This window comes from Salvia hispanica, chromosome 4, assembly GCF_029641045.1.
Source record: "Salvia hispanica isolate PSC_SH4W2 chromosome 4, Shi_PSC_v1, whole genome shotgun sequence".
Taxonomy (NCBI): domain Eukaryota; kingdom Viridiplantae; phylum Streptophyta; class Magnoliopsida; order Lamiales; family Lamiaceae; genus Salvia; species Salvia hispanica.
The window spans coordinates 57,830,847-57,952,742 of record NC_142695.1 but is presented as its reverse complement, the minus strand read 5'-3'; the positions used below and the strand labels follow the sequence as shown (position 1 = coordinate 57,952,742).

General features: G+C 35.8%; 3 protein-coding genes and 6 pseudogenes across 5 annotated transcripts; 1 reads left to right on the top strand and 8 right to left on the bottom strand.

Moving 5' to 3' along the window:
• Positions 1-4,338: 4,338 nt before the first annotated feature.
• LOC125196574 (putative glutathione S-transferase) lies at positions 4,339-21,279 on the bottom strand (annotated as a pseudogene). The gene is made up of 3 exons (XR_016128857.1): positions 20,923-21,279; positions 5,302-6,134; positions 4,339-4,858 (listed from the first exon to the last, which is right to left on the bottom strand). The product of XR_016128857.1 is annotated as a putative glutathione S-transferase (transcript).
• LOC148929684 (uncharacterized) lies at positions 11,611-12,751 on the top strand (annotated as a pseudogene).
• A 3,950-nt stretch (positions 21,280-25,229) lies between the features above and the next one.
• On the bottom strand, positions 25,230-28,446 carry LOC125195534 (receptor-like protein EIX2). Its single transcript, XM_089069951.1, has 2 exons — positions 25,476-28,446; positions 25,230-25,374 (listed from the first exon to the last, which is right to left on the bottom strand). The coding sequence occupies exon 1, from the start codon at positions 28,371-28,373 to the stop codon at positions 25,485-25,487; it is 2,889 nt and encodes a 962-aa protein (XP_088926077.1). The 5' UTR covers positions 28,374-28,446; the 3' UTR covers positions 25,230-25,374; positions 25,476-25,484.
• A 3,985-nt stretch (positions 28,447-32,431) lies between these two features.
• LOC148929683 (uncharacterized) lies at positions 32,432-34,806 on the bottom strand (annotated as a pseudogene).
• Positions 34,807-39,538: 4,732 nt separating this feature from the next.
• LOC148929682 (receptor-like protein EIX2) lies at positions 39,539-45,178 on the bottom strand (annotated as a pseudogene).
• On the bottom strand, positions 44,820-47,883 carry LOC125195972 (receptor-like protein EIX2; annotated as a pseudogene). Its single transcript, XR_007171810.2, has 2 exons — positions 45,173-47,883; positions 44,820-45,032 (listed from the first exon to the last, which is right to left on the bottom strand). The product of XR_007171810.2 is annotated as a receptor-like protein EIX2 (transcript).
• Positions 47,884-51,776: 3,893 nt separating this feature from the next.
• On the bottom strand, positions 51,777-54,915 carry LOC125195971 (receptor-like protein EIX2). Its single transcript, XM_048094285.2, has 2 exons — positions 52,060-54,915; positions 51,777-51,954 (listed from the first exon to the last, which is right to left on the bottom strand). The coding sequence occupies exon 1, from the start codon at positions 54,827-54,829 to the stop codon at positions 52,067-52,069; it is 2,763 nt and encodes a 920-aa protein (XP_047950242.2). The 5' UTR covers positions 54,830-54,915; the 3' UTR covers positions 51,777-51,954; positions 52,060-52,066.
• Positions 54,916-57,909: 2,994 nt separating this feature from the next.
• On the bottom strand, positions 57,910-59,412 carry LOC148929681 (receptor-like protein EIX2; annotated as a pseudogene).
• A 51,093-nt stretch (positions 59,413-110,505) lies between these two features.
• On the bottom strand, positions 110,506-113,067 carry LOC148929680 (receptor-like protein EIX2). The gene has a single exon (XM_089056987.1). It carries the CDS (start codon positions 113,065-113,067, stop codon positions 110,506-110,508), a length of 2,562 nt encoding a protein of 853 aa, XP_088913113.1.
• Between the last annotated feature and the right edge of the window lie 8,829 nt (positions 113,068-121,896).

Genomic DNA, 121,896 nt, shown 5'->3' with positions numbered 1-121,896 from the left:
TTTATATTTAAATTTAATTTCATCACAGTTTTATAATAAAATTAAAATTTTAAAATTTTTAATAATTGAAAAATGCGCGCGCACACACACACACTACACACATTTCACATATTTCACACACTTCACACACTACACACATTTCACATATTTCACACACTACACACATTTCATACACTACACACACTTCACACACTACACACATTTCACATATTTCACACACTACACACACTTCACATACTACACACATTTCACACACTACACGCACTACACACATTTCACACACTTCACACACTACACATATTTCACATATTTTACACACTACATATATTTCACACACTACACACATTTGTGTGTATGAAGTGCGTGTAGTATGTGAAATGTGTGAAGTGTGTGAAGTGCGTGTAGTGTATGAAATGTGTGAAGTGCGTGTAGTGTGTGAAATGTGTGTAGTATGTGAAGTGCGTGTAGTGTGAAATATGTGTAGTGCTTTTTTTTTTTAGAATCAACATTTTAATTATTCATATTAATTCCATTCCACTTCCATATTAATTTGTAGTTATCAAACATAGGAATGGAATCAATCAAGGATGAACAATTCCCTTCTTTTTGCATTCCTTGTGCTTGGTAAGCACAAGAATGGAATGAAATTGTTATTCCATTCTCACCTTCATTCCATTTCTATCTCCATTTCATTCACTCCTCATTTCATTCCATCATACTAAGAAGGGCCTAAGAGTAGTATAAAAGAGTTGGGTGAATCAATAGCTAAAAAATATACCAATTTTCGGTGCATTCAGATTTTTATCACGAATTTTAATTCTTGATATGTGGTGAAAAATTACATCACTTGAACTTGTAGTAAATTTAGCATGATTAAATTTCTAGCATATTAAATCTTACCTACCTGATAGGAATTAACGTGAGGTTAATTCCTATGGAAGAGAAAATATTGAAAAAGAGGAAAACAGCGTGACTTTGTAGAGTTTTGGAGAGATTGGCGGTTTCTCCAAGAGGGAGAACCGATGGAGAGAACGAGATTAATATTTTAATTCTTCATTCTGCTTAATAATAATAAAAGACTCCACACATATTTATAATATGTGTGATATAAAAAGATCTCCTATAAACTAGGGAAGTAAATCAAAAGCTAATCAAAAGCCAATCAAATCCTAACCACTAGGAAAAGTAAATAAAATCATAGAAACTAAATAATACTAAAGCATAAATAAACTAAATAAATATACGGAGAAAATATCAGCTCCCTTCCGAAATAAAATAGAATATCAAGTCCCTATCACCTACATAGCATACTAAATTGTATTATTAACCACACGAAGATTATTTCTCATCAATTTAATGGCCAATTGAAGTGAACATGCATGATCATTTTCTCATCAATGAAATGATGAATTTACTACTGCGTTGAACGAACTACATTTATTATCTTCGTTTGAGTGTCAGAAAAGCAGTTGAAAATAAATGTTCACCAAAGACTTTAGTCAACTTTCATGAATATCATTTTTTAATAATCTCCCGATCCTTATTACTCACTCCGCCGATAAAAAATAGAACATATTTATAATTTTTAGTTGTCCACAAAAAATAGAGTATATTTAAAAAATGAATGTTTTCATCAACTTTTCTCTTACTTTTTTCCTTCTCTCATAACTAATAATATGGACCTCACATTCCACTAACATTAATTCTCTCATATTTTTTTTCCTTTCTTTTTTGGACCCCACATTCCACTAACACTATTTCTCTCTTATTTTTTTCATTTTCTCTTACTTTATCAAATCCACATTAAAACCCGTGTCATTTATAAAATGTCTTATTTTTTATGGAAGGGGGGAGTATACAGCAAAGTGATGTTTGAGTATTAATTTTAATGTAAATTTCTCCATTTATATAGCAAAGTGACGTGAGTATAAATTTTAGTAGTATTATTTTACACTAAAATTTTTTGAACTTAAAATATAAATTTTAGTAGTATTATTTTACACTAAAATTTTTTGAACTTAAAAAATCCAGACCCTAATTTTAGATTTGTAAATTATACTAAAAATCAATAAATAGTTAGACATTCTTAATGTAGTTGTTTGAGTCACCCAATGTGTGTGAAGTGTGGCATGGTGCGTGGGTGTGAATTAAAGATAGTGTATAAACTTTGATTAGATTACAAAACTCTTAATTATCTTTAGTTATACTTATGCGAAAATAAAATTGAAGATACTCCCCCATCCCCGTTAATTGACACTAATTTTCTTTATTGTTCATCCCAATTAATGTTGGAATATATATAAGATATATGTTGGAGGAGTAGTTTAGTTTGGAGGAAATATTTGATAGGAGAATGTGTTGAATATATAGGAAATGGTTTAAGAGAGGTGATGTGGAAAAATTAAGAACACTTTATTTCTCAAACTTCAACTCCTTCCACTTACCAACTTATTCAACTTCTACAAAATGTCACAACTCTCCCCTATTTATAGGGATTCACTTCATATTCTAGAATTCTCTATAATATTTTATATCTAGATTTTTTCTCCATAAAAATCTAGATATTTTCCTAACATTTTAGGAAATTTTACTAAAATATCTAAATATTTTAATACATTCTAATTCTAGAGAGTTCTACAAAATATTTATAATCTAGATATCTAGATATTTTAATACCTACTAATATCTAGATAATTCTACTACAAAATCAAGTTTAATTATTTATTTCCAACAATTAATCGATACTTTTACATTTTACTATTTTTTATAATGGATCACACGTTCCACTCATATTTTATTATAAAATTAAATATAAAAGTAAGACGCATGTTTCTTAAAATCTGTATTAAATCAAACAGTGTTAATTAATTAGGGAAGGAGAGAGTGTAAATTATTTGAAGATGTAGAATAGAAAGTGGACCTAGAATGATCAGCTAACGATTTATGGTTATTGAGAAATTTTATGTTTGAGCCCATTTCAACTTTTAGACCCAATATGCGGCCCATTTGAAGCCAGCTAAATTCACAATTTGGCCCGTTATAAGCCCAGCTAAATATTAGCACATCGGTTTTCGAATATTTTTAAAATTTTATTTAAATTCTATTTCTATTACAAATCATATCTTTACGCTCTATAATTAGCACTAAGTAATACTTAAAGATATAAAATAATAAACAAGACTGTTAATTTATCATCATTACTTTTATTAAAATTTATCATAATTACTTTTATTAAAATTTATCATAGTCTATTTCTATATGAAGCCGAATCATGATTTTATAGCTCTATTTAGTAAGAAAACGAATATCTGAAGGTAAGTAGCACTTAGTAATAATATAATTAAATTAAAAATTATACTATAAGAATATTAATTTATTTATTATTTCTTTTAATATCTAGCCAAATCATGATTCGATAGCTATATTTATGAAAGAGTAAAGGTCAAAATTGGTCCTGAACATATGGTCATTTTATCTTTTTGGTCCTAAACATTATCTTTTGGATTTTTTGGTCCTGAACATATGAGAATTTGATCATTTTGGTCCTCTGTTAACTTTTCCGTTAAAAACTAACGGTCAACGGATTTAAATCCGATTTTGACCAATTTAAGTTTTAATTCTATTTTTTAAATCCTTAATTAAAAACCCTAACTATTATTAAAAATATTCTTTTAAAAGATTATTTAAAAAACAGATTTTTAAAAGATTTAAAAGAATATTTTTAATAATAGTTAGGGTTTTTAATTAAGGATTTAAAAAATAGAATTAAAACTTAAATTTGGTCAAAATCAGATTTAAATCCGTTGACCGTTAGTTTTTAACGGAAAAGTTAACAGATGACCAAAATGATCAAATTCTCATATGTTCAGGACCAAAAAATCTAAAAGATAATGTTTAGGACCAGAAAGGTAAAATGACCATATGTTCAGGACCAATTTTGACCTTTACTCTTTATGAAAATAAATTCTTCAAGGTAGCAAAATGTGGGAATCGCATCGATGACCAGATCTTTGTGGGATTAATGCATATTACTATCATATCATAATATGAAATAGTTTGCGTGTTTAAATTTGCTTGCCCTAGATAATAAGATAAGTTATTATAGAGACGTGACATATTACATATATATTAATGAGAAAGGCTTAAAGTAAACATTATACTCCTATGTGCCATTAAAAATGAAACGTTTTTTTTTGTGTGTCCCATTAAAAATGAAACGTTTTTAAAAATGGAAACAATACCCTCTCTACCTTTTCTTCTATCATACTTTACTCTGTCTTCATTAACTCACAAAACAACACTATATAAAATCTTGTACTGAAAAGCAAATGTTACATATTTAATGGGACGGAGGAGTAGTAATTAACTTCACATGGAAAATACATCGTGATTGACACAAGACTAGTGAATGCTAGTCATTTTATTTTACAATTAATTTCGCATGGAAAATACATCATGATTGACACAAGACTAGTGAAGACTAGTCTTTTTTTTATTGATAAACGAATAGAAATTTAAATGCCACGCTTTTTCTTAATGGTCAAATAGAAGTTGTAAATGTTGTCGGGATCTGCCAATGATTTAGACACACTCTCTATCTCCAAACACCTCTTTACCCATGAACTTAATTTGGGATAATCTTGTTGGATGCTAATAAAATCGCCGCAGATTTCGAAGGTCTTGAACCAAGGGGTATATGTGATCAAAGCCACATCCAAAAAGCCGAAGCCGTTGTTGCCGAAGAATGGCTTATCGCCAAGCTCCGACTCCATCTGCTTCATGAACTCCGCAAACCCTTCTTACCCGCCTCTTTCTCTTCTCGCTCCTCACACCATATCAAATTTCCGGTTTCCATTACCTACAATTCATTATCAAGTTATATAAACAAGTTTAAGTAGCATCAAACAATTTTACAACATCAAACTTGCTGATGTGCAAACCACGTCCCACATCAGGAAATAATTAGTAAAGTTGCACGCAATATATAATCCTACAAATTATGATTATATAAAATCGCGAAGACTATGTCCAAAGTGGACAGTATCATACTAATATAGCACATGTAAAACTATTTGCAATTGACTATAACAAGACAATATATACTACCCCTGTCTCTTAAAAATAAAAACTTTCTAAACTTTCTACTTTAAGAAATGAACCCCACAACCCACTAACTCTATTTCCATGCTTTTTTCTCTTCCTCTCTCTTACTTTACCCATTATTCTCTCATATTTTACCAATTATGCATATAAACCTGTGTCATTTCAAAAGTTTATATATTTCAAAGACGGATGTAATACCTTTTTGTCTATATAATCAGCCAAGAACCTCGCTTGAGCTCGTTGGTAAGGATCACAAGGCAGCAGCGTCGGAGATTTGTCCTTCCACACCTCGTCGATGTATTCGACAATAACAAACGATCCACAAACGGGTTTGCTGTAGTGGATCAAAACAGGGATCTCCTTGTAAATGGGATTGGACTCGAGAAGAAGCTGGCTTTTATTTTCCTTGTCCTCCTCTCTGTGCTCGTAATCGATGCCCTTCACTGCTAACGCAACTCTCGGCCTCATTCCGAACATGCTCGGATAAAAATCCAGCAGAATCACCTTGTCTTCCATGTTCATGAAAGAGATGGAGATTTTTGTTTTGTTTTGTTTTGGTACAAAATCAGTGAAACATTTGCAAAGTGTGGATGTAGATTTAAAGGGCATGATAGTAGTACAAAATATTTTATAATATGGCCATGCCATGTTCCATAAATAATGTTAATTCATGGTTTCCTGGAAGTTTAAGTTTGACTCATACATTTAAATTCAAGTTTATTGCAATGGAACAGCCTTAATATAACGATACACAAACATCCATTTCTAGAAGAAACAAATACACACCAACATAAAGTTTACTAATGAAAGAAAAGACAATGAAAACCAAGTAAAATTACATGGACCCAATTGAAAAACAGTTCCATTTGATATCACACACCACGAGTTTGTGCACCTTGATTCAATGTTAATAAATGAGGACGTTATATTTACAATTGATTGCAATAGTTTAAAAGTATTGAATATAACACATTCAAGTAAAGTAAATGTAGTTACTATACCTGCATTTTCAGCTTCGTCTCCATTTGGAACTTTAGAAAGCAGACAAGTCAAAGAGGGAAACATAAATTATTCAACATAAACCAACTAAGTTATAGGAGTACTATAAAATATTATTTCATGCTTTCCTCGAAATTATTCAATAATTACAAGTGCAATAAAATATGTGGCCAAGTCACATGTTCAATAAACAATTACAAATAGTCATGATTTGTTTGTTTGATTGATTGATTTAACTATGCTCAAAATTATAAACCCTAAAATTATACTCCCTCCGTATCACTATCAATAGTCATTTTTCTATTTCGAAAAATTTGTTTATAGTTGAGTCATTTTCATATATGGTAACTTCTTTTACTTTCTTATTTACTCTCTATTACTTTATTTACTCCATTTTATTCACTCTATACTTTATTCTCTCTAAATTTTCCTCTCTCCTACTTTATTATCTATATATTTAAGACACCCAACATCCTTTTCTTAGACTCTGTGCCCAAAAGTTCCGCTTCAACTATAGTGAAGCCGAAGGAGTAGAAAAAAATGGCAAGCTAGAAAGCGAAGCTAGAATATATATACAACAACCACTATTAAATTAGTCCCCAACTTAATTGATACGACATTGTTTTCAATCAATAAATATTTGACAACTAAAATAATTCGAAAACTAAAATTATCAAATGATCATATGAAAAATTGAAAGTGGCACGTTGATGATAATCTAAATTGAACTATGGTACGTGACATATTTTTTTTGGAAAGTCCATTTCTACAATTGAGGCCCAATACTAGGCCCATTTGTAAGCCCAGATAAATATTATGAGCTTTCGTTTCTATTATCAATAAACGCCTCTTTTTAGAATATCAGTGCCTATTGGATGACTATTTTTTTTTTATCAATTACTAGTATATTAATTTTGCTATTCATACATAAATCATTTAAGAAAGCATTTATTTTATCAAAACCAATTACTACTAAATAAACTTTTGTTGGGCCTAGATTAACAATTTAAATATTTTGGCTGAATTTATGCTAGCACATTACCTGTACCGAAATCTTTATACAAACTTTTTTTTGGTATACATAAATGCCACCGGTATTATTTCTTTAGTATCTAGCCAAATGATGATTCGATATCTTTACTTAATATGAAAATATATTCTTCGAGGTAGCAAAATGTGGGTATCGCATCGATGACCAGATCTTTGTAGGGTTAATGCATATTACTAACATAACATGAAATAGTTTGCGTGTTTAAATTTGCTTTCTAGATAATAAGATAAGTTATTATAGACACGTGACATATTACATATATTAATGGGAAAGGCTTAAAGTAAATATTATACAACAATATAACCATTAATTTCACATGGAAAATACATCACGATTGACACAAGACTAGTGATTGTGGCGAAGCTAGAAGTTTTCCGTTTGGGGCCAAATTACTGTTAATAATTATAGAATTTTTTTGATGCTCATGATGTCGAAAGCTCGATTATTTATATTTTCAATTTTAATTTTTTATTACGATTATAATGATAGAAGAAAATAATTACGAATTGATAAAGAATTAAAATTAGCATTATTAGTGGTGTAAAAGAGAATAAATAGAAATTGTATTCCAAAAAGTAGAAGAAGAAACAGAAATTATATTTCAAAAAATAGAAGCAAAGAAAATACACATAGACCCTAAAATTTTCAAAAGTAATGATATCTTGAAAAGCAATAGCGTTACCTTTAACTCAAAGACGGAAAAACTTTTATCAAAGATATCCGATAAGCTTGGAGGACCAAGTTCTTCTAATGCAAATGTTATCAGGGAATCACATAATAGTCAGACCAGTGGTTCTTCTTCTGAAGAAGACAATGTCTTAGATCAACTTGACGAAATTTTCAAGGATGAAGAACAAAGTTATCCTTATAAAATTAATAGAATATTTAAAGGGAGAAAATTTAATAATAATAAAAATTATTATAGTAAACCCTCACCTGCAGATTTGCAATATGAAGAAAGAGGACAATTCCATAAATCTAGCTATGATGGAAATTCTATAACAGAGTGGAATATTGATGGAAAATCTGAATATGAGATTCTTAATACTCTGCAAGAAATAGGTATGGCCAAAATAGCATATAGATATAACGGAATATCTGAAAAGGAAGCTTGTGTTCTCCTCGTTAATGGATTCACCGGCCAATTAAAAAATTGGTGGGATAATGCTCTGAATTTCGAAAGCAAAGAAAATTTTTTAAACCATGTCATTAATACAGAAGATCAAGATGGGGAAATTAAAGAAACAAATGATGCCTGTGATTACCTAGTTGTAACGATATCAATGTATTTTATAGGAAATCCTAGGGAAGAATTTAATAGCTCCTCTATTGTTCTGAAAATTTTAAAATGTCCTACTTTATCTGATTATAGATGGTATAAAGACGTTTTCATAACCCAGGTTCTCAAAAGAAATGATTGTAATCAAGCCTTTTGGAAAGAAAGATTTATTGCAGGATTACCAAAATTATTTGGCGAAAGAACAATCCAAAAAATAAAGGATGATATAGGAACTGAAAATATCTCCTTTGAAGAAATTACTTTTGGGCAATTATTTGCCTTCATCAAAAAAGAAGGTTTATCCTTATGCATGGAAATAAAAATTCAAAATAAATATAGAAAAGATAAGCAGAAAGCCAAGAATGAATTAGGATGCTTTTGTGAGATGTTTGGAATAGAAAAATTAGAAGCCCCGTCCTCTAAGAATAAGAGAAAATATTTTAAGAAAACTATACAAAAACCCTTTTATAGTAAGCCGTATAGGAATAAGCATAGAAGACCAAGGCCTAAGAAAGATTATAAACCAGAAAAAGATAATATTGAAATAAAGTGCTGGTTTTGCAAGAAAACTGGACATACTGAAAATCAATGCTGGAAGAAGAAAAGGAGAAATATTAAATTAATAAGTAAAAAAATTATAGCCTTTTAAAGGAAAATGAAGAAGACTCTTATTCTGATACCGAATCTAATTCTGACTTTGAAGAAATTCAAAGCTCCTCTAGCGAAGAAAATTATCATACTAGCAATGAGCAAGGAAAGGATATTTGTAAAAGCTGTATTAATGTTATCTCCAAAGAAGAAAAGGAAGTCATCTTTGATCTTATCCAAGAAATTCCTGATAACAATTTAAAAGAAGATTACCTTAACAAACTTAAAGATTTAATATTAGAAGAACCATCGTCTTCTAAGAAAGTCAAAATCAATGAACAGTTTAGTTTAAATAAAATTTGGGAATGATATCCATACCAAAGTTTTTCCAAACAAATAACGGCTAGAGATCTTCAAAATGAAATTAATACTCTTAAAAGGCAAATTAATAAAGAGTTTCATGAATTAAAAGAAAAAGACTTTGAACTCGAATCAAGAATAGAAATTATTGAAAATAATGAGAAGGTTCATGATTGGAATAATGAGAAAGAAGATACAAAATCCAATTCCATAAGAGTAATTCAAAAAATTAATTATCAAAAATGGCATGTGAATGTCACCCTAGTTGTCGATAATTTCAAAACTAGTATAATGACTTTGGTTGATTCAGGAGCAGATCATAATATTATTAGAGAAGGAATTGTTCCAACAAAATTCTGCGATAAAACAAAAGAAAAGCTTTTTACGGCAAACAATAATCCTTTAACGATAAAATATAAACTTTCTAGAGCTCATATTTGTAATAATGGTTATTGTTTCAAAAACATTTTCACTATTGTTAGTGATGTCTCTTATAACATGATTTTAGGAACACCCTTTTTAACTCAAATATACCCGTTCTATGTTAATGACATAGGCATCAAAACCAAGATTCAAGGAAGAGAAATAAGCTTTAAGTTCCTCTCATCCATTAAAAAGCAAGAAATATTAAACCTTCAAAGTAGTTCCATATTTAAACAAATAAATAGCATAAGCCATAAGAAAAAACAAATTAATCTATTAAAAGAAGAATTGCCTTTTCAAAGAATCGAAGATCAATAAAAAACTTCTAAATATATTAATAAAATCAAAAAAATAGACAACAAATTTATCAATAAAGTCTGCAACGAAGTTCCTAATGCTTTTTGGGATAGGAAACAACACATAATTGAATTACCATATGAGAAAGACTTTAATGAGAAAGATATTCCTACAAAATCAAGGCCTATTCAAATGAATCAAGAGCTTATGGAGACCTGTAAAAAGGAAATCAATGAATTAATAAATAAAAAATTAATAAGACCTTCCAAATCTCCTTGGAGCTGTTCTGCCTTTTATGTCATGAAACAAGCTGAACTAGAAAGAGGAACTCCTAGACTAGTAATAAATTATAAACCTTTGAATAAAGTTTTACAATGGATTAGATATCCTATTCCTAATAAAAGAGATTTGATAAATAGATTATATAATGCTAAGCTTTTCTCCAAATTTGATCTTAAATCGGGATTTTGGCAAATTCAAGTTGCTGAGAAAGATAGATATAAAACAGCTTTTACTGTACCCTTTGGACATTACGAATGGAATGTAATGCCTTTTGGATTGAAAAATGCTCCCTCGGAATTTCAAAGAATAATGAATGACATTATGAATCCCTATAGTCATTTTAGTATTGTCTACATTGATGATGTTTTAATCTTTTCTCAAGATATTGACCAACATGTTAAACACCTTGAAATTTTCATGAAGGCCATCGAGAAAAATGGATTAGTTATCTCTACTCCAAAAATGAAACTCTTCCAAACCAGCATTAGATTTCTAGGTCATGACATTACCAAAGGGACATTTAAACCTATTAACAGATCTTTATCTTTCACAGAGAAATTTCCTGATGAGATCAAAGATAAAAACCAATTACAAAGGTTTTTAGGATGTTTAAATTATATTTCCGATTTTTATCCAAATCTTAGAGAAACCTGTAAAATCCTTTATCAAATACTGGAGAAAAACCCTGTTAACTGGTCTAATGAACATACTAAAGTAGTCAGAATCATTAAAGAACAAGTAAAGTCTTAACCATTCTTAGGAATCCCAGATCCTAAGGCTTTCATGATTATTGAAACAGCCGCCTCTAATATAGGTTATGGAGGAATCTTAAAACAAAAAGTAGAAATCAATGCAAAAGAACAATTGATAAGATTCCACTCAGGAATTTGGAATAATGCACAGATGAACTATTCGGTCATCAAGAAAGAAATTTTAGTCACTGTTTTATGCATTTCAAAATTCCAAGATGACTTATATAATAAAAAATTTCTCCTTAGTATAGATTGCAAATCTGCAAAAGAAGTCCTTGTCAAAGATGTTCAAAATATTGTTTCAAAACAGATTTTTGCTAGATGGCAAGCAATTTTATCAGTTTTTTACTTTGAAATTGAATTTATCAAAGGAGAAAATAATCCATTACCTGATTTCCTAACCAGAGAATTCTTGCAAGGAAACAGTCATGAATCCATGAATCCAGAAAAGAAAAGAATACAGAGTGCCAAAGACTATGAAGTTCAAACTCCAAAAGACTCATCAAAAGCCATTGTCTCGGCTTCACACCCACTTACTCCTCAAAAATCCATTCAAAGAATACCAAACAGATTCTCTCCTCTTCAACACCAGCCTCTCAAATCTCCCGAAGCCAACTAATATTCAAATCCCAAACACCCCCGAAATTCATAAATATGTTGTCAAAGATTGGCATGAAGACTGTGGGATGACCACTTTTGCTGATTTCCCAGCCAACATATCTCAAAATGATTATATTAGAAACCGTTTTCCAAATCCTTCTCAATTTTGGGAGTCTGATGATCCCTTAAAAGACCAAAAGTATTATGAGTTTATTCTTGTAGACTCGAATTCGGTTGAAATAACTCACAATTTCAATAAGTCCAAAGAGGTAGAATTTTCAAAATGCCTTATCAAAAGAATTTATACTCCTACCACTTTTGGAGGACTTAGTGAGTTCAAAATATTTTCGGTCAATCATCCAGCCCATGGGTATCACTACATTGATTACAAGAATGCATGGTTTCGTGCTTTCTTCTTAAGACCCTTCAACCACTCATGGTTCTTTTCCTTTGATCAAAATTCCGACAAATCTCTTCCAATATGGTTTCTTGATTGGTGGAGAAAGTTTGGATCTTCAGTTCAAATTCGGCCTTCTCAAATCCAAACTGGTTTTAACGTATTTGCAGAACTTTCTACCCTTAAAAATTATCAAAAGTTCGTCATGTTTCATGCAGAATTTAAAATCCCTTGGATCTTTGCTTGGGATTTTCATTTTGAGAAAATCTACCCAGACCCTACTCTCTTCTCTTTAACAAGGGTCTATAAGATCAAATGGTGGGCAAAATTCCAAGAACGTCTTGGAGCAGAACCTGCAGTTAGACATTTCTTATCTACTGGTCAAAAGATTGTTTACCAAAAGGAAGAGACTAAAGAAAAAAAGGACACCAAGAAAGCTAGTAGTTCAAAACCAAAAGAAGAGCCCAATTTTGTTGATCTGCCTGATTACCTCAAAAAAGAGTTCTTTGAATATATGGCTCAAAGGTCTACTTCGTCAAAATCCAAATCAGAATAATCAATTTCCTCTGATCCGATTGGAGGACAAGATCCGTTTGATTTTTAATGGCAGCAGTTTTTCAAAGAAGAGCGTTAAGATTATATATTCTGGATCTCAAAGAAGGAATCAAAGATGAAGTGGCAAGAAACGAAGCTTTTCTCAAAATTATCAATAAAGAAATCAATGTTCCAGGAGAAATTGATCAGTTTCATGTTGATTTAATCTTAACTGGGATCCAAAGAAGAATGAGCCTAATCAATGAAATGAAGAAGAACTTTAAAATCATCTCCATCTTACTTGCTGCCTGATATGTTTTTCAAAGATTGCAGTTTCGAGATTACCAGACTTGAAGAAAGGGTTAAAATTCAAAAACGTTTCATCAAATATATCCTTATTCAACAACAAAGGAGACAAGAGTTCTACAGGATCAAAATTACATAAAAATCTGAGTCACGTCAAAGAATGGAGAAAACAATGGTATCAAATGACCTTCTCTCTCTCCAAGAAATTGAGTGGAGGACAGGTCATTTGATACCATTATTTTCTCCATTCTTTGACGTGACTCAGATTTTTCTGTAATTTTGATCCTGTAGAATTCTTGTCTCCTTTGTTGTTGAATAAGGAGATATTTGATGAAACGTTTTTGAATTTTAATCCTTTCTTCAAGCCTGGTAATCTCGAAACTGCAATCTTTGAAAAACATATCAGGCAGCAAGTAAGATGGAGATGATTTTAAAATTCTTCTTCATTTCATTGATTAGGCTCATTCTTCTTTGGATCCCAGTTAAGATTAAATCAACATGAAACTGATCAATTTCTCCTGGAACATTGATTTCTTTATTGATAATTTTGAGAAAAGCTTCAATTCTTGCCACTTCATCTTTGATTCCTTCTTTGAGATCCAGAATATATAATCTTAACGCTCTTCTTTGAAAAACTGCTGCCATTAAAAATCAAACGGATCTTGTCCTCCAATCGGATCAGAGGAAATTGATTCTTCTGATTTGGATTTTGACGAAGTAGACCTTTGAGCCATATATTCAAAGAACTCTTTTTTGAGGTAATCAGGGAGATCAACAAAATTGGGCTCTTCTTTTGGTTTTGAACTACTAGCTTTCTTGGTGTCCTTTTTTTCTTTAGTCTCTTCCTTTTGGTAAACAATCTTTTGACCAGTAGATAAGAAATGTCTAACTGCAGGTTCTGCTCCATGATGTTCTTGGAATTTTGCCCACCATTTGATCTTGTAGACCCTTGTTAAAGAGAAGAGAGTAGGGTCTGGGTAGATTTTCTCAAAATGAAAATCCCAAGCAAAGATCCAAGGGATTTTAAATTATTCATGAAACATGATGAACTTTTGATAATTTTTTAGGGTAGAAAGTTCCGCAAATACGTTAAAACCATTTTGGATTTGAGAAGGCAGAATTTGAACTGAAGATCCAAACTTTCTCCACCAATCAAGAAACCATATTGGAAGAGATTTGTCGGAATTTTGATCAAAGGAAAAGAACCATGAGTGGTTGAAGGGTCTTAAGAAGAAAGCACGAAACCATGCATTCTTGTAATCAATGTAGTGATACCCATGGGCTGGATGATTGACCGAAAATATTTTGAACTCACTAAGTCCTCCAAAAGTGGTAGGAGTATAAATTCTTTTGATAAGGCATTTTGAAAATTCTACCTCTTTGGACTTATTGAAATTGTGAGTTATTTCAACCGAATTCGAGTCTACAAGAATAAACTCATAATACTTTTGGTCTTTTAAGGGATCATCAGACTCCCAAAATTGAGAAGGATTTGGAAAACGGTTTCTAATATAATCATTTTGAGATATGTTGGCTGGGAAATCAGCAAAAGTGGTCATCCCACAGTCTTCATGCCAATCTTTGACAACATATTTATGAATTTCGGGGGTGTTTGGGATTTGAATATTAGTTGGCTTCGGGAGATTTGAGACCAGGACAGTATTATATGGAATTTCAGGCTGGTGTTGAAGAGGAGAGAATCTGTTTGGTATTCTTTGAATGGATTTTTGAGGAGTAAGTGGGTGTGAAGCCGAGACAATGGCTTTTGATGAGTCTTTTGGAGTTTGAACTTCATAGTCTTTGGCACTCTGTATTCTTTTCTTTTCTGGATTCATGGATTCATGACTGTTTCCTTGCAAGAATTCTCTGGTTAGAAAATCAGGTAATGAATTATTTTCTCCTTTGATAAATTCAATTTCAAAGTAAAAAACTGATAAAATTGCTTGCCATCTAGCAAAAATCTGTTTTGAAACAATATTTTGAACATCTTTGACAAGGACTTCTTTAGCAGATTTGCAATCTATTCTAAGGAGAAATTTTTTATTATATAAGTCATCTTGGAATTTTGAAATGCATAAAACAATGACTAAAATTTCTTTCTTGATGACCGAATAGTTCATCTGTGCATTATTCCAAATTCCTGAGTGGAATCTTATCAATTGTTCTTTTGCATTAATTTCTACTTTTTGTTTTAAGATTCCTCCATAACCTATATTAGAGGCGTCTGTTTCAATAATCATGAAAGCCTTAGGATCTGGGATTCCTAAGAATGGATAAGACTTTACTGTTTCTTTAATGATTCTGACTACTTTAGTATGTTCATTAGACCAGTTACCAGGGTTTTTCTCCAGTATTTGATAAAGGATTTTACAGGTTTCTCTAAGATTTGGATAAAAATCGGAAATATAATTTAAACATCCTAAAAAACCTTTGTAATTGGTTTTTATCTTTGATCTCATCAGGAAATTTCTCTGTGAAAGATAAAGATCTGCTAATAGGTTTAAATGTCCCTTTGGTAATGTCATGACCTAGAAATCTAATGCTGGTTTGGAAGAGTTTCATTTTTGGAGTAGAGATAACTAATCCATTTTTCTCGATGGCCTTCATGAAAATTTCAAGGTGTTTAACATGTTGGTCAATATCTTGAGAAAAGATTAAAACATCATCATTGTAGACAATACTAAAATGACTATAGGGATTCATAATGTCATTCATTATTCTTTGAAATTCCGAGGGAGCATTTTTCAATCCAAAAGGCATTACATTCCATTCGTAATGTCCAAAGGGTACAGTAAAAGCTGTTTTATATCTATCTTTCTCAGCAACTTGAATTTGCCAAAATCCCGATTTAAGATCAAATTTGGAGAAAAGCTTAGCATTATATAATCTATTTATCAAATCTCTTTTATTAGGAATAGGATATCTAATCCATTGTAAAACTTTATTCAAAGGTTTATAATTTATTACTAGTCTAGGAGTTCCTCTTTCTAGTTCAGCTTGTTTCATGACATAAAAGGCAGAACAGCTCCAAGGAGATTTGGAAGGTCTTATTAATTTTTTATTTATTAATTCATTGATTTCCTTTTTACAGGTCTCCATAAGCTCTTGATTCATTTGAATAGGCCTTGATTTTGTAGGAATATCTTTCTCATTAAAGTCTTTCTCATATGGTAATTCAATTATGTGTTGTTTCCTATCCCAAAAAGCATTAGGAACTTCGTTGCAGACTTTATTGATAAATTTGTTGTCTATTTTTTTGATTTTATTAATATATTTAGAAGTTTTTAATTGATCTTCGATTCTTTGAAAAGGCAATTCTTCTTTTAATAGATTAATTTGTTTTTTCTTATGGCTTATGCTATTTATTTGTTTAAATATGGAACTACTTTGAAGGTTTAATATTTCTTGCTTTTTAATGGGTGAGAGGAACTTAAAGCTTATTTCTCTTCCTTGAATCTTGGTTTTGATGCCTATGTCATTAACATAGAACGGGTATATTTGAGTTAAAAAGGGTGTTCCTAAAATCATGTTATAAGAGACATCACTAACAATAGTGAAAATGTTTTTGAAACAATAACCATTATTACAAATATGAGCTCTAGAAAGTTTATATTTTATCGTTAAAGGATTATTGTTTGCCGTAAAAAGCTTTTCTTTTGTTTTATCGCAGAATTTTGTCAGAACAATTCCTTCTCTAATAATATTATGATCTGCTCCTGAATCAACCAAAGTCATTATACTAGTTTTGAAATTATCGACAACTAGGGTGACATTCACATGCAATTTTTGATAATTAATTTTTTGAATTACTCTTATGGAATTGGATTTTGTATCTTCTTTCTCATTATTCCAATCATGAACCTTCTCATTATTTTCAATAATTTCTATTCTTGATTCGAGTTCAAAGTCTTTTTCTTTTAATTCATGAAACTCTTTATTAATTTGCCTTTTAAGAGTATTAATTTCATTTTGAAGATCTCTAGCAGTTATTTGTTTGGAAAAACTTTGGTATGGATATCATTCCCAAATTTTATTTAAACTAAACTGTTCATTGATTTTGACTTTCTTAGAAGACGATGGTTCTTCTAATATTAAATCTTTAAGTTTGTTAAGGTAATCTTCTTTTAAATTGTTATCATGAATTTCTTGGATAAGATCAAAGATGACTTCCTTTTCTTCTTTGGAGATAACATTAATACAGCTTTTACAAATATCCTTTCCTTGCTCATTGCTAGTATGATAACTTTCTTCGCTAGAGGAGCTTTGAATTTCTTCAATGTCAGAATTAGATTCGGTATCAGAATAAGAGTCTTCTTCATTTTCCTTTAAATGGCTATTAATTTGTTTACTTATTAATTTAATATTTCTCTTTTTCTTTTTCCAGCATTGATTTTCAGTATGTCCAATTTTCTTGCAAAACCAGCACTTTATTTCAGTATTATCTTTTTCTGGTTTATAATCTTTCTTAGGCCTTGGTCTTCTATGCTTATTCCTATACGGTTTACTATAAAAGGGTTTTTGTATAGTTTTCTTAAAAGATTTTCTCTTATTCTTAGAGGACGGGGCTTCTAATTTTTCTATTCCAAACATCTCACAAAACTACAAAAATCTTGTGATTTAGCAACGGACATTTCCGCTACTAAATAAGTTAATTCCGTTGCTAAATCACGTTAGCAACGGATTAGTAGCAGATAGTGTCCGCCGCTAAAAACCTTGCTGCCAAATGGCTTGCAGCATACACCATCCGCTGCTAAGTTTTAGCAACGGATTTCCGACAAAGAGTATCCGCTACTAAATGGTGATCAAATCAAAAACGAAAATGAATCAGGTTTAGCAACAGATATATCCGTTGCTAGTACTAGCGGATCAGTAGCGGAGTTAGATTAGCAACGGATATAGTCCGCTCCTGGATTATTTTTATTTTTATTTTTATATTTCTATTCTGTTGCTATTCCGTTGCTAATTTTAAAATTATATTACAGAAAAATTATTTTATTTCTTATCCAGTTACGGCAACCTGTTTACTAATTCATTCTTGGCTTTCTACTTATCTTTTCTATATTTATTTTGAATTTTTATTTCCATGCATAAGGATAAACCCTCTTTTTTGATGAAGGCAAATAATTGCCTAAAAGTAATTTCTTCAAAGGGGATATTTTCGGTTCCTATATCATCCTTTATTTTTTGGATTGTTCTTTCGCCAAATAATTTTGGTAATCCTGCAATAAATCTTTCTTTCCAAAAGGCTTGATTACAATCATTTCTTTTGAGAACCTGGGTTATGAAAACGTCTTTATACCATCTATAATCAGATAAAGTAGGACATTTTAAATTTTTCAGAACAATAGAGGAGCTATTAAATTCTTCCCTAGGATTTCCTATAAAATACATTGATATCGTTACAACTAGGTAATCACAGGCATCATTTGTTTCTTTAATTTCCCCATCTTGATCTTCTGTATTAATGACATGGTTTAAAAATTTTTCTTTGCTTTCGAAATTCAGAGCATTATCCCACCAATTTTTTAATTGGCCGGTGAATCCATTAACGAGGAGAACACAAGCTTCCTTTTCAGATATTCCGTTATATCTATATGCTATTTTGGCCATACCTATTTCTTGCAGAGTATTAAGAATCTCATATTCAGATTTTCCATCAATATTCCACTCTGTTATAGAATTTCCATCATAGCTAGATTTATGGAATTGTCCTCTTTCTTCATATTGCAAATCTGCAGGTGAGGGTTTACTATAATAATTTTTATTATTATTAAATTTTCTCCCTTTAAATATTCTATTAATTTTATAAGGATAACTTTGTTCTTCATCCTTGAAAATTTCGTCAAGTTGATCTAAGACATTGTCTTCTTCAGAAGAAGAACCACTGGTCTGACTATTATGTGATTCCCTGATAACATTTGCATTAGAAGAACTTGGTCCTCCAAGCTTATCGGATATCTTTGATAAAAGTTTTTCCGTCTTTGAGTTAAAGGTAACGCTATTGCTTTTCAAGATATCATTACTTTTGAAAATTTTAGGGTCTATGTGTATTTTCTTTGCTTCTATTTTTTGAAATATAATTTCTGTTTCTTCTTCTACTTTTTGGAATACAATTTCTATTTATTCTCTTTTACACCACTAATAATGCTAATTTTAATTCTTTATCAATTCGTAATTATTTTCTTCTATCATTATAATCGTAATAAAAAATTAAAATTGAAAATATAAATAATCGAGCTTTCGACATCATGAGCATCAAAAAAATTCTATAATTATTAACAGTAATTTGGCCCCAAACGGAAAACTTCTAGCTTCGCCACAATCACTAGTCTTGTGTCAATCGTGATGTATTTTCCATGTGAAATTAATGGTTATATTGTTGTATAATATTTACTTTAAGCCTTTCCCATTAATATATGTAATATGTCACGTGTCTATAATAACTTATCTTATTATCTAGAAAGCAAATTTAAACACGCAAACTATTTCATGTTATGTTAGTAATATGCATTAACCCTACAAAGATCTGGTCATCGATGCGATACCCACATTTTGCTACCTCGAAGAATATATTTTCATATTAAGTAAAGATATCGAATCATCATTTGGCTAGATACTAAAGAAATAATACCGGTGGCATTTATGTATACCAAAAAAAAGTTTGTATAAAGATTTCGGTACAGGTAATGTGCTAGCATAAATTCAGCCAAAATATTTAAATTGTTAATCTAGGCCCAACAAAAGTTTATTTAGTAGTAATTGGTTTTGATAAAATAAATGCTTTCTTAAATGATTTATGTATGAATAGCAAAATTAATATACTAGTAATTGATAAAAAAAAAATAGTCATCCAATAGGCACTGATATTCTAAAAAGAGGCGTTTATTGATAATAGAAACGAAAGCTCATAATATTTATCTGGGCTTACAAATGGGCCTAGTATTGGGCCTCAATTGTAGAAATGGACTTTCCAAAAAAAATATGTCATGTACCATAGTTCAATTTAGATTATCATCAAATCTGAGGTTCTTAATTACGAATTGGTTTGGAATAGTCATCTCATTCCATTTAAGGCTTTTAGGGGTACAAGTAGTAGACTGCTCAGCATCTACCTGTAGAAGGATTGTTTCTCCTTTTGAGAAAGGGTTTCAACTAAATTTTGGGTTTAAATGTGAAGACATGAGTCTAAGATATATTCAAAACATAACTGCAAAATTTTTGCAAACGTGGAATTCATCTCCCTGGATTTGAACATCTAAAACTAAAGATTCTAGTATCATTGGGTCAGTAAGGTCAACAGAAAAGTTTGGAGAGCAATTAAAATAGATTGGTCCGTTGCATATATTGGTTTGAACCATAGGTAGGAGAGAGGTTTCATATCTTTTCAATCTTTTATCTCTCAAAGCTAAATATATAGGCGTGTCGACTCCTATATGAACTAAAGGTTTGACAGCTATTTGTGCTAAACCAACATGTGCGTATCTATAACCATTCTCTTTATATTTTTTGACCGATTCTATATTGAGAAGGGGGAAACTATCAGACTCATGAAGAATACTTCTAGTTTCTTCATGGGTTCTAATGGAGAAGGCAGTCTTAAAATCGATTATTCAAATTGGAGTATACCCAAAGAGAAAATTGAAAAACCTAAACCCTAACATTTGCATTATGAGGAGAGAATAAAGCAATAGTAAAGAAAGTGAAAAGAAATGAGTTGACTTTTACTAAAAAGAGAAATGATGCTACTACTATGTAACATACCAAAATAGCAAAATAACTCTAGTACTATGGAACAGATGGAGTATTTTAGAAAGTGGACCTTATAATCCATTAACTCTATTTCCACTACTTTTTCTCTTAATTTATTAATTCTTCTCTCGTATTTTACTAATTATGCATTAAAACCAGTGCAAATTCAAAACTTTCTATTTTTCAAAGACGGAGGTAGTACCTATTTTTCAAAACCTCGCTTGAGCTCGTTGGTAAGGATCACAAGGCAGCAGCGTCGGAGATTTGTCCTTCCACACCTCGTCGATATATTCGACAATTATAAACGATCCACAAACGGGTTTGCCGTTGTGGATCAAAACGGGGATCTGCTTGTAAACGGGGTTGGACTCGAGAAGAAGCTGGCTTTTATTTTCCTTGTCCTCCTCTCTGTGCTCGTAATCTATGCCCTTCACTGCTAATGCAACTCTCAGCCTCATTCCGAACATGCTCGGATGATAATCCAGCAGAATCACCTTGTCTTCCATGTTCATGAAAGAGATGGAGATTTTGTTTTGGATAAGGATTTAAAGGTAGAGACTTTTATCACCATCACCATCACCATCACCATCACCTATCATCCACTTCTATTTTTTTAATAATAAAAGGACTATGATAATAACTAGAAGTCCTCGAAATGAGGTAAAGTGAATAATGCATAAAGTAGATTACATGGTAGTCTCTCTATCCAATAAAAATATACACAATAGGTATGTCACGAAAATTAAGACAAAACTGATAAAATAAGAGATAGAGGGAGAATAGTAGTTAAATCTGATGTGGCAGGGGGATTTTGTAGTGCTGCTGACGTGGCAGGGGAGGGAATGGCTGGGCTATGGCTGGCCTATGGCTGGGCTATTACCATTGGAGATGCTCTTAGTGGATAGTGAGACCTACCTTATTAAATTAATATAACTTTCTAAAATTGGAATGCACATATTTTTATGGAACGAACGAAAATAAAAAGTATAAATATTTTTATAGGACGTATGGAAAAATATACTCCCTCCGTCCCGGCTAAGATGACACATTCCTTAGCCGGCACGGAGTTTTAGGAGTAATTGGTTAATGTGTTTAATTGGAGAGAGAAAAGGTAGGTGGAAGTATTAAAATAGAGAGAGAAAGAAAGGTGAATATTTTAATAGGGGTGAGAAAAAGTGGTTGAGTGTATTAATTGGAGAGAGAAAGTTTCCTAAAAAGGAAATGTGTCATCTTGGTTGGGACAAACTAAAAAGGAAAACGTGTCATCTTAAGCGGGACGGAGGGAGTAGTACTATATAATTCATCTATTATAAGTATTCTACAATAGTAAAGACATCTCATTTGGATATGAAGATTAAGATATAACTCCTCTATTATAAGAGTATCCACAATGGTGGCTAACGCACCGGCTAGCCGATTCGCGCCGCTAGCCGGTCGGCTAGCTGAACCATTGGGATCGGCCAGCAGCAAATCGGCATAGAAACCGGCGAGCGCACGCCGATTTCCAGGCGCTGGCCGATGCGCTCGCTGGCATCTTGGGAGAGTATATAGCTTAGTTTGATCCCATTATGTAATCCAGAATGAGAAGAAAGAATAGTTCTTGATTCCGCTGCAAAAGTATCAATTCATAATTTTTGATAATTATCACCGCTTTTTCAAAAAAAAAAAAAGACTAATTCATGATATGAGAACGTAGAAATTGGGTTGAAATAATGCTCCAAAGAAAGACTAACCGCTAAAATTGAAGTTGTATTATTTTGTTCTTTGATTAAATAATTATCGAGTATCAGTAATTTAAAAGTTTATTTAGGATTGTATCTATCCCGACCTTTGGTGGTTTAGTCAATTTCATCTTTAATATTTAATCGTTGTTTCAATGTTATCCCATTTAATCGAGTATTTGTTAATGAATAATGAGACTTTTGAAATTAAGGGTCCTCTTATAATGCTTATAGCACCCTAATTCAAAATCAAGACTAAATTTTCACCTCTAAATTTTAAAATGAGTGGATGAGATTAAAGTTCACAAAATCTCAATAAATAATAGACAAAATATCAACAAAATGGTAATATCGTCATTATGTTATCATATGATAATTTTCGTGAGAGTTTTTTTATATCAACATTGTGTATTACAAATGTCAATAATATGACATTAGAATATCAACACAAGGACAAGAAAATATCAACACATTTTTATTGAGATTGGACATGCATAATATTGAGATTTTGCCTACAATATATTGAGATTTTTTGTTGCATTTGTTGAAAATAGCTGTTTATCAACATGTACGAAAATTGAAATATAATTAATCAAATTTCATCACCCGAACATCGTCGGAACATATGCAATTGAGATCTCGTTGGAACCCTTATTAAATTATCTTTAATTTGATATATTTTTTGCGAAACAATAATTTAAATTGAGAGAGTTACGTAAATTTAAAGATTTGAGATGATGAGGAGAGAGAAAGTAGTTAGTTATAATTACTACATATAAGGTTTGATATTAATACCCTTTTAATTTAATTAATAATTATTTAAATTTAAAATATATTACACTTGCCATTATATTAACCACAATATCTTCTAATCTAATGGTTGAAAATTGGTCTCAATTTGGGATTAGTAATTAGTTAGCAATTGATTACCTCCCTATAAATTAATACTATTATTTTCATTTTGTTGATTATAATACTCCTTATATCTTGTTATTAACAATATTAATTTTATGAACGTTGCTATCTATTGGGGAAATTGCTATCATAACAATAAATATAATAAATAACAAATTCGAAAACATTAGGTAATATAAACGTTCAGCTCCTCTGAAATTAACATGAAATGAACACTTGCAACGATTTGATCCATTTAATTTAAATAAAAAGATTTGTTTTAAAGGTATATAAAATCACCAAAAAATCAAAAGCAACACCCGTTAAAGTGTGAAAGAGAAAGCAATTGAAAAAGTGAGTCAAGTTTTAAGAATTAAAAGTCATTTTTCCAATATATCTCAATTATGGTTTCATAAAAAAGACTTCGCTAATAATTGATGAGAGAAATTCTTCAATTAATTCAATTATAGACCAAAAATTCATTGTTGAGTTAGACTGATTCAACCTACACACTATAGTCTATATATATAAGGTTAATTTATGGTTTCCTGGAAATTACTTCATCACTAAATCAAGAGATGAACTCTTCAATAATTGCAAATACAGTACAACATAAAATATGGAGTATGCCAATGAAAAAAAAAATAGCAAACCACTAATTTTTTTAAATTGAAAAAATTGTATACTCTAAGTTTGGATTAATTAATTATAACAACGTACTATGTTAAAAGATGACCAAACACAATTTAATTAGTTCAAAGTTTCTCCTTCAAGTCCAACCAATTATTTAGAGTGTGAGTCACCCAACTTGTGGTGTGTGTGTGAATTACAATTAAAGAGTAATTCAAAAATTGAAAATAACATAATCCTGAATCGGATTAGTAAACTCAAACTGAAGAAAAAAAAAAAGGATTTATATATATAAAATAAAGTGGCTAAACTAATTTATGGTTAATGGGCACGTTTATATGTTGAAAGCCCATATATATTTCCTAGGCCCAATATTTGGCCCATCGTAAGCCCAGATAAATTTTACTCCGTACCAGCCTCGGTCTGTTTATACCAGGCCTTTGTTTTACGAATATCATTTTGGGAAACAATTTTTTTTAAAAAAACTAATATTGATTTTACTATTTCGTTGACCTATAATCACAATTTGGATAATTTTCCTCAGAGATAAAATTCTTTATATTAACAAATTCAAAAAGTAGAATAAGCCATCCGAGTTCGATAAATTCCTCACTTTTCTTGTGTTTTACATTTGATGTCATGCAAAAGTTTATGAATTATGATTGATTTATTGTTTTAGCTGATTCTTTATTGGGAAATTTTGTGAATTTGTTGTTTGAGATGATAGAATATAATCTTTTTAATTGGAGATTGGTTGTTAGACAAGATATAGGATAAGCCAAGATAGACTTTATCTTAGATTAAATATGAATAAGGTGATATGATCATATGGATGATGACTAGACACATACACATTGTAATCTTACTACTTTGGTGGTGGGCTGGGAATGAGATACATTGTCAGTGGCCATGTCTTTTTTTTTTTTGGAGAAAAGGCAATCGAACAGGATATAAGAATAAACATGGTCTCTAATCATGTGCAGTAGTGTGAACCGAATGGTCCTTACTTTATTTGGAAATTAGCTAATTTCATAGGTAATCTAGGGAGTGGCCTTGTTTATAACTTGGTGTCATTAATTTATGGTTAGCTGCATTAAGTGTATATTTTACCAATACCTTTTTGAATTGACTTTATTTCATTATATTTGCTTAGTATACCCAAATGACAAACGTAACACTCATTTTATAAGAACCACATACAACTATGAAAATAAAGTGAAAGTACAAAAACACAAACATCCATTCTGAAAATAAAAGACAGACATCAACATAAAGTTTAGAAGGTAAAAAACAATCATAATGTTTACAAATGAAGATAAAAAGACTGAATACAAATTACAATAACTTGGAAACATCACCAGCATAATTTGGTTCACCTTGATGGAATGCTAAAGCACGTTGTTTCACCGCTGAAAAAATTGGGAATGTTACAATTCCAGAAAATGAAATATTGACATTAATATTTGAAAAGTGATGTGAATATAACAAATCCGAGTAAATGTTAATATACCTGTGTAATTCAGCTCTGTCTCCATTTGGATACAAACACCGCAATCCTGACATACAACCAATCTCTAGTATCATCGAACATGTTGAAGAATGCGATTCTCCATGGTTTCTTCATTATGAACGAACCAATAACTCCCCAAAATCCGAAGATAAAACCAAAGCCCATTGATATGCCAACTTCTTGCATAAATGAGAAGATGCTTCCATCTTTCTCTTTCATGTTTTCCTCTGAATTAGTGGTGGGTGGCCTCAAGATATCTCCCGGGCACTTCGGCAGAGGGTCGCCACATAGTCCATCGTTTCCGGCATAAGCGGATACATTGAAGCTCTGCAGTTGAGTACTTGTTGGAATTTTTCCAGACAAATCGTTGTTCGACAAATCAAGAAAACCAAGAGTGTGTATTTCTGCCAAACTTGTAGGTATTTGGCCAGAGAGTTGGTTACGAGATAGATCAAGAGAATCTAGCACCTCCAATTCACCAATATCTAGAATTATATTTCCTGTCAAACTATTTCTTGATAGATTCAAGGATCTTAACCCCCTCATAGTGGAAAATGATTTAGGAATGTTTCCGCTCAATCTATTGCTTGAAAAATCAATGAGTTTAAGAAGCCTGATATTTTTCCAATACTCATATTCCTTTCCTTTCCATTGAAATGAGGAATAGCCATAGCGCTCAATACGTGGTACAGGACCGGCGGGGAGATACTTGTAAATTAATGTTGGACGGAAAATGAATTCATTTTCAAGTGCACTTAAGGGCTCATTCTCACCGGACAAGACAGTAAAATTGTTGAAGCAATCAGGAATTATCCAAGATAGATTGTTTATAGACAAATCCAGAATTTGAATATTAGTAAGATTGCATATCTCGGAAGGAATACTACCATGCAATTTATTTCCACGAAGGTTTAGAAAGAGCATTCCATTCAGCTGGCCAATCCAAGTGGGGATCTCTCCTGTTAACTTATTCCCTTCAACATCAATGAATCTCAATCTTTGGCAATGTCTCAAACTGTTAGGCAATTCACCAGATAAATTATTACTATGCATTCGTAGTATAGTGAGACGATATATATCTCCTAAAGAGAGAGGAATATCACCCGAAAAGTTGTTGTTAGCCAAATTAAGGGTCTCCAAGTTGGGCATATTCTCCCAGCAGTTGGGAACCTCCCCTTCCAACTGATTATTGGAGAGGTCAAGGTAGTTAAGATTCTCTTGGCGAGTTTTGCAAATAGATGAAATTGAACCAGAGAACATATTTCCACTCAATAAAACAACATAAGCATAGGCAGGAAATGATGGTATATGACCCGAGAATTGATTGTAACTAAGATCCATATACTGAATGGACATGGATGAGAGATTCAGAACTGTACCACTTATTTGATTGTCGGAGAGATATAAGTGTTCCAATGATGAAGACATATTCCACAACCACCTTGGGGCTTCATCTGTTATATTGGCACCACGGAGATCAAGGGATAATAAATTCCTCTGAGTTCGAATCCATTTTGGAAATCGGCCCACATTGCACCCGGCTAAATATATGTCGTTCAATTGAAAAGGAGGACTCCAGTCAGGAGCATAATCCAGCATCAATAATGGATTGAATGATAGATCCAGTGACTTCAGCTTATAAAGCTTGGAGAAGTGGGATTCAGAGACTAAACCTTCCAAAGAATTATGAGAAAGATCTAGAAATTGAAGATTGGAGAGCTGGCCAATACTTGGAGGAACTAAACCATTCAAAGAATTATTAGATAGACCTAGAAATTGAAGCTCAGAGAGTTGGCCAATGCTTGAAGGAACTAAACCATCCAGAGAATTATCCCATAGATTTAGAAATTGAAGATTGGAGAGCTGGCCAATACTTAGAGGAATGGAGCCTGTAAAGTTATTGTATGAAAGGTCAAGTCTTATCAATGAAGGAAACGCTCTCGGGTCAGGCATCAATCCTGTGAATTGATTAGAAGACAAATCCAATGTTTCGAGTGATCTAAGTACAGAAGAAAACATAAAAGGAGATATGGAACTCAAAGAGTTAAATGAGAGATCGAGTGAGCGTAGATTGGTAATGTTCCCAAGCCGGGGAGGAATGCTTCCAGAAAAGTTACAACTCCTAAGAGACAAGTGTTGTAATTGTTTCATGGAACCAATGAATTCTGGGATTGGAATGGCTTCAAAAGCATTATCACTCAGGTCAAGTGAGCGTAGGTTGGTAAGATTTCCTAACTGAGGAAGAACACTCCCATTAAAGCTACAACTTGAAAGAAACAAGTGCTGTAACTGTTTCATGGAACTAACGAATTCTAGGATCGGATTATCTCCAAAGTCATTCCCACTAAAGTCAAGTGTGTGTAGATTGGTAAGGTTACCTAACTGAGGAGGAATGTTACCAGAAAAGCGACAATCCGAAAGAGATAAGTGTTGTAATTGTTTCATGGAACCAATGAATTTTGGAATCGGATTGCCTCCAAAGTCATTCCGACTAAGGTCAAGATAATATAAATGATGCAACTCAAGCAATGAAGAACGAAGCTCACCTTCCAAGTGACAATCATCACTACCTTTCCATTTACAATCATTATCAATATTGTTAAGCTGGAGGATGATGACATGGCCAGTGGTGTTGCTGCACTCAACACCGCGCCATTCACAGCATTCGTCGCCCTGCCACGATGAGAGAATATCAAACTCATCGAAGGTGCCATTCTTGAAGGTTAGAAGAGCTTCTCGCTCACTCTCAATGCATCTCACTTGTGCGTATCCTGAAACAAACACACAACAAAGAACAACAAGAACAAACTTGATTGCTAGTATTATTTTTTTAGAAATCATACTATCTTTATTCTTTACTGACGTATTGAAGTGAATTGTATTTATGGAATACTCCATTGTCAACAGTTTAAATAGGTAAAATTCCTAAAACGAGATCCAACTTACCTAGATGTTACGTAGACATTTCTCATGAATTGTCCAACATGTGAACATATGAATAAACTTTAACGTAAGAATTAAGTTTGAAATTAATGAAAGAAGACAAAATTGAGTAAAGCGAAGGCGGACTTAATTATAACTCCCTCCGTACCATAGAAATAGTTAATTGGAGATGACACGGTTTTAATATATAGTACTCCGTCCGTTTCCTCATAGTTGAGGCGAAACTTTTCGGCATGGAGTTTGAAAAAAAGATGTTGTGTTTGTTAAACAAACAAATAAATAAATAAATAAGAGAACGAAAAAAAAATAGAAAGAATAAAGTAAAAAGTTAATAAAGTAGAGAAAATAAAGTAAGAAAGAGAAAAAAGTTTTCGAAATGACTCAACTATGAGAGAACTTTCCGAAATGAAAAAATGACTCAACTATGAGAGAACGAATGGAGTAATTGGTAAAGTGAGATAGAAGAAAAATAGTAGTTGAAATAGTGTCGCAGATGGTTAGGCCCATAAATAAAAAAGTAAAAAGAGAATGAGAAAAATGAAATTTAGTCTATTTTTATGGGACGGAGTACAACTTAAAATATACTCTATTCGTTTCCTAAAATAAGAACTTTGGTGACGACACGAGTTTTAATACTCCCCTTCCTTGGGCAGCACGAGAATTTATGCAACTTAATTTTTTCTGTGAAGTGGAGAGAGTGAATATAATAGAGATAAAGGTGTTTCTATTTTTAGTATAGAGTTATCTTGGTAGGGACAAATCAAAAATGAAAGTGGGTCATATTTAGTGGGACGAAGAGAGTATTAAATTGGTAAAGTATAAGAGGGAAAGAGAAAAATAATTGAAGAAGTGTTATTAAAAAATTAGACACTTTATTAGAAGTAAAAAGGTTAAAAATTAGAATGTGAATCAATTTTTTGGAACCTACTAAAATTGCAAAATGAGATTATTAATGGGATAAAGGGAGTACAAAATCAATTGAGTAATGCACGGAGATTGTTCATGTTTCTCTGTCATCAATGAAATGATGTTTTACTATTTATTAATTAGATTGGAGTAAAATAATTTAAAACGATTGATTACGTTTATATAGTTGCAAAGATCGGGATACATATGGTAAATTCAAAAAAGGGACTTAATTGATACCATCATATAAATTTCAGAATTTTTATGATAAGAGTTAATATAGTCATTGAAGGGTTGGATATGAGATATTCAGTCTTTCAACTTTTTAGTAAATCTAGTGTAATGGTTTAAATAGGTAAAAGTAAGGTGATATTAGTTCTTCTTTTAAAAATGAAATTCAACTTAATTAGAAACTTGCAAAAAAAGAATACAAAGATTCTTTTCCAATTATACACAAACAAAATTTTAGGTAACGTCCAAAATCAATGGAAAAAAGGCATAAATAAATAAGGTGATATTAGTACTTTTATAAAAATAAAATTCAACTTGATTAGACAACTTGCAAAAAAATAAAGATTCTTTTCCAATTAAGTGAAGGAAGACTAAATAAGCATCACAAAAAATCTACAGCTTTGTGATATAAAAATAATACTCTCAACTATTTTTCATCCAATCACGCGGTTCTCCAACAACAACATATAAACAAAAGTTGACGAAAGACTTGCGTTTAAAACCAATCAAAACGACAAAATTATAAAGTGATGGTTGATTAATTTATGATGCAAAAAATATATAGTACATGATAAAATTAAAGATAATTCGTGTTCATTATATACTACTCCATCTATTCCATAGTAATTGAGTCATTTTTCATTTTAATACGTTGCATAGTAGTGGAGTTATTTCCATTTTTAGTAAAAGTTAACATATTTTACATGTGCATGATCAGCCACCTGAGGCATGGCCGTGTGTGCCGTTGCCTCCGACCTTTTGCACGTGGTGCTTTTCATTGAACATACTCCCTCCATCCACGAAAAATAGGACACATTGTGAATGACACGGGTTTTATTGTGGAATTGATAAAAATGACAAATGTGGGGTCCATATTATTATTAAGAGAAAAAAGAAAGAGAGTAGTGTTAGTGAAATGTGGGGTGGGGTCCATATAATTAGGAGTAAGGGAGAAGGGTAAATGACAAATGTGCTCTATTTCATGAAAAAAAAAATGACAAACGTGTTCTATTTTTCGTGGACGGATGAAGTATTTTACACCCACTATATAATTATTTGTTTTCCCGGAAATTACTTGAGTACTAATTGATGATAGAAATTCTTCAATAAGTGCAAAATACAAAATAAAATACATGTGGCCAAGTCATAGGTTAAATAAACATATGCGATAAATTCATGTCGTGTAATGTCATATCATGTTATGATTTATTATATTTCACTCCACATTTGGATTAATAATTGTTACAATCAACTAGTTATTGACGATGATACACAATTTAATTAGTTCGTTAGATGTCCTTCGGGAGCTAAGTTTTTAATTCAAGGATTTGAGTCACCCAATATGTAGGATGTAGCGTGATATGTGTGAATTAAAACTAAAAGCAAATAATTCAAATCTAAAGTATTTATAAACATTAACTGAATTAGTAAACTTAATTTATTATCTATTTTCGCATAATAATGTAAAATTTAAGATAAAATTATGTAAAGATATGGAGTAGTAGAAAAGTAGGATAATTAACTTAAGTGATTGAGTATTGATAGAAGATTTTATGTTGAAAGCCCATTTCTACTTCCGAGGCCCATTTTGAGCCCAGTTCAATTTTACCAATTTCTTTCTATCATGAGGTCCAGTGCTGCCAGCGTGTTTAAAGCCCATTTCTACTTCCAAGGCCCATTTAAAGGCTTAGTTTTACAATACCACTTCTTCCGTTCCATTATAATAGAATCATTTTGTCATTTTGGTACGTTCCATAGTAATAGAGTCATTTCCTTTATTAGTAAAAGTCAACACATTTTTCCACGTCTACTTTACTCTCTTACTTTATTTTCTCTTCATCTCTCTACCTTTTTCATTTTCCACTTTATTCTCCCTTTTACTTAACTCATCTAACAAAAATTTTCTTAATCTTCGTGCTGAAAAATAAATGTCTCTATTACTATGGAACGGAGGGAGTATCAATCTGAGAAACCATAACTTTAATAATTTAGCCACAGAGATTTCAAATTCAAAAGCAGAATAAGAAATTATGAATTCAGATGAATCACTCATTTATTTGGAATCGAGGTTAGTCCTTTGTTGTGTTATTTAATCTATGATCCGCACATTTGATGACAGGTAAAAGCATATGACTGATATCTTGTTTTGGGTGATTCTACTTTTTTCTATGTGACTATTGGGAAAGTTGAATCAAGGTTAGTCCTTTCTTGTTTTGGTATAAGTTAATTAATTTGATTAATTGATATGGATAATTTTTTGAAATTGGATTTGTTTTAGTGAATTTGTTGTTTGAGGTTTTATATTGTACTATTTTGTATTTTGATTATGTTATATGCTGTTAGAATAAAGAGAATTGGTAATTGAAGGAAACAATAAGGCTACAATTAGAGTTTATTCAAGAAATAAAGCAATCAATCAAGAATATTTTGGGATATTATTTTAACTAATTTGTTTTGGTTGAAAATCATTGAAAAAACTCAAAGCTGAAATTTGCAAAGTGTGGACATGGATTTAAAGGGCAAGAAACTAAGTATAAAAACACAAACATTCATTTCTAGAAGAAACAAATACACAACAAACATATGGTTTACAAATGAAAACATGAAACTGAAATAAAGTGAAAGTACATTGACACAATACACAAAAAAAGAGATTGAGAAAAACAATCCAAATTACTAGAACTTGGAAAGATCACCATTCACCAGCTATGAGTTTGACCTTGATTGAACAATAAAGCGCCTGGTTTCACCGCTGAAAAAAATAAGGATGTTATAAATCCAAAAATCAAATCATGATTGTAATATGTTAAAAGTAACATGAAGATAAAAAGATCAGAGTAAAATTTTTACCAAAAACTTTATTTAAGCGCTATAAATCAGGTTGATATTACCTGCATTTCAGCATTCCTGCTTCGTTTCCATTTGGATACAAACACAACAATCTTGACGTAGAACCAATCTCCAACATCATCAAACAAGTTGAAGAATGCAATTCTCCATGATTTCTTCAGTATGAATGAGCCAATAACTCCCCAAAATCCAAAGATAAAACCAAATCCCATTGATATGCCAACTTCTTGCATAAATGAGAAGTTGTTGTCGTCTTTCTCATTCGTGTTATCCACCGGATTAGTGGTGGGTGGCCTCAAGCTATCTCCGGGGCACTTTGGCAGAGGGTTGCCACATAGCCCATCATTATTGGCATAAACTGAGGCATTGAAGCTCTGAAGTTGAGTACCTGTTGGAATTTTTTCGGACAACTTGTTGTTTGACAAATCAAGAACACCAAGACTGTGTAATTCTACCATACTAGCCGGTATCTTGCCAGACAGCTGGTTATGAGACAGATCAAGAGAATCTAGCATCTCCATTTTGCCAATATCTGGAATTATATGTCCCACCAAACTATTTCTTGATAGATTGAGGGAATATAATCCTTTCATATCAGAAAATGACTTGGGAATGTTTCCGGTCAATCTATTGCTTCATAAATCAATAAGTTTGAGAAGCTTGATATTTCCCGAGTACTCATATTCCTTACCTTTCCATTGAAAGGATGAATATCCATTGCGGTTGCGGTCAATATTAGGTAAAACATGTCCGTAGCTTGACATGCCGACAATTATATTTGGACCACGAGGAGTGTGAAAATCCCCTAAGGCCACATTCTCCACAGTAGACAAGGTACGAAAGTTGTAGCAATCAGGTATTATCCAAGATAGATTGTTTATTGACAAATCCAGAACTCGAATATATAAAAGATTGCATATCTCGGGAGGAATCCTGCCATGCAATTTATTTCCACGAAAGTTTAGAAATTGCAATCTATGCAACTCGCCAATCCAAGCGGGGATCTCTCCTGTTAACTTGTTTCCTTCAACATCAATTAATATCAACATATGGCAATCTCTCAAACTGTCAGGAAATTCACCAGATAAATTATTACCATGCATTTGGAGTATCTGGAGCTCAAGTAAAGCGCCTAAAGAGAGAGGAATTTCACCAGAAAAACTGTTGTTAGCCAAATAAAGGATGCGCAAGTTGGGCATTTTCTCCCAACAGTTGGGAACCTCTCCAGCCAACTGATTATTTGAGAGGTCAAGGTACATAATGTATGCAAGTTCAACGTGGAGAGCTTTGCAAATTGAACCAGAGAACATATTTCCACTCAATAAAATATTAAAAGCATGGACAGGAAATGATGGTATATGACCTGACAATTGATTGCTACTAAGATCCATATGGTGGATTGAGGTGGATGAGAGATTTGGAACTGTGCCACTTATTTGATTGTCAGAGAGATATAAGTGTTCTAATGAAGACAACAAATTCCACAGCACCCTTGCGGCTTCATCTCTTATATTGGCATCACTGAGATCAAGGGATGTCAAATTCCTTTGAGATCGTATCCATTTTGGAAAATACGGACCCACATTGCACCCGGCTAGAGATATACTAGTCAACTGAAAAGGAGGACTCCAATCAGGGGCAATATCCAAGTTCAATAATGGATTGAAGGATAAATCCAGTTTAGTTAACTTGTGAAGCTTTATGAAGTGGGATTCAGAGACTAAACCTTCGAAAGAGTTATGAGAAAGATCTAGAATTTGAAGTTCGGAGAGTTGGCCAATACTTAGAGGAATGGAGCCGGTAAAGTTATTACCGGAAAGGATAAGTTCAGTCAATGAAGGAAATGCTCTCGGGTCTGGGATTGATCCACTGAGATTATTATAGGACAAGTCCAGTGATTGTAGGTTGGTAAGGTTCCCTAACTGGAGAGGAATGGCCCCGGAAAATTGACAACCCTGAAGAGACAATTCTTGTAACTGATTCATGGAACAAATGAATTCTGGGATTGGAATGCCTCCGAAATCATTCCCGTTGAGGTCAAGAAGATTTAAGTAATGCAACTTGAGCAATGAGGATCCGATATTACCTCTTAAATCTTTATCGTTAAGGTAGAGGTTGATGACATGGCTTGTGGTGTTGCTGCACTCAACACCAGCCCATTCGCAGCATTCATCGCCTTGCCATGACGAGAGATAGCGGCCATACTCATCGATGAGGCCATTCTTGAAGCTTAGAAGAGCTTCTCTCTCCCTTTCAATGCATCTCGTTTCTGCATCTCCTGAAACAAACACACATAAAAGAAGAAGCAGAAGATATTTGATTTCTAATGTTTTATCCGAAATCATCCTCTCTTTAGTCTTTACTGATGTATAAAGGGTAATGTATTTGTGGGATACTCCATTGTATCAACTCCAACGCTCTTAAATAGAGGTAAACAGAATGTTGATAATCATTGATAACTATCACCACTTTTCCAATTAAGAAAAGACTAATTCATGATATGAGAACGTAAAAATTTGGGTTGAAATAATGCTCCCAATCAAACTAACTTAACGCAAGAATTGCGTTCAAAATCAAGAAAAATAACATGTAGTATAACCACTAAAAATGCTACTCTATTATTTTGTTCTTTGATTAAATAATTATCCAGTATAAATAATTTAAAAGTTTATCTCAGTCAATGGTTTATTTCGTCTTTAATGTTTAATCGTTGTTTCAATTTTATTATATTTAATCGAGTATTTTAATAAAAAAATGAGACTCGTTTTATTAGAAAGAAATATTTACTAAAATGAAATAGTCTAATATTGGATAATAAAAATGGACTATTTTTAGGGACAAACAAACTTAATTATTTCATATACTAAATTTCCTAGATAACTGAATTTCTACATTATTAATATTTTCAAGTTTCCAAACTTGATCATTGCCACCAAGCTGTTACAGACCAATGTCCCACATCAGTTGATCGTAATAACGTAACGTGGAAATTAGGGTAGGGTTTTAAATGACGAAAGAATTCCTAATAAACAAAACTTGCGTTCAAAATCAATGAAAACAAAGACGCAATCCATAGTAAACTGCAGGCTGTCTAAATTACTATTCCCTAAAAATCTGCATAATAAATTGAAGAATGAAATGCAAAATTGGTATCTAGTGAATACAAAAAGAAGATTAATTTATACATATAGTGTTAAATTTCCAAGATAACCGACTTTTGATATTAATAGTATTATTTTGTTAATTATTATACTCCTTATATCTTGTTATTAACGATATTAATTTTATGAATAGCATAAAAATCAAATTTCAAAATTTGAACCAGCAGTACGAAGATATATATGTCTCTGGCATCTATTGGGGAAAATTGCTATTATAACAATAAATAAAATAAATAAAACCCAAGGGGTGTGGTCGAGTGGCATGAGTCTTGTCCATCCTTAACCAAATGGCCATGGGATCGATCCCTACCTTTGGGTATGGAGCAGCTTCAGCTTTAAATTCTTGGGCTAGCTGTCCTAGCCATTGAGGTGCCTACAAATCAGCAAGGTGAATAGTAGCTGGACCGCCGGTAGATACCCTTGGTAATTAACATAAAAAATAAATAAAATAAATAACAAATTCGAAAACATTAGGAAATATAAGCTCTTCTGAAATTAACATGAAATGAACACTTGCAACGATTTGATCCATTTAATTTAAATAGAAAGATTTGTTTCAAAGGTATATAAAATCACCAAAAATCAAAAGCAACAAGCTGAAGCGCATAGAACAATTCTTTTATATCTTTACTATTTAACATGAGGTTTAGGGTTTATTAAGTCATTGTTGTTACCCTAATTTGTTTTGTGTTTTCTCCGCAAACAATTTTAGTGGATATTTTGGTTCCTTGCGTATAGAAAAATGAGGTGAAAGACAAAGACTACTTAGTCAAGTTTTAAGAATTAAAAGTCATTTTTCCAATATATCTCAATTATTTGGAACGTTACCAAACCCACTACATAATGTTATGGTTTCCTATAAATGATTTCACTACTAAGTACTAATTGATGAGAGAAATTCTTCAATAATTCAATTGACCAAAAAGTCATTGTTGAGTTTGACTGAAATAGCACAGCGCTAATTTTTTTAAATTGAAAAAAATTGTATACTCTAATTTTGGATTAATTAATTATAACGATCTATGTTAAATGATGACATAGCACAATTCAATTCCTAGAAGTTCCTCCTCCAAATGTGTGTGTGAATCATATAGTAATTCTTGATTGGATTAGTAAACTCAAATTAATTATCATAAAGTTATACTTACAGCTAAGGAATTAAATTTAAGAAATAAAAGGATATAAAAATAGAGCAAATTAAAAGTGGCTAAACTAATTTATGGTAATTGACACATTTATATGTTAAAAGCCCCCAAATATACTTCTCAGGCCCAATATTCAGCCCATCTTTAGTTTAGCTGGATTTTACCAGCCTCGGTTTGTTTGTACCACTAAAGGCCTTTGTTTTACGAGTATCATTTTGGGAAATATTTAAAAAAAAAAAAAAAAACAAGTAAATATCTCATTTTACCATCTCGGAGTGTTTGCATTTAAAGTCTCATTTGCTTTATATATAAAAGTGGAACACACATTCCACAAGGTCATCTTCTCCTCTTTTCTTCACAAAGTCAAACATCTTTTTAAAACCCGTTCTGAGTCAAAATGAGAGGGAGGAAGTATTCATTTTATTTGTTTGACATAGATTCACAATTTGGATAGTTTTGCCTCAGAGATGAAAAATTCTTTATATTTACAAATTCAAAAGTAGAATAAGCAATAAAGTTAATAGAATATCTCACTTTCTTTGCAGTTGCGTCTTTGATCCTATCATTTATATGATGTTAGGTAATAGCATAAGATTGATTTCTCTTCGACATTGAAATTTAAAAAGAAATCTTTGTGCGTTAAGTGAGGAGACAATATTAACTGAATATAGGAGTTGTGGCATATGGATTGACATGAATATTTTAAATATTTTTTGTTTATATATTTAGAAAATATTAAATATTCTCTGTATTAGACAATATTACACAATATGAGTATACTACTCTTTACGTACATAGAATACAGTGCATATACATAGCATTTTTCCTACTATCATTGAAAAAAACTCAAAGCTGACACTTGCAAGAGTGTGGATATGGATTTAAAGGGAAAGAAACTCATAATAAAAACACAAACATTCAATTCTAGAAGAAACAAATACACACCAAACATAGAGTTTACAAATGAAAGCAAGAAATTGAAACAAAGTGAAAGTACATTGCTGTAATTCATAACAAAGGGATTGATAACAATCAATCCAAATTATAGTAACTTGGAAAGATCACAAGCCATGTTAAAGTGCCTTCACCGCTGAAAAAAATGAGGATGTTATAAATCAAAAAATCAATTTTTGATTGTAATATGTTAAAAATAAGGCGAAGATAAAAAGTTGCGTAAATTTTACTCCCTCCGTCCCCTTGACAAACACGGATTTTGCATGTTTTTAAGGGCTAGATTTGACTCATTTTAAATGTCAATCATGCAAATTATGTTCTTAAATTTCATATGTTATACATTTGGTATTTTTAATGTGTTTGTTGATAAATGATAGAAAAAGATAGAAAAAAAGGTGCAAAAAGGCCAAGGTGCAGCAGCCTCTGTTCGAGCCCATTCTGCCATAAGATTTGGAGTCCAATCAGTGATTTATGCATATCATTCTCTTCCTCTTCGAAAGAGCTTCGCGTGGATATCTCGCACGTCTCAATCGGAGTTCTGTGGAGAAAGTTATGTCTATTCTACGAACGTTGCGCAGTGCAGTCAAAGCTGGCGGGAATTTAGGCGGGAATTCACGGAAGAAATGAATTATTATATTGTGAAGCCCAATCTCTCCTATTTCTTATAGGCCACGAAAATTATCAAAAATTAACCTTTTTCCAACCTATAAATACCTCTAACCTAATTCATAATCTTCATCTCAGAGCCTCCAATCCTTCTCCCTCTCTACCTTCTTCCATCCCACAATCCACACATATAATCATCCATCTTCCATTGGAGCAGAGTTCTGCAGATCCAGGCAAGAGAAGACTGAATATTGAAGATTCAACCTTGGGTTTTATCAATTTCTTTCATGTCTCGTACTTTATTTGTAGTTTTTACTTGTCTATGAGTAGAACATCTTTTGTGGATTTTTTGGTGAAAATATTCAATGGATTTTCCTTGTTAGCTCTTGCAGTTATTTGATTTATCCTTGTGTCTTTTACATTCAATTGATTAGCTACCTTTTGAATACATGCTAGAGTTGATTAGAGTACTCGGGAGACGAAATAATTAACTTGGACGAGGGATAATTCACACTTTTATTCAATAGAACTCGGGAGAGTTGAGGTTTCACGTGAGGTCAGTGGTCTTACAATCTTTTAGGAGTTAGGTCTAAGAATTAGAAGGGGACTTCAATTATTACACCTAATCTACGGATTTCTCACCTCGGGAGGGGGTTTAATCTAGTTAAGTGACCGACTTAATAACTCTAGAGACCGTAATTCAAGGAAGTCAATTGTGTTTTGATCCTAAAATTCTACTTTCTTACGCCTGTTTTGTATCATATGTTTTTATGCTTTCTTTTATTTGTTTATTTATTTTCTGTCTAGTTTAATAAACCAAACCCAAAAATTTCTGTGTCTCTAGATAGTATATGACGCTTAGTATATGGTAGTCAGTTGCAATCTTATTCTCTGTGTTCGATATCCCGGTACTGACCTTTAGCTATACTAGATCTACCATGTATACTTGCAGGTATTTTTAGTGCTAATAAATAGTACCCCCTAATATTGTCCCACTTTGACCCGGCGCGGGTTTTAAGAAACATAATAAAAAGAGAGTTGAAAAAGTTAGTGGAATGTGAGTTCTACTTTTATACATTAATTTTATAATAAAATGTGAGTAGGAATGGGTTTGTAGAATATGACCTCCACTACCAAAAATTGTGCATAATGAAATGAGACAAATTTTGTGGGACGAACGGAAATGGAAACGGAAAAATAGGAAAAACTTTCAGGTACTGAGGGAGTATGTTATTTGCGAAAATTAACCTAGAACTGTATCAAAGAGTAAAAAATGTATACCTGCATTTCAGCTTCGTCACCATTTGGATACAACCACAACAATCTTGACATAAAACCAATCTCCAACAGCATCTAACAAGTTAGAGAATGCAACTCTCCATGATTTCTTCAGTATGAATGAGCCAATAACTCCCCAAAATCCAAAGATAAAACAAAAGTCCATTGATATGCCAACTTCTTGCATAAATGAGAAGTTGTTGCCGTCTTTCTCATTCGTGTTATCCACCGGATTAGTGGTGGATGGCCTCAAGCTATGTTCAATGCACATCAATAGAGGATTGCCACAAAGTCCATCATTCCCGGCATAAGACGAAGCATTGAAGCTCTGAAGTTGAGTACTCGTTGGAAATTTTCCACACAAATTATTGTTCGACAAATCAAGAACACCAAGAGTGTGTATTTCAGCTAGACTTGTAGGTATCTTGCCAGAGAAATGGTTATGAGATAGATCAAGAGAATCTAGTATCCCCATTTTCCCAATGTCCGAAATAATATGACCCGTCAAACTATTTCTTGAAAGATTCAAGGAATTTAAATTGCTCATACTGGAAAATGACTTGGGAATGTTCCCAGTCAATCTATTGCTTGAAAAATCAATGAGTTTGAGAAGCCCGAGATTTACCTTTCCATTGAAATGATGAATATGCATACTCCCATGTTTCTTAGCCTCCAAACCGTGTACCAATAGTATTAACATAAGCATATGTGCCACTGGTACTCTCACTTGCCAAGAGAGTGAAATTGTCGAAGCAATCAGGTATTATCGAAGACAGATTGTTTATCGATAAATCCAGAACTTGAACATTAGTAAGATTGCATATCTCGGGAGGAATACTGCCATGCAATTTATTTCCACGAAAGTTTAGAAATTGCATCTGATACACCTTGCCAATCCAAGATGGTAGCTCTCCTGTTAGCTTGTTTCTTCCAATATCAATGATTCTTAATTCTTGGCATTGTCTCAAATTGTAAGGCAACAAACCAGAAAAGCCATTACTATGCAACAGGAGTCCAAGTAATTCTTTTAAGTTGCCGAAAGAGGAAGGAATTTCACCCAAAAAACCATTGTTAGCCAAATTGAGGTATCTCAAGCTTGGCATTTTGTCCCAACAGTTGGGAACCTCTCCTGTCAACTGATTGTTTGATAGTTCAAAGTATTCGAGATAATCATGGGGAGTTTTGCAAAGAGATGAAATTGAACCCGAGAACATATTTCCATTCAGCTGAATGTGCGAAGCATTGAAAGGAAATAATGGTATAGGACCTCGGAATTGATTGTAACTGAGATCCATATACCTAATGGAGGTGGATAAGAGATTCGGAACTGTGCCACTTATTTGATTGTAGGAGAGAAATAAGTATTGTAACGAGGGAGAAGTACTCCACAACCACCAGGGGACTTCATCTGTTATATGGGTGCCATTGAGATTAAGGTATGTCAAATTCCTCTGAGTTTGAAGCCATTTTGGAAAATATGGGCCCACTCTGCACCAGGCTAAATTCAATTTATCCAACTGAAAAGGAGGAGTCCAATTAGAGGGAATATCCAAGATGAATGAATTGAAGGATAGATCTAGTGACTTTAACTTATGAAGCTTGGAGAAGTGGGATTCAGAGACTAAACCTTCCAAAGAATTATGAGAAAGATATAGACTTTGAAGCTTTGAGAGTTGGCCAATGCTTAGAGGAACTGAACCTTTGAAAGAATTTTGTGAAAGATCTAGATCTTGAAGCATGGAGAGATGGCCAATAGTTACGGGTATGGAACCGGTAAAGTTATTGTTTGAAAGGTCGAATTCTGTCAATGAAGGAAATGCTCTCAGGTCCGGCATTGATCCGTTGAGATGATTATTGGACAAGTCTAGTATTTTGAGTGATTTAAATACAATACCAAGTTGAGATAGAGATACACAACACAAAGAGTTGAATGAGACGTCAAGTAAGCGTAGGTTGGTAAGATTCCCCAACTGAGGAGGAATACTCCCAGAAAAGTTACAACCCCCAAGGTATAGATGTTGTAATTGTTTCATGGAACCAATGAATTCTGGTATCGGAATGCCTCCAAAATCATTCTGACTAAGGTCAAGTGAACGTAGGTTGGTAAGGTTCCCTAACTGAGGAGGAATGCTCTCAGAAAACATAGAGAATTGAAGAGACAAGTGTTGTAATTGGTTCATGGAACCAATGAATTGTGGGATGGGAATTTCTCCGAATTCATTCCAACTAAGGTCAAGTGAGCGTAGGTTGGTAAGTTTCCCTAACTGAGGAGGAATAATCCCACTAAAATAATAATTCTCAAGAGACAAGTGTCGTAATTGTTTCATGGAACCAATGAATTTTGGGATAGGAATGCCTCCAAAATCATTATGACTGAGGTCAAGATGATTTAAATGATCCAACTCATGCAATGAAGAGCCAATCTTACCTCTCAACTTTGCAGAATAATGTGAATTAAGTTGGAGGGTGATGACATGGCCAGTGGTGTTGCTGCACTCAACACCATGCCATTCGCAGCATTCGTCGCTTCGCCACGATGAAAGAATACCATGCTCATCGATGAGGCCATTCTTGAAGCTAAGAAGAGCTTCTCTCTCACTCTCAATGTGTAACACCCCAGAACTTAGAACCCTAATTTTAGAGCCCTAGAATTAATTGTTGATGACGTGGAATCGAGAATGCTTTTATTTCCTGATATGAGTTTGTGTTGAAAGTTTGAAAAGTCAAACTATTTGATTTAATGATGTGGCATATGATTTATTTATTGATTATGTGATAAATTATTTGTTTAAGGGTGAGTGAGAATATTAGAGAAAATTTCCATAAATACTAGTCACCCTAATCCTCATAATTTTCGAACCCTAGCCCCCTTTTTGAAGAGGATTTCTATTTTTCCAGATATAATTTGACCTTTGGGATATTTATCCAATTTAAAATCAAAGAGCCAATTATTTCCTTATTTTAAAGGAGGAAAATCGAGCCCCATATTTTTCCTAGGTGATTTTCGAAAATCACACATGTAGGAAGGAAATATTATTTTGCCTATTTAATTGATCCCTTGTTTGATTTCCTTCCATACCTAGAATTTAATTATTCTACCAAATCTTTCCATACTTCAAGAGATCTTGCCTTACTTTATTTTAGTTAGTATTCAAAAATCCATGCCTTATTTAAAAGGGCTAGAAATCGCCCCTTACCTTGCTTCATGGAGGATTTTCCTTATTTTTATTTTGCTCCATGATATTTTATTCTATATGGAAAAATACCAAAACAAAATCTTGGCTTTTTGGAAGGCCATATTTTCGAAAATCTCATGCCTAGTACCCTAATCTATTTTTGTTAATTCTTCTTCCCTACTTCACAATATTAATTTATTTGATTATGGAGAATAAAATCTTACCATATACTCTATAGATCTTTTTGGACTCTATAAATGAGAGAAGACCCCAACCCTAAACCCCATATTTTCGGCCCCCACTACCCCACTCACTCTCTCAAATTTTCTTCTTCTACTCTCCAATATTTTGCTATCTTTTGGAGAAGAATTGAATTTTGATCCAAGAACTTTGAAGGATCAAGGCTAATACTTGTTTTCCACCGATCGTTTTTCCTCTAGAAGGTATTTTGTTTAAGAATTATACTTGCTCTCCTTCTACTTCTTCTTTTTCTTCTTCTAACCGATTAATCGGTCTTCTTGAACCCTCATGCATCTTGGTTGAGTGAAAAAAGGGATAAAAAGGGATGTGGGAACATGTATGTGTGTGTGTGCCGTGTGGGTGTGTGTATGTGTGTGCCGCGTGTGTGTGTGTGTTGTGTTGTGTAGTGTGTGTGTTGGTTGGTTAATTAATCTTGTGTGATAAACATGATCTTGATTAATTAGTAATGATAAGATAGATCGTTGGGAAGAGGGAAAAAGTAATGAGACATGCATGAGTAAGAGTAGTATTGAACCTAATTTGTGCCATGTGCCTATGTGATTAAAAAGGGAGACTTTGGTTGCGAAGCCGGATAACGGAAAAGAAACTACTTGAAAACTAAGCAGTCGAGGTGGGCTTTACTTTAAAAACTCTCTTTATTTTATCAAAATATCGTTCGGTGTTATAAGGGTGGTTTAACTGTTATGTCATGCCTATGTTTGTTTAAATGTGATTGTTGGTTATGTTATACGAATTCGGGTCTGAGTACGGGCCGCAAATCATTCAATCATGATTTGCAGATTGCATGACTGCATAGCTTTATTTTTTTTGGTTTGACCACAGGTGTTGCGAATCCACCTTCAGCGGAATCGGATTAATCCTACTCGACGGACTTGCAGATTAAGGCCCAAAAGTCTCCCAGCGGTTGGTGAGGTTTGAACCCTTTATAGAATAACAAAACAAATAGTTGAAGGTAAGAAGCACCAAATAATAATATAGAGTATAATATTTAAAAATATTATACGTATAATAATATTAATATGTCATTGTTCCTTTTATTAAAATTATAAAAGTATAACAAAAGGTGGGAATCGTATCGAGTACCAGAGCTTTGTGGGGTTAACGCATATTAATATAAATTCATTTACTCATTAGTTTGAATGATAACAATGTCTCCTATTTATAATAGAATTACCCTCGACTTACTTAACAACAAAATAATACTATATGGAAGATATGATCAAAATAATACTATATGGAAGATATACTTAACAACAAAATAATACTATATGGAAGATATGATCAAAATAATACTATATGGAAGATATGATGAATTAATAATACACTAAATAATAAGATGTGGTAGATAGATATGCTTGTTGATTTGTGCTCGTATCAGTAAATCAAATTATTTTTATATAATGTAAATAGAAGTAAGACTAATTTTTATGGAAAGGATTAAAATAGAAAAGGAATATATTTTATGGATAGAATGAGTATAATTTAATGGACAAAATCTACCAAAATGAAAGTATCATAGCCCAATAACGTATTGGGCTGATTTATTAAAGCAACCAAATTGGCCCATGGTTTTATTGCTTAACATGATTTTGGCCCATGCTCTATATTTAGGTTCGATTGATTTTTCTTTCAGTTTCAGTCTATCGTCTTATGAGTTCTCATCATGGGTTTGTTACACTCAAATTAATTAAATTTAGTAGTGGTAGCATATGGATTGGCATGGATATTTCAAAATGTTGTTTATTTATTTATCAGAAACTCTATATTAAACTTATACTTAACACTAATTATAGCGCATATGCATAGCATTTTCCTTCTATGCAAACAAAGTGCTAAAATTATAAAAACACAAACATTCATTTATAGAAGAAAACAAATACAAACCAAAGGAAAAATAACTAAATAAGGTGAAATAAGATTGACACAATTCACACAAAAAGAGATGATAAAAACAACAAAATTACTACATTAACTTGGAAAGATCACTGGTCCTGAGCGTCGTTCACTTTAATTAAACACCAATGCGTGCAGTTTCAACTTTCACCGCTGAAAAAAATGGGGATGTTATGAATCCAATTATCAAATCTCGATTGTAATATTGTAAAAGTAATGTGAAAGTTGTAGTAAATTTTATGTTATTTGCGAAAATTAGCCGGAAACTTTACTTAAGCGCAACAAAACATTACCTGCATTTCATCTTCATCTCCATTTCCATTTGGATACGAACACAACAATCCTAACGTAGAACCAATCTCCAGCAGCATCAAAGAAGTTGAAGAATGCAATTCTCCATGACTTCTTCAGTATGAATGAACCAATGACTCCCCAAAATCCAAAGATAAAACCAAAGCCCATTGATATGCCAACTTCTTCCATAAATGAGAAGTTGTTGCCATCTTTCTCATTCATGTTGTCCCATGGATTATTGGTGGGGCAGTTTGGCAGAGGGTCGCCACATAGTCCATCATTATCAGCATAAGATGATGCATTGAAGCTCTGCAGTTGAGTACCCGTTGGGATTTTTCCGGACAAATTGTTGTTCGACAGATCAAGAAAACCAAGAGTGTGTATTTCTGCCAAACTTGTAGGTATCTTGCCCAAGAGTTGGTTATGAGATAGATCAAGAGAATCTAGCATATGCATATTACCAATATCTGGAATTATATGCCCGGTCAAACTATTTCTTGACAAATTCAAGGATATCAATCCTCTCATAGTGGAAAATGATTTGGGAATGTTTCCGGTCAATCTATTGCTCGAAAAATCAATGAGTTTGAGAAACATGATATTTTCCCAATACTCACGTTCCTTACCTTTCCAATGTAATGATGAATATCCAAAGCGCTCAATATGAGGTGCAAGATAATTGTGCCGGAATGCAACAGACATTACTGAAAAAGAACCATATACAAATTGACGGGCATCCATTGGCACCTCCTTGCTCGACAAGGCAGTAAATTTGTTGAAGCAATCAGGTATTATCCAAGATAGATTGTTTATAGACAAATCCAGAACTTGAATATTAGTAAGATTGCATATCTCGGAAGGAATACTTCCGTGCAATTTATTTCCACGAAGGTTTAGAAAGAACAATTCATACAGCTGGCCAATCCAAAATGGGATCTCTCCTGTCAACTTGTTTCCTTCAACATCAATGAAACTCAATCTTTGAGAAAGTCTCAAACTATTAGGCAATTCACCACATAAATTATTACCATGCATCCGTAGTGTACTAAGATCTGGTAAACCGCCCAAAGAGAAAGGAATTTCACCCGAAAAGTTATTGTTAGGCAAATTAAGGATCTCCAAGTTGGGCATATTCTCCCAGCAGTTGGGAACCTCCCCTTCCAACTGATTACTGGAGAGGTCAAGATAGTTAAGGTTCTTTTGGTGAGTTTTGCAAATAGATGAAATTGAACCAGAGAACATATTTCCACTCAATAAAACAACAGAAGCATTGACAGGAAATGGTGGAGAATTGATTGTAACTAAGATCCATACACCAAATGGACATGGATGAGATATTTGGAACTGTACCACTTATTTGATTCTCGTAAAGATATAAGTAATGTAATGAAGAAGACATATTCCACAACCATATTGGGGCTTCATCTGTTATATTGGCACCACTGAGATCAAGGTGAAACAAATTCATCTGAGTTTGAATCCATTTTGGAAATTGGCCCACATTGCACCTGGCTAAATTTATATAATTCAACTGAAAAGGAGGACTCCAATCAGGGGCGTTATCCAACATCAATAGTGGATTGAAGGATAAATCAAGTCTATATAACTTGTTAAGCTTTATGAAATGGGATTCAGAGATTAAACCTTTCAACGAATTATAAGAAAGATCTAGAAACTGAAGCTCGGAGAGTTGGCCAATACTTGGAGGAACTAAACCTTCCAAAGAATTATGAGAAAGATCTAGAAGTTGAAGCTTGGAGAGTTGGCCAATACTTAGAGGAACAGAGCCTGTAAAGTTATTTTTTGAAAGGTCTAGTTCTATCAATGAAGGAAACACTCTCAGGCTTGGCATTAAACCAGTGAATTGATTATCAGACAAGTGCAACGTTTCGAGTGATCCAAATACGGAACCAAACATAAAAGGAGATATGGAACTCAAAGAATTATGCGAGAGATCGAGTGTGCATAGGTGGGTAAGGTTCCCTAACTGAGGAGGAATGCTTCCAGAAAAGTTACAACAGCTAAGAGACAAGTGTTGTAATTGTTTCGTGGAGCCAATGAATTCCGGGAAAGGAATGCCTCCAAAATAATTCCCACTGAGGTCAAGTGTGCGTAGGTTGGTAAGGTTCCCTAACTGAGGAGGAATGCTTCCAGAAAAGTTACAACCTCTAAGAGACAAGTGTTGTAATTGTTTCATGGAGCCAATGAATTCCGGGAAAGGAATGCCTCCGAAATAATTTCCACTGAGGTCAAGTGTGCTTAGGTTGGTAAGGTTCCCTAACTGAGAAGGAATGCTTCCAGAAAAGTTACAACCACTAAGAGACAAGTGTTGTAAATGTTTCATGGAACCAATGAATTCCTGCATAGGAATGCCTCCAAAATAGATCGAAGAAAGGGCAAGAGAGTTTAAATGGTGCAACTCAAGCAATGAAGAACGAACCTCACCTTGCAATTCACCAACATAATCCATATAAATCTGGAGGGTGATAACGTGGCCAGTGGTGTTGCTACACTCAACACCTCGCCATTTGCAGCATTCGTTGCCTCGCCATGACGAGAGAACACCTTGCTCGTCGATGAGGCCATTCTTGAATGTTAGAAGAGCTTCCCTCTCACTCTCTGTGCATCTCACTTTTGCATATCCTGAAACAAGCAAATAGGAAAGAACAACAAAAACAAATTTGATCGCTATTCTTTTTTTAGAAATCATACTTTCTTTAGTGATGGATGGAAATGAATTATTTTTGTGGGATAACCATTGTATCAACTCCAACGCTTTAAATAGAGGCGTAAACATGAAATTTGGACATAATGAATGATTAGACAGTGTAATAGAGGCGTAAGAAATGGGTTCGAAATCAACGAAAAAGACAGATAGTAAAGCAATTAGAAAAAGTGATCACTGATCACCAAAGACTGGAGTCAACTCTCACGAATTAAAAGTCTTTTTTTTTTTTTTTTTTATACGGGTAGATGGCAGATCACCAATTTATTATGCTTATTGTTTCCATTTATATACAGATTCTTCATCTATATGATATATATATTCATTCTCCATTTATTTATTTTTATAGTTTTCATATTTTTACCATAAATTTATGTATAAAAATTATTTAAGATCACTAAATAATTATATTTGCAATGTAAGGATAAATGCATAAATATATCGGGGGTTCTTTTGTAGCCGACACTGTTTTTCACGATAATCATCGTATGTATTATACACCCTCCGTTTCATAGTGGTGGAGTCATTTTTTTTCATTTTGGTACGTTCCATAGTAGTGGAGTAATACAACATATTTCTTTTCACTTATTTTTCCCTCTCTTTTACTTTATTCTCTTTACTTTTTTCCCTCTCTTATTTTATTATCTTTTTATTTAATACATTACAAACTTTCTTTTTAATCACCATACTGAAAAGAAATGCTTCCACTAGTATGAAGTGGAAGGAAGGAGTAGTTTTTATTGGAAATGTTATACCCCGTACTTTATTCTTTGATAATATAATTATCCAATATGAAAGTGGAATCTTAGGAAACAGACTTTAAAAGGAAAAGTAAACTATTTTGAGAGATAGTGGAATAAATACAAAATAGAGTACAAGATTAAATATACGTGGTATATATTCGAAAAACATACTAAAAAAAATATCTACTCCCTCCGTGTTTCTGAAAAGTATAAATATTTGGTTCAATACGAGTTTTAATGTATAATTGGTAAAGAAATAAAGAGATAAATAATAGTATAAATAATGCTAGTGAAGAATGAGCTCCATATTATTATTAATATAATGTAATGATATAAGTTGTTAATAAAATAATATCTACGAGTAACATATTGTTTAATTATTTTAATATTAAATTTTCAAGATAACCGGCATTCTACATTAACGATATCGATTTTATAAATTGCATATAGATCTAATTTCAAAATTTGGCCCTACAAAGCACTAGGCAAATAGTATATGTCTGTGTGGCAATCATTTTCTGAGAGGGGAATATTATTGCTATTAAAACGACAAATATGTAAATTACAACCTAGAAAACATTAGCAAATAGAGTTATTAAGCTCCTCTGGAATTAACAATATGAAATGAACGCTTGCCACGATTTGATCCATTTTATTTGAAATAAAAAAAATTGATTTTTGGTAGGAAATTAAAGATATTTAGAGAAAATCACTAAAAAGCGAAAGGAATAAGCTGAAGTGCATTATTGAACGAACCATTTGTTTTATTGCTCCCTCCATTTTCTCATAGTTGGGCTATTTAGTTGGGCTATTTTTTTTATTTTGGAAAATTTCTCATAGTCAATCATTTTAAGAGTAACACTTTTTTGTCACTCTTACTTTCTCTTTCTTATTTTATTTCCTCTACTTTATTCACTTTATATTTTATTCTCTTTATCTTTTTTCTTTTCTTACTTATTACTCTATCTACTTAACATACTATCGATCCCTTTCTTAAACTCCGTTTTAAAAAATTTCGCCTCAACTACAATGAATCGGAGAAGTATATCTTTACGTTTATACTCTATTTATTTAATCCCATTGTTGTTATCCTAATTAATTTACGAAGACTTGAGTCAAGTTTCACGAAGTACAAGTCGTTTCCAATAAATGACTACCGTACTAATTGATGTGACTCGAGAGAGCTTTTTCAACAATTATTGTACTACAAGAAAAAATGTAGCCATGTGATAAATTCAGTATGAAAAAAAAAGACACGAGGTGATGTAAAGTTAAAAATCATGGTTTCCTGGAAATTACTTCATCAGTAATAACCAGAGAAACTTTTCAATAATTGCAAAATACTCCCTGTCCCGGGACATAAATATATGGATTTTGTGGAAGATATGTTTTTAAAAGTGAAATTACTTTCCTGAGACACGGCCCGTGTGTGTCGTTGTCTCCGACCTTTTCGCACGTGGTGCTTTCCATTGAACATACTCCCTCCATTCACAAAAAATAGGACACACTGTGAATGACACGGGTTTTATTGTGGAATTGGTAAAGTAAGTGAGAAGGAAAAAAAATAAGACAGAAATCGTGGGGTCCATATTATTAGTAAGAGAAAAAAGAAAAAAAGTAAGAGAGAAATATTGTCAGTGGAATGTTGGGTCCATATTAGGAGTAAGGGAGAAGGGTAAATGACACGTGCTTTATTTTTTGTGAAAAAAAAATGACAAATGTGTTTTATTTTTCGTGGACGGATGGAGTATTTTATAGGTGAATGTAAAATCCAAGTGAATGTACGTCGTAAAGAAAGACAATTGGAAAAAGTGATCACGAAAGACTAGAGTCGACTCTTATGAATTAAAAGTCATCTTAATTATGTATACAAGGCACCACAAAATGATTCTACCTACTCGGCTACACCCACTATATATGTTTTGTTTTCCCGGAAATTACTTGAGTACTAATTGATGATAGAAATTCTTCTATAGTGCAAAATATAAAATAAAATACGCGTGGCCAAGTCATAGGTTAAATAAACATATGCAAGAAATTCATGTCGTGTCATGTCATATCACGTTATAATTTATTATAAATTTCACTCCACATTTGGATTAATAATTGTTACAATCAACTAGTTATTGACGATGATACACAATTTAATTGGTTCGTTAGATGTTCCTCGGAAGCTAAGCTTTTAATTCAAGGAATATGTAGGATGTAGTGGGGTATGTGTGAACTAAAACTAAAACCAAATAATTCAAATTAAAAAATATTTATAAACATTAATTGAATTAGTAAACTTAATTTATTATCTATTTTCGCATAATAATATAAAATTAAAGATAAAATTATGTAAATATATGGAGTAGTAGAAAAGTAGAATAATTATTGACACAAGATTTTATGTTGAAAGCCCATTTCTACTTCTGAGGCCCAATTTGAGCCCAGTTAAATTTGACCCTTTCTATCATGAGGTCCACTGCTACCAGCATGTTTAAAGCCCAGTTCTTCTTCCAAGGCCCATTTAAATGCTTAGTTCTACAATTACTACTATCAATTTGGGTAACATATTTAAAAAAAAAAAAAACTGTTACTTTAATTTAGATAATTTAGCCACAGAGATTTACAAATACAAAAGCAGAATAAGCAATTACGAATTCAATGAATCACTCATTTTTTTGTAATCGAGGTTAGTCCTATGTTGTGTTATTTAATCTATGACCCTCACATTTGATGACAGCTAAAAGCATATGATTGATTTCTTGTTTTGGGTGATTCTACTTTTTTTTTTTTTTTTTTTTTTTTTATATATGATTATTGGGAAATTTTAATCAAGGTTAGTCCTTTCTTGTTTTGGTACAAGTTAATTATTTTTTGAGATGGGATTTGTTTTACAGAATTTGTTGTTTGAGGTTTTATACTGTATTTTGTATTTAAATTATGTCATACGCTATTAGAATAAAGAGAAAATTGGTGATTGAAGGAAATAAATAAGGCTACAATTAGAGTTTATTCAAGAAATAAAGAAATCAATCAAGAATATGTTAGGATATGATTTTAACTTTGTTTTGGTTGAAAATCATTGAAAAAAACTCAAAGCTGACATTTGCAAAGTGTGGATATGGATTTAAAGGGCATGAAACTCAGTATAAAAACACAAACATTCATTTCTAGGAAAAAACAAATACACACAAATATAAAGTTTACAAATGAAAGCAAGAAACTGAAACAAAGTGAAAGTACATTGCCGCAATTCATAAAAAAATTAGAGATTGAGAACAAGCCATGAGTTCGACCTTAATTGAATGTTAAAGTGCCTTCACCGCTGAAAAAATAAGGATGTTATGAATCAAAAAATCAAATCTTGATTGTAATATGTGAAAATTAACCTACAACTGTATCTAAGAGTAAAAAATATAGTTAATATTACCTGTATTTCAGCTTCGTCTCCATTTGGATACAACCACAACAATCTTGACATAAAACCAATCTCCAACAGCATCCAACAAGTTAGAGAATGCAACTCTCCATGATTTCTTCAGTAGGAATGAGCCAATAACTCCCCAAAATCCAAAGATAAAACCAAAGCCCATTGATATCCCAACTTCTTGCATAAATGAGAAGTAGCTGCCGTCTTTCTCATTCATGTTATCCATCGGATTAGTGGTGGATGGCCTCAAGCTACCTTCAATGCACATCGGTAGAGGGTTGCCACAAAGTCCATCATTCCCGGCATAAGACGATGCATTGAAGCTTTGAAGTTGTGTACTCGTTGGAATTTTTCCAGCCAAATTGTTGTTCGACAAATCAAGAACACCAAGAGTGTATATTTTTGTCAAACCTAGAGGTATCTTGCCCGACAGCCGGTTATGAGATAGATCAAGAGAATCTAGTATCTCCATTTTACCAATGTCTGGAATAATATGACCCGTCAAACTATTTCTTGAAAGATTCAAGGAATTTAAATTGCTCATACTGGAAAATGACTTGGGAATGTTCCCAGTCAATCTATTGCTTGAAAGATCAATGAGTTTGAGAAGCCCGAGATTTTTCCTGTATTCTGATTCCTTACCTTTCCATTGAAATGAGGAATATTGATACTCCCATGTTTCGTAGCCTCCAAACTGTGTACCAATAGTACCTACGTAAGCATATGTGTCACTGATACTCTCACTTGCCAAGAGAGTGAAATTGTCGAAGCAATCAGGTATTATCGAAGACAGATTGTTTATCGATAAATCTAGAACTTGAATATTAGTAAGATTGCATATCTCGGGAGGAATACTGCCATGCAATTTATTTCCACGAAAGTTTAGAAATTGCATTTGATACAGCATGCCAATCCAAGTAGGGATCTCTCCTGTTAGCTTGTTTCTTCCAATATCAATGATTGTCAATTCTTGGCATTGTCTCAAATTGTATGGCAACAAACCAGAAAAGCCATTACTATGCAACAGGAGTCCAAGTAATTCTTTTAAGTTGCCGAAAGAGGAAGGAATTTCACCCAAAAAACCATTGTTAGCCATATTGAGGTATCTCAAGCTTGGCATTTTGTCCCAACAGTTGGGAACCTCTCCTGTCAACTGATTGTTTGATAGTTCAAAGTATTCGAGATAATCATGGGGAGTTTTGCAAAGAGATGAAATTGAACCCGAGAACATATTTCCATTCAGCTGAATGTGCGAAGCATTGACAGGAAATAATGGTATAGGACCTCGGAATTGATTGTAACTGAGATCCATATACCCAATGGAGGTGGATAAGAGATTCGGAACTGTGCCACTTATTTGATTGTTGGAGAGAAATAAGTATTGTAACGAAGGAGACGTACTCCACAACCACCAAGGGACTTCATCTGTTATATTGGTGCCATTGAGATTAAGGTACGTCAAATTCCTCTGACTTTGGAGCCATTTTGGGAAATATGGGCCCACTTTACACCAGGCTAAATTCAATTTATCCAACTGAAAAGGAGGAGTCCAATTAGAGGGAATATCCAAGATGAATGAATTGAAGGATAGATCTAGTGACTTTAACTTATCAAGCTTGGAGAAGTGGGATTCAGAGACTAAACCTTCCAAAGAATTACGAGAAAGATATAGACTTTGAAGATTTGAGAGTTGGCCAATGCTTAGAGGAACTGAACCTTTGAAAGAATTTTGTGAAAGATCTAGATCATGAAGCTTGGAGAGATGGCCAATAGTTACGGGTATGGAACCGGTAAAGTTATTGTTTGAAAGGTCCAATTCTGTCAATGAAGGAAATGCTCTCAGGTCCGGCATTGATCCGTTGAGATGATTATTGGACAAGTCTAGTATTTTGAGTGATTTAAATACAATACCAAGTTGAGATAGAGATACACAACACAAAGAGTTGAATGAGACGTCAAGTAAGCGTAGGTTGGTAAGATTCCCCAACTGAGGAGGAATACTCCCAGAAAAGTTACAACCCTCAAGGTATAGATGTTGTAATTGTTTCATGGAACCAATGAATTGTGGGATCGGAATGCCTCCAAAATCATTCTGACTAAGGTCAAGTGAACGTAGGTTGGTAAGGTTCCCTAACTGAGGAGGAATGCTCCCAGAAAACATAGAGAATTGAAGAGACAAGTGTTGTAATTGGTTCATGGAACCAATGAATTGTGGGATGGGAATTTCTCCGAATTCATTCCAACTAAGGTCAAGTGAGCGTAGGTTGGTAAGTTTCCCTAACTGAGGAGGAATAATCCCACTAAAATAACAAAACTCAAGAGACAAGTGTCGTAATTGTTTCATGGAACCAATGAATTTTGGGATCGGAATGCCTCCAAAATCATTATGACTGAGGTCAAGATGATTTAAATGATCCAACTCAAGCAATGAAGAGCCAATCTTACCTCTCAACTTTGCAGAATAATGTGAATTAAGTTGGAGGGTGATGACATGGCCAGTGGTGTTGCTGCACTCAACACCATGCCATTCGCAGCATTCGTCGCTTCGCCACGATGAAAGAATACCATGCTCATCGATGAGGCCATTCTTGAAGCTTAGAAGAGCTTCTCTCTCACTCTCAATGCATCTCACTTCTGCATCTCCTGAAACAAACACACATAAAAGAAGAACAACAACTACAATTTTGATTGTTGTTCTTTTGTCAGAAATCATATTACTCTCTTTAGTGATGTATGGAAGTGAATTGTATTTCTTGTATACTCCATTCATCAATTTATTGACGAATTAAAATGTACATGCATGAAGTTGAAGTTGTACATCATTTTGTCATAAATGAAATGAGGAGTTTACTAATACGTTCAACGATCTACATTTATTATTTTGGTTGGAGTTAGTTGGAAATATTGATCACCAAAGACTAGAATCAACTTTCAAACACTAATAGTCATTTTTCAATCTACACCAAAAATATAAATGAAAGTTAAAACATTATAATTACTTAAATAATTTTCCATGTGAAATTTTAAAGAGTTAAAGGAATCAACTTCACACTTTACAGATCGTTATGACAATACGAATCATCAAATAAATTTAAAATATTAAGCAATATAAGTTAAATATCTATTCAAGATGCAAACAAATTTAAAATATACAACATGGAATAACAAGTACTACTAATAATATTTTGTTGAATAAATGCATATATTTAAAATATCAGAGATTTTTGAGATTATATTTATACATTCAAAACTAAAATTACATAGGTAGATACATTATGTATATTAACATACATTTTAAAGTTGTAAAGAAAATTATAATATGCAGTCTAAACAATCTGTGCAATAGGCTTCCAACACGCATGTATATTTTGATGATCAAGTAATTATCAAACTAATATTTTATATTAGTAAATAAGTTAAAAGATCTAGCTTTGTATAGAAACCAGTCTACATATTTTGTTTGAATAATTCTAGAGAATTATACATATCTTGAATTTTGTACTAACAATTTTGGGAGGACCTCAAAAATAAAGTCTATAGCTTAAATTTCAAAGCCAATGCTGTAACTTTAAATTTGAAAATGACCCAGGAAAAAGATGTCGGTTGTTGGAATTTTCTCATCTCATTTAATGCAATATAAGTCTCTAACCAATAATTAATAATTCTATTCCCCCGTAAGGATATTGACGATGATACACAATTTAATTGGTTAGTTAGATTTCCTTCGGAAGCTAAGCTATAAATCAAGGATTTGAGTCACCCAGTATGTAGGATGTATTGTGGTCTGTGTGAATTAAAACTAAATGCAAATAATTCAACATTTAACATTAATTGAATTAGTAAACTTAATATATTATATATTTATGCATAATAAAATAAAATTATGTAAAAATAAAGTAGAAAAACAGAATGATAAACTTAAGTAATTGAGTATTGACAAGATTTTATGTTTAAAGCCCATTTCTACTTCCAATGCCCATTTGGTTTTTTAAACCAAACATTGTTTTTATTTAGATAATTTAGCCACATAGATTTTCAAATTCAAAGGCAGAATAAGTAATTACGAATTTCAGATGAACCACTTATTTTTTCTGTAATCGAGGCTAGTCCTTTGTTGTGTTGTTTAATCTATGATCCTCTCATTTGATGACAGGTAAAAGTATATGATAATTCTACTTTTTTTAATATTCCCTCCGTTCACAAAAAATACAGCACAATTATCATTTTTGGCCGTCCACTAAAAATAGAGGACATTCATTTATAGAAAGTTTTCAACAAATAATAACGCTACACATCATTCCATTAACACTACTTCTCACTTACTTTTTTTCCCCTTCTCTCTTACTTTACCAATTCTATATTAAAACCCATGTCATACACAAATAGCTCTAACTTTTGTGGACGGAGGGAGTATATGATTATTGGGAAAGTTTAATTAAGGTTAGTCCTTTCTTGTTTTGCTATAAGTTAATTAATTTGATTAATTGATATGGAGAAATTTTTGAGATTGGATTTGTTTTAGTGAATTTGTAGTTTGAGGTTTTATACTGTATTTTGTATTTTGATGATGTTATATGGTGTTAGAATAAAGAAAAAATTGATGATTGAAGGAAATAATAAGGCTACAATTAGGATTTATTCAAGATATAAAGAAATCAATCAAGAATATGTTGGGATATGATTTTAACTTTGTTTTGGTTGAAAATCATTGAGAAAAAACTCAAAGCTGACATTTGCAAAGTGTGGATATGGATTTAAAGGGCAAGAAACTAAGTAAAAACACAAACATTTATTTCTAGAAGAAACAAATACACACCAAACATAAAGTTTACAAACGAAAGCAAGAAATTGAAACAAAGTGAAAGTACATTGCTGTAATTCATACAAAAGAGATTGAGAACAATCAATCCAAATTATAGTAACTTGGAAAGATCACAAGCCATGTTAAAGTGCCTTCACCGCTGAAAAAAATGAGGATGCTATGAATCAAAAAATCAAATCTTGATTGTAATATGTTAAAAGTAACGTGAAGATAAATGGTTCAAGTAAATTTTATGTTATTTGGGAAAATTAACTGAAAACTGTATTTAAGAGCAAAAAATCTAGTTGATATATATTACCTGCATGCTTTAGCTTCGTCTCCATTTGGATACAAACACAGCAATCCTGACGTAGAATCAATCTCCAGCAGCATCGAATAAGTTTAAGAATGCAATTCTCCATGATTTCTTCAGTATGAATGAGCCAATAACTCCCCAAAATCCAAAGATAAAACCAAAGCCCATTGATATGCCAACTTTTTGCATAAATGAGAAGCTGTTGCCATCTTTCTCATTTATGTTTTCCCTTGGATTAGTGGTGGATGGCCTCAAGCTATCTTCAACGCACATCGGTAGAGGGTTGCCACAGAGTCCATCATTCCCGGCATAAGACGATGCATTGAAGCTCTGAAGTTGAGTACCCGTCGGAATTTTTCCAGACAACTTGTTGTTCGCCAAATCAAGAACGCCAAGAGTGTGTATTTTTGCCAGACTTGAAGGTATCTTGCCCGAGAGTCGGTTATGAGATAGATCAAGAGAATCTAGCGTCTCCATTTTACCAATATCTGGAATTATATATCCTGTCAAACTATTTCTTGATAGATTTAAGGAATTTAAATTCCTGGTATTGGAAAATGATTTGGGAATGTTTCCAATCAATCTATTGCTTGATAAATCAATGAGTTTGAGAAGCCCAAGATTTTTCTTGTATTTTGATTCCTTACCTTTCCATTGAAATGATGAATATTGACGCACCCATTCTTCATGGGTACCATATAAATATCTGAATTATCATATGTGATATTACTGGCTAGGCTATTACCCCCGAAAAACTATTGTTAGGTAGATTGAGGTATCTCAATCCTGGCATTTTGTCCCAGCAATTGGGTACCTCTCCAGAGAACTGATTATTTGATAGGTCAAGAACAAAATATCGTTGAGGAGATTTGCAAATAGATGAAGCTGAAGCAGATAACATATTCCCGTTCAATAAAATAATCGTAGCATTGACAGGAAATAGTGGTATAGGACCTAAGAATTGATTGTAACTAAGATCCATATAGTAGATGGAGGTGGATGAGAGATTCGGAATTGTACCACTTATTTGATTGTAGGAGAGACATAATTCCCCTAAAAGTGGAGACATACTTCCTAACCACTTTGGGGCTTGTGTTATATTTGCACCAATAAGATTAAGGTACGCCAGATTCCTCTGAGTTTGGAGCCATTTTGGAAAATATGGGCCCACATTGCGCCTGGCCAAATTTATACTATCCAACTGAAAAGGTGGACTCCAATTAGAGTCAACATCCATGATCAATGAATTGAAAGATAAATCTAGTGACTTTAACTTATAAAGCTTGGAGAAGTGGGATTTAGAGGCTAAACCTTCCATAGAATTATGAGAAAGATCTAGATCTTTAAGCTTGGAGAGTTGGCCAATACTTGGAGGAACTAAAGCTTGGAAAGAATTATGAGAAGGATCTAGAAATTGAAGATTGGAGAGTTGGCCTATATTTAGAGGAATGGAACCTGTCAAGTTGTTTTCCTTAAGATTCAGTACTGCTAATGAAGGAAATGTTCTCGGTTTTGGCATAGATCCGATCCAGTGAATTGATTAAAAGACAATTGTAGTGTTTCGAGTGATTCGAATACAGAACTAACTATAAAAAAGGACATGGATGTCAAATGGTTATACGAGAGATTGAGTGAGTGTAGATTGGTAAGATTCTCTAACCGACATTGGATGTTCCCTAAACAATTCCCACTAAGGTCAAGTGAGCGTAGACTTGTAAGGTTCCCTAATAAAAGAGGGATAGTCTCAAAATAATTCCAACTAAGGTCAAGTGAGCGTAAGTTGGTAAGATTCCCTAACTGGGGAGGAATGCTCCTAGAAAAGTTAGAGCTACAAAGACGCAAGTCTTGTAGTTGATTCATGGAACCAATGAATTCCGGGATCGGAATGCCTCCAAAATTGTTCCAACTGAGATCAAGATAGTTTAAATGATACAACTCAACCAACGAAGAATGAACCTCACCTTGAAATTCAGCATCCAAATAGATACCATTAAGCCGGAGGGTGATGACATGGCCAGTGGTGTTGTTGCACTCGCCACTCAACACCTTGCCATTGGCAACATTCGTTGTTTCGCCACGATGAGAGCATACCATGATTATCGATGAGGCCGTTCTTGAAGCTAATAAGAGCTTCTCTCTCACTCTCAATGCATCTCACTCGTGCGTCTCCTGAAACATACACACATGAAAGTAAAACAAGAACAAATTTGATTGCTATTCTTTTGTTAAAAATCATACTGCGTTCTTTAATGATGTATGGAAGTTGATACTCCATTGTAACAACTCGAACGCTTTAAATAGGCAAAAATAAAACAATAGAATTTCTAAAATGAAATTAAACTTGCTTAATTAGACTACATGCATGTCAACTTGAAAGATAATAGTAATAAGAAAGTGAAGTGTGACTGTGTGACTTATAATCCTAAACTATATTAAAAAATATTTAATGATAACATAAGTTACACAACGAAAGAATATTTAATGACGAAGAATTTTCCTATAAATAAACAAAACTTATTGGGAAAATTGCTAAATAAAGCATGAAAGATGGTCATATTCTTATCAGTGTCGCATTTTCCAAAATATGAAAATTAAACCACGAAATATGCGGTGATGTGACAGTAGATTTTAAACACGCTACACATGGCATAAACTTGTATACTAAACAAGTGAGTTAACATGATCATAATATTGCTGCGCATTCAAAACTGGTTGTCGCGTCATTGCATTTTTCTTATAAACGAGGCGAATGGGTTAGTTGCAAAATTCTCATTTTTCATGACTTAGTTTTTCAAATTTGAAAAGTGTGACTGACCAAATTTTAAACATCTATCATGATTTATTTGGCAATTTGCCCAATTCCAGGAATTGCGTTCCAAATCAATCAGAAACAAGACATGTAGTAAAAGGCTAACTTAATTATAATAACTAATTCTACATAATAAATTGAAAGATAATTCGTGTTGATTATATATCCCAATCACAAAGTATATCTGTGCATGCATATGATCTTAGAGTGTTTTTTTTTTTTTTTTTTTCATCGATGAAATGTAGAATTCATCGATATATTCCAATCATCAAGTTTGAAATTGGATAATTCTCGAATATAAATATTTTGAAATTTCGTTCGAAATCAATGGAAACAAAGACAAATGAAAAATTTATTGGTATATGACCCAAAGTTTGAAATTTGATGGGATGGCCTCAAAGTCAAGTCTATAATTAATTTCGAAAAAGATTCATTAAAAAGATGTCGGCAACCTGATTGGAATTTCTTTATTTACTATTTCAACTCATTTAATGCATTATAATACTTCAATCAAAAATAAAAGATCTATGATAAAAATTAATTAAGTGATCATACAATCATTAAGTCATTTATATTTTATATACGTCTTTTGTATTGAAATGAGGAGTACTAAAAATGTACTGCTTAAAACTAAAATTAGATAGGCAATTTATATTAAATATTTAAAAATTAGAAAGAAAACTAATATATGATCCAAGTAAAGTATGCTATGCACAGTTCACTAAGCTTCCTAACATGCCCATGAATGTTTTGACGATCAATTATTGCTAATTAAAGAATTATCAAATAATCTAAGAGATGTATATTAATTAAATATCATATATTTGTATTTTCCTCTTTCTGAACCATCTTAACCCTTCCTTTTCTAACACAAAACACGCATTATGACGGCACTGGGCGGATCTACATATATAGCACAATTAAGGGGATAAAGCTTCTAATAATTTATTTATTTATTTTTTCATGGTCATTTAATTTATTAAAATATATTTAAAAAATAAAATTTTTTATTATTAATCTTAATCAATTAGAAATATAATTTCAAAAAATATTTAGAATATAAAATTTTGACTAATTAATAATTTTTTCTTATATAAGGTAGAGCTTAAATATTCATGTGGCTAATTCCATGTTTATTTTTAGTCATATTAATACTCCGATTACAAGCTACTTTTACTTTTTCTAAAACATATCTACATATCTGTTTGAATAATTCTTGAGAATTATAAATGTTTTGAAATGTGATGATAGGAATTGAGATCCTATCGATGCAAGTAGAGCACAAAAATTGACAGAAAAGCTTGACGGAAAAGAGATAATCAACCCTAGTTGAAGTGCTAGGGGTTTTGGCGACTAGGGTTGAGAAAAAAGTGTATTTTATTACTTTAATTCTCAAGACTCGATCTATGGGAATTCTATAATATATAGAATTCCCCCTGCTTGATTCGGACTTATGACTCAGGAAAGAATCAAGAAGAAAACCCGAGAAGATTTGACGCAATTTAACTAAAATAAAGTGTTCAACAAATAAGGAAAAACATTATTAAAATAATAACTAAAATATGGCAAGATCTTCAAGACGTGTAGCGTGCGGGGCGCGGCGCATTCCTCTTGGGTCTTTCCTTGGGCTGAATGACTTGCTTGGGCCTTGCACGTTGCTGCTTCGTGGACTGTTTGGCTGGAGTAGCAGCTTCGGTGGTCTCTGGTTGGGTTGGCTGGGCTTCCGAGGTCGTGGTCCTATCAACTCCCCCGTCGATGAAAACCGCCTTGTCCTCAAGGTGGAGATGAGGAAAATGAGAATTGAGCAAGTCCTTTGGCTCCCAAGTCAGAACATCAGAAGATAACCAATGAACTAGCCACTGAGTTTGGGGCAACTTGTCAACTAAAATGGTGCGAACTGCTGAAGCTCGGATAGGTGTATCCACTGGATATGGCGATGAAACACGTCCGGTAATACCACAGGATTATCTCGAGCAGGGACAAAGTGCTTGAGGAGAGAAACGTGGAACACATCATGAAACGTGGAGCTGCAAACGATAGGCAACCTTCCCAATTCTCTCCATGATCTCATAAGGACCAAAGTAGCAGCGTCCCAACTTTGTGGACAGCGGTTTGCTAACTGAATGTTGACGATAAGGTTGCAACTTCAGCAACACACGATCCCCTACTTGGAACTCCACATCACGGCGACGCCGGTTGGCAAATTCTGCCATAGCACGCTGTGATTTGCTGAGACGGTCCTTGAGCAGTTTCAGTGTCTGACTCGCGCTCCTCCAGGATATCAGCCACGGTCTGATTGTGTGATGGTCGAGAATATGTCACAAAAATATTTGGAGGTTCACGCCCATATAAAGCCTGAAAAGGAGACATGCCAATACTCGCTTTAATGCTGCAATTCATAGCCAATTCTGCCCATGGCAAAAGATGGAACCAGTGCTGAGGGCAGTCATGGACGAATGCTCGCAGATATTGCTCGAGCCCACGATTCGTCACTTCCGATTGACCATCCGTTTGTGGATGCTAAGCTGTAGTAAATTGCAATTTCGTACCACTCAAAGAGAGGAGTTCATTCCAAAAGTCGCTCATAAAAATAGAATCACGATCAGATAGTAATTTGGAAGGAAAACCATGCAACTTCACCACCGTATCCACGAACAAGCTAGCGACGCGGGCTGCATCGAACCCGGGTTTCAGTGCACCAAAATGGGCATATTTCGAAAGACGGTCAACAACAACCATGATGGCAGTATAACCCATAGACGGGGGAAGGCCGACAATGAAGTCCATAGAGGCGGCTTCCCACACCATGCCAGGGATCGGAAGCGGCTGAATCAATCCTTTTGGCTTATCTCTTACATACTTGGTCGCTTGACATGTAAAACAAGCTGCCACAAACTGATGCACCTCTGCGCGCAGTCCAGGCCAAAAGAATACACTAGCGATGCGAGCCAGTGTCCGTCGCACACCGGGGTGGCCCGCGGATAACGAAGAGTGACACTCCTCCAATATAGATGTGCGGACAGTCGAGTTTGGGCTAACATAAATCCGATGTTTGAAGTATAATAGGCCATCTGAAGCTGATATATGAGGCGGAGCTGAGCCCTCGGTAGCTGCCTGCTGCAGCTGCACCAAATTTGGCAGGCGCTGAGTCTCAAGCAGGAGATCGTCAATAATTGCTGGAACCGGTCGAACATAGAGGGCCAGCAGATTAGCCGTGTCTGGAGCTCGATCTTCGTCACGACGAGACAGCGCATCAGCGACTTTGTTCGAAGCGCCCGGCTTGTATTCTATGACAAACTTGAAGCCCATCAACTTCCTCACATAAAATTGTTGGTCCGGAGTTTGGACCACTTGAGACAATAGCTTCTTAAGACTGCGCTGGTCACTGCGAATTATGAACTCCCGACCCAAGAGATACTGCCTCCACTTTTGTACAGCCTCAACGATGGCGTAGAGTTCCTTATGGTATGTTGAAGCCAAACGCCGGCGGGCTCCCAACTTCTTGCTAAAGTAAGCAATAGGATGGCCTTGCTGGAGTAATACTGCTCCTACGCCGAAATCGGAGGCATCAGTCTCCACAATAAATTGCTTCTCAAAATCTGGGAGATGGAGCACAGGGGCGGAACTCATTGCAAGTTTCAGTTCCTCAAAGCCTCTGTTTTCCGCGGTACTCCATTTATAGCAATCCTTCTTCAACAATTCAGTTAGCGGTGCTGCAATTACCGAATAGTTCTTCACAAAACGTCGATAATAACCGGTCAAGCCAAGAAATCCACGGAGTTGTTTGACAGACGACGGAGTGGGCCACGCTTCCATAGCCTCTATCTTAGCCGGGTCGGCTCTGAGTTCGCCTGCAGAGATGATATGGCCCAAGTAGTCAATCGTTGAAACACCAAAAGCACACTTAGATTGTTTCAAATAAAATGAGTTCTCCGGCAGCGTGGCGAGAACTGTGCGGAGGTGTCGGGTGTGGTCATCGCCGCTACTGCTGTACACCAAAATGTCATCGAAAAATACTATGACGAACTGACGCAGGTAGGGCTGAAAAATAGTATTCATGGCGGCCTGAAAGGTAGACGGAGCGTTGGTGAGACCGAATGGCATGACGAGAAATTCGAAGTGACCATCATGTGTGCGGAAAGCGGTCTTATGTATGTCCGCTACATGCATTCGGATCTGATGATAGCCCGAACGGAGATCTAGCTTTGAGAATATTCGAGCTGCACGCAATTCATCAAATAATTCATCTGCGGTTGGAATGGGGAAGTGGTCCGGTGTGGTTGCCGCATTCAAAGCTCTGTAGTCAACACAGAAACGAAATGTACCATCCTTCTTTCTGACTAGCAAGACCGGAGAGGAAAAAGGGCTAGTGCTCTACTGAATAACTCCTTGTGATAGCATGTCCTTGACTTGGCGTTCAATTTCCGCCTTTTGAAAGTATGGGTACGGATAAGGTCGGACGTTGACTGGTTTGGTCGACGCTGGAATGTGGATACGATGGTCCCACTTGCGGGACGGAGGCAGCCCTGTTGGTGTCTCAAAAATCGGGTCACACTCCTCTAGTGCCGCCTGGATCAGTGGGTCTGCCGGGGGTGGAACAGCCGGCAGCGCGTTGGTGGGATCGCTAACTGGGATGATCTCGAACACCTCTGAGTGGCGGTCTTGGCTGATTAGGGAGAATAGACCATGATATGATATCTGTCGGGGAGATTTGTCTTCACCTTTGAGGATTACCGGCTTGTTGTTCCAGTCAAATTTCATAGTCAACTGTCGATAATTCTTGGTGACATCGCCAAGATCCTACAGCCACTGAACGCCCAAAATAACATCCGGGCCTTCCACTTGTAACAAGAATAGATCTATTTCAAACATGTGCCCCTGCAAGGAAATTGGAGTCTTGAGGCAAGCATATTTACAACGAAGAGAAGCACCGTTACCCACAAAAACACGAAAAGGAGATATATTGTGAAGCGAAAGACTTAGCTGTTCAGCGACGGCGGGTTTGATGAAGTTATGGGTACTTCCGCCGTCAATAAGTACTGATACCTGATACCTGCTTCTCATAAATCTCACCAGTAACCCGGATGGACCTCGGCTTCAATTTCGGGCCTATGATATGGATACTGGAAACATCCCCAGTATTAGCCATGTTCTCGGCCTCATCGTAATCAGAGTGATCATGGTCCTTGTTGTGAGGCAGATCCTCATCATCACTTTCACCCATGAGGGCATAAAACTTCTTGCTGCAGACATGCTCTCGGTTGTATTTTTTAGGGCAATACCAACAAAGGCCACGTCGAGTGCGGTCAGCTCTCTCTGCTGCAGAAATCCGGACAATTGGGTAGTCCCGAGGGGGGTTGCCCTTCACGGTTTCTGCGGTTGTTCTGCTGGGCTGGCTTAGGATTATCAAGCAACTTGGTTGTTGTCACAGGCTGGCGTTGCGGGGGGCGTTGGTCACGGGGCTGCCAGTTCGGACGTGTGGTTGATGCTGTAATGGCAGCCGTGGCTGCTAGACCCGCGGAGAGTTGTTGTGCCAGAGCAATTGCATCACTCAGCGTTGCTGGTCGCCTTGTTAACAGTTCGTGTCTGAGCGGTGCCGCCAAGCCTGCAATGAACAAGGATGTCAACGTTGCATCTCCAACGTTCGAGACCTTCTTGAGGATTGGTTCAAAATCTGCTAAGTGGTCCTCCAAAGAACCGGTTTGGCGGAGAGTTGCCAAACGACCCACATAATATTCATACAAGTCCGGGTCAAAACGGCGTTTTATATCCATCAAGAAGTCATCCCAGCCTCGCTTCTCGTTGTTGTCTTCCCAATATCCAAACCACTCCGCCGCAGAATCGTCCAATAAAAATTCCGTTATATATAAACGATCTGTTAAAGGAGTAAAATTGTGGTTATAATATTTCTGGATCCTTTTAATCCATAAATTGACCCCATCTCCACTGAATCTTGGCGGGTCCATCTTCAGTTTCGGCCAGGACTCCGCGTTGAATCCCGGCGGTTTCGCGGTAATCGAGCGAGGCAGATTCCAGCCCCTTGTGTGGGTGGTGGCGGTGGTGTCAGATGCAGAGCCGTCGGGTGGTTTTTTGCTCAAGTTCTCGACAGCCAAGAGTAGGCGGCCTAAATGGTCTTCGATGCTCTTGTTTGTCGCTGTTTGTTGACGTTCAAAAGCCTCGTGGGCAAAGCGATTCGACTGTATCTTCTTCTCATTGCCATCGAGACGGATCTTGATGTCAAACATCATCTGACCCAACTCCTGGATGGAGTAATCCGTGTGAACGGGTTCATCCCTTGGCTGCTGCGTGGCGGACGACATCGGTGACGGCGCGGTTGGAACGTTGAACAGCTGCGGGGGAAAAGTAGCTCAATGACAGCACCGATTGATAGGAATTGAGATCCTATCGATGCAAGTAGAGCACAAAAATTGACAGAATAGCTTGACGGAAAGTAGATAATCAACCCTAGTTGAAGTGCTAGGGGTTTTGGCAACTAGGGTTGAGAAAAAGTGTATTTTATTACTTTAATTCTCAAGACTCGATCTATGAGAATTATATAATATATAGAATTCCCCTGCTTGATTCGGACTTACGACTCGGGAAAGAATCAAGAAGAAAACCCAAGAAGATTTGACGCAATTTAACTAAAATAAAGTGTTCAACAAATAAGGAAAAACATTATTAAAATAATAACTAAAATATGGCAAGATCTTCAAGACGTGTAGCGTGCGGGGCGCGGCGCATTCCTCTTGGGTCTTTCCTTGGGCTGAATGACTTGCTTGGGCCTTGCACGTTGCTGCTTCGTGGACTGTTTGGCTGGAGTAGCAGCTTCGGTGGTCTCTGGTTGGGTTGGCTGGGCTTCCGAGGTCGTGGTCCTATCATGTGACACGAGATGTTAGGAGATATTGTTTTATAATTTTTTTTAAAAGAGGAAATGTGACATCTTTTATGGGACAAACTAAAAAGAAAAGTGTGACATCTAGTATGGGATGGAGGGAGTAATATTTTGTTCTTTTTTAATTTGAAATTTAATTTTGTAAAAGAGAGTTGAATCGAATTGAATTTCTAGATCAGGCCCCGCGCCAGCTAACATACTTGGATTTTACATGGTTTTAGTGGGTGGTTTTGTATGAATTTGATCACATTTTGTCTATTATTGGGCATATTTATATCCACTTCTCTATTATGTTGGTATGTTGACCATTTTGTTAAGAGTGTGTAGAAAAAGGTACAAAATATGTGGATGCGCAGCAGCCTTGCTTTGAGACAATATTTACTGGAGATTTTGATGTCCAATCAGCCTATAATGCACATCAATCTCTTCTTCTTCAAAAGAGCTTCGCGTGGGTATCTCGTACGTCTCAATCGGAGTTCGGTAGAAGAAGTTATGGCCGTTATAAGAACACTGCGCAGTCCAGAAACCTCCACGCGGCCGGGTACGACGATTCTGCGCTAAAAAGGTCAGAAAATGGTCGAAAATCATCACCCCGCCGGGTGAATTTTCCTCTTTATAATTCTACCCGGCCGGGTACGTTATTTTGGCGTATTCTTTTGCCAAAAACGCGATTTTTTATGGGAGATTAAAGGGAAAACGCCTAGGGTTCACATCCATTCAACATCTACCGCCTCCAACACTCACACACACCCCCAAGAACACCTTTAAGAGAGAGAATTGAAGATTGAAGACTTCCAATCGGAAGATTGAAGTTGCAATTCCATAGATTCATTCTCACAGGAGTATCTTAATCTTTTCTCCATGTATTTCATTGAATCTTGTGTTTTAAACATGGTTTTTGTGAAGAACATGAGTAGCTAAATCCTTTTGTAGAATTCTTGGTGAAGATGCATTAATTTCATAGTTTTTATCCAATTATTTTTGTTCTTACCTTGCTCTTGTAGTTATTTGATTATTCTTGGGTTTATTCCTTTCAATTGCTTGATCACCACTTGATTGTGTAGGATTAATTAGATTAATCGGGAGATGAAATAATTAATCTGGAAATAGGAATAGTTCACACCTTAATGCAATAAAACTCGGGAGAGTTGAGGTTTTGAGTGAGGTCTTTGACCTAATCGAGCTTTTGGGAGTTAGGGGTTTTAGGATTAGAAGGGGACTTCAATCCTAGCACTTAATCTACAGGTTTCTCACCTCGGGAGGGGTTTAATCTATATTTGTGGTCGACTTAGTAATTCTAGAGACACCAAAAGGTAAGGCAATTTGATTGGATAAGAGCTTGGAATTGTGCATCGGATCCTTGAGTTCTACAATTTTCTCCATATATCTTTTCACTCCGTGTTTACTTGCTTTCATTTAATTAATTGCTCATTATATGCTTTTTGTAGTGTTAAAACAAACCAAACCTTTCCCGATTCTCTAGATAGTAGTCAACGTTTGTTCGTGGTAGTTAAGTTGATGCGAATTTGTCTCTGTGGGATACGATACTCTTGCTTGCTAATTACTACACTAGCCCCGTACACTTGCGGGTATCACTTGTGTTAAAATAAGTTGAGTCAAGTTTTTGGCGCCGTTGCCGGGGACAATTTTGTGTCATTATAGCTTAATATCGTGATAATAATTGAGATTACTAGTCTAGATTTTATTTTCTTTATTTTTATTTTTATTTTTATTTTTTGTGTTCTCTCTTTGAGTTCTAATCAGTGTTATGTCCATGTTTGCGAGGTACACACCTAGAGGCCGACCCCCAGATAAGATGGATCTATCAAAGGAGCAGTTGGCCCGAACTCTCGAACTCATGGGCCAACATAGTGGGATGCAAGTAACTAAACCTGAAGATGTTTATGACGATATGGATTATGTGCATGCAAAGGACCAAGGCTCGAGCTACAGTGATTACCACCCTAGTCAAGGGGGTTACAATTACTACACCGAAGGCCACTCCCCTTCTATCTTCTTAGATGAGCCGTTATATGGAAATATGAAGCCTACCCTAGAAGAGGCTCTCGCTTCCTTTATGAAGCAAACTGAAGCATGTATGCGAAAACCTGAAGCATATAAGGATCCATCGCACCAACTATTCCGAAGTGAACCAATAATGGAACCTCAAGAGAAGGTTGAGTATGTTAATTATATTCAGCAAGTGGACCAAGACAGGACTATTGACAGATACTACCTCAATCAAACGGGTAATGATGATTATAGTCTAACCAAGTCCGCTCATAACTCATCATTTGGATATTCCGATCATGCTCAGCAACCCTCACATGATTTCATTGATGAGCCTAAGAAGAATTCTTCGGAGGAGTTGTTGATTGCCTTCATGGAAAACACTAAAGCTTACATAGAAAGTTCGTCCCAGAGATTAGGCAAGCTGGAGCAAACCATGGAGGAGTTGAGCTCACACATGAAGAATATGGCGACTCAGATGAGTCAAATTGCTCATGCTGTTACCATTCAACAACAGCCAGTTCAATTTCAGGAGCTGATAATTGTGCACCCGAAAGAGTGCAATGCCATTGGTCTGAAGAGTGGTATCAGTCAAGAACTTCTATCTATATCCGACAGGCAATCCAAAATAAATCATGGCGAGGATGACAAAGGAAAGGTTGATGAAGAAAAGAAAGAAACCGAGGAAGAAGTGATTGTCAGATTGAAAAAGAAAAGGTCTCGAAAGAAGATTATATTGGCCAAAATGAGTGGAGTTCTACTTTTTCAAAGCTCCATGGTGAGTCGGTGGATGAAGCAAATGGATAGGCTTATTCATGCAATTGTGGCAAAGAGCAATGATGCGGATTCCATCATCCGGTTCAGAATAAATTGAGAGAGCTTGAAGACGTCGAGCCAACGACGATAACCAAAGGCACTATAGGGGAGGTAACCCCTAGTAGGTAACTTTTAGATTGTTTTCGTTTTAGTTTGCCTATCATATAAGTCTCCCTTCTCCACCAACTTTTTAAACTTATTCTTTGCATAGCCTTGAATAAGTTTGGGGGGTGATATGGTGGATAGTGAGCCTTATGAGGTATTTTACTGCTTTATTTTTGTTTCAAATTGATTAGTTGTCTTTTGTTGCTTTTATTTATGTTTTATGGTAGATTTGTTTTGCTTTAGACCTCTGTGAGTTGTTTTGATTTTGGTTGTTGTGGAATTGAATTTGAACTTGTTTGAATTCTGGTTTCTTGGGGTAAAGACTAGTTGTAATGATAAAAATTCTATCCATCTTTTAAGCTATCATGGTCTTTGATTTAAAAGTTTGAGTAATAGGTGCATAAGTAACGAATTGCTTGTTTGCCTTGATTCATGCTATTACCCGAGTGAGATTTGAGCCAAAACTTCATTTTTTTGTGTGATTTTATCATATGCTTGTTGTTGTTTCTAGAACTTGCTCCTAATCATATTAAATCTACATAGTGAATGTGAATTTAGGAGATGACGTTAGGCATTCTTTGTTTTCCCCTTCACAAGTGTATATTTTTGTCTTAATCCCTAGTTAGCCCTCCTAGCCTAAAAAGTATTCCAATGTCAAATAATTGTTGAGTTACCGTCAAAGTGATAAGCCTACAAACTTGGAAGCACATATGGGGTGTTGTAAAAAAATGGAGGTATAAGCTAGACGAAGTCTAGAGGAAGAAAAAAAAAAGAAAAAAAAACAATAAATTTGTGGAGGTATAAGCTAGACGAAGTCTAGAAGAGTTATTGGTTGGGTTCCTAAATAAGTGGAGACTAGATGAGAGGAAGAAGTTCGACAAAGTCTTACTTATCTGAGATTTGTATTGGGAAATAGTCTTTTGTTGGGAGTTGTAGTATGTGGGTACTTGTGCTTCTTATAATTTTAAGCCACTTAAGCCTAAATTTTCCCTACCGTCCAAAGAGTCACGTTACAACCTTAATAAGTCCTTTCTGATTTTAAATTCACATTCACATTCTAGTAGAGAAGATATTTGATTTTGAGCAAGCATATGGTAAACACTACTTGTATTTTGATTTGAGAGTATTATTTCTATATATACACTTTTGAGAGATACACATACACATATTTTGAGAGAAGCATGAATCCAAGGTGATATACGAGTTAGTAGTAAAAGTGCACTCAACGGCTTGACTTGATAGAATTTGTATTGTGATATGTTCTTTTATTCCATACTTTTTGATACAATGATGATGTCTAAACCCCTTTAAATCCAAGTCTTCTATTAGTTCTATTTCTTCATTGCTCGAGGACTAGCAATTATGTAAGTTTGGGGGAGTTGACGTACTTGGATTTTACATGGTTTTAGAGGGTGGCTTTGTATGAATTTGATCACATTTTTTCTATTATTGGGCATGTTTATATCCACTTCTCTATTATGTTGGTATGTTGACCATTTTGTTAAGAGTGTGTAGAAAAATGTGCAAAATATGTGGATGCGCAGCAGCCTTGCTTTGAGACAATATTTACTGGAGATTTTGATGTCCAATCAGCCTATAATGCACATCAATCTCTTCGTCTTCAAAAGAGCTTCGCGTGGGTATCTCGTACGTCTCAATCGGAGTTCGGTAGAAGAAGTTATGGCCGTTATAAGAACACTGCGCAGTCCAGAAACCTCCACGCGGCCGGGTACGACGATTCTGCGCTAAAAAGGTCAGAAAATGGTCGAAAATCATCACCCGGCCGGGTGAATTTTCCTCTTTATAATTCTACCCGGCCGGGTACGTTATTTTGGCGTATTCTTTTGCCAAAAACGCGATTTTTTATGGGAGATTAAAGGGAAAACGCCTAGGGTTCACATCCATTCAACATCTATCGCCTCCAACACTCACACACACCCCCAAGAACACCTTTAAGAGAGAGAATTGAAGATTGAAGACTTCCAATCGGAAGATTGAAGTTGCAATTCCATAGATTCATTCTCACAGGAGTATCTTAATCTTTTCTCCATGTATTTCATTGAATCTTGTGTTTTAAACATGGTTTTTGTGAAGAACATGAGTAGCTAAATCCTTTTGTAGAATTCTTGGTGAAGATGCATTAATTTCATAGTTTTTATCCAAATTATTTTTGTTCTTACCTTGCTCTTGTAGTTATTTGATTATTCTTGGGTTTATTCCTTTCAATTGCTTGATCACCACTTGATTGTGTAGGATTAATTAGATTAATCGGGAGATGAAATAATTAATCTGGAAATAGGAATAGTTCACACCTTAATGCAATAAAACTCGGGAGAGTTGAGGTTTTGAGTGAGGTCTTTGACCTAATCGAGCTTTTGGGAGTTAGGGGTTTTAGGATTAGAAGGGGACTTCAATCCTAGCACTTAATCTACAGGTTTCTCACCTCGGGAGGGGTTTAATCTATATTTGTGGTCGACTTAGTAATTCTAGAGACACCAAAAGGTAAGGCAATTTGATTGGATAAGAGCTTGGAATTGTGCATCGGATCCTTGAGTTCTACAATTTTCTCCATATATCTTTTCACTCCGTGTTTACTTGCTTTCATTTAATTAATTGCTCATTATATGCTTTTCGTAGTGTTAAAACAAACCAAACCTTTCCCGATTCTCTAGATAGTAGTCAACGTTTGTTCGTGGTAGTTAAGTTGATGCGAATTTGTCTCTGTGGGATACGATACTCTTGCTTGCTAATTACTACACTAGCCCCGTACACTTGCGGGTATCACTTGTGTTAAAATAAGTTGAGTCAAGTTTTTGGCGCCGTTGCCGGGGACAATTTTGTGTCATTATAGCTTAATATCGTGATAATAATTGAGATTACTAGTCTAGATTTTATTTTCTTTATTTTTATTTTTATTTTTATTTTTTGTGTTCTCTCTTTGAGTTCTAATCAGTGTTATGTCCATGTTTGCGAGGTACACACCTAGAGGCCGACCCCCAGATAAGATGGATCTATCAAAGGAGCAGTTGGCCCGAACTCTCGAACTCATGGGCCAACATAGTGGGATGCAAGTAACTAAACCTGAAGATGTTTATGACGATATGGATTATGTGCATCCAAAGGACCAAGGCTCGAGCTACAGTGATTACCACCCTAGTCAAGGGGGTTACAATTACTACACCGAAGGCCACTCCCCTTCTATCTTCTTAGATGAGCCGTTATATGGAAATATGAAGCCTACCCTAGAAGAGGCTCTCGCTTCCTTTATGAAGCAAACTGAAGCATGTATGCGAAAACCTGAAGCATATAAGGATCCATCGCACCAACTATTCCGAAGTGAACCAATAATGGAACCTCAAGAGAAGGTTGAGTATGTTAATTATATTCTGCAAGTGGACCAAGACAGGACTATTGACAGATACTACCTCAATCAAACGGGTAATGATGATTATAGTCTAACCAAGTCCGCTCATAACTCATCATTTGGATATTCCGATCATGCTCAGCAACCCTCACATGATTTTATTGATGAGCCTAAGAAGAATTCTTCGGAGGAGTTGTTGATTGCCTTCATGGAAAACACTAAAGCTTACATAGAAAGTTCGTCCCAGAGATTAGGCAAGCTGGAGCAAACCATGGAGGAGTTGAGCTCACACATGAAGAATATGGCGACTCAGATGAGTCAAATTGCTCATGCTGTTACCATTCAACAACAGCCAGTTCAATTTCAGGAGCTGACAATTGTGCACCCGAAAGAGTGCAATGCCATTGGTCTGAAGAGTGGTATCAGTCAAGAACTTCTATCTATATCCGACAGGCAATCCAAAATAAATCATGGCGAGGATGACAAAGGAAAGGTTGATGAAGAAAAGAAAGAAACCGAGGAAGAAGTGATTGTCAGATTGAAAAAGAAAAGGTCTCGAAAGAAGATTATATTGGCCAAAATGAGTGGAGTTCTACTTTTTCAAAGCTCCATGGTGAGTCGGTGGATGAAGCAAATGGATAGGCTTATTCATGCAATTGTGGCAAAGAGCAATGATGCGGATTCCATCATCCGGTTCAGAATAAATTGAGAGAGCTTGAAGACGTCGAGCCAACGACGATAACCAAAGGCACTATAGGGGAGGTAACCCCTAGTAGGTAACTTTTAGATTGTTTTCGTTTTAGTTTACCTATCATATAAGTCTCCCTTCTCCACCAACTTTTTAAACTTATTCTTTGCATAGCCTTGAATAAGTTTGGGGGGGTGATATGGTGGATAGTGAGCCTTATGAGGTATTTTACTGCTTTATTTTTGTTTCAAATTGATTAGTTGTCTTTTGTTGCTTTTATTTATGTTTTAGGGTAGATTTGTTTTGCTTTAGACCTCTGTGAGTTGTTTTGATTTTGGTTGTTGTGGAATTGAATTTGAACTTGTTTGAATTCTGGTTTCTTGGGGTAAAGACTAGTTGTAATGATAAAAATTCTATCCATCTTTTAAGCTATCATGGTCTTTGATTTAAAAGTTTGAGTAATAGGTGCATAAGTAACGAATTGCTTGTTTGTCTTGATTCATGCTATTACCCGAGTGAGATTTGAGCCAAAACTTCATTTTTTTGTGTGATTTTATCATATGCTTGTTGTTGTTTCTAGAACTTGCTCCTAATCATATTAAATCTACATAGTGAATGTGAATTTAGGAGATGACGTTAGGCATTCTTTGTTTTCCCCTTCACAAGTGTATATTTTTGTCTTAATCCCTAGTTAGCCCTCCTAGCCTAAAAAGTATTCCAATGTCAAATAATTGTTGAGTTACCGTCAAAGTGATAAGCCTACAAACTTGGAAGCACATATGGGGTGTTGTAAAAAAATGGAGGTATAAGCTAGACGAAGTCTAGAGGAAGAAAAAAAAAGAAAAAAAAACAATAAATTTGTGGAGGTATAAGCTAGACGAAGTCTAGAAGAGTTATTGGTTGGGTTCCTAAATAAGTGGAGACTAGATGAGAGGAAGAAGTTCGACAAAGTCTTACTTATCTGAGATTTGTATTGGGAAATAGTCTTTTGTTGGGAGTTGTAGTATCTGGGTACTTGTGCTTCTTATAATTTTAAGCCACTTAAGCCTAAATTTTCCCTACCGTCCAAAGAGTCACGTTACAACCTTAATAAGTCCTTTCTGATTTTAAATTCACATTCACATTCTAGTAGAGGAGATGTTTGATTTTGAGCAAGCATATGGTAAACACTACTTGTATTTTGATTTGAGAGTATTATTTCTATATATACACTTTTGAGAGTGAGATACACATACACATATTTTGAGAGAAGCATGAATCCAAGGTGATATACGAGTTAGTAGTAAAAGTGCACTCAACGGCTTGACTTGATAGAATTTGTATTGTGATATGTTCTTTTATTCCATACTTTTTGAAACAATGATGATGTCTAAACCCCTTTAAATCCAAGTCTTCTATTAGTTCTATTTCTTCATTGCTCGAGGACTAGCAATTATGTAAGTTTGGGGGAGTTGACATACTTGGATTTTACATGGTTTTAGAGGGTGGTTTTGTATGAATTTGATCACATTTTGTCTATTATTGGGCATGTTTATATCCACTTCTCTATTATGTTGGTATGTTGACCATTTTGTTAAGAGTGTGTAGAAAAAGGTGCAAAATATGTGGATGCGCAGCAGCCTTGCTTTGAGACAACATTTACTGGAGATTTTGATGTCCAATCAGCCAATAATGCATATCAATCTCTTCGTCTTCGAAAGAGCTTCGCGTGGGTATCTCGTACGTCTCAATCGGAGTTCGGTAGAAGAAGTTATGGCCGTTATAAGAACACTGCGCAGTACAGAAACCTCCACGCGGCCGGGTGAATTTATACACTGTAAATTCACCCGGCCGGGTACGAAGATTCTGCGCTAAAAAGGTCAGAAAATGGTCGAAAATCATCACCCGGCCGGGTGAATTTTCCTCTTTATAATTATACCCGGCCGGGTACGTTATTTTGGCGTATTCTTTTGCCAAAAACGCGATTTTTTATGGGAGATTAAAGGGAAAACGCCTAGGGTTCACATCCATTCAACATCTACCGCCTCCAACACTCACACACACCCCCAAGACACCTTTAAGAGAGAGAATTGAAGATTGAAGACTTCCAATCGGAAGATTGAAGTTGCAATTCCATAGATTCATTCTCACAGGAGTATCTTAATCTTTTCTCCATGTATTTCATTGAATCTTGTGTTTTAAACATGGTTTTTGTGAAGAACATGAGTAGCTAAATCCTTTTGTAGAATTCTTGGTGAAGATGCATTAATTTCATAGTTTTTATCCAATTATTTTTGTTCTTACCTTGCTCTTGTAGTTATTTGATTATTCTTGGGTTTATTCCTTTCAATTGCTTGATCACCACTTGATTGTGTAGGATTAATTAGATTAATCGGGAGATGAAATAATTAATCTGGAAATAGGAATAGTTCACACCTTAATGCAATAAAACTCGGGAGAGTTGAGGTTTTGAGTGAGGTCTTTGACCTAATCGAGCTTTTGGGAGTTAGGGGTTTTAGGATTAGAAGGGGACTTCAATCCTAGCACTTAATCTACAGGTTTCTCACCTCGGGAGGGGGTTTAATCTATATTTGTGGTGACTTAGTAATTCTAGAGACACCAAAAGGTAAGGCAATTTGATTGGATAAGAGCTTGGAATTGTGCATCGGATCCTTGAGTTCTACAATTTTCTCCATATATCTTTTCACTCCGTGTTTACTTGCTTTCATTTAATTAATTGCTCATTATATGCTTTTCGTAGTGTTAAAACAAACCAAACATTTCCCGATTCTCTAGATAGTAGTCAACGTTTGTTCGTGGTAGTTAAGTTGATGCGAATTTGTCTCTGTGGGATACGATACTCTTGCTTGCTAATTACTACACTAGCCCCGTACACTTGCGGGTATCACTTGTGTTAAAATAAGTTGAGTCAAGTTTTTGGCGCCGTTGCCGGGGACAATTTTGTGTCATTATAGCTTAATATCGTGATAATAATTGAGATTACTAGTCTAGATTTTATTTTCTTTATTTTTATTTTTATTTTTATTTTTTGTGTTCTCTCTTTGAGTTCTAATCAGTGTTATGTCCATGTTTGCGAGGTACACACCTAGAGGTCGACCCCCAGATAAGATGGATCTATCAAAGGAGCAGTTGGCCCGAACTCTCGAACTCATGGGCCAACATAGTGGGATGCAAGTAACTAAACCTGAAGATGTTTATGACGATATGGATTATGTGCATCCAAAGGACCAAGGCTCAAGCTACAGTGATTACCACCCTAGTCAAGGGGGTTACAATTACTACACCGAAGGCCACTCCCCTTCTATCTTCTTAGATGAGCCGTTATATGGAAATATGAAGCCTACCCTAGAAGAGGCTCTCGCTTCCTTTATGAAGCAAACTGAAGCATGTATGCGAAAACCTGAAGCATATAAGGATCCATCGCACCAACTATTCCGAAGTGAACCAATAATGGAACCTCAAGAGAAGGTTGTGTATGTTAATTATATTCAGCAAGTAGACCAAGACAGAGCTATTGACAGATACTACCTCAATCAAACGGGTAATGATGATTATAGTCTAACCAAGTCCGCTCATAACTCATCATTTGGATATTCCGATCATGCTCAGCAACCCTCACATGATTTCATTGATGAGCCTAAGAAGAATTCTTCGGAGGAGTTGTTGATTGCCTTCATGGAAAACACTAAAGCTTACATAGAAAGTTCGTCCCAGAGATTAGGCAAGCTGGAGCAAACCATGGAGGAGTTGAGCTCACACATGAAGAATATGGCGACTCAGATGAGTCAAATTGCTCATGCTGTTACCATTCAACAACAGCCAGTTCAATTTCAGGAGCTGACAATTGTGCACCCGAAAGAGTGCAATGCCATTGGTCTGAAGAGTGGTATCAGTCAAGAACTTCTATCTATATCCGACAGGCAATCCAAAATAAATCATGGCGAGGATGACAAAGGAAAGGTTGATGAAGAAAAGAAAGAAACCGAGGAAGAAGTGATTGTCAGATTGAAAAAGAAAAGGTCTCGAAAGAAGATTATATTGGCCAAAATGAGTGGAGTTCTACTTTTTCAAAGCTCCATGGTGAGTCGGTGGATGAAGCAAATGGATAGGCTTATTCATGCAATTGTGGCAAAGAGCAATGATGCGGATTCCATCATCCGGTTCAGAATAAATTGAGAGAGCTTGAAGACGTCGAGCCAACGACGATAACCAAAGGCACTATAGGGGAGGTAACCCCTAGTAGGTAACTTTTAGATTGTTTTCGTTTTAGTTTGCCTATCATATAAGTCTCCCTTCTCCACCAACTTTTTAAACTTATTCTTTGCATAGCCTTGAATAAGTTTGGGGGGGTGATATGGTGGATAGTGAGCCTTATGAGGTATTTTACTGCTTTATTTTTGTTTCAAATTGATTAGTTGTCTTTTGTTGCTTTTATTTATGTTTTAGGGTAGATTTGTTTTGCTTTAGACCTCTGTGAGTTGTTTTGATTTTGGTTGTTATGGAATTGAATTTGAACTTGTTTGAATTCTGGTTTCTTGGGGTAAAGACTATTTGTAATGATAAAAATTCTATCCATCTTTTAAGCTATCATGGTCTTTGATTTAAAAGTTTGAGTAATAGGTGCATAAGTAACGAATTGCTTGTTTGCCTTGATTCATGCTATTACCCGAGTGAGATTTGAGCCAAAACTTTATTTTTTTGTGTGATTTTATCATATGCTTGTTGTTGTTTCTAGAACTTGCTCCTAATCATATTAAATCTACATAGTGAATGTGAATTTAGGAGATGATGTTAGGCATTCTTTGTTTTCCCCTTCACAAGTGTATATTTTTGTCTTAATCCCTAGTTAGCCCTCCTAGCCTAAAAAGTATTCCAATGTCAAATAATTGTTGAGTTACCGTCAAAGTGATAAGCCTACAAACTTGGAAGCACATATGGGGTGTTGTAAAAAAATGGAGGTATAAGCTAGACGAAGTCTAGAGGAAGAAAAAAAAAAGAAAAAAAAACAATAAATTTGTGGAGGTATAAGCTAGACGAAGTCTAGAAGAGTTATTGGTTGGGTTCCTAAATAAGTGGAGACTAGATGAGAGGAAGAAGTTCGACAAAGTCTTACTTATCTGAGATTTGTATTGGGAAATAGTCTTTTGTTGGGAGTTGTAGTATGTGGGTACTTGTGCTTCTTATAATTTTAAGCCACTTAAGCCTAAATTTTCCCTACCGTCCAAAGAGTCACGTTACAACCTTAATAAGTCCTTTCTGATTTTAAATTCACATTCACATTCTAGTAGAGGAGATGTTTGATTTTGAGCAAGCATATGGTAAACACTACTTGTATTTTGATTTGAGAGTATTATTTCTATATATACACTTTTGAGAGTGAGATACACATACACATATTTTGAGAGAAGCATGAATCCAAGGTGATATACGAGTTAGTAGTAAAAGTGCACTCAACGGCTTGACTTGATAGAATTTGTATTGTGATATGTTCTTTTATTCCATACTTTTTGAAACAATGATGATGTCTAAACCCCTTTAAATCCAAGTCTTCTATTAGTTCTATTTCTTCATTGCTCGAGGACTAGCAATTATGTAAGTTTGGGGGAGTTGACATACTTGGATTTTACATGGTTTTAGAGGGTGGTTTTGTATGAATTTGATCACATTTTGTCTATTATTGGGCATGTTTATATCCACTTCTCTATTATGTTGGTATGTTGACCATTTTGTTAAGAGTGTGTAGAAAAAGGTACAAAATATGTGGATGCGCAGCAGCCTTGCTTTGAGACAACATTTACTGGAGATTTTGATGTCCAATCAGTCAATAATGCATATCAATCTCTTCGTCTTCGAAAGAGCTTCGCGTGGGTATCTCGTACGTCTCAATCGGAGTTCGGTAGAAGAAGTTATGGCCGTTATAAGAACACTGCGCAGTCCAGAAACCTCCACGCGGCCGGGTGAATTTATACACTGTAAATTCACCCGGCCGGGTACGACGATTCTGCGCTAAAAAGGTCAGAAAATGGTCGAAAATCATCACCCGGCCGGGTGAATTTTCCTCTTTATAATTATACCCGGCCGGGTACGTTATTTTGGCGTATTCTTTTGCCAAAAACGCGATTTTTTATGGGAGATTAAAGGGAAAACGCCTAGGGTTCACATCCATTCAACATCTACCGCCTCCAACACTCACACACACCCCCAAGACACCTTTAAGAGAGAGAATTGAAGATTGAAGACTTCCAATCGGAAGATTGAAGTTGCAATTCCATAGATTCATTCTCACAGGAGTATCTTAATCTTTTCTCCATGTATTTCATTGAATCTTGTGTTTTAAACATGGTTTTTGTGAAGAACATGAGTAGCTAAATCCTTTTGTAGAATTCTTGGTGAAGATGCATTAATTTCATAGTTTTTATCCAATTATTTTTGTTCTTACCTTGCTCTTGTAGTTATTTGATTATTCTTGGGTTTATTCCTTTCAATTGCTTGATCACCACTTGATTGTGTAGGATTAATTAGATTAATCGGGAGATGAAATAATTAATCTGGAAATAGGAATAGTTCACACCTTAATGCAATAAAACTCGGGAGAGTTGAGGTTTTGAGTGAGGTCTTTGACCTAATCGAGCTTTTGGGAGTTAGGGGTTTTAGGATTAGAAGGGGACTTCAATCCTAGCACTTAATCTACAGGTTTCTCACCTCGGGAGGGGGTTTAATCTATATTTGTGGTCGACTTAGTAATTCTAGAGACACCAAAAGGTAAGGCAATTTGATTGGATAAGAGCTTGGAATTGTGCATCGGATCCTTGAGTTCTACAATTTTCTCCATATATCTTTTCACTCCGTGTTTACTTGCTTTCATTTAATTAATTGCTCATTATATGCTTTTCGTAGTGTTAAAACAAACCAAACATTTCCCGATTCTCTAGATAGTAGTCAACGTTTGTTCGTGGTAGTTAAGTTGATGCGAATTTGTCTCTGTGGGATACGATACTCTTGCTTGCTAATTACTACACTAGCCCCGTACACTTGCGGGTATCACTTGTGTTAAAATAAGTTGAGTCAAGTTTTTGGCGCCGTTGCCGGGGACAATTTTGTGTCATTATAGCTTAATATCATGATAATAATTGAGATTACTAGTCTAGATTTTATTTTCTTTATTTTTATTTTTATTTTTATTTTTTGTGTTCTCTCTTTGAGTTCTAATCAGTGTTATGTCCATGTTTGCGAGGTACACACCTAGAGGCCGACCCGCAGATAAGATGGATCTATCAAAGGAGCAGTTGGCCCGAACTCTCGAACTCATGGGCCAACATAGTGGGATGCAAGTAACTAAACCTGAAGATGTTTATGACGATATGGATTATGTACATCCAAAGGACCAAGGCTCGAGCTACAGTGATTACCACCCTAGTCAAGGGGGTTACAATTACTACACCGAAGGCCACTCCCCTTCTATCTTCTTAGATGAGCCGTTATATGGAAATATGAAGCCTACCCTAGAAGAGGCTCTCGCTTCCTTTATGAAGCAAACTGAAGCATGTATACGAAAACCTGAAGCATATAAGGATCCATCGCACCAACTATTCCGAAATGAACCAATAATGGAACCTCAAGAGAAGGTTGAGTATGTTAATTATATTCAGCAAGTGGACCAAGACAGAGCTATTGACAGATACTACCTCAATCAAACGGGTAATGATGATTATAGTCTAACCAAGTCCACTCATAACTCATCATTTGGATATTCCGATCATGCTCAGCAACCCTCACATGATTTCATTGATGAGCCTAAGAAGAATTCTTCGGAGGAGTTGTTGATTGCCTTCATGGAAAACACTAAAGCTTACATAGAAAGTTCGTCCCAGAGATTAGGCAAGCTGGAGCAAACCATGGAGGAGTTGAGCTCACACATGAAGAATATGGCGACTCAGATGAGTCAAATTGCTCATGCTGTTACCATTCAACAACAGCCAGTTCAATTTCAGGAGCTGACAATTGTGCACCCGAAAGAGTGCAATGCCATTGGTCTGAAGAGTGGTATCAGTCAAGAACTTCTATCTATATCCGACAGGCAATCCAAAATAAATCATGGCGAGGATGACAAAGGAAAGGTTGATGAAGAAAAGAAAGAAACCGAGGAAGAAGTGATTGTCAGAATGAAAAAGAAAAGGTCTCGAAAGAAGATTATATTGGCCAAAATGAGTGGAGTACTACTTTTTCAAAGCTCCATGGTGAGTCGGTGGATGAAGCAAATGGATAGGCTTATTCATGCAATTGTGGCAAAGAGCAATGATGCGGATTCCATCATCCGGTTCAGAATAAATTGAGAGAGCTTGAAGACGTCGAGCCAACGACGATAACCAAAGGCACTATAGGGGAGGTAACCCTTAGTAGGTAACTTTTAGATTGTTTTCGTTTTAGTTTGCCTATCATATAAGTCTCCCTTCTCCACCAACTTTTTAAACTTATTCTTTGCATAGCCTTGAATAAGTTTGGGGGGGTGATATGGTGGATAGTGAGCCTTATGAGGTATTTTACTGCTTTATTTTTGTTTCAAATTGATTAGTTGTCTTTTGTTGCTTTTATTTATGTTTTAGGGTAGATTTGTTTTGCTTTAGACCTCTGTGAGTTGTTTTGATTTTGGTTGTTGTGGAATTGAATTTGAACTTGTTTGAATTCTGGTTTCTTGGGGTAAAGACTAGTTGTAATGATAAAAATTCTATCCATCTTTTAAGCTATCATGGTCTTTGATTTAAAAGTTTGAGTAATAGGTGCATAAGTAACGAATTGCTTGTTTGCCTTGATTCATGCTATTACCCGAGTGAGATTTGAGCCAAAACATCATTTTTTTGTGTGATTTTATCATATGCTTGTTGTTGTTTCTAGAACTTGCTCCTAATCATATTAAATCTACATAGTGAATGTGAATTTAGGAGATGGCGTTAGGCATTCTTTGTTTACCCCTTCACAAGTGTATATTTTCGTCTTAATCCGTAGTTAGCCCTCCTAGCCTAAAAAGTATTCCAATGTCAAATAATTGTTGAGTTACCGTCAAAGTGATAAGCCTACAAACTTGGAAGCACATATGGGGTGTTGTAAAAAAATGGAGGTATAAGCTAGACGAAGTCTAGAGGAAGAAAAAAAAAAGAAAAAAAAACAATAAATTTGTGGAGGTATAAGCTAGACGAAGTCTAGAAGAGTTATTGGTTGGGTTCCTAAATAAGTGGAGACTAGATGAGAGGAAGAAGTTCGACAAAGTCTTACTTATCTGAGATTTGTATTGGGAAATAGTCTTTTGTTGGGAGTTGTAGTATGTGGGTACTTGTGCTTCTTATAATTTTAAGCCACTTAAGCCTAAATTTTCCCTACCGTCCAAAGAGTCACGTTACAACCTTAATAAGTCCTTTCTGATTTTATATTCACATTCACATTCTAGTAGAGGAGATGTTTGATTTTGAGCAAGCATATGGTAAACACTACTTGTATTTTGATTTGAGAGTATTATTTCTATATATACACTTTTGAGAGTGAGATACACATACACATATTTTGAGAGAAGCATGAATCCAAGGTGATATACGAGTTAGTAGTAAAAGTGCACTCAACGGCTTGACTTGATAGAATTTGTATTGTGATATGTTCTTTTATTCCATACTTTTTGAAACAATGATGATGTCTAAACCCCTTTAAATCCAAGTCTTCTATTAGTTCTATTTCTTCATTGCTCGAGGACTAGCAATTATGTAAGTTTGGGGGAGTTGACATACTTGGATTTTACATGGTTTTAGAGGGTGGTTTTGTATGAATTTGATCACATTTTGTCTATTATTGGGCATGTTTATATCCACTTCTCTATTATGTTGGTATGTTGACCATTTTGTTAAGAGTGTGTAGAAAAAGGTGCAAAATATGTGGATGCGCAGCAGCCTTGCTTTGAGACAATATTTACTGGAGATTTTGATGTCCAATCAGCCTATAATGCATATCAATCTCTTCGTCTTCGAAAGAGCTTCGCGTGGGTATCTCGTACGTCTCAATCGGAGTTCGGTAGAAGAAGTTATAGCCGTTATAAGAACACTGCGCAGTCCAGAAACCTCCACGCGGCCGGGTGAATTTATACACTGTAAATTCACCCGGCCGGGTACGACCATTCTGCGCTAAAAAGGTCAGAAAATGGTCGAAAATCATCACCCGGCCGGGTGAATTTTCCTCTTTATAATTCTACCCGGCCGGGTACGTTATTTTGGCGTATTCTTTTACCAAAAACGCGATTTTTTATGGGAGATTAAAGGGAAAACGCCTAGGGTTCACATCCATTCAACATCTACCGCCTCCAACACTCACACACACACCCAAAAACACCTTTAAGAGAGAGAATTGAAGATTGAAGACTTCCAATCGGAAGATTGAAGTTGCAATTCCATAGATTCATTCTCACAGGAGTATCTTAATCTTTTCTCCATGTATTTCATTGAATCTTGTGTTTTAAACATGGTTTTTGTGAAGAACATGAGTAGCTAAATCCTTTTGTAGAATTCTTGGTGAAGATGCATTAATTTCATAGTTTTTATCCAATTATTTTTGTTCTTACCTTGCTCTTGTAGTTATTTGATTATTCTTGGGTTTATTCCTTTCAATTGCTTGATCACCACTTGATTGTGTAGGATTAATTAGATTAATCGTGAGATGAAATAATTAATCTGGAAATAGGAATAGTTCACACCTTAATGCAATAAAACTCGGGAGAGTTGAGGTCTTGAGTGAGGTCTTTAACCTAATCGAGCTTTTGGGAGTTAGGGGTTTTAGGATTAGAAGGGGACTTCAATCCTAGCACTTAATCTACAGGTTTCTCACCTCGGGAGGGGTTTAATCTATATTTGTGGTCGACTTAGTAATTCTAGAGACACCAAAAGGTAAGGCAATTTGATTGGATAAGAGCTTGGAATTGTGCATCGGATCCTTGAGTTCTACAATTTTCTCCATATATCTTTTCACTCCGTGTTTACTTGCTTTCATTTAATTAATTGCTCATTATATGCTTTTCGTAGTGTTAAAACAAACCAAACCTTTCCCGATTCTCTAGATAGTAGTCAACGTTTGTTCGTGGTAGTTAAGTTGATACGAATTTGTCTCTGTGAGATACGATACTCTTGCTTGCTAATTACTACACTAGCCCCGTACACTTGCGGGTATCACTTGTGTTAAAATAAGTTGAGTCAAGTTTTTGGCGCCGTTGCCGGGGACAATTTTGTGTCATTATAGCTTAATATCGTGATAATAATTGAGATTACTAGTCTAGATTTTATTTTCTTTATTTTTATTTTTATTTTTTGTGTTCTCTCTTTGAGTTCTAATCAGTGTTATGTCCATGTTTGCGAGGTACACACCTAGAGGCCGACCCCCAGATAAGATGGATCTATCAAAGGAGCAGTTGGCCCGAACTCTCGAACTCATGGGCCAACATAGTGGGATGCAAGTAACTAAACCTGAAGATGTTTATGACGATATGGATTATGTGCATCCAAAGGACCAAGGCTCGAGCTACAGTGATTACCACCCTAGTCAAGGGGGTTACAATTACTACACCGAAGGCCACTCCCCTTCTATCTTCTTAGATGAGCCGTTACATGGAAATATGAAGCCTACCCTAGAAGAGGCTCTCGCTTCCTTTATGAAGCAAACTGAAGCATGTATGCGAAAACCTGAAGCATATAAGGATCCATCGCACCAACTATTCCGAAGTGAACCAATAATGGAACCTCAAGAGAAGGTTGAGTATGTTAATTATATTCAGCAAGTGGACCAAGACAGAGCTATTGACAGATACTACCTCAATCAAACGGGTAATGATGATTATAGTCTAACCAAGTCCACTCATAACTCATCATTTGGATATTCCGATCATGCTCAGCAACCCTCACATGATTTCATTGATGAGCCTAAGAAGAATTCTTCGGAGGATTTGTTGATTGCCTTCATGGAAAACACTAAAGCTTACATAGAAAGTTCGTCCCAGAGATTAGGCAAGCTGGAGCAAACCATGGAGGAGTTGAGCTCACACATGAAGAATATGGCGACTCAGATGAGTCAAATTGCTCATGCTGTTACCATTCAACAACAGCCAGTTCAATTTCAGGAGCTGACAATTGTGCACCCGAAAGAGTGCAATGCCATTGGTCTGAAGAGTGGTATCAGTCAAGAACTTCTATCTATATCCGACAGGCAATCCAAAATAAATCATGGCGAGGATGACAAAGGAAAGGTTGATGAAGAAAAGAAAGAAACCGAGGAAGAAGTGATTGTCAGAATGAAAAAGAAAAGGTCTCGAAAGAAGATTATATTGGCCAAAATGAGTGGAGTTCTACTTTTTCAAAGCTCCATGGTGAGTCGGTGGATGAAGCAAATGGATAGGCTTATTCATGCAATTGTGGCAAAGAGCAATGATGCGGATTCCATCATCCGGTTCAGAATAAATTGAGAGAGCTTGAAGACGTCGAGCCAACGACGATAACCAAAGGCACTATAGGGGAGGTAACCCCTAGTAGGTAACTTTTAGATTGTTTTCGTTTTAGTTTGCCTATCATATAAGTCTCCCTTCTCCACCAACTTTTTAAACTTATTCTTTGCATAGCCTTGAATAAGTTTGGGGGGTGATATGGTGGATAGTGAGCCTTATGAGGTATTTTACTGCTTTATTTTTGTTTCAAATTGATTAGTTGTCTTTTGTTGCTTTTATTTATGTTTTATGGTAGATTTGTTTTGCTTTAGACCTCTGTGAGTTGTTTTGATTTTGGTTGTTGTGGAATTGAATTTGAACTTGTTTGAATTCTGGTTTCTTGGGGTAAAGACTAGTTGTAATGATAAAAATTCTATCCATCTTTTAAGCTATCATGGTCTTTGATTTAAAAGTTTGAGTAATAGGTGCATAAGTAACGAATTGCTTGTTTGCCTTGATTCATGCTATTACCCGAGTGAGATTTGAGCCAAAACTTCATTTTTTTTGTGTGATTTTATCATATGCTTGTTGTTGTTTCTAGAACTTGCTCCTAATCATATTAAATCTACATAGTGAATGTGAATTTAGGAGATGACGTTAGGCATTCTTTGTTTTCCCCTTCACAAGTGTATATTTTTGTCTTAATCCCTAGTTAGCCCTCCTAGCCTAAAAAGTATTCCAATGTCAAATAATTGTTGAGTTACCGTCAAAGTGATAAGCCTACAAACTTGGAAGCACATATGTGGTGTTGTAAAAAAATGGAGGTATAAGCTAGACGAAGTCTAGAAGAAGAAAAAAAAAAGAAAAAAAAACAATAAATTTGTGGAGGTATAAGCTAGACGAAGTCTAGAAGAGTTATTGGTTGGGTTCCTAAATAAGTGGAGACTAGATGAGAGGAAGAAGTTCGACAAAGTCTTACTTATCTGAGATTTGTATTGGGAAATAGTCTTTTGTTGGGAGTTGTAGTATGTGGGTACTTGTGCTTCTTATAATTTTAAGCCACTTAAGCCTAAATTTTCCCTACCGTCCAAAGAGTCACGTTACAACCTTAATAAGTCCTTTCTGATTTTAAATTCACATTCACATTCTAGTAGAGGAGATGTTTGATTTTGAGCAAGCATATGGTAAACACTACTTGTATTTTGATTTGAGAGTATTATTTCTATATATACACTTTTGAGAGTGAGATACACATACACATATTTTGAGAGAAGCATGAATCCAAGGTGATATACGAGTTAGTAGTAAAAGTGCACTCAACGGCTTGACTTGATAGAATTTGTATTGTGATATGTTCTTTTATTCCATACTTTTTGAAACAATGATGATGTCTAAACCCCTTTAAATCCAAGTCTTCTATTAGTTCTATTTCTTCATTGCTCGAGGACTAGCAATTATGTAAGATTGGGGGAGTTGACATACTTGGATTTTACATGGTTTTAGAGGGTGGTTTTGTATGAATTTGATCACATTTTGTCTATTATTGGGCATGTTTATATCCACTTCTCTATTATGTTGGTATGTTGACCATTTTGTTAAGAGTGTGTAGAAAAATGTGCAAAATATGTGGATGCGCAGCAGCCTTGCTTTGAGACAATATTTACTGGAGATTTTGATGTCCAATCAGCCTATAATGCATATCAATCTCTTCGTCTTCGAAAGAGCTTCGCGTGGGTATCTCGTACGTCTCAACCGGAGTTCGGTAGAAGAAGTTATGGCCGTTATAAGAACACTGCGCAGTCCAGAAACCTCCACGCGGCCGGGTGAATTTATACACTGTAAATTCACCCGGCCGGGTACGACGATTTGTGCTAAAAAGGTCAGAAAATGGTCGAAAATCATCACCCGGCCGGGTGAATTTTCCTCTTTATAATTCTACCCGGCCGGGTACGTTATTTTGGCGTATTCTTTTGCCAAAAACGCGATTTTTTATGGGAGATTAAAGGGAAAACGCCTAGGGTTCACATCCATTCAACATCTACCGCCTCCAACACTGACACACACCCCCAAGAACACCTTTAAGAGAGAGAATTGAAGATTGAAGACTTCCAATCGGAAGATTGAAGTTGCAATTCCATAGATTCATTCTCACAGGAGTATCTTAATCTTTTCTCCATGTATTTCATTGAATCTTGTGTTTTAAACATGGTTTTTGTGAAGAACATGAGTAGCTAAATCCTTTTGTAGAATTCTTGGTGAAGATGCATTAATTTCATAGTTTTTATCCAATTATTTTTGTTCTTACCTTGCTCTTGTAGTTATTTGATTATTCTTGGGTTTATTCCTTTCAATTGCTTGATCACCACTTGATTGTGTAGGATTAATTAGATTAATCGTGAGATGAAATAATTAATCTGGAAATAGGAATAGTTCACACCTTAATGCAATAAAACTCGGGAGAGTTGAGGTTTTGAGTGAGGTCTTTGACCTAATCGAGCTTTTGGGAGTTAGGGGTTTTAGGATTAGAAGGGGACTTCAATCCTAGCACTTAATCTACAGGTTTCTCACCTCGGGAGGGGTTTAATCTATATTTGTGGTCGACTTAGTAATTCTAGAGACACCAAAAGGTAAGGCAATTTGATTGGATAAGAGCTTGGAATTGTGCATCGGATCCTTGAGTTCTACAATTTTCTCCATATATCTTTTCACTCCGTGTTTACTTGCTTTCATTTAATTAATTGCTCATTATATGCTTTTCGTAGTGTTAAAACAAACCAAACCTTTCCCGATTCTCTAGATAGTAGTCAACGTTTGTTCGTGGTAGTTAAGTTGATACGAATTTGTCTCTGTGAGATACGATACTCTTGCTTGCTAATTACTACACTAGCCCCGTACACTTGCGGGTATCACTTGTGTTAAAATAAGTTGAGTCAAGTTTTTGGCGCCGTTGCCGGGGACAATTTTGTGTCATTATAGCTTAATATCGTGATAATAATTGAGATTACTAGTCTAGATTTTATTTTCTTTATTTTTATTTTTATTTTTATTTTTTGTGTTCTCTCTTTGAGTTCTAATCAGTGTTATGTCCATGTTTGCGAGGTACACACCTAGAGGCCGACCCCCAGATAAGATGGATCTATCAAAGGAGCAGTTGGCCCGAACTCTCGAACTCATGGGCCAACATAGTGGGATGCAAGTAACTAAACCTGAAGATGTTTATGACGATATGGATTATGTGCATCCAAAGGACCAAGGCTCGAGCTACAGTGATTACCACCCTAGTCAAGGGGGTTACAATTACTACACCGAAGGCCACTCCCCTTCTATCTTCTTAGATGAGCCGTTACATGGAAATATGAAGCCTACCCTAGAAGAGGCTCTCGCTTCCTTTATGAAGCAAACTGAAGCATGTATGCGAAAACCTGAAGCATATAAGGATCCATCGCACCAACTATTCCGAAGTGAACCAATAATGGAACCTCAAGAGAAGGTTGAGTATGTTAATTATATTCAGCAAGTGGACCAAGACAGAGCTATTGACAGATACTACCTCAATCAAACGGGTAATGATGATTATAGTCTAACCAAGTCCACTCATAACTCATCATTTGGATATTCCGATCATGCTCAGCAACCCTCACATGATTTCATTGATGAGCCTAAGAAGAATTCTTCGGAGGATTTGTTGATTGCCTTCATGGAAAACACTAAAGCTTACATAGAAAGTTCGTCCCAGAGATTAGGCAAGCTGGAGCAAACCATGGAGGAGTTGAGCTCACACATGAAGAATATGGCGACTCAGATGAGTCAAATTGCTCATGCTGTTACCATTCAACAACAGCCAGTTCAATTTCAGGAGCTGACAATTGTGCACCCGAAAGAGTGCAATGCCATTGGTCTGAAGAGTGGTATCAGTCAAGAACTTCTATCTATATCCGACAGGCAATCCAAAATAAATCATGGCGAGGATGACAAAGGAAAGGTTGATGAAGAAAAGAAAGAAACCGAGGAAGAAGTGATTGTCAAAATGAAAAAGAAAAGGTCTCGAAAGAAGATTATATTGGCCAAAATGAGTGGAGTTCTACTTTTTCAAAGCTCCATGGTGAGTCGGTGGATGAAGCAAATGGATAGGCTTATTCATGCAATTGTGGCAAAGAGCAATGATGCGGATTCCATCATCCGGTTTAGAATAAATTGAGAGAGCTTGAAGACGTCGAGCCAACGACGATAACCAAAGGCACTATAGGGGAGGTAACCCCTAGTAGGTAACTTTTAGATTGTTTTCGTTTTAGTTTGCCTATCATATAAGTCTCCCTTCTCCACCAACTTTTTAAACTTATTCTTTGCATAGCCTTGAATAAGTTTGGGGGGTGATATGGTGGATAGTGATCCTTATGAGGTATTTTACTGCTTTATTTTTGTTTCAAATTGATTAGTTGTCTTTTGTTGCTTTTATTTATGTTTTATGGTAGATTTGTTTTGCTTTAGACCTCTGTGAGTTGTTTTGATTTTGGTTGTTGTGGAATTGAATTTGAACTTGTTTGAATTCTGGTTTCTTGGGGTAAAGACTAGTTGTAATGATAAAAATTCTATCCATCTTTTAAGCTATCATGGTCTTTGATTTAAAAGTTTGAGTAATAGGTGCATAAGTAACGAATTGCTTGTTTGCCTTGATTCATGCTATTACCCGAGTGAGATTTGAGCCAAAACTTCATTTTTTTGTGTGATTTTATCATATGCTTGTTGTTGTTTCTAGAACTTGCTCCTAATCATATTAAATCTACATAGTGAATGTGAATTTAGGAGATGGCGTTAGGCATTCTTTGTTTTCCCCTTCACAAGTGTATATTTTTGTCTTAATCCCTAGTTAGCCCTCCTAGCCTAAAAAGTATTCCAATGTCAAATAATTGTTGAGTTACCGTCAAAGTGATAAGCCTACAAACTTGGAAGCACATATGTGGTGTTGTAAAAAAATGGAGGTATAAGCTAGACGAAGTCTAGAGGAAGGAAAAAAAAAGAAAAAAAAACAATAAATTTGTGGAGGTATAAGCTAGACGAAGTCTAGAAGAGTTATTGGTTGGGTTCCTAAATAAGTGGAGACTAGATGAGAGGAAGAAGTTCGACAAAGTCTTACTTATCTGAGATTTGTATTGGGAAATAGTCTTTTGTTGGGAGTTGTAGTATGTGGGTACTTGTGCTTCTTATAATTTTAAGCCACTTAAGCCTAAATTTTCCCTACCGTCCAAAGAGTCACGTTACAACCTTAATAAGTCCTTTCTGATTTTAAATTCACATTCACATTCTAGTAGATGAGATGTTTGATTTTGAGCAAGCATATGGTAAACACTACTTGTATTTTGATTTGAGAGTATTATTTCTATATATACACTTTTGAGAGTGAGATACACATACACATATTTTGAGAGAAGCATGAATCCAAGGTGATATACGAGTTAGTAGTAAAAGTGCACTCAACGGCTTGACTTGATAGAATTTGTATTGTGATATGTTCTTTTATTCCATACTTTTTGAAACAATGATGATGTCTAAACCCCTTTAAATCCAAGTCTTCTATTAGTTCTATTTCTTCATTGCTCGAGGACTAGCAATTATGTAAGATTGGGGGAGTTGACATACTTGGATTTTACATGGTTTTAGAGGGTGGTTTTGTATGAATTTGATCACATTTTGTCTATTATTGGGCATGTTTATATCCACTTCTCTATTATGTTGGTATGTTGACCATTTTGTTAAGAGTGTGTAGAAAAATGTGCAAAATATGTGGATGCGCAGCAGCCTTGCTTTGAGACAATATTTACTGGAGATTTTGATGTCCAATCAGCCTATAATGCATATCAATCTCTTCGTCTTCGAAAGAGCTTCGCGTGGGTATCTCGTACGTCTCAATCGGAGTTCGGTAGAAGAAGTTATGGCCGTTATAAGAACACAGCGCAGTCCAGAAACCTCCACGCAGCCGGGTGAATTTATACACTGTAAATTCACCCGGCCGGGTACGACGATTTGCGCTAAAAAGGTCAGAAAATGGTCGAAAATCATCACCCGGCCGGGTGAATTTTCCTCTTTATAATTCTACCCGGCCGGGTACGTTATTTTGGCGTATTCTTTTGCCAAAAACGCGATTTTTTATGGGAGATTAAAGGGAAAACGCCTAGGGTTCACATCCATTCAACATCTACCGCCTCCAACACTCACACACACCCCCAAGAACTCCTTTAAGAGAGAGAATTGAAGATTGAAGACTTCCAATCGGAAGATTGAAGTTGCAATTCCATAGATTCATTCTCACAGGAGTATCTTAATCTTTTCTCCATGTATTTCATTGAATCTTGTGTTTTAAACATGGTTTTTGTGAAGAACATGAGTAGCTAAATCCTTTTGTAGAATTCTTGGTGAAGATGCATTAATTTCATAGTTTTTATCCAATTATTTTTGTTCTTACCTTGCTCTTGTAGTTATTTGATTATTCTTGGGTTTATTCCTTTCAATTGCTTGATCACCACTTGATTGTGTAGGATTAATTAGATTAATCGGGAGATGAAATAATTAATCTGGAAATAGGAATAGTTCACACCTTAATGCAATAAAACTCGGGAGAGTTGAGGTTTTGAGTGAGGTCTTTGACCTAATCGAGCTTTTGGGAGTTAGGGGTTTTAGGATTAGAAGGGGACTTCAATCCTAGCACTTAATCTACAGGTTTCTCACCTCGGGAGGGGTTTAATCTATATTTGTGGTCGACTTAGTAATTCTAGAGACACCAAAAGGTAAGGCAATTTGATTGGATAAGAGCTTGGAATTGTGCATCGGATCCTTGAGTTCTACAATTTTCTCCATATATCTTTTCACTCCGTGTTTACTTGCTTTCATTTAATTAATTGCTCATTATATGCTTTTCGTAGTGTTAAAACAAACCAAACCTTTCCCGATTCTCTAGATAGTAGTCAACGTTTGTTCGTGGTAGTTAAGTTGATACGAATTTGTCTCTGTGAGATACGATACTCTTGCTTGCTAATTACTACACTAGCCCCGTACACTTGCGGGTATCACTTGTGTTAAAATAAGTTGAGTCAAGTTTTTGGCGCCGTTGCCGGGGACAATTTTGTGTCATTATAGCTTAATATCGTGATAATAATTGAGATTACTAGTCTAGATTTTATTTTCTTTATTTTTATTTTTATTTTTATTTTTTGTGTTCTCTCTTTGAATTCTAATCAGTGTTATGTCCATGTTTGCGAGGTACACACCTAGAGGCCGACCCCCAGATAAGATGGATCTATCAAAGGAGCAGTTGGCCCGAACTCTCGAACTCATGGGCCAACATAGTGGGATACAAGTAACTAAACCTGAAGATGTTTATGACGATTTGGATTATGTGCATCCAAAGGACCAAGGCTCGAGCTACAGTGATTACCACCCTAGTCAAGGGGGTTACAATTACTACACCGAAGGCCACTTCCCTTCTATCTTCTTAGATGAGCCGTTATATGGAAATATGAAGCCTACCCTAGAAGAGGCTCTCGCTTCCTTTATGAAGCAAATTGAAGCATGTATGCGAAAACCTGAAGCATATAAGGATCCATCGCACCAACTATTCCGAAGTGAACCAATAATGGAACCTCAAGAGAAGGTTGTGTATGTTAATTATATTCAGCAAGTGGACCAAGACAGAGCTATTGACAGATACTACCTCAATCAAACGGGTAATGATGATTATAGTCTAACCAAGTCCACTCATAACTCATCATTTGGATATTCCGATCATGCTCAGCAACCCTCACATGATTTCATTGATGAGCCTAAGAAGAATTCTTCGGAGGAGTTGTTGATTGCCTTCATGGAAAACACTAAAGCTTACATAGAAAGTTCGTCCCAGAGATTAGGCAAGCTGGAGCAAACCATGGAGGAGTTGAGCTCACACATGAAGAATATGGCGACTCAGATGAGTCAAATTGCTCATGCTGTTACCATTCAACAACAGCCAGTTCAATTTCAGGAGCTGACAATTGTGCACCCGAAAGAGTGCAATGCCATTGGTCTGAAGAGTGGTATCAGTCAAGAACTTCTATCTATATCCGACAGGCAATCCAAAATAAATCATGGCGAGGATGACAAAGGAAAGGTTGATGAAGAAAAGAAAGAAACCGAGGTAGAAGTGATTGTCAGATTGAAAAAGAAAAGGTCTCGAAAGAAGATTATATTGGCCAAAATGAGTGGAGTTCTACTTTTTCAAAGCTCCATGGTGAGTCGGTGGATGAAGCAAATGGATAGGCTTATTCATGCAATTGTGGCAAAGAGCAATGATGCGGATTCCATCATCCGGTTCAGAATAAATTGAGAGAGCTTGAAGACGTAGAGCCAACGACGATAACCAAAGGCACTATAGGGGAGGTAACCCCTAGTAGGTAACTTTTAGATTATTTTCGTTTTAGTTTGCCTATCATATAAGTCTCCCTTCTCCACCAACTTTTTAAACTTATTCTTTGCATAGCCTTGAATAAGTTTGGGGGGGTGATATGGTGGATAGTGAGCCTTATGAGGTATTTTACTGCTTTATTTTTGTTTCAAATTGATTAGTTGTCTTTTGTTGATTTTATTTATGTTTTAGGGTAGATTTGTTTTGCTTTAGACCTCTGTGAGTTGTTTTGATTTTGGTTGTTGTGGAATTGAATTTGAACTTGTTTGAATTCTGGTTTCTTGGGGTAAAGACTAGTTGTAATGATAAAAATTCTATCCATCTTTTAAGCTATCATGGTCTTTTGATTTAAAAGTTTGAGTAATAGGTGCATAAGTAAAGAATTGCTTGTTTGCCTTGATTCATGCTATTACCCGAGTGAGATTTGAGCCAAAACTTCATTTTTTTGTGTGATTTTATCATATGCTTGTTGTTGTTTCTAGAACTTGCTCCTAATCATATTAAATCTACATAGTGAATGTGAATTTAGGAGATGACGTTAGGCATTCTTTGTTTTCCCCTTCACAAGTGTATATTTTTGTCTTAATCCCTAGTTAGCCCTCCTAGCCTAAAAAGTATTCCAATGTCAAATAATTGTTGAGTTACCGTCAAAGTGATAAGCCTACAAACTTGGAAGCACATATGGGGTGTTGTAAAAAAATGGAGGTATAAGCTAGACGAAGTCTAGAGGAAGAAAAAAAAAAAGAAAAAAAAACAATAAATTTGTGGAGGTATAAGCTAGACGAAGTCTAGAAGAGTTATTGGTTGGGTTCCTAAATAAGTGGAGACTAGATGAGAGGAAGAAGTTCGACAAAGTCTTACTTATCTGAGATTTGTATTGGGAAATAGTCTTTTGGTGGGAGTTGTAGTATGTGGGTACTTGTGCTTCTTATAATTTTAAGCCACTTAAGCCTAAATTTTCCCTACCGTCCAAAGAGTCACGTTACAACCTTAATAAGTCCTTTCTGATTTTAAATTCACATTCACATTCTAGTAGATGAGATGTTTGATTTTGAGCAAGCATATGGTAAACACTACTTGTATTTTAATTTGAGAGTATTATTTCTATATATACACCTTTGAGAGTGAGATACACATATACATATTTTGAGAGAAGCATGAATCCAAGGTGATATACGAGTTAGTAGTAAAAGTGCACTCAACGGCTTGACTTGATAGAATTTGTATTGTGATATGTTCTTTTATTCCATACTTTTTGAAACAATGATGATGTCTAAACCCCTTTAAATCCAAGTCTTCTATTAGTTCTATTTCTTCATTGCTCGAGGACTAGCAATTATGTAAGTTTGAGGGAGTTGACATACTTGGATTTTACATGGTTTTAGAGGGTGGTTTTGTATGAATTTGATCACATTTTGTCTATTATTGGGCATGTTTATATCCACTTCTCTATTATGTTGGTATGTTGACCATTTTGTTAAGAGTGTGTAGAAAAATGTGCAAAATATGTGGATGCGCAGCAGCCTTGCTTTGAGACAATATTTACTGGAGATTTTGATGTCCAATCAGCCTATAATGCATATCAATCTCTTCGTCTTCGAAAGAGCTTCACGTGGGTATCTCGTACGTCTCAATCGGAGTTCGGTAGAAGAGGTTATGGCCGTTATAAGAACACTGCGCAGTCCAGAAACCTCCACGCGGACGGACTGTAAATTCACCCGGCCGGGTACGACGATTCTGCGCTAAAAAGGTCAGAAAATGGTCGAAAATCATCACCCGGCCGGGTGAATTTTCCTCTTTATAATTCTACCCGGCCGGGTACGTTATTTTGGCGTATTCTTTTGCCAAAAACGCGATTTTTTATGGGAGATTAAAGGGAAAACGCCTAGGGTTCACATCCATTCAACATCTACAGCCTCCAACACTCACACACACCCCCAAGAACACCTTTAAGAGAGAGAATTGAAGATTGAAGACTTCCAATCGGAAGATTGAAGTTGCAATTCCATAGATTCATTCTCACAGGAGTATCTTAATCTTTTCTCCATGTATTTCATTGAATCTTGTGTTTTAAACATGGTTTTTGTGAAGAACATGAGTAGCTAAATCCTTTTGTAGAATTCTTGGTGAAGATGCATTAATTTCATAGTTTTTATCCAATTATTTTTGTTCTTACCTTGCTCTTGTAGTTATTTGATTATTCTTGGGTTTATTCCTTTCAATTGCTTGATCACCACTTGATTGTGTAGGATTAATTAGATTAATCGGGAGATGAAATAATTAATCTGGAAATAGGAATAGTTCACACCTTAATGCAATAAAACTCGGGAGAGTTGAGGTTTTGAGTGAGGTCTTTGACCTAATCGAGCTTTTGGGAGTTAGGGGTTTTAGGATTAGAAGGGGACTTCAATCCTAGCACTTAATCTACAGGTTTCTCACCTCGGGAGGAGGTTTAATCTATATTTGTGGTCGACTTAGTAATTTTAGAGACACCAAAAGGTAAGGCAATTTGATTGGATAAGAGCTTGGAATTGTGCATCGGATCCTTGAGTTCTACAATTTTCTCCATATATCTTTTCACTCCGTGTTTACTTGCTTTCATTTAATTAATTGCTCATTATATGCTTTTCGTAGTGTTAAAACAAACCAAACCTTTCCCGATTCTCTAGATAGTAGTCAACGTTTGTTCGTGGTAGTTAAGTTGATACGAATTTGTCTCTGTGAGATACGATACTCTTGCTTGCTAATTACTACACTAGCCCCGTACACTTGCGGGTATCACTTGTGTTAAAATAAGTTGAGTCAAGTTTTTGGCGCCGTTGCCGGGGACAATTTTGTGTCATTATAGCTTAATATCGTGATAATAATTGAGATTACTAGTCTAGATTTTATTTTCTTTATTTTTATTTTTTGTGTTCTCTCTTTGAGTTCTAATCAGTGTTATGTCCATGTTTGCGAGGTACACACCTAGAGGCCGACCCCCAGATAAGATGGATCTATCAAAGGAGCAGTTGGCCCGAACTCTCGAACTCATGGGCCAACATAGTGGGATGCAAGTAACTAAACCTGAAGATGTTTATGACGATTTGGATTATGTGCATCCAAAGGACCAAGGCTCGAGCTACAGTGATTACCACCCTAGTCAAGGGGGTTACAATTACTACACCGAAGGCCACTCCCCTTCTATCTTCTTAGATGAGCCGTTATATGGAAATATGAAGCCTACCCTAGAAGAGGCTCTCGCTTCCTTTATGAAGCAAATTGAAGCATGAATGCGAAAACCTGAAGCATATAAGGATCCATCGCACCAACTATTCCGAAGTGAACCAATAATGGAACCTCAAGAGAAGGTTGAGTATGTTAATTATATTCAGCAAGTGGACCAAGACTGTAACGCCCCGAAAATTTTAAAACCCTAACTTTAGAGCCCTAGAATTTATAGTTGATGACGTGGAGTCGAGAATGCCTTAATTTGCGTGAGATGAGTCTATGTTGAAAGTTTGAAAAGTCAAACTTATTGATTTGATGATGTGGCATGTGTTTTACCTATTGATTATGTGGCAAATTAATTGTTTAAGGGTGAGTGAGGATGTTAGAGAAAATTTCCATAAATACTTGTCACCCTAATTCTTGAAATTTTCGAACCCTAGCCCCTTTGTGAGAGGATTTCTATTCTTTTCGGATTTGATTTAATCCTTGGGATATTTATTTAAATTAAGTCTAAGAGCCAATTATTTCCTTATTTAGAACACAAAAATCGAGCCTCATATTTACCTAGTGATTTTCGAAAATCACACTTATAGGAAGGAGATATTATTTTGCCTATTTATTTGATCCCTTGCTTGATTTCCTTCCATACCTAGAATATATTTATTCTACCAAAATCTTTCCATATTTCAAGAGATCTTACCATACCTTATCCTAATTAATATTCAAAAATCCATGCCTTATTTACAAGGCTAGAAATCGCCCCTTCCTTGTTCCATGGAGGATTTTCCTTATTTTTATTTTGCTCCATAATATCTTATTCTATATGGAAAAATACCAAAACAAAATCTTGGCTTTATGGAAAGCCTTATTTTCGAAAATTTGAGGATATTGCCATCTTCTATTTTTGTTAATTCTTCTTCCCTACTTTACAATATTATTTTATTTTAATTTAATTTATAGAGAAAAGATCTTACCAAATATTCTATTCTTATTACCTAAAGATCTCATTGGACTCTATAAATAAGAACCAACCCCAACCCTAGCCCCCATTATTTTCGAAAATCCCACCCCTTGTGCTCTCTCAATTTTCTTCCACTTTACTCCATAAATCCTTCATCTTTTGAGAAGAATTCGAAGTTTAATCCGTGGATATTGAAGAACCAAGCCTATACTTTGATTCTACCGATTGATTTTCTCTAAAAAGGTATCTTCGTTTGGGAGTTATGATATTCTTCTTCTACCTCTTCTTTTCTTTTTCTTCCAACCGATTTAATCGGTGTTCTTGGACCTTCATGCATATTAATTGAGAGAAAAGGGATGAGAAGGGATATGGGAACATGTGTGTGTGCCGTGTGTGTGTGCTTGCGAGTGTGAGTGTGTGTTGTGTGGTGAAATAGTGGATGAAATATTAATGAGTGATCTAAAACTTGAGATGTGAATTTAGAATAGCATGATCTAAAGACCTAGATGTGAACTTGATTTATTGAAATAGCATGATGTGAACTTGATCTATGTGACGAGCATGATATTATGTAACATGAAGAAATAGAGATAGAAATTATATGACTTGATTTATGTGACAAGAAGGAATGGAATTTTATGACAAGTATGTGACCTAATTGTGCATGATGAATATGTAAGCATGCTATACTTCCATGCGATATAAGAAGATGATTTGTTGGGTATGCGATAACGTTTTGATAAGCATGTGAGATAGGAGAATAAATTGTTTGTGGTGAATATGCGTTAATGAGATGACTCAAGGGTAAAAGGGAAAAGCGTTGAGACATGCATGAGTTAGGAATTTGAAATTTAACCTAATATGTGATTATATGCTTATGTGAATTAAAAAGGTGAAACCTCGAGTGCGAAGCAGAATAACAAAGGGAAAGAACGCTTTTGAAATCTAAGCAGTCGAGGTGGGCTTTATTCTTAAACTCTTTTACTTTTTATCAAAATTATTGATTGGTGTTATAAGGGTGGTTTAACTGTTATGCCATGCCTATGTTTGTTTTATTGTGAGATTGTGTGCCTGATGCCTAGTTTGTGAGTTCGCTCCATTGGGCTATAGGGCTATGGATATGATATACGAATTCGGGTCTGAGTATGGGCCGCAAACCTTACCAGGCTGTGTACACGAGGGGATCGGGAGCCGTCCTAGCTAGTCGGCCGGTCTCGTGGGCGAAAAGCGTGGCCACGCTTTCGTCGCACCATGGAAAGATTGTGATATGTGACTGTGGAATTTGATGAGGAAAATGGGAGATATTTGATTGGCCAATCTATGAAAATATTTTGTGTAACTCGTTGATATTTTCAAATTATAAAACTCGAGTTCACTTGGTAAGGGTGGCATAACTTATAAAATGTTTTGGCAATGAGCTCACTGAGTATTTCAAAATACTCAGCCCTGCATGTGTTTTCCTTATGTGCAGGTTGAACGATGACGAGCGGTGGCGGGTGTTGAGTATGATAATTAATTAAGATGGATATTTGGAATTTCAAGCGTAGTTGTGTCTTCATACATAGCTATTCTTTCTCTTGGTCGTTTTCCGCTGAGTCTTGATACACTTATGTCTATTTCAGATATGTTGCACTCTCCTTTCGAGTTAGAGGCTTTAGACTATCTTGTGGTTATTATCTTGGAAAACTATGTCATACTCTTGACATTGTTGAACGTCATTTATTACACCTCCCTATTCTTATTCGAGTTTCGAGGTTAAGTTATTGCTTTAAACACTCTGATAGTTCTTTCTAATCTTTTGGTCAACACTCTTTAACTGAAACCCTAGCCTTCGTTCTTTTCTTGAGTCCGTTTTGGTAGCAGTCGCCGCATTTATTGTACCCTAGGAGAGCGGGCTGTTACAGTTGGTATCAGAGCCTCAGTTCTTTCCGCTCTGGACCCAAGAGTCTTTTCGAACCTTAGGTTGTCCTTGTAATCTTGTCGTAAATGAATTAAATGTGGAAGGCTCAACACCGCAACTCGTCTCGTTCAACCACGAAGAAAGAGGTACAATGTATTACTATGACTTGTGATTTAAAACTTTATGCTCTTGGAAATTTCGGTGAAAAGTATGATTTTTGTGAACAGCATGTCCTATGTGTTGAGAATATTGCGTGCTTGTGAAGCGATGCTTCTTAATCGATGATTCCTAGGAGTTTGGAAATATTATGAGTGGGAAGCGATGCTTCTTGAATGGTGACTTGTTGAATGTTGTATTCGAGTTTGTGAAATTGTGAAATGTGAAATGTGATTACTTGGCTGCTACGAAGCAACTCCTATGTGAAATATGAAGTAAATACTATGGCTTTTGGTAAATGTGGTGAAGTTATGAAACGGGAGACACTATGCAAATGTGAAATTGCTTTTTGAGGCATGATGTATCACATATTGAGGTATGATTGTGAACACGTGTTGCTTGATGTTGAGATTTGTTATTACATATTAAAACTGCAAATTTAACTTGGAGGACGTACATGTTGATTTCTTGGAAGACGAAAATTTTAATGCATATTTGGTTGAAAATTTATGATCTTGAAATTTTGAAGGCGAAATATGACGCATGTGTAGTTGCAATTAGGTGATTGTGAAATAGAGGGACATGAACTGCATGAAGTTGGAAATGCGATTTTGTGGAAGATGCATTGACTAAGTGCTAATTTTTACATATATTACTATACGATGCTTGATATACTATGGAACATCAAATGATTTATGTGGTGAAATATGTTATTAAAATAAATTCGTTAATTGTACAATATATGGATGGAGTTGTGTGATAATGGGGAACTTTTGAACTTTGTTGCGAATGTGATTACGTGTGGTTTTATGTTGAAATGTTGCGATGCTTAGATCTGGACTACTTGGAACCTAGCATGACTTAGTTATACGATCACAACGCTTATATCAACAGTAGAAACGCGGAATGACTAGTATGAGACTCCAAGCTATGCTTGAAATTATAGAGTGCCTAAGAGGTAGGCTAGACTGAACGTGCTAGAACTTAGATGTAGGTTGACAACTGCGGTATCACTTTCCTGAGTGATAGAACCAACGAAAATAAGTATACATCGAGCTTTGATGTACCCTTACATTGGCGAGATCATACCAAGATCTAATAAAACCATGCAGTCTTGCATACCGTGCCAAAGTGGCGACGCGACACAAATACGACGACGTTTATGACCCATTAAGACCACGTGTTTAATGGCAATCGAAAAGACTATGTGACACGGCAAGAAGAAGACTTTGAAGATGCGACCATCAAATTTAGTTATTTTCGTCGATACGATGAATCTCGACTTGGAATCCACGGTTTCATAAAACGACGTTATCATGAATAGGCTCGGGAGAGGTGTGCGAGAGAGTGCGACCTTCGTAATTAGAATGACCAATTTTTAAATCGACAGTACTTACTTGGATCCTAAGTTCTTTTCGGGACGTTTCGAATAACCATGAACCCTTATCTATTTAAACACCTTGGTTGACTCACAATTTGCGAGTGATACCCATTATTTCATTTCCCATGTCGAGTCATGATTCACTTGGCGTGAAGTTTGTGTTTGCCCTTTATAACTTTGGACCTCACGTTTGAGTAGTATTCTTCAAATTCATAAGAACGATATTTGGTTTTGTGAGCTTCCGTCATTGAACTTCATTCCTAAAGTTGCCTGTAGTTATGACCTTCAGTATGATCACATCTCCAGACCTGTTTTTCTTCAAAGGATGGAATATTCTTCTTGGAACTTTGGTTCACCCCTTCATTTTGTAACCATGTTTGTGGCAAGCTCTTTTGGCAGAAGTGAAATTCTTTTTAGCTCGACTTCACTACATATACTGTTTCACACTCAATGATTTTTCGGGTACCAAGTTAAGACTATCACGTTCTCTTCTTCCTTAACGGTTTCGAAAAGTCCCAATCACTTTGAGTTGCCCTCGGCAAACTCGTCAAACCATTATTAGTGCTACTTCATGACATTTGTCTATATTCCTAAATTTTTGACGCGACTGGTTGTTTTCGGCCTTGACATGTTTGATCAAAAACCGCTGTCCGATATCTTTTCAAATTTTGGTCGGACAGTCTGGTATGGGGTTTGAGATTTCTAAAGTTTTTATTCACCTTACCATTTTACTTTCGCATTTGCGTTACTCCTTTTCGTCCGTTGTACTGAGACCCCTTTTGAGACCACATTTTTGAGATTTGTGGAATTCGCACTTTTTCTACTGCCTTATCTTGCAATGAGTTGTTTCTACTCTTTTCTACCTCATTGTGCGAAATTGAAATTCGCACCTTTCTATTATCTTAACTCGCCGTGAACTACATCTGCTCTTTTCTACCTTATTTCGTGAATGTGGGAATTCGCACCTTTTTATCATCTTATCTTGGAGTAAGTTGTTCTCACTCTTTTCCACTTTATTGCGCAAATGTCTTCGTCCGTTTTATTTTTCCCCAAGTACCTCCCATCGTGTTGTGCAACTAGTCTATGACTCTTCTTGCACAACTGCCCTTTTTTTTTTTTTTTTCAATACTACTGTGTGATCATTCCTTGAACCCTACTTATAGGAAGAATCATAATTTTACCAGTACATCAGAATAGGTTCCACCCTGTTTTCATCACCCATCCCATGTTCTTTCGGGCTCTCATCAGAATTAAATTCTCAAGCTCTATGGGTTTTCTTGATACCTCTAAACTTTTAATTCTCAGAATGGACGAGTCATGTCCTCGCTCAGTTTCGAACCAATTGTCAATGACGAGATTTGAAAGTGTCAAGCTAGAGATGTTATTCTTGTTTCCTTGATAAAGTTTGGAGCCTTTCCGATGAATGACATTTTGTGGTGCTTCTTCGAATTAAAATCAGCCCATATCCAAGTTAAGACTGTCTGATTAAAATTTGAGTTCTTAATACATACTCTGAGTTCTTGATGCGACACGACAAAGGAAGGCGAAAGCTTAAATCTTTTAAGATACACGTGGGAAATAAGTTCTACAGACAGATGCGCGCTGAAATGGTACACCAACAAGAGGTGTAGACATGACCAATGGAAGGACGAGAAATATTTCGCTTTTACGAACTGCTATATCGAACAGCTAGGAAATCGAATGTCGTGTTATAGAATTTTCCCGAACTTGCTCGAACGTAGGAATCGTACTAGGAGAACTTAAGTTAGTCGCTTACGATCTGCGAGTTATGGCGATGAGAGATGTCGACGTAATCTTAGGAATGGACTGGTTGACCGCTAACTTTGCGACGAATCACTGTGACGAGAGGCGAATATCCCTACACGCCCCGAGCATGGAACCCATCGTATACCAAAGAATCTCGATGAACCGGCAAACCGCTATAATCTCTGCGCTACAAGCCACCGCGATGACAAAGAAAGGACGCCCCGTCTACCTTGTCTATTTTCCACGGAGAGGAGAAGGAGGAGAGAAGGATCGAAGAAGTCGCTGTCGTACGAAATTTATCCAGACTTTTTCCCCGAAGCGTTACCGGGACCGCCGCCAGATCAACAACTAGAATTCACGACCGATCTCGAACCAGGAGCCGCACATGTGTCCTTAGGCGCCATTGAACAAATTGACCTTTAAGAACAACTACCCACTGCCGAGGAAAGACGACCTGTTGATCAACTCCGTGGAGCCGTCGTGTTTTCAAAGATGGATTTAAAATCCAGGTACCGCCAGCTGAAAGTGCGAAAGGAGGATATCCCTAGAAGTCGCATTCCGTACCAGATAGGGTCACTATGAGTTCGTTGTAATGACGTTCGGTCTGACAAACGCCCCAGCCGTATTTATAGACCTGATGAACCGAGTTTTCCACCCGTACCTAGATACGTCCGTCTTAGGGTTCATATATGATATCTTAGTCTACTCAAAGGACGACGAGGAGCACGCAGAGCACCTACGAATCGCACTGGAGACGCTAAGGAAGAAAAAGCTGACCACCGCACCAGTGTTAGTTGTACCAAAGCTTGGAGTGAACTACGTAGTTTACACCGACACCTCGAAGGTCGGATTAGGATGCGTATTGATGCAGAACGACAAGGTGATCGCCTACGCGCCACGACAAGTAAAACCGCACGAGTTGAACTACCCCACCCACGATTTAGAGTTAGCCGCAGTAGTGCATGCCCTGAGGATTTGGAGGCACCATCTCTATGGAGTTAGGTGTGAAATCTTTACGGACCATAAAGAGGTTGGAGTACTTTCTCGAGCAGAAGGACCTGAACATGCGACAACGGAGATGGCTCGAGCTAGTAAAGGATTACGATTGTGGTATCAACTACCACCCAGGCAAAGCAAACGTAGTAGCAGATGCTTTAAACCGTAGAGACCTTTCGCAACCCGCTGTTTGTCCGACAGGAGAGGAGAGCCTAGTGCGTGAGTTGAGTAAGATGCGATTAGAAGTAGTTAGAACACCCGATACCGTGAGAGGTCGAATCGCCGCGTTAGTAGTAGAACTTGATCTACAAACGAGGATCGTTGCGGCACAACGGCTAGATGTGAAATTGGAGGAGATTCGAATCGAAGTGAGAACCGGAGAATCCGGAAGTTTTAGCGAGACTTCCGACAACGCCCTAACCTTCGAAGGGAGATCGTGTGTGCCAAACGATGAGAGCCTTAGGAGCGAGATCTTGAGCGAAGCGCACGAAACCCCATACACTGCTCATCCCGGGAGCACGAAGATGTACCAGGATTTGAGAAAATCCTTTTGGTGGAGCGGCATGAAACGAGACGTCGCAGCTTTCGTGGAACGTTGCTTAGCCTGTCAACAGGTGAAAGCCCTGCACCAACGACCATACGGGAAGTTACAACCGCTGGAGATACCCGAGTGGAAATGGGAGCACATCGCTATGGACTTCGTGACAGCGTTGCCAAAAACCCTTAAAGGGAATACCTCGATCTGGGTGATCATAGACCGACTTACCAAGAGTGCGCATTTCATACCAATCCCCGTAACCCATGGATCGGATAAGCTGGCCCGGATCTACATCCGAGAGATCGTGCGACTACATGGAGTTCCAGTGACGATTACGTCTGATCGTGACCCGAAGTTTACCTCGAAGTTTTGGATTAGTCTACAAGCGCGAGCTAGGGACACGTTTAAACTTTAGCACCGCTTTCCACCCCCAATCCGATGGACAATCCGAGAGGACGATACTAACTCTCGAGGACATGCTAAGAGCCGTGGTGCTCGACCGAGGTGGAAGTTGGGAGACCGCACTCCCTTTGATCGAATTCGCCTACAACAACAGCTTCCAAGCAACGATCGGCATGGCGCCATACGAAGCACTTTACGGGAGAAAGTGTAGATCTCCGCTTTTTTGGGACGAGGTTGGAGAACGAAGAGCGCTTGGACTCGATGCAGTCGAGGAGATGGTCAAAATCGTCCGACAAATCCGCGCGCGAATGAAAGAAGCTCAGGACAGACAAAAGTCGTACGCCGACGTCCGACGGACGGATTTGCAGTTCCATGCTAGCGACAAGGTTTTCCTCAAAGTATCCCCGTCGAAAGGGATAACGCGTTTTGGAGTCAAGGGCAAACTGAAACCGCGTTTTATCGGACCGTACGAAATTCTAGAGGGAGTAGGACCCGTAGCTTATCGTTTAGCGTTGCCGCCCAGCCTTGGGAGTGTGCACAACGTGTTTCATGTGTCGCAGTTGCGGAAATACGTGTTCGATCCGAAGCATGTGATTCGTAATGAGGATATTGCTGTAAGTCCGGATCTGAGTTACGAGGAGCAACCCCTGTTAGTCTTAGATCGAAAAGTCCAAACCTTGAGAAATAAAACCATAGCCTTCGTAAAGATTCAGTGGAGAAACCACGGGCCCGAGGAAGCCACGTGGGAACAGGAGGGTAAGATGATGGAGCTTTATCCGGAACTTTTCCGTGAAAGGTACCAAATTTCGGGACGAAATTTTCTTTAAGTGTGGTAGGATGTAACGCCCCGAAAATTTTAAAACCCTAACTTTAGAGCCCTAGAATTTATAGTTGATGACGTGGAGTCGAGAATGCCTTAATTTGCGTGAGATGAGTCTATGTTGAAAGTTTGAAAAGACAAACTTATTGATTTGATGATGTGGCATGTGTTTTACCTATTGATTATGTGGCAAATTAATTGTTTAAGGGTGAGTGAGGATGTTAGAGAAAATTTCCATAAATACTTGTCACCCTAATTCTTGAAATTTTCGAACCCTAGCCCCTTTGTGAGAGGATTTCTATTCTTTTCGGATTTGATTTAATCCTTGGGATATTTATTTAAATTAAGTCTAAGAGCCAATTATTTCCTTATTTAGAACACAAAAATCGAGCCTCATATTTACCTAGTGATTTTCGAAAATCACACTTATAGGAAGGAGATATTATTTTGCCTATTTATTTGATCCCTTGCTTGATTTCCTTCCATACCTAGAATATATTTATTCTACCAAAATCTTTCCATATTTCAAGAGATCTTACCATACCTTATCCTAATTAATATTCAAAAATCCATGCCTTATTTACAAGGCTAGAAATCGCCCCTTCCTTGTTCCATGGAGGATTTTCCTTATTTTTATTTTGCTCCATAATATCTTATTCTATATGGAAAAATACCAAAACAAAATCTTGGCTTTATGGAAAGCCTTATTTTCGAAAATTTGAGGATATTGCCATCTTCTATTTTTGTTAATTCTTCTTCCCTACTTTACAATATTATTTTATTTTAATTTAATTTATAGAGAAAAGATCTTACCAAATATTCTATTCTTATTACCTAAAGATCTCATTGGACTCTATAAATAAGAACCAACCCCAACCCTAGCCCCCATTATTTTCGAAAATCCCACCCCTTGTGCTCTCTCAATTTTCTTCCACTTTACTCCATAAATCCTTCATCTTTTGAGAAGAATTCGAAGTTTAATCCGTGGATATTGAAGAACCAAGCCTATACTTTGATTCTACCGATTGATTTTCTCTAAAAAGGTATCTTCGTTTGGGAGTTATGATATTCTTCTTCTACCTCTTCTTTTCTTTTTCTTCCAACCGATTTAATCGGTGTTCTTGGACCTTCATGCATATTAATTGAGAGAAAAGGGATGAGAAGGGATATGGGAACATGTGTGTGTGCCGTGTGTGTGTGCTTGCGAGTGTGAGTGTGTGTTGTGTGGTGAAATAGTGGATGGAATATTAATGAGTGATCTAAAACTTGAGATGTGAATTTAGAATAGCATGATCTAAAGACCTAGATGTGAACTTGATTTATTGAAATAGCATGATGTGAACTTGATCTATGTGACGAGCATGATATTATGTAACATGAAGAAATAGAGATAGAAATTATATGACTTGATTTATGTGACAAGAAGGAATGGAATTTTATGACAAGTATGTGACCTAATTGTGCATGATGAATATGTAAGCATGCTATACTTCCATGCGATATAAGAAGATGATTTGTTGGGTATGCGATAACGTTTTGATAAGCATGTGAGATAGGAGAATAAATTGTTTGTGGTGAATATGCGTTAATGAGATGACTCAAGGGTAAAAGGGAAAAGCGTTGAGACATGCATGAGTTAGGAATTTGAAATTTAACCTAATATGTGATTATATGCTTATGTGAATTAAAAAGGTGAAACCTCGAGTGCGAAGCAGAATAACAAAGGGAAAGAACGCTTTTGAAATCTAAGCAGTCGAGGTGGGCTTTATTCTTAAACTCTTTTACTTTTTATCAAAATTATTGATTGGTGTTATAAGGGTGGTTTAACTGTTATGCCATGCCTATGTTTGTTTTATTGTGAGATTGTGTGCCTGATGCCTAGTTTGTGAGTTCGCTCCATTGGGCTATAGGGCTATGGATATGATATACGAATTCGGGTCTGAGTATGGGCCGCAAACCCTACCAGGCTGTGTACACGAGGGGATCGGGAGCCGTCCTAGCTAGTCGGCCGGTCTCGTGGGCGAAAAGCGTGGCCACGCTTTCGTCGCACCATGGAAAGATTGTGATATGTGACTGTGGAATTTGATGAGGAAAATGGGAGATATTTGATTGGCCAATCTATGAAAATATTTTGTGTAACTCGTTGATATTTTCAAATTATAAAACTCGAGTTCACTTGGTAAGGGTGGCATAACTTATAAAATGTTTTGGCAATGAGCTCACTGAGTATTTCAAAATACTCAGCCCTGCATGTGTTTTCCTTATGTGCAGGTTGAACGATGACGAGCGGTGGCGGGTGTTGAGTATGATAATTAATTAAGATGGATATTTGGAATTTCAAGCGTAGTTGTGTCTTCATACATAGCTATTCTTTCTCTTGGTCGTTTTCCGCTGAGTCTTGATACACTTATGTCTATTTCAGATATGTTGCACTCTCCTTTCGAGTTAGAGGCTTTAGACTATCTTGTGGTTATTATCTTGGAAAACTATGTCATACTCTTGACATTGTTGAACGTCATTTATTACACCTCCCTATTCTTATTCGAGTTTCGAGGTTAAGTTATTGCTTTAAACACTCTGATAGTTCTTTCTAATCTTTTGGTCAACACTCTTTAACTGAAACCCTAGCCTTCGTTCTTTTCTTGAGTCCGTTTTGGTAGCAGTCGCCGCATTTATTGTACCCTAGGAGAGCGGGCTGTTACCAGCAGTCACCAGCATACAAATGACGTGTAGTCCATGAATTCGCGATCACATTCAATAAATTTTAATTCTATGAATATTTTTCATAAAAAAAAGGTTGAAACCCCAATCCTAAAAGCCCCCCACATCTCAGTCCGACAGTATTATGAAGAGTGTTAAATCAGGGTGTGTAGTCACCTGCTAAGGGGAGGGCCTAACCCACTGCCTGCCAGAAGCCCACCTCCCACGGCCTTACAACTACATGACAGTAGTGAGATTTAATCATTTGCCATTCATATAAATCTGCCCCTCCGAAACTAAATTCTATGAATACTTTTGAAATCAAGGTTAATGTAATTTGTTTGCCTTAGAATATAAAAATACAAATATTCATTTATAGATGCAACATACACAAATAAAAGTAAAATACAATGAAAACAAAGTGAAACTACATTCACCTAATTCACAAGAGAAAATAGATGAATTATTATTTCCAAATTACAACAACTTAGAAAGATAATCCGTAAGGAGCTTGCTCAACTTGATACAACGCTAAACTCCTTAGCTTCACCGCTGAGAAAAATGCGAATGTTATAATTCTCAAAAATGGAATCTTGATTGCAACATTCTAAATGCAATGTGAATTTAACCAATTCAAGTACATGTTACTCCCTCCGTCCCCCATAATTTGTCACTGTTTGACCCGGCACGGATTTTAAGAAATATAATAGAAAGTGGGTTGAAAAAGTAAGTGGCATATGAGTCCTACTTTTATATATTAGTTTTATAATAAAATGTAAGAATGAGTTAGTAGAATATGGGATCCACTGCCAAAAATGGTAAAAGTGAAAGGTGACAAATTTTTAGAGACGGACGAAAATTAAAATAAGTGACAAATTTTCAGGGACAAATTAGAGCGAATAAATGTAGTAAATATTACCATTATATATTCAGCTTCATCACCATTTGGATACAAACACAACAATCCTGATGTAGAGCCAATCTCCAGCAGCATCAAACAAGTTGAAGAATGCAATTCGCCATGATTTCTTTAGTATGAATGAGCCAATAACTCCCCAAAATCCAAAGATAAAACCAAAGCCCATTGATATGCCAACTTCTTGCATAAACGAGAAGATGTTGCCATCTTTCTCATTCATGTTTTCCTCCGGATTAGTGGCGGATGGCCTCAAGCGATCTTCAGGGCATTTTTGCAAAGGGTCCCCGCAGAGCCCATCATTACCCGCATAAGCAGATGCACCGAAGCTCTGAAGTTGAGTACCGGTTGGAATTTTTCCAGACAAATGGTTGTTCGACAGATCAAGAACACCAATGGTGCTTATTTCTGCCAAACTTTTTGGTATATGGCCAGAGAGATGGTTGTGAGATAGATCAAGAGAATCTAGCATCTCCATTTTACCAATATCTGGAATTATATGTCCTGTCAAACTATTTCTTGATAGATTCAAGGATATTAATCCCCTCATAGTGGAAAATGATTTGGGAATGTTTCCGGTTAATCTATTGCTAGAAAAATCAATGAGTTTGAGAAGACTGAGATTTTCCCAATACTCGGATTCCTTACCTTTCCATTGAAATGATGAATATCCATAGAGCTTATTTGCATAGAAACCGTAAAATGAATCAAAAAGAGATTCATACATCAAGTTATCCTTATCAGTCAAGTAAGAAAAATTCTCGAAGCAATCAGGTATTATCCAAGACAAGTTGTTTAACGACAAATCCAAAACATGAATAAAAGTAAGATTGCATATCCCAAGAGGAATATTTCCATGCAATTTATTTCCACGAAGGTTTAGAATTTTTATATCAGTCATCTGCCAAATCCAAGTGGGGATCTCTCCTATTAACTTGTTCCCTCCGACGTCAAGGATAAGCAAATGTTGGCAATGTCTCAAATGGTAAGGGAACTCACCAGATAAATTATTAGCATGCAATTGTAGTCCTCTGAGGAAAAGTAAAGTCCCGAGAGAGTGAGGAATTTCCCCCGAAAAATGGTTGTTAGCCAAATTGATGGCGTACAACATTGGCATTTGATCCCAACAGTTGGAAATCTCTCCTGCAAACTGATTATGGGCGAGGGAAAGGACTGAAATGGGAGAGAAAGGAATCTTGCAAAGGGATGAAATTGAACCCGAGAACATATTTCCGCTTAAATGAATCTCGATAGCAAGGGCAGGAAATAATGGTATAGGACCTGAGAATCGATTGTAACTAAGATCCATATACTCAATGGAGGTGGATGTGAGATTTGAAATTGTGCCACTTATTTGATTGTTGGAGAGATATAAGACCACTAATGAAGAAGACGCACTCCACAACCATCTCGGGGCTTCGTCTGTTATATTGGCAACACTAAGATCAAGAGATGACAAATTCAACTGTGTTCGAATCCAGTTTGGAAAATATGGACCCACATTGCACCTGGCTAAAGATATTTCACTCAATTGAAAAGGAGGGATCCAGTCAGATGCAATATCCAAGATCAATGATGGATTGGAGGATAAATATAGTGTCTTTAACTTATCAAGCTTGATGAAGTATGATTCAGAGACTATACCTTCCAACGAATTATGAGAAAGATCTAGATATTGAAGTTCGGAGAGTTGGCCAATACTTAATGAAATAGGACCTGTAAAGTTATTTCTAGAAAGGACCAGTTCTTTCAATAAAGGAAACGCTCCTAGGTCTGGCATCGATTCGTTGAGAGGATTATTAGACAAGTGCAGTGTTTCGAGTGATTCCAATGCAGAATGAAGAATAAAAGCAGAAATAGAACTAAAAGAGTTTGACGAGAGATCAAGAAAGAGTAGGTTGGTAAGGTTCCCCAACAGAGGAGAAATGGTCCCAGAGAAGTTACATTGATTAAGATACAAATATTGTAATCGTTTCATCGAACCAATGAATTCTGGAATTAGAATGCCTCTAAAGTCATTCCCACTTAGGTCAAGTGAGCTTAGTTTGGTAAGGTTCCCTAAGTGAGGAGGGATGGTCCTAAAATAATTCAGACTAAGGTCAAGTGAGAGTAGGTTGGTGAGGTTTCCTAAGTGAGAAGGAATGTTCCCAAAAAGATTACAACTCCTAAGAGACAAGTGTTGTAATTGTTTCATGGAACCAATGAATTCTGGGATTGGAGTGCCTCCAAAATCATTATAACTTAGGTCAAGATAATTTAAATGATGCAACTCAACCAATGAAGAGCCAATCTCACCTTGCAAATGACCTAGAAATTCACCATCTTCTCCAATACTCTTAAGTCGAAGGCCGATGACATGGCCAGCATGGCCAACGGTGTAGCTGCACTCAACACCGTACCATTCGCAGCATTCGTCGCTTTGCCACGACGAGAGAAATCCATAATCATCGATGAGGCCATTCATGAAGCTTAGAAGAGCTTCTCTCTCACTCTCTATGCATCTCACTTTTGCATCTCCTGAAACAAATGCGCAGAAAAGAAGAAAAAGAAGAATTTTGGTTGCTATTCTTTTATCAGAATTCATCTCTCTTTTTTAAGTAATGCATGTATGGAATTGGATTGTATTTGTGGGATACTACTTTAAATAGGGAAAGATAAACAAAACAATTTCGAAAATCAACTTAAATTTGCTTAATTAGCACTACATGTAAGTCAACTTGAAAGATAAAATAGAAAGTAAAGTACTGTGACTTATAATCCCAAATATTTTTTTTCCTATGTAAGTATGTAACCAAAAAGAAAAATACAGAAATTTTTGAAAATATTAATTAATGAAAACATAACGTAGAAATTGGGCTGAAGTTTCAAATGACGAAAGAATTTTCCAACAAATAAAATCCACGATGAATTTTATTCAAAATTAACGAAAAGTAGTAAACTAAAGGCTGACTAAATTATATAGTAATAACCAAAAATCTCCATAATAAATTAAAAGATAACTCGTTATTATTATAATACATACTATATAGATATTTCTCATCAATTCAGTACGAATTTGACTGTGCATGCATGATCTTTAGAGTTTTTTGCTTGAGTTTTTCATCGATGAAATGAAGAATTTATCAATCATCCCAACCAAAAAGTTTGAAATTATATAATTCTCAGATATAAATATTTTGAATTACTCCTTCTGTCCACCAAAATAGTCATATAAGGTTAGAGAGAAAAAATGATAAAATGGGGGAAAATGGGGTGATAAATTAGGAGAAACCTTCAATATTTTTGCATGGGACTAATTTTGGTGGATAGATTATATTGGAAACATGAGACTATTTTTTTGTATAAGGATGGAGTATAATTTAGAGTAAAGGTAAATTTTACTCTCAAATATATGATAAAAAAAAAAAAACAGGTCCTTTTTTTACGGTTCCGTAAAAAAACTAACGGTCATATCATGTGCAATTAGTGTTGACCGTTAGTTTTTTGACGGAACCATAAAAAAAGGACTACTTCGTCGATATTTCATTTTCTGTAGACTAAACTCCAAAATTGGTCATGTACATTTTCCAAAAAAACTTTTAGTCATACACATTAAATGGGTTAGTTATTTATTTTAAACAATATGTTTTGATCTATATTTAATAGTTCCGTTAAAAATTAACGTTCAATTGCATTTTGATCTGAATGATGAGTTAAATATTGGCAAAACTGTCTACGACCAAAAGTTAATTAACAAACTTAAAACGAATAGGACCTAATATGTTTCTTGTGCAGATGTACGAAATCGTGAAATATAGATAAAAGCTTATTGTTTAGGACCAAATATTAACATACTTAATATTATATGATAAAAAAATCAATAAACATTCATACCGGGACCAATTTGATACTTTTAGTCTATAATTTAATTTTCGAAGAGTCTAGGGATGACTACAAAGTCAAGTCTATAATTAATTTTTATAAAGATTCATGAACAAGATGTCGGCCACCTGTTCGGACTTTCTTTATTCATATGAACTCATTTAATGCAATATAATGCTATTTCATCCATAAAAAAATGATTTTAATTTTTTTATTATGGGTCATTCATCAAAATTAATATGTGTATATTAGACAGTGGAGCGTAATCGTCAGAATTGGGATCGAAATCAGTAATTCTTCAAAAAGACTTGATTATGCATGTTAACTACACAAAAATATTTCTCATCAATTTAATGTCCAAATACCAATTGAGCTGTACTTGCATGAAATTGGACATCATTTTCTCATCAATGAAATGAAGAATTTACTGATAAGTTGAACGAACTACATTTATTATTTGGTTGGAGTCAAGAAAGACTTTAGTCAATATTCATGAATTAAATGTTATTTTTTTAATAATTCCCTGTTTCTTGTTAAGTCACTTATTTTCGGTCCGGAGTATTAAGTAGAAGAAAGTGTATCTTGTTAGAATATTTGTGTGGACTATTTGTGTTTTGGACCTGTATATTAATTGTGTTGGGCTTGCTCATTTAATTAATATGTGGCCCAATGCTGATAATAAGTCCAGCCCGGTTTTGCAGGCCTGTTACTTATTTGATGGCACAGATGCATGCCACGTAGCAGCTCCACAAGGATCATACTTCTGAGCCGTTGGATTAATGTGTGTGTTTGTTATGAGTCTACTGACTCTTCGGTTACACCATTATTCAAAAACCATAACTCTCTCTCTCTCTCTTGCGCCTTTGCTCTGCCTTCTCTCTAACCTCACTCTAGATTCCGGCCTTGTTCGCCGGTTATCTTCTCCAGTCTTTTGTTCTCACCGTTGATACTTGGTTCTAAAGCTGTTCATCGGTTCAGATCTTGAGTGAAGTGAGACTCAGTGTATTCCTTCTCAGATCTAGAGTTTGGTCCAACTTCGATTTGGTGGTGACTGGAGGTTTCTTCGAGGTTCTTGTGTTGCTGAGTAGTGATCCAAGAGTTTGGTGTTGATCCTTGTGTGAGGAGGCTACGTTGGTCGTGTACTCAGTGAAACTGAGGTTTCGAGGTTTCTGGTCCCTGAGTTCTTTCGAAGGTTTCTCTCTTTGTGACTTGTGGTAGAAGTGAGTGGGGAGGTCCTTGGCCTAGTGAAGTCACCGTTGTGACCGGAGCCATATTCCTTATGTTTTTTTCTTAGTTGCTAAGTTTCGTTCTGAATATTAGATCCTATGGGATCATTCTTGTGTTACTAACGATTCTACTTAAGTGTGCAGGATAATTGAAGAAGATGAAGACTCAAGTTCTGTGTGATACTTGAACTTAGTCTAGGGTTCTTCAATTGTATCTTCTTGTACTAGTGTAGAGTGTAATCTTAGTATCACACTTGTATTGGCTTGTATCTCTGAGATTAGCCATCTCGGACTCAATCAATAAAAGAGGTCCTGGTAATTAGCGAATCCCGAGTGGTCTGATTCCTACAGTGGTATCAGAGCCACGGGGGTTCACTTGGGTGCGCCGGATCGCAAATAAAGGAGGTGGGCTCGTCAGAGTAAAGCTCGGCCTCCGGTATAGGCCCTGGTAAGACGGTTACACCTTAACGAAGGGTAACCGCTCTGGTAAATTGGCTAAACCTCGCCTTTCTGCTTTCTTAGAACCCTAGGCTTGGGCTTTTGTTGCTGGTAGTAACCGCTGGCCGCGGTGTAGGCTCTGTGCTCTTGTCTTCTTGCATGATCTTGGTGCTTATAGCTTTTTTTTTTTCTTCCGCTGCTTGCTTGCTTCTCTTTTCTTACTCAAGGTGTGTATCTCAGAGCTCTGTTCTGTGTCTTAAGTGAATTACCTATCCACCCTGTGCCTTAACCGCCTTGAGTGACCCCCTGCGCCCCCATATATTGGGTGATTGTGAACTGGAAAATCCTCTTGCCGGGGTACACGTGACAGATAGGGAGGAACTCTTTTGGACTTGATCTTTGTGTGTCTGGGATCACCTTGAGTTGTTTTTCCTGTGTGTGTGTGCTTGCTGCTGGCTGCATCTATGATTATTGCATGAAAAATCTCTGCATCTTTGTTCCCAGTGGATTCTTTGACTGTTATCTGTTTAAATCCACTATCTGTGAAAGCAGAGTTGCTTGCTTTGCCCTTAGTGTGTTGATTTCTTTTGTGTGTGTAAAAATGATTTTGTTATATGGAAACAAAAGGTAAAATGTGTTCTGATTCAGCAAAAGGTTTTCGAAGCCATTGAAGGGGTTCTTCCTGAAAATATGTCTGCTGAGAAAAAGGTTGAAATGAATGAATTAGCTAGGTCTTCAATTATCCTCAACCTTTCTGACTCTGTGATTAGAAAGGATGTGGCTATTGAATCTGCCAGTGAAATGTGGGCTAAGCTGGATACTCTCTATACTGAAACTTCTATGTCCTCCAGGACGTATCTCCTGAAAAAGCTTTTTAAATTTAAATTGGATCTTTCAAAGGACATAGATGATAATATTGATATTTTTCAAAAATTGGTCCAGGACATTAAAAGGTCTGGAGATAAAACCATTGATGAGTATACCAGCATAGCCCTCATGAATGCTATCCCTGATACTTATGGTGATGTTAAGGCAGCTATAAAGTATGGAAGGGATAGTGCCCCTCTAGACATAATAATCAGTTCTTTAAAGTCAAAAGAATTGGAGCTTAAAGAAAACTTTAACCCTAAATCTTCTCAAACTAAGGCTTTGAATGTGAGAGGGAGATCTAAATCTAGAGGGGATGGCAGTAATTCCTCTGGGAATGGTAAGAAGTCAAACAAAGGCAGGTCTAGGTCTAAGAGTAAAGACCCTAAGTTTAAAAGAAAATATTTTAATTTGGTGAAGTGGGTCATTACAAGACAGAATGTACTAGACCCTAGAAAGGTAAGAATCCAAATGGTAATAACCAGTTGGAGGCTGTTGCTAATCTGGCCAGGAATGATGGTGCAGATGGTGGTGCAGATGGTGTTTGTTTTATGAACCATGATGTTTTTTCTGCAAACTCTTCCTCTGAGTGTTTCTTTACCAAAAATGACTGGCTAATTGATTCATGATGCACTTTTCACATATGTCCTTTCAAAGATTCTTTTACTTCTCTCAAACCTGTGGAAAATGCTTTTGTGTCCATAGCTAATGACAAGAAGTGTCTCCTTGGTATTGGTTCTGTGCTTTTAAAGTTTGAGAATGGATGCTTGCTGCCTTTGAAAAATGTGAGATATGTGCCTGATCTGAATTACAATCTGCTATCTTGCTCTTGTCTTGAATCTGAGGGTTTTGAGGGTAAGTGGGGGCAGGGTATTATGAAGATCTGTAAGGGTGTGCTATGCCTGTTTAAAGCTGTGAAAAAGTGTAATCTATATGTGTGTACTGCTAAGCCTCTAACTAGTTATGATCATAGTGTAAATCTGGTTAAAATGGATAAGGCTTTACTGTGGCATGATAGACTTGGGCACATGAGTCAGAAGGGGTTAAAACTTTTGAAAAATTCTGAAATGTTGAGTGAGTTGGATTTCAAAAATGAGCTTCCCTTTTGTGAAACTTGTGTGATGGGAAAACAGCACAGGGTGTCTTTTCCCACCCCTGTGACTGAAAATGTTAGTCAAGCAGTCTTAGAGTACCTGCATATGGATGTTTGGGGCCCTGCCTCTGTTACTACCCACTCTGGATCTGTTTAGAGTTTGTATACTAGAAATCACCTTTCGAGTGATTGAATACTGTTAAAACTCTTATTTTATTTTCCAAATGAATAAACAGATCATTTTTGTCATAATGTTGTTATATTTTACATTTAATGGATGTTAATTGCATATTTAAATGTATAAGTAATTTAACAAAGTCTAAGTCTTTGTTTTAGTAGACCGGTTGTGGGCGTCGTCCACTTTAAGGTAACACGGTCAGTTCTAAACAAAGAAAAAGAAGAATTTCACAACCTAGATAGGCTTAGACTACCTATCGTGAAAGGTTGCAATGTCAGTCCGATTATTTCTAAGCCTTACTGAAATAAGATGACGTTGGTGTGGTATAGCACTGAATGGATCTAACAGCGAGACAGTCTTTATGCTATCTACTGAAAGACGAGGTCTCGTAAATTATTTCTAAATCAATGTACGTTAGCATTGAGCATACGGTATTGATTATGCACTACTTTGACTTACCAAATGGTGCGGGTTTTTCGTAACCCAATAAGCCTGGTATATTGGGTAGTGGTGATTAGTATCTAGCGGTGCTAGGATTGCTATTATATTGAATCGTGCGCGAGGTGAGTCTCGTTTGATAACATCCTCAAGAGAAGCTTGAAATAAGGTTTTATTATTCGGAACCTAGCTAGTTGGAGTTTAATTACTCTATGAATAATAAATAAGATTTTCTTGCTAAGTCCTCTCTTGGAATAAATAAGATATTAATTAATTAAGTCCATAGCAGACAATAATTAATTAATGGATGTTTCTATCTTAAGCGCGGGAAATAAATATAATTTATTGGAAACCCGAAGTACTTGTAATTTCGGATTTGGATGGGGAGTGCAGTATTACTTCTGTAGTGGCTGCTCGTAATATTCCAATTTTAAGCTTATATTAAATTGGGTTTAATTTAATTAGTAAAAAGCTAATTGGAGGAGCCCATATCCAAAGCCTTCCATAGATCCCTGTCTGGGCCCAATATGTGACTTATTATAAATAGGAGAATAAAGGAGACAGAAAACACACTAGATTTATTGTCTAAATTTTCGGCCCCCTCTACTCCTAGTAGGGCTCGAATTTTTCTCCTCCGTGGGAAAGGATTTCTGTCTTCTCTATTTAAGTCCTAGTGCACTGGTGAGATCAGCCCACCCTGATATCAGTTCACAGTCCGGGAACCAGTCAGAAGATCCGTGGTTTTGTACTGAAGATCTTCACGAGGAGAAGGCGCTAGCCATCTTCGATTCTTTGGAGAATCATCAAGGTATAATGGCTAAACCCTAGAACAGCATGTTTTAGATTCTATTTGATTTAAAGCATGTGATAATTTGAGTTATGAGCATGATACGTGAGATAATTACGCGAATAGAATTTGTCTAAATAATCCGCTAAATAGATCTGATTATTATGTAATTGATTTATGAATGCGCTTCCGCTGCCAACCCCTTCAATTGGTATCAGAGCCAGTCTTTGGCTCTGATCATTTGGATTTAAATTTCGCGAAATTCATGTATGCATGCGTATTTGTTTTCGAAGCATGTTCTTGTTTTTAGTTGTATTTATAATATGCATGATGAACCCAAGAACTATCGAAACAAAGAACTCAAATTTTTGGAACGCGAGAGACGTGCGATTCGTCGGCGCTTGCGCCGAGACGAATCGCGCGACACGCGATCCAATTAGGGCTTGTCGATGCAGTGGGAGCCAAGGGTCGACGGTCCCGGGGCAACGCGCATACGAGCGTGGGCTCGTGCGCACAGCCAGCCGAGACCGAGCCCTAGGCGGCGCCCAGGCGAGACGACGAGGCAGGCGTGGCGCGGCTGATCGTCCGAGAGATGCCGAGGCGCCGAGACGCCAGACCGAGCCCTGGGCGGAAGGGTCGAGACGCGACGCCGAGACGGAAGGCGCCTGTGCCGAGAGCAGCGGCACGATGCTGCTCGCTGCTGGCCGAGACGGGAGGCCGACCACGGTCTCGGGATGCCGAGCCAGAAGACGCGTCGGGTGCCGAGAGCAGCGGCACGATCGTGCGGTGCTGGCCGAGACGTCGGGCCGGCGCGATTCCGACGACGAATTCGTCAGTTTCCGGCGGTGAACTCGCCGGGAAAATTCGTCGTTCATCGTTTGTTCTAACTTCGAGCGATGAGATAACGATGAAGGAATATTTTATTGATTATTTAATTCCTAAATTAATAGAAATCTTTAAAATAATATTATTTTAATGAAATAAAATATTTTGGGAAGATTTCCCTAGATTTTAGGGATATTTTGATTATTTTCTATATCTATGAATATTTTATATCCTAGATGATATAGATAAGAATAATCAAATAGTTTCCTAGATTATATTATATATCTAGAATCCTAATAAGGATAGATATGTAGGATTTCATTAAATAATAAAATATATTCTCTTCCCAATCTTAATAAGGTATTAATTTAAGATTATTTATTCATGTCCGTAAAAGATATAAATAATTAATTATTTTAGATAAATCTTATAGAAGACATGAATATGGATTAATCTTTAGTAATTAATATATTATCCTTTAATAAGATGTTTAAAAGATTATAAAAGATTTAATTATCCAGTCAATTAAATACCAACAGAATTTAATTAAGCCTTTAATCTGCACTAAGGCTAAGGATAATTAATGAAAAACCATAACCTAAATATCTAAGCGATAATTACGAACTATGTTTGTATATGGTCTCCATCGATTGGTCCACAACTTATGAAGCTGATTTCTAATATTATCGCCACCCATGCTGTGGGGACAATAATCCTAAGAAATAGCAAGTTCGTATAGGTGGACTTCTCATTTGTAAATAGTATGGACTAGAAAGTGGTTTCTAATATTATCGCCACCCATGCTGTGGGGACAATAATCCTAAGAAATTACAAGTTTCAGAAGTTCAAACAGAATTTACGAGATAGCTTGGTCTTGTTATCAACGCACGAGCATTGTTATGGGAGTGTTTTGTAGAAACGAGATTCTGTAATGCTAAATCTGATGGTCGTGCTTAGGCAACATTTGGCGGCCATGCCGTGCTGCGGTCTCTGGACTATTCGTCGGTGTTGTGACCAGTAAAAATGTTAAGATTTTAATGCGTATTGACCTCTGCTTGAGGGTACAAAATTTTAATTTTACAGTTGTGAGAATTTGAAAAGTTTTATGGTTTAATCTACTCAATTTCTTCACATAAGTTTATGACAAATAGTAAATAATTCTGTTTTGCAGTGCAAACTAAATCGTCAACATGTCACTCAATCCTCTTTCTGCAATTCTTAAAGGAAACAAACTCGAGGGCCAAAATTACATAGAATGGAAACAAAATTTGGACATCGTTCTCACGGCCGATGAGTACAAATTTGTGCTCACTACTCCTCGACCCCCAGTGCCGGCGGCTAACGCCGCGCAGGCAGTGCGAGATGCCCATAGACGGTGGCATAAGGCGAATGAGATGGCTAAGTGTTATATGTTGGCCTCCATGTCAACAGTGCTTAGACATCAGCATGCCGCCATGGCGACTGCCACCGAGATTATGGAAAATCTCACGAATCTCTTTGGTACTCAGAATCGAACGGCTAAGTCTCAAGCCTTTCGGAGTATCATGTGCAAGACTATGAAGGAAGGCTCGTCTGTGAGGGATCATGTCCTCGAGATGATGAGTCATCTCAATCAAATTGAGGTATTGGGAGGCGTCATTGATGCCGAGTCCCAGGTTACTATTATCCTTCAGAGTCTGCCTCCTAGCTTCCAGCAGTTC

What these genes read in the sequence shown, in the direction of transcription:
- LOC125195534 (XM_089069951.1), bottom strand. Translation starts at nt 28,373, where the DNA reads ATGGAGTATTCCATAAATACAATTCACTTCAATACGTCAGTAAAGAAT.
- LOC125195971 (XM_048094285.2), bottom strand. Translation starts at nt 54,829, where the DNA reads ATGAATGGAGTATACAAGAAATACAATTCACTTCCATACATCACTAAA.
- LOC148929680 (XM_089056987.1), bottom strand. Translation starts at nt 113,067, where the DNA reads ATGAATTCTGATAAAAGAATAGCAACCAAAATTCTTCTTTTTCTTCTT.